Source organism: Balaenoptera acutorostrata, chromosome 3 (assembly GCF_949987535.1).
Source record: "Balaenoptera acutorostrata chromosome 3, mBalAcu1.1, whole genome shotgun sequence".
NCBI lineage: Eukaryota > Metazoa > Chordata > Mammalia > Artiodactyla > Balaenopteridae > Balaenoptera > Balaenoptera acutorostrata.
The window spans coordinates 17,687,452-17,831,630 of NC_080066.1; the positions used below are offsets into that span (position 1 = coordinate 17,687,452).

At 41.1% G+C, this 144,179-nt stretch overlaps 1 long non-coding RNA gene across 2 annotated transcripts; it reads right to left on the bottom strand.

The window, feature by feature from the left end:
* Window positions 1-50,816: 50,816 nt before the first annotated feature.
* Window positions 50,817-108,566, bottom strand: LOC130707697 (uncharacterized). Of its 2 annotated transcripts, none has more exons than XR_009007715.1 (4): window positions 108,446-108,566; window positions 104,542-104,621; window positions 51,379-51,450; window positions 50,817-50,938 (listed from the first exon to the last, which is right to left on the bottom strand). It is a non-coding gene; the product is annotated as an uncharacterized LOC130707697 (long non-coding RNA). The 2 variants fall into 2 exon arrangements; XR_009007714.1 differs by lacking the exon at window positions 108,446-108,566 and adding an exon at window positions 106,154-106,953.
* Between the last annotated feature and the right edge of the window lie 35,613 nt (window positions 108,567-144,179).

Consider the following 144,179-nt stretch of genomic DNA (forward strand, 5'->3'; position numbering starts at 1 on the left):
GAACAGTGTAATAATTGAAAACAGGGAGGCTACGTTTCTTTGTGATGCAGAGGAAAACAGATGTTTGCACAAAGTGACCGATGACCCTGGGTCACTGCCCTCCTTTAAACTTTAAACTAGCCTAAAGTAAGATAACCATGTTTTTAACTTTGAAAATCCAAAGAAAACCAACTCCTCTTTGTTATAAGGATAAATCACAGGCACCAACTTTATAAATGAGCATATTACGTAAATCAGTACTTAGGTACCGACTCAATTAAATTCACAGGTGGTAAAACCTGAATGTGCTGTAGACAAAGCAATTTATCCATAGATGCTCACATTTTGCCAAAAATAGAATACAGCATCTTCCGCAGATGCTCTTCCCACATTAGTTCTTATTTTTCTAAAGATAAATTGCTTCATCTAGTAGGCATTCGTTATCCTTCTCCCTCATATGGATAGGAAGGGCGTTTGAGGGGTAAGCAGTTCACTTGGCTCTCCAGGGGCAGCTGGTGAACTGAAGGAGAGATGCAGCATCTGCACAAAGTTTATATCTCCAGCCAGCATCTCAATGGCCAACATTGTTTCCTCTGCCCATGATGGGCATTGTAGATGGACAGGCCTTCCTCCAGGGTCCAAAATGAACTCTGGGCAGGTGGAGGTAAAATCAGGCCTGGATGGAACCCACTGCTGCCGAGCTGACAGAGGCTTGAGTCTGCCAAATGGGACGATACCCATCATAAATTGGAATTGCCCATTATGATGGTCCAACCCTTGCCAAAGGAAACTGGCCTCAAATCAGCAACTCCTGGCATGGATGACTTTGAAAAACTGACCTGGGATCCAAACTTGGATTGCAAAAATGCTCATAATGTTTGACCTAGTAATTCTTCTCTAGACATTATTCTAAGAAAATGATCTATTTATCCAGCTATCTACACACAAGCACATACACAATTGTTCATTGAGGTAAACCTTTATAATAACTAAAAATTGGAAACTAAATGGCGTACAGTGAAGTAATATTAATTTTAGGATATCTATAAGATAGTAATCTGTTCAGTCTTCAAAAACCGCATTTCTGATATACAGCTAATGTTATGGTAAATGCTCAAGATAAAAAATGTTACATGGAAAGAAGTGGGCATGTAATTGTATATTTAATATGATGCTAGTGTAGTTTCTTTGTGTATGTGAATGTGTATTTCTCTGCCAGACTCCCAAAATAATTAAAGGTGGTAGGATTACGAATAGTTCTATTAAAAGGTTCTTCTTTATATTCCTCTTATTTTCCACTTCTACAATCCACATATATTACAGTTAGAAAATAGATATGTATTTTAAAAATTTTAGTTTTACAGATGAAGATTTGTTTTTATCATTCCACATCTCCTGAAGACATTTACTTGACTCCTAATTGTATTATTTTAAAAAGTGCAAACCCCAAGTATCTCAAACTAGCCGAAGCCTTTCTAAAGGCTTAGAAGTATCTAAAGATACTTCCAGACCTGTGGAATTTAAAATTCCAGTTTATTAATCCCTTAATACTACCTTTGAAATTTTTAGCAGTTTCAAATATCCCTCTACCTGAAGGAGGGAGAAGGGTAAAAGAAAAAGAAAAAAAATGAAGAGTAGATATTTAACATCTCATATTTTCCCAGTTATAGATTTTAAAATAAGCTTTCTGGCTGTTAGAGCGTAAAAAGATGCCAGAGGTACTGACGACCCTGAATTTTGTTTATGTACCAGGTGCGACCTAGACCCTCCAGTCATTTCTTTCCATTCCCTTCTCACTCAGACCTTCTAGAAGCAAAGGAGTTAGGAGTCAGGCAAATGCACTGAGAAGGCCCATCTGTGGCTCGGCTTTTCTACGAGCTGGGAACCCCTCTACTCAAACCCTGCTTCCCTGAGCCCACGACTGATGATCTCATGTCCGACAAGCGCTTTACTCTGGGGTTAATACAGCATTTATAGCAACTCAGGACATTTACCACGGGCTGGAGGCCTACGTGTAAAGCGCCTTGTCATTTTTATTGCCTCTCTTTGAAGAAATATTTGCACAACAATTTTTATTTTATTAATAGATATATTTTTCTTGTAGCAAGAAAGGATTATTTGCAGACACTGAAGTATTTATTTTTCCCATAACCTTTCAAAGTATTGGCCTCGGGCTTGGAATTCACTTTCCCTATCAGGAGACTTGGGATAGAAAGAATTCCTCAAACGTGACCCGTGAAGATAAACAGGCCAGTACAGGAGCCTGCTTTTAGCAGCGCCAGTCATGCGAACATCTTTGTCTTGCCAGAGCAGAAAGGGCACATTCTGACCTTCTCACTACCATGTTCCCTTCTAAATGAGCCCAGGGACTCAGCCATAATAAAGAAGGAAATAATGCCATTTACAGCAACATGGATGGACCTAGAGATTATCATACTAAGTGAAGTAAGTCAGGGAGAGAAAGACAAATATCATATGATATCACTTATGTGTGGAATCTGAAAAAAAAAATGTCACGAATGAACTTATTTACAAAAGAGAAATAGGCTCACAGACATAGAAAACACACTTAAGGTTACCAAAGGGGAAAGGGGTGGGGGGGTGGGATAAACTAGGAGTCTGGGATTAACAGGTACACACTACTATATATAAAATATATAAGCAATGTAATATTGTAAATCAACTTTACTTCAATTAAAAAAAAATCTTCAAAAAAGATAAATAAATAAAGGTGCCCAGGGCGCCTACATACACTGAGAGTCAGGAAGAATCTGAAAAGACTGTAGCTGAAAAATCTCCTAAGTTGATGAAAAAAGATAAGGCAAATCAAAAGGAATCAAAAAGCCAAGTATGTTCCTATTAAATTAGACTTTTAAATATGCCACTGATATCAGAGGGGTTTGAGTGCAATTGTCTCCTTAAATTTGGCAGGGAAATCATTAATCATTTGATGTTAAATTTATACAGATTGTTGAATAAATGAGCACCAGGCCCACAGGGTGGTGAACCAACAAGAAAAAGAGATGAGAGAAAAGGGAGGGAAGAGAAAGGGAGATTTCCTCTTTGCAGGACACGGAAAAGCAAATCCAAATCCGTGGTCATTTCAAGCCTCCGTCTTTGGACTCTCGCCTTCCTAAATGGCAAGTCATTTTAAGATCTCAAAAAAAGCTTGCCAGGTCCAAAGATAGAACTTACTCTAGTATCAAGCAGCTTTTCATAGATGTGAACTCAGGGCAGATATGAGTGTTGCATAACTTCAGGGCTTATGGCGTCCACTTGGTTGTCATCTGATGAGCAGCCAGGGTTCCTGTCATCACTGGGCACCAGCCAGCACAGTCCAGCTGCAGAACGGCGTTCAGGGGACTTCATGAGTGTGACTTTAGAACGTTCAATCCATGGGGCTCCCAGGCGACATAGGTTCCCTCCTGTCTCCTAACACAACCATACCAACCCAGGTTTAGAGACCCTGAGTTCTACTTTCTCTCACTGTTTGCCTAACAGCAGAGTGAGGGGAAGCCTGCAACCCAGCCACATACAGACAGCAGATCAAGGAAGCCGGAGAAATAGAAGCCTACCAGATTTCTGGAACAGGCTGTTTAAGCACGTCTTCTATTAACTGGCCATCTTATACAGTGAAAATTGTCAGTTGTGTAAACCTTCAATGGCCAAAACCCTGAACCAGCCATCCTGGACCTGCTTTGCCTTGTGATGATATAATTCAAATGTTCACAGGTTATTCAGTCAATTATCCATCAGAGTTTTTATTGAGCATCTATGCACTCAGGTCATAACACTATATAAAATACAGGGAACACAGGAATGGAGATGTGGTCCCTGCCACCAAAGACCATGCTGTTACCAAGCTTACTATTTATTTCCTAGCAGGAATTCCTAAATCACCTCCCCTTCCAGTCAAAAGCCTGTATTATTTTCTTGGGCAACTTGGGACTATTAGAGTCATCTCAGTTAGCATGAATATTAAGCCATCACTAACCTTCTTTATCCACCCACTACCTGCCAGATGCATTTCCCTTCCAGATCCCCAGGCCATGGTTTCCAGCCCACATGGTTTCACTGGTGATGGCCTCCTCTTGTGTCTCCAGACCTCAGGATCTGCCAATCACCCTGCAGAGGTGAACAAATTCATTTCGCAAAAATTCCAGTTCCATTATATCACCCTCCTGATGAACCCACCAAAGTTCCCCGCCACCTACAAGATCCAATCCGAATCCCTCATGGGCACTCAGAACAGGACCCCATCATGGCACTGATATAAAATTAAGAGATGTGGTAACTAAAATAATCTAGCCAGTGGAGTTCCCGGTCAGGCCTGAATATGTTAAGTGAGAATCACATTTGAACTGGCCTTACCTGCAGTACTTCGGGCTGCATTAATTTTTGTGAGTGGCACCCCCCTTTATGCATATAAATTGGGTAATTACACTAGTAAATTGGAATTTTAGCATTTAGAATCAGCACCCGTAAATAACAGGAGGCAAGGGAAAGAAGGCCAATTGAAACTTTGGCCCTTAATATTTTGTAGACAGCTTGAAGACCAAGAGGTTTTGAAGAGATCTCACAGAAAAAGAATGAGAATAAAAAAAGAGTACCTAACCATTTTGTTAGTACGTTATTTTCTATTTAAAGATAATAAGGTGGTGCAGAAAAGTTGAAACACGAAAATTATATATTCGGTCATCTCATCTCAACTTCCTGCAGAGTAAAAATTGTCACAAAATTACCATACTTGTGTTGGACATAATTTGTTACAACTTGACGGCCTGAAAGCTCACATCTACCCTAATACCACGAATCCTGGCCTCTGCTTTTCCAGAAAAAGCAGGGATGATAAACGGACTTTGCTGAGGATTAACTTTGTCAATCAGCCATCATTGGTAAAATTCTGTCAATTTCTATTGTACTGGTACATAGAAATATCTGCGCTGATCCGGAATAAATCTTGAGTAAGTCAGAGCCCCATTTCTACCATGAGGAAACTATGTGGGAAATGAAACTAACATTGTAGGTAATCCTGCAACGCACCTAGCCATGTACCTGTGTTGTCAACTCATCTCAATGACACTGCGAATTAGGTAGTATTGTCACTGTTTTTCAGATTTAGGAAACTAAGAGAGCTGGTGAGAGGCAGAACTAGGACTCAACACCACTTGGTCGAGGTGAGTCGGTTCTTAACCAGAGATGGAGGAGTTGGCAGGAGGCCAAGTACCTTTTCAAGCTACTCGGCTTGGGCTCGGCCAGATGCCCCGGGGGTAAGAGGTGCAAGACAGCTCAGCCACTGGGGCCGCTAGGATGTTCTTCAGTAGTGTTAATGCACAAAGCAAGATGGAAAGTTTTCAAAACTCTGCCACTATGTATCTCCCCTACATCTTGAAGTCCTCTTCCAACAATAAGCATTTTGATTTTTTAAATCACTAGTCATGAAGCTCAGGTCAATCAGGACCTTTGGATTTGGCCTACGCATCATTTTCTCTCTAATATTATTTTCAAAGCCAACATAATATTCAGGCCACTCATATCGATGTTGCAGGACCTGAGAGACAGAGGAAACAAATTCCTTGGGCAACATTCCCTACTTGTCCTGACTCTGTGCCCAGGACTCTCTTTCTGGGATTAGGTCATCACCGAAGTTTGCTAAAATTTAAATCGAATCTGGGAGTTTAACAAGCTCAACCACTAACATCTTTTGCAACACCTACACTTATGCTTCTATGCATACACACACACATACATGTACACACACCCCCACATGCACATAGACACACACACACACACGTGCGTGCACAGTTCATGGCAACTAGACTGAGTTTATCAGGTTATTCGTAGCCAAGCGCAAAGTCATAAGAAGACAGGCAAGAAAGCATGTCTGTTTAGATGGAAAATGAGATGAGAGCAGATGCAGAGCCTGGGCACTTCCCGAGGGACCATTGGACGAGGACACTGAGCAACACAGAAGGATGTGCTAGAAGGAGAAGCAGAGCAGAAGTTGAAGGAGAGAAGAAGTTGTTTCAGGGCATCTGGAGAGGCCACAGCAAACCCCCTGCTTCCCAGCCTCTCCTGGAGCTGCCTCTGAGGACGCTCTAGTGCCCAGCGCTCTGACTGGACAGTGTTGGCTTTCAAGACTTGGCCTCAGACACCTGGAGGACTCATGCCAAGGAGTACTTCCCAGAAGCTCTGCTGCCAGTGTCCTTGTCCCTGCGGTAAGCCACAGCCACCCCCCACCTCTGCAGGAGACCCTCCAACAGTAGCAGCCGTGTGGCTGACAGGGTCTTGATGCTCTGGCCGAATGTCAGGCCTGTGCCTCTGAGATCGGATAGCCAAGATCAGGACATTGGTCCACCAGAGACCTCCTGGCTCCACAAAATATCAAACAGCAAAAGATCTCCCAGAGATCTCCAACTCAATGCTAAGACCCAGCTCCACTCAACGACCAGCAAGCTACAGTGCTGGACACCCCTTGCCAAACAACTAGTAAGACAGGAACACAACCCCACCCATTAGCACAGAGGCTGCCTAAAACCATAATAAGGTCACAGACATCCCAAAACACACCACCAGATGTGGTCCAGCCCACCAGAAAGACAAGGTCCAGCCTCATCCACCAGAACACAGGCAACAGTCCCATCCACCAGGAAGCTTACACAACCCACTGAACCAAACTTAGCCACTGGGGGCAGACACCAAAAACAACGGGAACTACGAACGTGCAGGCTGCAAAAAGGAGACCCCAAACACAGTAAGTTAAGCAAAATGAGAAGACAGAAAAACACACAGCAGATGAAGGAACAAGGTAAAAACCCACCAGACCAAACAAATGAAGAGGAAATAGGCAGTCTACCTGAAAACAAATTCAGAGTAATGATAGTAAACATGATCCAAAATCTTGGAAATAGAATAGAGAAAATACAAGAAACATTTAACAAGGACCTAGAAGAACTAAAGAGTGAACAAACAATGATGAACAACACACTAAATGAAATTTAAAATTCTCTAGAAGGAATCAATAGCAGAATAACTGAAGCAGAAAAACGGATAAGTGACCTGAAAGATAAAATAGTGGAAATAATTACCACAGAGCAGAAAAATGAAAAAAGAATGAAAAGAATTGAGGACAGTCTCAGAGACCTCTGGGACAACATTAAATGCACCAATATTCAAATTATAGGGGTCCCAGAAGAAGAAGAGAAAAAGAAAGGGACTGAGAAAATATTTGAAGAGATTATAGTTGAAAAATTCCCTAATATGGGAAAGGAAATAGTCAATCAAGTCCAGGAAGCACAGAGTCCCATACAGGATAAATCCAAGGAGAAACATTCCAAGACACATACTAATCAAACTATCAAAAATTAAAAACAAAGAAAAAATATTAAAAGCAGCAAGGGAAAAACAACAAATAACATACAAGGGAATCCCCATAAGGTTAACAGCTGATCTTTCAGCAGAAACTCTGCAAGCCAGAAGAGAGTGGCAGGACATATTTAAAGTGATGAAAGGGAAAAACCTACAATGAGGATTACTCTACCCAGCAAGGATCTCATTCAGATTTGATGGAGAAATTAAAACTTTACAGACAAGCAAAAGCTAAGAGAATTCATCACCACCAAACCAGCTTTACAATAAGTGCTAAAGGAACTTCTCTAGGCAGGAAACACAAGAGAAGGAAAAGACCTACAATAACAAACCCAAAACACTTAAGAAAATGGTAATAGGAACATACATATCAATAACTACCTTAAATGTAAATGGATTAAATGCTCCACCCAAAAGGTAGACTGGCTAAACGGATACAAAAACAAGACCTGTATATATGCTATCTACAAGAAACCCACTTCAGACCTAGGGACACATGCAGACTGCAAGTGAGGGAATGGAAAAAAGTATTCCATGCAAATGGAAATCAAAAGAAAGCTGGAGTAGCAATTCTCATATCAGACAAAATAGACTTTAAAATAAAGACTATTACAAGAGACAAAGAAGTACATTACATAATGAACAAGGGATCAATCCAAGAAGAAGATATAACAATTATAAATATTTATGCACCCAACATAGGAGCACCTCAATACATAAGGCAAATGCTAAGAGCCACAAAAGGGGAAATTGACAGTAACACAATCATAGTAGGGGACTTTTAACACCCCACTTTCACCAATGGACAGATCAGCCAAAATGAAAACAAATAAGGAAACACAAGCTTTAAATGATACATTACACACGATGGACTTAATGGATATTTATAGGACATTCCATCCAAAAACAACAGAATACACTTTCTTCTCAAGTGCTCATGGAACATTCTCCAGGATAGATCATACCTTGGGTCACATATCAAGCCTTGGTATATTTAAGAAAATTGAAATCTTATCAAGTATCTTTTCTGACCACAAGCTATGAGACTAAATATCAATTACAGGAAAACAATCTGTAAAAAATACAAAAACATGGAGGCTAAACAATACACTACTAAATAACCAAGAGATCACTGAAGAAATCAAAGAGGAAATCAAAAAATACCTAGAAACAAATGACAATGAAAACACGATGACCCAAACCCATGGTATGCAGCAAAAGCAGTTCTAAGAGGGAAGTTTATAGCAATACAATCCTACCTCAAGAAACCAGAAACATCTCAAATAAACAACGTAACCTTACATCTAAAGCAATTAGAGAAAGAAGAACAAAAAAACCCCAAAGTTAGCAGAAGGAAAGAAATCATAAGAGCAGATCAGAAATAAATGAAAAGGAATGAAGGAAATAATAGCAAAGATCAATAAAACTAAAAGCTGGTTCTTTAAGAATTAAACAAAATTGATAAACCACTAGCCAGACTCATCCAGAAAAAAAGGGAAAAGACTCAAATCAACAGAATTAGAAATGAAAAAAGAGAAATAACGACTGACACTGCAGTAATAAAAAGGATCATGAGAGATTACTACAAGCAACGATATGCCAATAAAATGGACAACCTGGAAGAAATGGACAAATTCCTAGAAAAACACAACCTTCCAAGTCTGAACCAGGAAGAAATAGAAAATATGAACAGACCAATCACAAGCACTGAAATTGAAACTGTGATTAAAAATCTTCCAACAAACTAAAGCCCAGGACCAGATGGATTCACAGGAGAATTCTATCAAACATTTAGAGAAGAGCTAACACCTATCCTTCTCAAACTCTTCCAAAATATTGCAGAGGGAGGAACACTCCCAAACTCATTCTACGAGGCCACCATCACCCTGATACCAAAACCAGACAAAAATGTCACAAAGAAAGAAAACTACAGGCCAATATCACTGATGAACATAGATGCAAAAATCCTCAACAAAATACTAGCAAACAGAATCCAACAGCACATTAAAAGGCTCATACACCCTGATCAATTGGGGTTTATCCCAGGAATGCAAGGATTCTTCAATATATGCAAATCAATCAATGTGATACACCATATTAACAAATTGAAGGAGAAAAAACATATGATCATCTCAATAGATGCAGAGAAAGCTTTTGACAAAATTCAACACCCATTTATGATAAAAACCCTCCAGAAAGTAGGCATAGAGGGAACTTACCTCAACATAATAAAGACCATATATGACAAACCCACAGCTAACATCGTTCTCAATGGTGAAAAACTGAAACCACTTCCTCTAAGATCAGGAACAAGACAAGGTTGTCCACTCTCACCACTATTATTCAACATAGTTTTGGTAGTTTTAGCCACAGCAATCAGAGAAGAAAAAGAAATAAAAGGAATCCAAATAGGAAAAGAAGAAGTAAAGCTGTCACTGTTCACAGATGACATGATACTATACATAGAAATCCTAAAGACGCTACCAGAAACCTATGAGAGCTAATCAGTGAATTTGGTAAAGTAGCAGGATACAAAACTAATGCACAGAAATCTCTTGCATTCCTATATACTATTGATGAAAAATCTGAAATAGAAATTAAGGAAACACTCCCATTTACCACTGAAACAAAAAGAATAAAATACCTAGGAATAAACCTACCTAGGGAGACAAAAGACCTGTATGCAGAAAACTATAAGACACTGATGAAAGAAATTAAAGATGATACAAACAGATGGAGAGATATGCCTTGTTCTTGGATTGGAAGAATCAACATTGTGAAAATGACTATACTACCCAAAGTAATCTACAGATCCAGTGCAATCCCTATCAAACTACCACTGGCATTTTTCACAGAACTAGAACAAAAAATTTCACAATTTGTATGGAAACACAAAAGACCCCGAATAGCCAAAGCAATTTTGAGAAAGAAAAATGGAGCTGGAGAAATCAGGCTCCCTGACTTCAGACTATACTACAAAGCTACAGTAATCAAGACAATATGGTACTGGCACAAAAACAGAAATATAGATCAATGGAACAGGATAGAAAGCCCAGAGATAAATCCACACACATATGGTCACCATATTTTTGACAAAGGAGGCAAGAATATACAATGGAGAAAAGACAGCTTCTTCAATAAGTGGTGCTGGGACAACTGGACAGCTACATGTAAAAGAATGAAATTAGAACACTCCCTAACACCATACATAAAAATAAACTCAAAATGGATTAAAGACCTAAATGTAAGGCCAGATGCTATAAACTCTTAGAGGAAAACCTAGGCAGAACACTCTATGACATAAATCACAGCAAGATCCTTTTTTGACCCACCTCCTAGAAAAATGGAAATAAAAACAAAAATAAACAAATGGGACTTAATGAAACTTAAAAGCTTTAGCACAACAAAGGAAACCATAAACAAGACGAAAAGACAACCCTCAGAATGGGAGAAAATATTTGCAAACGAAACAACTGACAGAGGATTAATCTCTAAAATTTACAAGCAGCTCATGCTGCTCAATATCAAAAATCAAACAACCCAATCCAAAAATGGGCAGAAGACCTAAACAGACATTTCTCCAAAGAAGATATACAGATTGCCAACAAACACATCAAAGGATGCCCAACGTCACTAATCATTAGAGAAATGCAAATCAAAACTACAATGAGGTATCACCTCACACCAGTCAGAATGGCCATCACCAAAAAATCTACAAACAATAAATGTGGAGAGGGTGTGGAGAAAAGGGAACCCTCTTGCACTGTTGGTGGGAATGTAAATTGATACAGCCACTATGGAGAACAGTATGGAGGTTCCTTAAAAAAGTAAAAGTAGAACTACCATACAACCCTGCAATCCCACTACTGGGCATATACCCTGAGAAAACCATAATTCAAAAAGAGTCATGTACCACAATGTTTATTGCAGCTCTATTTACAATAGCCAGGACATGGATCAACCTAAGTGTCCAGTGACAGATGAATGGATAAAGAAGATGTGGCACCTATATACAATGAAATATTACTCAGTCATAAAAAGACACGAAATTGAGTTATTTGTAGGGAGCTGAATGGACCTAGAGTCTGTCATACAGAGTGAAGTAAGTCAGAAAGTGAAAAACAAATACTGTATGCTAACACATATATATGGAATCTAAAAAAAAATGGTTCTGAAGAACCTAGGGGCAGGACAGGAATAAAGAGGCAGATGTAGAGAATGGACTTGAGGACATGGGGAGGGGGAAGGGTAAGCTGGGACGAAGTGAGAGAATGGCATGGATATAGATACACTACCAAATGTAAAATAGATAGTTAGTGGGAAGCAGCTGCATAGCACAGGGAGATCAGCTTGGTGCTTTGTGACCACCTAGAGGGGTGGGATAGGGAGGGTGGGAGGGAACGCAAGAGGGAGGGGTTATGGGGATATATGTATACGTATAGGTGATTCACTTTGTTATACAGCAGAAACTAACACCACATTGTAAAGCAATTATACTCCAATAAAGATATTAAAAAAAAAAAAAGACTTGGGCCTTTATAATCCACTCTCTTTATAGCTGTTTCTTCGCCAAGAAAGAAAGAACTGTGGTCCCCGCAGCGCCTGTGTGCGGACTGAGACAGGAGGATGCCGAGGCACTCGAGGTGGCTGTGGTCCACTTGCTCTAGAAAGTTTATGCAGATGCTCTTCCGGCACTTAGAAGCCATCTTCACATATGAGTTGGGCCAAGTGTGTTTATGCAAATACCCACGTTCTGACTGAGCCTCGGCTTATCAGAGAAACCCTCATTCATTATACTGAAGAGCAAAGTTTGACCCAGGCAGGGGAAATTTGACTATTTGTCAATAGTTGATGCTACATATTAAACAAACAAGCGGCTCTTTTTAGGCTTTGAAGTTCTATTTTATTTCCACAGCAGCACTCACGTTCTGCACAACACAGACTCCCAAGGAAAATAAAGGGAGCCGTAGGCCAAAATGGTACTCCAGAGCTCCAGAAAATTACCAAAAGAGATGCCTAAATATAAATCGGTAGTTAAGTGAGACAATAATTGTAGGTAAAGTGATGACGGTGATAGCAGCAAACTAGGTCCCACACATCTGTGCAGTTGTTTAAAAGCCTGTTGAACTCTCCCAACAACAGTCACAGGAGGCAGGTACTAATATTATCCCCGTTTTATGGACGGAGACACCCAGGTACAGGAAGACTGAGTTGTCTTAAACCCAGGCAGGTGTGTCCTTACCCTCTTGAGTCACCCTCTGAGTGACTCATGACACATCTGGACCAAGTCATCTCTCGGGGGTCTTACAGCCCTGCCTTTCCACAGGAGAGCATCTATTCCAGTGGGGGGCAGGGACAGAGGTATAAAATCAGAAGATAATGCAAACGGCCCACATCTGTGCTATTATATGCCAAGTAAAGGTGTGGACAACTCCTAAAAGATCTAAGTTTTCACTTTTCTTCCACCCGTTTGGCATTTTATAGCAAAGAGCTCTTACATGGTGAGCTTATAGGTGATGGAATCCCTGTTGGTCATAAATAGCCTAAAAAAACAACAAAAAGGACCAAAAACACACAAAAACTTATGAACAGCTTTAAGGTTTCTCTCTGGGAACTAAATACAGGCAGGACTTCTGTTATCTCTGGCATATTTTTGCAATAATCAACAAGAGGTCTTCTCCCCAGAGAGCTGTATTAGGAGATGGGTTCTTTTAAACTATGGATCTATTTTCCTAGAAAAATGAGGCTACTGACACCTCAAAGAAGTAGTTTTGCCCCAAATGTCTATGACAGGCCTTCTGAGATGAGCCAGGCATGGAGTCACTTAATACAGGTCTCAGCACCCGTTGTTCACATAGAATTGTAGATAGGGCAGGAGCTGGGAAAGCTGAAAGGAAGCTATTCAAAGAGAGAGGCCTGAACAGTATCTGAAAACTAATTTAAAATAATAAAAATACCATCTCCCTTTGTAATCAGGTAGTACTATTTTCTAAAGAGGTTTGGGGATAATGATGTTGTCTTTTGCTAAACTGAACCCAGTTTTGACCACAGCCATTACTGGCAAGGTGACCTTTCCCTAAACCATCAGCTTTGCCCCAGGCTTCCGTGGCCTAAAAGGCATCATTTGTTCTTTTAAGTACTGGCACTTGGCCATTTTTTCTCTCTCAAATTCCACATTCACGTGTCTGTCTGGCGATGAGCTTTCCCTTTTTCTCTCCTTGCTCCAAGGATGCGCCCTGTCGTATGGCAGGGTTTTTTTTTTTTTTTTTTAATTTATTTATTTATCTATTTATTTTTGGCTGTGTTGGGTCTTCGTTTCTGTGCGAGGGCTTTCTCTAGCTGCGGCAAGCGGGGGCCACTCTTCGTCGCGGTGCGCGGGCCTCTCACTGTCGCGGCCTCTCTTGTTGCGGAGCACAGGCTCCAGACGCGCAGGCTCAGTAGTTGTGGCTCACGGGCCCAGTTGCTCCGCGGCATGTGGGATCCTCCCAGACCAGGGCTCGAACCCGTGTCCCCTGCATCGGCAGGCAGATTCTCAGCCACTGCGCCACCAGGGAAGCCCGGCAGGGTTTTTTATTAATTGACTCTCAAATGATCTTGAAGGTAGCTCATGAAATCAGATCCCAGGGCTCTCCACATGACCGTCAGCTCTTATAGCTCTGTATGAACTTTTTAACATTTTTGGAGAAAGACGTGTGTGTGTGTGTGTGTGTGTGTGTGTGTGTGTGTGTGTGTGTACACATGTGTGTGAACTAATTCAAGCATCCCCCAGAGACCTTGTATTCCTCAGACCCCCAGCAGCCGCAGGCTATGTTTCCCATTAAGGATTTATTTTCCGCTAAGCAGTCATCTTTCTGCCCCTGAAAGGGGTTCTATTCCCATTTAGTGCCTGTTAGAAGCTCCCTGAGATTGGATTGAGCAGTGGTCTCAGAATACAGATTTCAGGGCACATTATTCATACAGAAAATAAGATCAGGGCTGAGAAAATCCAGTTTTTGTGATAGGTGAGATGGAGGGAAGATGTCATTCTTGTCTGATTCCCGGCGATTCACTGACCCTGTGTCTTCACCCCTCCAGAGAACAGAGGGAACTAGTTCCTGCCCGCTCCTACCTCGTTAGAGCCTTGTGTGGGCAATGACTTGACGCTTTTGGAGTTCTTCTGTGTACTTGCCTTGGGGGCGGAAGAATGATTGGTATTATCATGATTCAGCACTTGCCAATGGCCCTATGTGAGATGGGCATTCTTGGGCTGACACGCCAATAAGAACGGATCTGAATTGTTTGAGATGCACCGAGTCACAGCCTGTTGATAAATAGGAACCCAGGAGTCCCACACGGGCTGGCCTCGGTTAAACCACGGCTGGCTCGCGCTCTATTTTTAGTTAATGGAGCTCTGCTGAACTATGGTACCAAGTACAAACCCTCCCACCCATGGTTCACCTGAGTCACATGTAATAGCTGTACCGAGTACGGAGGTCACACTGAGCTATGTAAAGGTATAAAACAAAACTCGAGCCCGGTGCGGGCTCCAACGGCCATACACACCCCAAAGTCACTGGCTCCCTCTGGGCAGTAATCATCCAACTGCCCCCCAGCGTTCTCACCGGGAGGCCCCGCAAGCTGCTCAGAGCTCACCCCGCTTTCTGCTGAGCACCCCTTGTCCCCCACACGGGCGCACCCTCGGTTTGAGACAATTACGTCCACCTCACTTTCTGCAGCAACTTGTCTCCATTTGGTTGTTTCATCCCTCCTGCCACAGCCAAGCCCTGCCTATTGACTCTGATACATCTTTCACAGAATCTCATTTTCATCCCTGTCACTGGAGTCCAAATGCCAACATACTGATTATTCTCGCTGTGACAAATACAGTATCTCTTCAGCAATCTCTTCAGATCTCCGTCTCCTGGGAAAACAGTTCCCTCCCCTCCGAGCCTTTTCGTAATGTCGCATGCTCAGATCACCACCATCCCCCCACCCATCCTTCACAAGCTCACACTGCACATTTTTCATATCTGTTCTGAAATGGCATCTTTGCCCAAGTTCAGCCTCACTGGTTTCCTGCCTGTGTGTGTGTGTGTCTCTGGGAAGCCCCTTGGTCCATGGGACAAATCCTTCTGCCCCTGTAGGCTGTTGCCAGGCTTAATTTTAGCACTCTACCAATTACAGTAAGTTCTGTAATCAGATCAAAGCATTGGTCCCTGCTTGCTGGCCAGAATGGGGATGATTCCTCCTGACATAGCAAACAACCTCAAGAATTTCTTCTGAGTCAGCTGTGGGGCGCTCAGGCATGCGAAATCACAGGGCAAGTTCATACGTTCAAACATAATGATAGGATCATTTGACATGAAACTCATGCTCATGTACTGGCTGCCTTGTCAGCTGGGCTGAAGGACACACTTCTGCAGAGATGCCTCTTTGGAGAGTGTCACCCTTAGGCCATCTCAAAACACCCCAACTTGGGCCAATGTGGCCTTTGTCCTAGGAGTCAGTTTGGTGTCCTTTTGATGAAGAAGCCCAGAATGCCTGGTCAGTCCCTGCCATCTGTGACCACAGGGATGTCTTCCTTAAGCTTTTGGATTGAAAAACAGTCAAATGAATATTTCTATCAATATTTGATCAATTTTTGATAAATTATCAAAATTATCAATAAGAAATTATCAAATAAATTATCAACCTTACTTCTTTCTGTTTTATATATGCCCACTAAACTCTTTAGCAAGGAAATGATTCCTGGTTTGTAGAATCTTTCTATTGGCCTATTTTGCTATTAAAAAATGGTTGAGAAGACGTCTCCTCGACTCTTCCCAATGGCGTTTGGGAGAGTAATGTGTGCACACAGCCAACTCCTGACTGTTTTCTCTGAGTATCTCTGGTATCCCAGGAATTTAAACGTTAGGGATGTTGACAGGCGGGCTGACATTCCCCATCTGAAGTCTGGAAGGAGATCAGTCCTGTGAAACAGATAGGCTGATCCTGAAATAAAGTTCCTTGGAGTATGAGTAAGGGAAAATCTCAGAAGCCAAGTATTATCAGGTAACAGAGGTGACTGCAGGGCCCACTGTGAGCAGTTAAAAAAATCAGAGAAGTTCCTATATATGTGAAATCTATTTCATTTCAAAAATTGAGTAAAATTTTAAAAATAAAACAAATAAACCAGGGCTTCCCTGGTGGCACAGTGGTTAAGAATCCGCCTGCCAATGCAGGGGGCACGGGTTCGAGCCCTGGTCGGGGAAGATCCTACATGCCACAGAGCAAGTAAGCCCTTGTGCCACAACTACTGAAGCCCACGTGCCTAGAGCTCGTGCTCCGCAACAAGAGAAGCCACCACAATGAGAAGCCGTTCACCGCAACGAAGAGTAGCCCCCGCTCACCGCAACTAGAGAAAGCCCGCGTGCAGCAACGAAGACCCAACACAGCCAAAACATAAATAAATAAAAATCAATCAATCAATCAATCAATCAGAGAAGTTGGCTTTTGTTCTTTTTTTCACATTCCCTTCCTTTATCATGTAGAAATGTAGGGAAAACAGATCATTTGCTCTTCTTCCTTCCACCCTACTTGCTTCATATTTTATTAATAATCTTCCTATATATTATTACAAAAATATTCTAATCACCAAGTTAATTAAAATTTGATTCAAGTCATAAGAATTATGAAATACACAAAATTAAAAGGTCTGAGAAGACAAGGAACACTGAGTTCCAGCACTTTGCACAATGCCAGCATGTAGTAGGTACTCACTAAACACTTTCATAAAGGGATGAATGAAGGAATTGAAGAAACCTACTTCACAAGTTTGGGTTAAGAATTAAATGAGATGACTATTCCTGGCACAGAGTAGGTATTCAATACTTTCTCTTTTCCTTCCCCCACAAAATAGCTAGAAGAATTTCCCTCTATTCCAGACCACCACTCAGTTTTCACAAATATCAGGTCAAGGATGTTCAGTTCATTACTTGACTGGTCCACCAAGAATATCCAGGTCAGCAGGCAAAGCCCAATATGCTCATGAGGAGAGGTGGAACTCAGATTATAAAATCAGATACTGCCCCACATTGCCTCAGCTCTAGAACCCCCTGGATGGTCTCAGCAAATACCTCCCCATAGAAAGGTTGTGTTCAAGAGAATCTCTCCCCTGAACAGTGAGTAGTCAAGGCTGAGTCCTGCTGTGTCCCTGCCTGTTGCTGCCTTTGGCCAGAGAGAAGTCTGAAGAAGGAATCCAGTTCTTGTTTACTTGGTCAGCCACAAGAGCTGAGCAACAGAGGGACGGTGAGTAATTCTAGATTGCACTACACTTTTTATTTTAACGGTAAGCGGAGATCTTCCTGAGATGATTTGAGTATAATCCTTACCTAAGTTATGGCAACAAACTTTGGACCTCTTGAGTTCTTTCCTTCCCTAGAAATCTTTGAACAATTTGTAAATACTCATATATTTACCTAAAAGAAGAAAATCCTGTGTGGAAGGGCTCACTTCATTCCTCCACAGAGAAGCTTTCTCAGATGCTAGGACTCACATTATTACCTAGCATGCATGAGTACAGTCTGGCTGAAGAAAACCATGGTTGAATAAACTTACACATCAAACTCCTTAGAACAATTCCTACCAAACACTTAACATTTTTCTCAAATAAAATAGCAATACCAACTGTACATTTTATTTAAGTAAATGTTTGGAAGTTCATTAAAAAGTAAACATGGAAGATCAGAATTTTTTATTGTAACCTTGGACCAGTATTTGTACTAAAGAATTAAAGAGAAATGGAACCATTATGTAATAATTTTATTTCTTTCATGTAAAGTTTCAACTTTGGTTTTTTATTTAAACTTTCATTGGTGGATTAAAATTGTCATCCATATTTACTTGTATGTGCATAATTCATTTTATATACACATATGTGTACATTCCTAACTGAAACTTTGTTGTCAAATTCAAGTATCATTATAAACTTATGTAATGTCCCTCTATAAGAGCCTCTTCTCACACCAACTGCTATATTGTGATTCATTTCTGGCAACAACCACCAGGAGTTAGCACAGACCCACAAATAAAGGCACAGTGCACAGATGACTGCCCTCACTTCAGGTGCCAGCCTGCAGCAGTATCCCCAAGCCACCTGCACTTTTGTCCAACTGGCTCCAGATCCAGGGCGTTTCCATGACCTGTTAGGTTTGATAGTTCACTAGAATAACACTCAGAAGTCAGAAAAGCTCTATCATTTTCTTATAAAGCACACGTATCAGGACTAGCTAAATGAAGACGCTCACGGGGAAAGATCTGACAGGATCTTGAACACAGAGTTTCCGTGCCCTTTCCTTGTGGAACTGGGTGTATCACCCTCCTGGTACACTGATGTATCACCAACCAGGAAGCTCAGTAGGGTCCAGAGTTTTTAATTAAGGTTTCATTACATAGGCATGTAACTCAATCTCTAGCCCTACTTCCCTCCCTGGAGGTCAGGCTACCCCAAAACCCCAACTCTCTCTCATCACATGGTTGGTCTTTTTGTGACCAGTCCTCACCCTGAACCATCTCATTAGCATGAACTCAGGGAACCAAGGGAGTCATGAATAACAAAGACACTCCTATCTCTTGAGAAATTCCAAGGGTGTCAGGAACCCAGGCTAAAGACAAGACTAATTCTTTATTATAGTATAGAGCCCAGTGACACAAAACCAAACGGGGTCAGGTGAAGTAATTCTATACACACCCAGCCTATTTTGGCCCAGGTACGTGGCTTTCTTAGGGATGTCTTAGGGTGTCAACTTTAGAGCATCTACAAGGATAATGTGACTCACTTATCTTTCCAGCTATCCTTCATAATTGTTGATTCTCTCAGCTACAACTTTATATTTTACATTATGTGATTAAGACCTCTAAGAAGCTACAGGAGAAACCTGGCAGCCATCACCATGACCAAGTAACCCAAGTTAACATCACCAGGCATGGGACCATGGACACCACATGTCTCTTCATATGATGCACTAAGAAGGAGATAACTTCACTTTTGTAGTATTACCACCAAAAATTCATAACTTGAACCTATTCATAAGGAAACATGACATAAACATACACTGAGAGGTGGTTTACAAAATAACTGGCCTGTACTCTTCGAAAATGGCAAGTCATGAAAACAAAGACAGAGTGAGGGATGGTTCCAGAAAAAGGAGACTAAAGAGACATGACAGCTAAGTGGAATTCACTACTCTGAGTTGGATCCAGGACAGAGAAAAAGGTAGACATTATCAGGTCAATTGATATAATTTGTATATGGATGGTGGATCCAATAGTATGATTACACCAATGCTATATTTCCTAGTTTTGATAACTGTGTTGTGCACAAGGAGGGGCACATGTAAGAGACTTTACTTGTTCTTAGAAAACATACACTGACATATTTAGGACTCGCTGTGACGTGTCTGTCCTTCACTCTCAGAAGATCCCTCCTGAGAGATGGAACAGGGCGAGGGTCATAAATGACAAAGCAAATGGGGTAAAATGTGAGCAATAAGTGATACTCTTGGTAAAGGGTGTATAGAAGGTCTTTGGACCATATTTGCAACTTTTCATTAAGTTACAAATTATATCAAAATAAAAAGCTTTTTTAAACAATCCATGTGTGAAGAGGGAGGAAATGCGTAATGTTGCAAAGAAAATACTCATAACTAACCGGCTTTAAAGAAACACGGAAAGAGGTGCTGTGATTTTGGTGCCTGCTTCTTGTACTAAATTTAGAGATCTTGGTAAAAAGATGTTCTCATTGATTATTATTATTCTTAAGATTATTTGAAAACATTTTTTCAACTTAAATCTCTGTTTCCCCCATTCTTACTGAATGGGGAATTTTTTTCCTTTTTCTCCTTTTTTTTTTTTTTTTTTTTTTTGCATTTAGCATGTGCTGAGTTCTGTGCTTTTTACTGCAGGAAACCCAGCTTTGAACAAAGCATGCTCCCTACCCAGTGAGCTTACAGTTTTATAGGGCAGACAGGCCCTCTCATACTCAACTGTTTACATGTGATAAGAATTAAAACCTTAAAGTGATACAAAGTGCTATAACAGCACACAAGTCTGAGGTCCTGCTGAGTTTTGAGATGAGAGGAATTGGTCAGGGGAGGAGAAGGTAGAAAGCCATCCCCAGGCATCTGGTCTCCCCACCCCTGGGCAGCCCTGATGAAACCTATCACTACCCCTTACTACAAAGGAACGTTCACATCATTTCCTCAATATTTCTTCCAGAACCAGGTGTCAATGACTTAAAGTTGAAAGGAAGTTTCATAATCATTTCCTCTTCTACTTTTCCTCCTATGCTCTCTTCTTCTCTTAGTCCCCGGCATCTTGGCAGGGGTGAATTTGTGCCTAATTATTCAATCAACAACCAGTGGGCAAGAATTGGAATTTAACTTTGACCTCTGATGAGCCTGGGTAGCACAATCCAGGTTTCAGTTTGGCCAGAATCATAAGCAAAGATAAGCAAATCCTGGCTCAGGTAAGAATGAAATTTGGTTAATGACCTTTTGATGGAATGGACAGAAGGTGATTCTTGACTGGTTAGGTTGCAGAAATTTTCACACACTACATGTGAACACCATCTGCTATCTTTCCTTGTACCTAAACAGAGAAACTGGAAATGAACTGAGAAATCAGAGATGGTCAGAATAATTCTTGATGTATAATGTTTAACGTTATAAAAATCTGACCCATAGAAAAATGTTGCATTAGTTCTATCATTTCGATAGGAGACTCCAAATGGATTCCTGTAATATATAGTTTACAAATCTTCTCTAATCTTCACACTTCCTCTCTTTTAGAAACCACAGACAAGCAAAAAATGTCAGTGACATATCCAAAGAGCCCCTGTTCATTCGGTTCTAAGAGCTTGGGGGGAGTCCACACATTTTTCAATAGCAGGTGAGACCATTAGAAATCATGGCACCTCTATATGATTTTTTTCACACCCCTATAGATAGCTCTGACCAACTGAAAAAAATAGAAAAGAAGTAGAAATAGCACCTTTATTTTGTCAAGATGGATGAAATCAGACTCCTCCTTGCATTTGGTACTATCATGACAAAAGGAACAATTTCAGCTTCACTGTACAGTAGAAAGATTTATGGCTGGAAAGCATTCTTCCCTCCCTTGAGCAATAACATTTGGAATTATTAACAAAAATGCTGTGACTGACTATTTCTTGGCTGGAATTTTTTATAATACTATTGGCGTGGTCCAATCAACTGGAAAAAAAAAGTTGGGTTTAATTATATATATGTAGATAAAGATATTGATATAGTGAGACAGAGAGGGAAAAAATCTTTTTATAGTTTAACTCATGACTTTTGGGCTTTACATGCACATGATTAGTTTTTGCCATCATATGCTTGGAGCAATTAAAAATGACAATTTCTCATCTTAAGTATTTGCAAAGCTCCAGTTTAGTTTAGGGCACTTGGAAGTCGTATACTTACCGTCCTCCAAGAAAGATCTCTAAAGTTAATATCAGCAGTGTGACTCTGTTTATTTGTAGTTAGGATAACCAGGAAATTGAGGTGAGATATTAATCACATCCTTTCAACACATGGCAAATTCAGTTATAGTGTAGTCAAACATTCGAGAGATTAAGCAGGCTAGTTGTCCTAAATATGTTCTTTTTCATGGGAGGCTTCAAAGGATATTCATGATCTGGACTTGGAACCCCCTTTTTACTGTCCTGCCTTTCTCTTTATTTAAAGCCAAATGGGAAAGCAAGATGGAGGAAGGTAAGAACATTAATCCACTTTAGAGGTCCTGCAAGCAATGGATGAAATCATTGAGCAAAAAATAAAGTCTTTGGGGGCATATCAGAGGTGCTAATATGACTAAGATCTTGGGCCTCTGGGTTTACATTCCCATCTAAACCCACATGTAGATCCCCAGCTTCCTGTTGCCTCTAGGCTTGGACCACCTGGTTCCCGTGTCTCAGCTTGGATGCCTTGCCATCCCACCCCAGCACCGGGTCCCCTCCCTCCTGGCATTCAGAGTTTAATGAGTCCTTCTCATTATTCCGGACATTAGCCATTGATTTACTTTGCCCAAACTTCATCTTGGATTTAAATGTTTTCTTTATCCCCCTTTTTGTTTTTCTCATCGCTTAATGCTTGACCTTTTCAAGACCCCGTATAAAAAGACATATCACCTCCAATACTTGAACCTTCTTGGTTTACTCCCTTGCAAACAACTTCACAGTTCCTGTCTTTTTGGCTCGGCTTCAGCTATAATTATTTACTTGTCAGTGTTTTCCTTCTCTGTTACCTTTTTTTTTTTAATTTATTAAAAAAAAATTTTTTTGAGTATAATCAAAAAATTTTTTTTGATTTACAATATTGTGTTAGTTTCAGGTGTACAGCAAAGTGAATCAGTTATACATATACATATATCCACTCTTTTTTATATTCTTTTCCTGTATAGGTCATTACAGAGTATTGAATAGGGTTCCCTGTGCTATACAGTAGGCCTTTCTTAGTTATCTATTTTATATACAGTAGTGTGTATTTTCCATTTATTTTTTTTTTCTCATCTGCTGTGACCTTTAACTCTAGAACTACATTGAAAAGGATGACACACTTGGATACAGGTTGTGTGAAGAGAGATGCTTCACAGAAAATTGCCCTGCGTGATGAGACCTTCGGCCTCCATGTTTGCTCTTCCCAATGGGGTGTTTTGAAAGAGGCATCTTGTTTCTACCATTTTACCTGACTTGATTTGTTTATTTTCCATCCAAAACCAGAAAGTTGGTTAGACACACACTAAAGAGAAATTGTATAAGTTATTAGAATGAAAAAAACCAAAGTTTTGCGTTTTTTTACAAAGTAGTGAAAAATATAAGTAACAACATAATAAACCATAAACTGAAGACCATTGAAAAGTGATTTCTCTTATTAGGCAAATCATTACTGCTTATTCCTGTTAAAATAACTCTTTGGGTCCCTACTTGAGCCATACTCTATGGGACAGCCAAATGGAGAACTTTTTCTCCCCCCCTCTCAAGCTGAGAGCAACAAGAATGCATTTTGTTAGTAGAACTTTTGTAAATCACTGCCAAAGGGAGAAACTTTTTGGAAGTTTGTCACGGTAAATCAATGTATTTGTCATGGGTTAAAGAATGGCAGAAGATATGTGGAAACCTGATGCTGATCGCTTGGTTACAAATGACTTGCAGATGTTAAAATGTGTTTCCCAATTAAAAAGAATAAGACAAAATGCCAGGCTGCCTGGCAAGAAGGGGCCAGACACCTGCCTAAAAACAATGAGAATCAAAATAAGCGGCAACCACCGAGATAGTCCTGAAACTTCCTTCCTAAAGGCTAATAATAGCCCCTTCCATATTCTTTTTTCATGTGAACTACAGATTCCTAGACTAAATACATATCCAGTGTATCCTGGTAATTTCTCAGCACAGATGAGATGTACTTAGTTTTGCAACTTTGGTGACATTGTGCTTTATCAGGAGCCTGGTTCTAATTCCTTCATTTCTCTACCAATTGATTGTAGATCACTCCTTTGGAGTATCCTGGCAGGGCCTGGCATCAGGTTCCAAATGACTACCAGCTGCCTGCTTGCTCTTCATGTTCATCATAAAGATTCAAGAGAATTTTCATAATGTGAAATCAATTTTTATCAATTTTCGTAAGTGATAAACCCTTTGGTTCTCTTACCAGTTTGAGATAGAGATCAGCTCTTAAGTCAGATCATTTCTCAAAAACAGATCAAGCAAATTCCTAGCAGGCATTCTAGCCTGAGATGAAGGAGCTACAGGTCACCCACTGCAAAAAACAAGTTTGTTTTTCAGGCCAAGAGGCAAATACTCAGTTACCTTCTAGAATAGTCAGACCTCACTGAGACCCAACTTTCACCATTTATAAGCAAGTCTGATGAATGGATTAAAGGATTTGCAGACTCTGGGAGCACATACAGGCGAGAAAATGGATTATGAAAGCCCACAAGGATTAATCAAACATTCTGAACTTCTTATTTTATTATAAATGGCATAAAGACATCATTGTATCATGGTTAAGATACACTGTAGTTAGACTCTGTGGATATGTAATTTTCATTCAAAGAGTAAAACAAAGAATCCTTTTCAAAGTCCTTTTAAAATAAGTTTAGGAAAATATCAAATCAGGAAGCTCTCCAGATAAGGAGACAATAAGCATTACTTTTAAAAGCTATCAGGGTTTCCCTGGTGGCACAGTGGTTGAGAATCTGCTTGCCAATGCAGGGGACACGGGTTCGAGCCCTGGTCTGGGAGGATCCCACATGCTGTGGAGCAGCTAAGCCCGTGAGCCACAGCTACTGAGCCTGCGCGTCTGGAGCCTGTGCTCCGCAACAAGAAAGGCCGCGATAGTGAGAGGCCCGCGCACCGCGATGAAGAGTGGCCCCCACTTGCCACAACTAGAGAAAGCCCTCGCACAGAAACGGAGACCCAACACAGCCAAAAAATAAGTAAATTAATTAAATAAATTTATTAAAAGAAATCATTTTTCCCTCCATAAATAGTGGGAAATGTTGTTTCTTTGTTCACATACATATATCTTATTTGTGCTTTGAGAGGATTTTAATTTCCAGTAGCAATTGGTGTGGGGACTTTTGGAGTTTGGCTTAATGTTTATTCTCGAAAGATTTGTTTTGGTTAACTGCATTTAAACCTATTTAAAAGGTATAATTAAAATAGGATGTTGAGGCCAAACATTTTTAGAGTCTATTGCTTTGGCAGTTTAATTTTATGCAAAAAAAACCTCCCAAAAAACAATGAAGCCCACTTAAACGAACACCTGCTCAAAGAATAGCCCTGTAGAAAAGATCATATCTGAAATCAAACAAATATAAATTTTAAAAAGCCACATGATGAAATGATGCATCATTACTCTTGGTATGCCTATAATGAAATAATGAATATTTATACAATACAATGATGAAACAGAATATAGATAACCACGTGGTCATTTTTACTTCCAGTCTCAATTAATCACAATCATTCTTAGTAATTTTCAGATGAAAATATAAACAGATATAAAAGCCATTAAAATGAAGATACTCATAAATTTATTCATGTTCTTGCATGGCACACAATGCATAATAAAAGTGCACGTGCAAATATCAAACTAGCAGCTGAAAATTTTTCAGAGATTTGTCTTATTAAAATAATCTTCATTTCCAACAAAGTTCAATTAAAGGGTAAGCTGTCTATTTTCTTTGTATATCATTCTTATGGAATTTTGTGTCATTTACTTTTGTAAATTCGAAAATTCAGAAAAGATAAGGTTTTTCTGGATATTACTTAGCTACAGTCCCTCCACTTCCATTCTCTAATAGCTATTCAAAACATTTTCACTTTAAGATTGCCCTATTTTAAATAAATGCTGGAGAGGGTGTGGAGAAAAGGGAATCCTCTTACACTGTTGGTGGGAATGTAGATTGATACAGCCACTATGGAGAACAGTATGGAGGTTCCTTAAAAAACTACAAATAGAACAACCATACGACCCAGCAATCCCACTACTGGGCATATACCCTGAGAAAACCGTAATTCAAAAAGAGTCATGTACCACAATGTTCACTGCAGCTCTATTTACAACAGCCAGGACATGGAAGCAACCTAAATGTCCATCAACAGATGAATGGATAAAGAAGATGTGACACATATATACAATGGAATATTACTCAGCCATAAAAAGAAATGAAATTGAGTTATTGGTAGTGAGGTGGATGGACCTAGAGTCTGTCATACAGGGTGAAGTAATTCAGAAAGAGAAAAACAAATACTGTATGCTAACACATATATATGGAATCTAAAAAAAAAAAAAATGGTTTTGAAGAACCTAGGGGCAGGACAGGAATAAAGACGCAGACATAGGGAATGGACTTGAGGACACAGGGAGGGGGAAGGGTAAGCTGGGACGAAGTGAGAGAGTGGCATGGACATATATACACTACCAAACGTAAAATAGATAGCTAGTGGGAAGCAGCCACATAGCACAGGGAGATCAGCTCGGTGCTTTGTGACCACCTAGAGGGGTGGGAAAGGGAGGGTGGGAGGGAGACGCAAAAGGGAGGAGATATGGGGATGTATGTATATGTATAGCTGATTCACTTCATTATAAAGCAGAAACTAATACACTATTGTAAAGCAATTATACTCCAATAAAGATGCTAAAAAAAAAAACTACCCTATTTTACATTATATTTACATAAGATAAGGCTATAAATTATATTTAGGACACTGAGATAAGATTTTGGTTTCTCCTTAAGTATAATGATCAGATCATACTTCAAACATTTCTCCAAACAGAATCAAAATTCTTTGGACAGAGTCCAAGCATGAAAATTAATATTTATTTCATTACAGAATTTTTTTCTGATGTAGAACATGTAAGCAAAATCACTCTTTGTAGCACTTGACTCCTTTTTTTTTTAATTGCTCTTTATTTGTAAACTAAAATTAATGTTATTAAAAAACCACATGAAAACTTCCAGTTTACTTTATCAAAAGAACACTGCCCATCATTTGGGTGTGCCTAAAATCCCACTTGACTCATTCTGTATTTAATTATTCATAGAAGAATCCTGAGTTGGCATCTGGGATGGCATTTGAGTTGGCATCTACCATCATATGAAAACTCTGGAAGCTTTCTGACCAGCATTTTCAGGAGTCCTATCAACTAGGATTTCTACAGACTAACACAGTTGGGAAACATGCTCTCAGAACATGTTTACAGCCTTAAAGAGCTGGCAGGATTCCTGAGGTGGTTTACAGAGACAACATCCCAATCTTACAGAAGAGGAAGTCTTGATAAGATATTGATATTAGAGGAATAAGGAGCAAAACAGGCTTTTCCTGTGATTAGTACAATGGAAACATATGGCAACTCTATTTTTATTTATTCCATTTTATTAACAAAGGCTTTAAAAGCTTTTGTGTACTCTAATTCCCCTAGAAAAACTAGGAGACTTGTAAGAATTTCTATTAGGCTTTATAAACGCCAAACTGGAAGTTCACTCAGGTCTCGGGGGTCCACTCATGTTTAAAAGGTTCCCATGAACTAGAACTGCAGCCCCTGAGATGTGCACGAACCCTGGTGGCCACATTTTCACAGGAAAACACCAAGCAGAAGGAAGGGCAGCTTGAGAGCCGTAGGCAATTGCTTCTCATGTAAGCTGTGCAATTCCTTGCCTCCTAGAAGGAAGCAAATTTGCCTGGCGAAGAAGGGGCTCGCTCCCGCACAAAGTAGAAGAAAATGACAGAGGAAACCCATAAACCGCAAAAAGCAATGACTTTTTTTTTGGCTCCTTGTCCCTACTCCTGGTTCCATATGCATCCTCTTCCCGGTTACTAACAACTAATCCTGGCCAAGGTGCTAACAAATGTTCAAGCCCTGACCTCTCTCCAACCTTCTTTTTTTGTTTGTTTCCTTGTTTATTACTTATTTATTAAACTGAGGTATAATTGACATATAACATTATATTTGTTTCATGTGTATAACATAATGATTCGATATTTATATACATTGCAAAATGATCACCACAAAAAGTCTAGTTCATATCCATCATCATACGTAGTTACGATTCTTGGGGAACTTTTTTTTTTTTAATGTGACTTTTTTTTAAATTTTATTTATCTATTTATTTATTTATTTATGGCTGTGTTGGGTCTTCGTTTCTGTGCGAGAGCTTTTCTCTCTAGTTGCGGCAAGTGGGGGCCACTCTTCATCGCAGTGCGCGGGCCTGTCACTATCGCGGCCTCTCTTGTTGCGGAGCACAGGCTCCAGACGCGCAAGCTCAGTAGGTGTGGCTCACCGGCCTAGTTGCTCCGTGGCATGTGGGATCTTCCCAGACCAGGGCTTGAACCCGTGTCCCCTGCATTGGCAGGCAGATTCTCAACCACTGCGCCACCAGGGAAGCCCTGGGGAACTTTTAAGATCTACTCTTTTAGCAACTTTCAAATACGCAATACAGTATTGTTAACTGTGGTCACCATGCTGTATGTTACATCCCCATAACTTATTTATTTTATAACTGGAAGTTTGTACCTTTCGACCCTCTTCACCCATTTCGCCCCCTCCTTACCCTCCATTTCCTCTGGCAACCACCAGTCTGCTCTCTATATCTGTGAGGCTGGTTTTTGTTTTTGTTTTAAATTCCACATGTAAGTGAGATCACATAGTATTTGTCTTTCTTGGTCTGGCTTATCTCACTCAGCATAATGCCCTCGTGGTCCATCCGTGTCATTGCAAGTGGAAAGATTTCATTCTTTTTTCATGGCTGAATAATATCTCATTGTATTTATACACCACATTTTCTTTATCCATTCATCCATTGATGGACACTTAGGTTGTTTCCGTGTCTAGGCTGTTACAAACAATGCTGCAACAAACACGGTGAATATATCTTTTCAAATTAGTGTTTTCATTTTCTTCCGATAAATACCCAGAAGTGGGATTGCTGGATCATATGGTAGCTCTATTTTTAACTTTTTGAGGAACCTCCATGCTTTTTTCCATTGTGGCTACACTGGTTTATTGTAGCCTTTGTGTACAAAATTGTCATCACAGCTCAAGGCAATGAATTAATAACAAAAATAACAATACGTGTAGAGTAGCTACTGTGGGTCAGGGGCTCCACACACTCCCTTGCTTAAACTTCATGATAACCCTACTGAATAGGAATTATTCTCGAATGTTCCAAATGAAGGTTTCGAGAGGTAAGGGATTTGTCCGAGGTTACACCTCTCAGAAGTGGCACACCTATAGGTCAGATGCCAAATCCAATGCTCATGCCTCTTCATCATGCTGCTTAGTGAGGAACTTTCAGAATATGTGAAAGGAGATGGGGGAGACATTGTTTTATACAGGGGTTCTCCTAGTCAACCGCTATTCCCGTCACACAGATGAGAGCCTACGCATGTGTTTGACTCCAAGGCCAGATTTCTTCCAAGTGTTGCTCAAGCTGTTTTATATTGCTTTACCTAATCCAAGTATAGTCTCTTAAACCATACATGACCTAGATTACATCCTTGATAAAAACAACTTTATAAATCATCACTAGATTAGGGTGAGAGTTTAGGTTACTCAAGTGGCCCCAAACAGGGGATTTATTTCATGTTTGGGATCAATTTGGTAATGCAGGGAATTGCTGCATGACGACAGTCTCTGATTCCTCTGGCCTGGATTGGCTACGACCAGGGAAGCCTGTTAAGGCTTTTCCCCACACAGTATAGTGCAGGAGAGACTGCCCATGGGAGATGAGTTTTGTCTCATTTTCTAGTTTCTTGCTTTCAGGGCACTGGATGAGCCTCTGCTCCCCTGTCTATTCTATCTCACTTCCCCACCACAGCCTTCACTTTGTGTATGGTACTTGCTGGGTCTGTAATATTCCTGTGCGGTCATTGATTCATCAGTAAATATTTATTTTCTACTAAGTATTCAGCATCGTGAACACAATCAATGAGGAAGACCTAGTCCTCCCAGGGGTTCTTATCTCTCACTCCTGATCTTCTTGGTTGGTCCAGATCTGACATAGAGCACGGTTACCCGGAACTAGCACAATGGGTCTCCACTAGTCACAATGTAACAGAGAAGAACAAACCTGACTCCATATTGGATCTATTCCTTTAGCTCTAACCCTGTGCTCTGTTGCTTGTGCTTAGTCATGCTGGCTCTGAACCTTTTGTAAAAGAATGTTGCCTATAGCCTGAAATAGGCAGGGGAGCCCATACCCAAGGCTCTGACCTTTAAAGGTATAATACTTTTCCATTCATATGGAGATAAAAAGTTGCAGAGTAGAGAATATCCTTCATCTTGTTAGAGGTTTACAGGAACATGTGACCAGACCTATGTTGACAGCTGCAAGAATGAAGGATTCCAGCATCAAGAAGTTCACGACAACCAGCCACACCCTCTCCCCTTTCAGTATAAAAGAAGCCTGCATTCTAACTCAGGCAAGATGGTTCTTTGGGACACTAGTTCACCATCTTCTCTGTCTGCCAGCTTTCCGAATAAAGTTGCAATGCCTTGCCCTAACACCTCGTCTCTCAGTTTATTGGCCTGTCGTGTGGTGAGAGGTATGAGCTTGGACTAGATAACAATAAGCATGGATGAAGTTGATAAAGGGTTAGTGTTATTTCCAGAGCTGCAAAAAGTGCTACAGGAAGTACTAATTTCCCTGTTGCCAGAAGGGCCTGCATCTCTTGAATGGTGTGGATTTTTCTAAGCATCTGGATTTAAATGATTAAAGAACTTTCCTAATCTTGATAAATTGCCCCTTGGTCTTGGATATTCTATACATGGATTTGATAACATCTCTTTATCTGACAGCAGAGGGGCTTCTGATCCAGAATGGCTTCGATTCACATGGTGGATGATTTTCTCTGGAAAATGAAGAAAGGTGATCTGGTTCATTTCCTTTGATGCTTTTGAACAAGACAGATGATTATCCTGGGTGCAATGATTCGAACGTGTGGGAGGCCATCCTTTGTAGTAGGGAGTTTCTTTCTTCCCAGGCCTTCCCTAAATGAAGTTTTATCTTACAGATCCATCTCTAATTTGAAATTCCTTGTGAATGATGTGAGTAAACCTTCGGCTCTTGAACTGTATGGTCCTCTTGGCTTCTTCAATATTGAAATGAATTCTTGAGTAAGATCTGTAGGAGGACAATTTGCATTAATTATGATCACATCTGAAATTCTTGTCTTGACCATTCACTAATCTAATTATTCCCATTTTTGTATTCAACCTAAAACAGAAGGAAATGGTATAGTAGATATAAGGGTTTTCTTGGGAGGTATTTAGACCAGAAAAATGATTTTGAAATGGCATCCTCTTTCTTTTTTTCTTTTTTTGAAGTAGCGTCCTTTCTTCCAATAATATTAGAAACTAATATGTAAAAAGATCATAGGATTGTTCTTATTAAAATGGAGTACAGAGCCTTCTTCTATCTTGTCCCTGCTTTCGTTTCATCTGTCTGCTCCTCTCCCATTCACGTGGGACTTTGAGAAGGGCCTGTATGGACATCTAGAAGTAGAGTTTGAAAATGACAAAACTAGATTATCTACCTCTACACACTCGAAGGTGTCCCATTCAAGATACATTATACATTTTTCAGTTTAGAGGTACTTAGTCCCCTACAGATGAAATGCTTTTTTTTTGTTTAATATCCTTTGCTTTATAGAATCCTCTTAACAGCCCCAAGAATTACAAACATTACACAGGGGCTTCCCTGGTGGCGCGGTGGTTGAGAGTCTGCCTGCCAATGCAGGGAACATGGGTTCGAGCCCTGGTCTGGGAAGATCCCACATGCCGCGGAGCGACTAGGCCCTTGAGCCACAACTGCTGAGCCTGCGCGTCTGGAGCCTGTGCTCCGCAACGGGAGAGGCCGCGATAGTGAGAGGCCCGCGCACCGCAATGAAGAGTGGCCCCCGCTTGCCGCAACTAGAGAAAGCCCTCGCACAGAAACGAAGACCCAACACAGCCAAAAATAAATATAAAAATTAATTAATTAATTAATTAATTAAAACAAACAAACAAGGTCTATGAGGCCAGGAACCATGTCTGTCTTCCTTACCTTTGTAGTCCCAATGGCACAGAGTAGGTGCTCAATAAATGTTCGTTGAATGAATAACATTAATTAGTTTCCATTAATTTATTAAAAGTGTTCATTTTATCTAGTTTTTCTAATTTGCATCACTTTATGCTTCTGTATTTTCATCTGCAAAACAGTATTTTGTCCACAGGGGTTACTGGAGAGATTAAATGCATTTAGCACAAAGTAGGCACTTAGTTAATATTTGTCAATAAGTGAAGAATGGTGCCTTTTTAACATAAGCTAAGTATTTGAACTTACTGAATTAGTAATTTGCTTTCTTATCTTCATAAGGTAGGGTTGTTTTGGTTTTTTACCTGGAAATCAGTCTAATCAGCAAATAGTAATAAATTTGCCTTTTACATAACTCAAAGTGTTATGAGGATTTCTGTTGGGATAACTTTCTTTGTTGTGTGTTGCAGAGATTATAAAACAAAGTATTTTACAATGGAAATAGCCATTTTGATTTAATTCACCAATAACTCAGAAGCAGCTGCAGGCAATCTTTTTCTATGTTCCAAAAAGAAAAAAAAAAAAATTGGCCTCAAAAGAAGCAAGGAAAAATTTAACCCCAAAGGGTAATGTTTTGGAAAGTTTCAATGGAGTGAAACTTGGGGTTACAATAGAAATATCTTAACAACTACAGCTTCTACTGGCGTGAAGAGCATAATGCATATTGTGGTACCCAACTTAATTTACTCTGTAATTGTACCAGACAGCAAACAGGATACAAACAAAGAGAACAGCGACGCCTTTTAAAATGAATAGCTGGTCAGAAAATATTGACAAAGGGTATTTGTCAGCCAAAAAAATAGAAATGGGGCCTACATGGATGTAGTTCTTCCCTCTATTCCTTTACAAGGTATTCATTTAAAAGGAATTTGCTATTCTCTCATGTAGTTTACTTGTCAGATGGTACAATTACAGTTATTTTGCAGAGTCAATTTTCTGTTATATAATCACACAGACTTGTGTCTAATGCAACAGAAAATTGCCTGGGTGGAATAACTTTCAGGTGTTGGTTTGACTCTAGGGGTTTTGTGTTTGCTTTTCGGTCACAAAGTTTTTTTTTTGTTCAAATTCTATCCCAGAGAAATCTGAGTACCAACCCCACTCAGGAGAAGCACTATATGTAGCTGTTAGAGAGTGGGTGTTCGAGTCAGATAACACTGGTGTGGAATTCTGGTTCTACCACCTACCTACCATTTACTTGTGGGTATACCCCTGTTGCCAACACATCTTCTTGATGAGACAAAGCTGAGTTTACCACTTACTGCCATGAGGGAGAGCACCACCTCCAAACAGTTCTGGAAGCATCTTGGGAGGAAAAGGGCAAGGTTGAATCTTACTGAGGATTTGAAGTTTGGTTTAAAGGTGAGCTTTTCAAAGCTGAGCCATGATTCGAATCAAGTTAGGATCACAGTACAACAGTCCAGGTATAACGAAAAGAATGAGGTGAGGGTTTTCAAACCAAGGATTCAAAGAATTTTAGAGTATCGACTGTCTATTGATACTTTCCATTGAAGGGGTGATGGATCTTGCTGGTAAATTTCTGAAATGAACATTCCAACCATTTGTCCAGCAAGACACTCCCTGGAACAGTAAAGTAATGCTAATTCTACCTGGTGTCAAATTTCTTGAAAATAGGCATCATGCCTCTATCGTGGTCTGTGCCACAGAACCAAATACATAGCCTGAGCCCAAGAAATAGCTGTTGATCAGAACGGGCTCCCCACGGCCCCCTCGCCCCACCCCCTTTAATCCCAGACAGAGGGTAGAGCCTCCGCTCAGAAGATACTGTGTTTCCAAGGACACCGTGGAGCTCTATCTGCTTGACATTTAAACAGTTTAGTCAAATTCAATCTAAAATTGAATCAGTTCGCAGTCTTTAATGGGGTAGACAATGCCTAAGGCTTTGGGAAACACACCGTCAAGACTCTTTCTTCCCTTCAGTCTACTGGAATAGTTGTGTGGGAGCCTTAAAGGTAACCTTGCACACAGGAGCTGGGGTTTCCCTGCTCAGAAGCAGACCTTCCTGTGGATCCTGGGAATTTCAGCAGGAGTCGAAGGGCTGCCCGTGAGATTTCTCTGCAAAGGATTTCATGCCATTGCACGTTCTCCCTGGAAGTCACATTCCTGACTGAGCCGCGCTGTGAGCTGGATGGATTTGTTCCCCTCATTAGAATCTCAAATGTCCCGGGAGAAGAAAAGGACCATTGTGTCTGGCACACCTTGGCGCTATCTCTTCTCAGTTCAGTTCTGCCTATTTATTTCTCATGCCTTCTCTTTCTTTCTTTGAAGCCCCTTGGTATTATTCCAGCTCTTAATAGCCTACCTTCTGATGTTTTCCCAAACAAAGCATCCTTGTGTCAACTGTCAAATACTTACGCTCGACTTTGCTTTTTGGACAAGTAGGAAGAGGCTGTTAGAAAAGTTTTAGTTCTCTTCATTATTTTAAAACAGCAATTAAGACAGCAGCTAGAACTCTCTTGTGCTCTACTGGAAACAAACCCATCCTCCTCAGCCTTCCCTAGAATTGAATTATTGAAGCTTGATGTCATTTTGGTTTCCATGCAGTACAACCCCTTAAGAGCAATTTCATCCTTTCTTAGGTCTGATAACCAGTCCGAGTGCCAATTCCCTGAGGTACCTGAGATCAAATCTTACAAGACCATAATTTCATTTTCCTTATCTGTATTATATCATTTCTTGCCACATAACAGCTCTTAACATTGTTTGTATTGCCTTTATTATATCTGTGAATGAAGTTAATAGAACTTATGCCATTTAAAATACATGGACGATTTTTAAATCATTTTGGTAAAATGATTTTAGCATACCTAGTGGAGTTGGCTTGCCTCTTCCAAATGATACTGTAATCATGCCATTCCAAAGCATAATAGTCATTCCTTATATTTTTCTTATGAATTAAAGTCTTCTGACCAATTTTGTTACCTACTCTATACGTTTCTGCTCAGTTTAAGACAGTCAACAACCAAGTTCTTTACATGTTTTGTACCAACGCCCTGTAATAGGCTTCAGAGTTGAAAAATCAGTCTCTGTTTTCTTCTGGGTAAGCGATTTTCATTTTAATGGAAAAATAATAATTATTTGAATTGTACTATTCCTTTAATGGAAACAGCAATCAATGGCTCTGGAACTAGCCTAACCATCTTGGCTGCACTTTGAAATAACAGTCTTACTATTACAGGGAAGGACCGAATCTGGGCTATCATTTTAACTCAATCTAAAAAGCAGAAAATGTTCTACGAGTTATTGTCACAGAATTGAAGAAGATTATACTGCCTTGTGACTAGTTTCCAGGAAACCAAGATGCACATCTATTCCTAAGGCTTGCTCTTTACCTTTTCCTAAAAACCCCCTGAGCCCCTTGGAAGAGGACGGGGCATGGCCCCCTCACTATACATGGGCTCTGTTATCTGCCACTGTATTAGCATCTCAGGAGCCAATGAAGTGACCAGGTGAGCTATGGCAAATTATTTAATGAACTCTGCTATAGCCATGAGTGTTTTATGATTTCAGTATGTTGGGCTCCAAGTTTGTGAGGGATGAGCTATACTAAGTCTTCAAACTAATTGTTTAATGGCAGAATTAACATCTTTTAGGACATTTAGAGTCTTGCAAATCAAAGCACAGCACTTCATCTCTATGTGGGATCTAATGAAAAATTCTATCCCTTTCTGCCCATACACAAATTTTCATTTCTGGGACAAATCTGTTTCAAATATTTTTAAGACTTGCTTCCTTGAAAAAAAGGAATACTTTTTCTGTGATTTCCAGTGGAATAGTAATATTACGGCTAGGTGGAAGCCTGTCTGTTATATAAGAAGTTTCTCACCACTTTTTGAATTGCAGAGTCAAGGGCTGACTCTCCAAATATCACCAACTCCATGTAGCCAAGGCGAAGCTGAGTTTATTGCTGTGCGGGGGAGCTCCACAGGGCTTTTATAGCATCTTGAAATGGGAAGGACAAGATTGAATATTGTTGACGTTTTTGAATTTGGTTTGTTGGAGAGGAAACACTTTTCTTCTATACTCTTAGTTTCAGTATTGAAGCTCTGCAAATTAAACTGACAAATGATATATTAGCAAGAGAAAAGGCAGCTTTTTATTCACCTAAATTTGTGGGAGTTCACAGAAAATTGTGACTCAAAAGATGGTTAGAATTGGGGGCCTTATATACCATCTTAATAAAGGAAGATGAGTGGGAAAAAGGGTACCTATCTGTTCAGGTGATTTCTTATACCAGTGCCAATTTCTTTCTTTTTTTTTTTTAAAGATTTTTTTGATGTGGACTATTTTTTTTTTAAGTCTTTATTGAATTTGTTACAAAATTGTTTCTCTTTTATGTTTTGTTTTTTTGGCCGTGAGCCATGTGGGATCTTAGCTCCCTGACCAGGGATTGAACCCGCACCCCCTGTATTGGAAAGCGACGTCTTAATCACTGGACCACCAGGGAAGTCCTAGCCAGTGCCAATTTCTGATTTCTCATGTTCAGTGACAGGAGTGACTCTCTGGTTGCAAAACTCCTAGGGAGGGGATTTATGATGGTTGAATTATTTGGGGAGGCTCTGCTTTTTGGACAGATAAGGAGAGTTCAAGAAAAAAAATATCTCTTTGTAAAGAGTGGTATATTCCAGATCGCTTCAGGTTTAAGGTAGGTCTTTCTATGAGGGGGCAGAGGAGGGGGATGCTTGATTAGGATTGACTGAAGATCATGCTGTAATACAATACTTTAGGTTGGTTGGGAAAGACGAGGGCAGAAACTTTAGGCAAAGAATCCAAACTTGGTATGAAAACGATGCTTTCTATAGAAGAGCTGGTGGGTCCCATAAATTGTTCCTATAGTGAACAATTAAGTTATTTTCCTGGGAAAGAGTGTCTTGGAGTAGTAAAGTTATGCTAATGAATATCATGGAACATTCGGCTCAAGTTCATGTGGACCGCAGGTTGCATGGGGGCGGGTGGTTTCTGTTCTCACCAGTCGGCACGCTGGACTCCTGCTGTTTCTTTGGCTTACATACCAGCTACTGTGTCCTTTATATCTGTCTGTCTTTGGCAAGACTCTTTCAATCACTTTTAATTGCTTTTGATAATAATTTCATTTATACTTTGAAAAGCTTGATCTTTCATCCCTTTAACATTGAAGTGTTCTGACATCCAGATCACGTGCACTACCTCTTACATTTATGGAGATCCAACACATGAAATATATAAACATCTTAGTGTGTGCCGGCCGCCTCTCACTGACGTCAGGTCTCTGCCAGTTTTAGTTGTATCTCCCAGGCCTGCCACATGGTAGGTACCCCAGAAGGATTTTAATAATTTCCACTTCATAGACTTCTGAAGCCCAAGAGTTTTTGCGTTTTCAGCTTATGAAACTTCTAGTCATATCAACATTCCATCAAAAGAACCCTAATGAGGTCCAGTGCTTTGGAAAGAGTACAGAGGAGCAAGCTGGACGTGGCTGATTGGAGGGACCCAGGCCACCTTGTAAAAGGAGATCCCAGCGATGGAAAACGTGTCCTTTTCCCTCCTTTAAGGTGTCCCAGCTCCTTGATCTGGGCCACCCCCGTCCCTTCAAGATCTTTCAACATATAGCCAGATTTCAGTCTGCACTTCTTAGCTTGAGTTGACCTCCTTCAAAAGCAAAATTGACTTGTTCCCAACTTCTGTTACTTGGGAACTTTCTCTAGGATAACAGTTAAGAGTAGACAACTAGGTTATTCCTCCAAAAGAGCACATTCATACTGTACTGAGAGACCCCTGTCTTCACCCCTGTGTCTTTCCTTGATTCTCACGCCTCCACACTCACAACACTCCTGACATCATGTGTGGCGGAGTTTGCCCTGCATCAGGCAACTCTGAGACACCAGCTGGGTGTCCTAGAATTTCACTCAATTGTGACACTATCTACCTGGAGGTAGCACCAAATCCCACAGGTTAAGGGCTCGGTCCCACCTGGGATGCCTGTTGCAAGAAACAGGTCCCCAGGTCACCTGCAACTTCTGTCTGATTGGCTACAAGTCAGAGATTCCCACAAGCCCCTCCTCGGGTTCTATTAATTTGCCAGGGTAGCTCACAGAACTCAGGGAACACAACTTACATTTACAGTTTATTAAAGGATAGAGTAATACAGAAGAACAGCCAGAAGAGGAGATACACAGGGCAGGGCTGGGAGGGTCCCGAGCACAGGCACTCCTGTCCCTATGGAGCTGGGGTGTGTCACCCTCCTGGTATGTGGATGTGTTCATCAACCTGGAAGCTCCTGGACCCCCATACCACTGGGATTTTATGGAGCCCTCGTCACATGGGAAATCAGTATGCTCTCCCTCTCCAGCTTCTCTCCACTCTGGGGAATGGGGGTGGGGCGAAAATTCCAAGCCTCTAATCATGGTTTGGTCTTTCTGGTGACCAGCCGCCTTTCAGGAGTCCACCCAGAATCGCCTCCTTGGAACAAAGGACTCTCCTATCACCCAGGAAATCCCAAGGGATTTAGGAGCTCAGTGTCAGGAACTGGGGCCAAAGACCAAATGTTAGAACAAAAGATGCTCTTGGTGTTCTTATCACTTAGGAAATTACAAGCGTTTTTAAAGCTCTGTCCCAGGAATCAGGGGCAGAAACCAAAATATATATTTTCTATTATCTCACACAATATCTTCAACATGAAGAACAGAAGCTCAGACCCTCTCAGAGAACTGAGCTGAAGTTAATATTGGTGCAAGCAGGACTGTGGTGTACAGTTGTATATGTTGCACACTGCACAACGTAAATTGAGTGGTGCCCCCTAGAGTTGTGTGGTGACTCTGTCCCAAGCAACTTTTCAGTTGTCCCTCGAGTGACATGGTATAGATGCCTCCATGTAGCCTTGGACTTGCCATAAAAAGAATACGTGTTTTGCTTTCCTAGCAGGGATGCTAGATGCCAACTCACTGATCTCCACTCCCTTTGTCACTGTGAAATTGAGCTGGCTGGCTTTTAGAGTTCACAATCAACATCTTCTCTATGCAATACTCATGGGAGGGAGAAGAGACTTTTATATTACCTTTTATCTCACAGTGTCAATGATATACTTCACACATCAGTTTTAAACCAACGTGTCTCAAGTAGTACGAACTGTGAGTAGTAGGCAGGGGAGGAGGTCTCTGAGTTCAGGAGCGGTCTATCAGAATTCTACGTGGGATGGGGAATTATGTGTAATTGCAAAAAGCTATAAAATAGCTGTTTATATTACAGAGAAATGATTTTTGGTAACGTTATCTGAAGAAAACAAAGGTTGACAAAATCTTCCCTGGGCTGACAGGCAGGTGACCCTCAGGCAGGTGGATGTACTCCTTCAGGGAACATATTGGATCCCTTATGGAAGGGAAAGGGACGTTCCTTTTTTTTTTTTTTTTTAAAGCGAAATGGATTATGGGTTACAACAGAAACACTCCGTAAACTACCACATATAGGTTAACCTCTAGTCTGACTAGAGGTCATATATACAAACATGTTGAGGTTCTATCAGAACACAATAATAAAAGCAGGCTTGCAGTCTGACAGATGCTTGGCTCTACCATCCTTTAGCTGTGTGATCTTGGACAAATTATTTAACCTCTCTGAGCCTCAGTTTTATCATCGTAAACTGGGGCTACTTACCAGTCATTATCTCACAGGAAAAACCCTATGAAAAAATAATGCACATAAAAAAGCAAGCCCCAGAAAGCCCTCACTAGATGGTAGCTATTATCACTATAACCATCCTGAACATTTTAAAACATCTTTTGATTTCATAACTGTTACCCAAACTGTTCCCTTTCTTAGAGAAATCAGAGATCCTGAATATATCTGTGCATGTTTAAATATTTTAGTGTGAAATGCAAGTGACATTTGCCTATATCCACTGTGAGAAAAGAGTCACCAGTGGTTTAGCCTACCACCAAACTAGCCACAAGAGACAAGTAAGAATGTCTGTGCTTCTAGGAAGCCCTCATGATTTTTGGAGGCATGCCTCCCAGAGAGAGGAATTCCTGGGAGCCCTGGAGCAGGGAAAAATCACGGGGTAGAAGAACTAACAGGGTGCAGTTACCTCCATACTCAGGGCTGATGCTTGCTTGCAGGACACAGCTCTGGATTATTTTCCAAATCCAGATAAAAGAGAGAGAGACCAAGCCAGCTCAGGCTCTGTCTCTTTGACTCTCCACGCCCACCCGTATTCAAAGACAGCCAAAAATCTGGGTGTTTTGGCACTGTATAGATAAAATACTCATTTTTTAAAATTGAATATTTCACATTTTTATTTGGATGTTTGACAGCATGTATTTATGTACTTACGTATGCCCTACCTACCTCCCCCGAGGGTTCAAGATGGCAACATCACAAAGACAGCCTTAGGTTATAATTTGCTCTAAAAACCTTCCTACACAAGCCTGACAAAAACAGTGTCTGAAGAGGAGTTCCGGGCCTATGTAAGCATAACACCATTAATTTCGGTAGTAAATGAAAATAATAAACAACATATTAGGCATAAAATCGAATCCGCAAATGTATCTTAAAATGCCAGCATGAACACAATCATTTTAACCAGATGAGAACGCTCTTCATTACTCTAAAATTAATCCACAAACCCATCTGCATTATTCTTTATGTCTGACACCAACACAGTTTCAAAGGCAAGCTTCCTGAAACTAAGGTTATTCCCATACAACTCTGGTCAAATGTGATGAGAACAAAAATTCAGTAGGTCCTTAAGTGAGAAAAGAAAGAACACACTAGGGAATTCCCTGGCGGTCCAGTTGTTGGGACTCAGTGCTTTCATTGCCAGGGCCCAGGGTTCAATCCCTGGTTGGGGAACTAAGATCCTGCAAGCCATGCGGCACGGACAAAAGAAAAACAAAGAAAGAACATACTTTATGCCACGTCGGGATGAAGGCTTCATTTCTTCACAGCAATCGTATGATACAGCCATGCAAGGAAATCACCAAATAATAAATAGCAACCGCAAGAGTGACAGCTACCATCCCCTGTGCCGTTCCTAGCCGCCAGTTATATTTCACTTTCAATACACAAAAGAAAATGTTGCTGAACGAGGGCCTGCCCCTAGTTTGCGTTCAGTACTTTACATCGTTAGATCTTCATTCTCATCATCATATTTTATTAATAGTAAATTAAAAATAAGGAAGGGGGTTAGTTTATAAATTATACAAGCATTCAATTCAAGCCTATAGTCTAAGCAGCGCTTTGCAAAGAATGCATTTTCTCAGGCCAATGGATAGAAACATTCCCTGGAGTGGAGTGTGGATTTGCACACATGGCTGCTTCACCAAGAGTCCCTTAGGCTCCGTCCAGGCTCATGTATGTGTAGCTGCCTTCAGAGAACACGTCTCACTACATGCCAGACACAAGATGGCCTCCTTGGGCTTCACTATAAGCCCGTGAGGAAGGCGTTAGTTAGTGTGCTTGACTTCCAGTGGGAGGAACCGGGGCCCAGAGACCTCAGACCACAAGTAGGAGAACACAGTCCTGTCTGCTGGGCCCCCAAGGCCCTGCCCAGAATCTGCGCCGTCCACCCTGTCTCCACACTCTTATCCAATCTTTAATTCTTATTCTCATGTCACATGACTTCCTACCCCCAGGACGAAGAGTATTAGTGAAATAAAGCTCATTGTCAAATGTTATCATTTTCCTTATTCGTCTTGTGAATAAAACAAAAACACTAAAATTATGGGCTTGCTGTTCAACTCCCTGGCACACAGACCTGGGGGTATGGCCACACTTGAAGGAGGTCAATCCAGTCACTACCCAAAAGAATCAGGAGGAGAATCTGACAAGCGGCATGCTGACTCTCGGTGACCAGAACGCAAACTTCCCTTTCATGCACGGCACAGGCCGCGTTTTGTTTCCCAGAGAGATTGTCAGTTAATTGAGAACAAGGACAGTACCCTACACTGTACTTCTCCCCGCAGAGGCTAAAACATGCAGCATAGCCCTATGCTTTGGTATGGTGAGTGTATAACATCATGTGATGTGCTCAATAAATAAAACTTGCTTGCGTCAAGACGGTGTCGCCCATCCCACGCCAGCCCAGCCCTCGGGAAACACTGAGCAGATGACAACAGATATAAGCCTCACAGGTACTTGAATTTAACCTCCACAAGTCTTCAGAAGCTCACAGTCATCACCAAACCCAGGCTTTTTAATAATCACTTAGAAGTTCTTCAGTGCTAAACCACCTCCTAATCTTGCAGTTGTCTCTCTAGATTCCTCCGTATCAAACTAGTCAATCATTCAGGAAAACTTTAAGGATCTACTAATGCTGGGCAGGAGGATAGAGAGATGGAAGATTACTGTGCCCACCTTCGGGGATCATACCATCCAGTAGAGAAAAGCTGAGAAAAACATCCACTGCAATCCAATGAGGTATGAGCAGGTGCCTTAGGGCCGCGGTGAGGGACCGCCTTCCTGAAAAAGTCCGTGTGGGTCCTCCCCAGCCCCCTACCTGGTCAAGCTGAGTTGGTCCAAACATCCCTCTCTTCCCCTCTCCATCCTGTGTGCTCTTAGCAAAACCTGGGGGACCAGGGCCCCTCCACTCAGAGCGTCTACATCCCCATCTGCCCTCTCACCCTTAGCTCTCGGCTCAGCCCTGTCAATGACAGAGGAGAGAGGCCACCAGACACAAATCCCTAGGCGTCTTATATCCTGCAGATGTATTTCTCACAATGCACACTCTCCTCCTGGGTCCCTGCACCGAGCTTTGGGCTAGCACCCTCTCTTGCCTCCTCGGGGTGCTGGCCGCCTTAACAGCAATGCATCCAGTTACCCCAGCCAGAAACCAGTCCTTCAAGATCCTTGCTTTCCCAGCCTCCCATTGAATCAATTACAATGTTTGGCTAAATTAGACTCTTTCAAGAGATTTCCCTCGAATACCTCTCGAAACTGCCCCTTCATCTCCGAAGGAGCAATAACGTGAGCAATGGAAATCAGGTCATGTGACCCCCCCGCTGCTTTTAGATGGCCATCCAAGGTCTTATATCATTTGACTCCTGCCTACTTCCAAGGCTTCAAGTATTTCAAGGCTGACTACTTTCATTCAAGGCTTTTTCATCATTTGACTCAAGTCTTCTTTCTCACCAAAAGGTAAGTTCCAGAAACCCCGAAACTACTTACCATTCGCAAGACACGCCATGCTTTTTCACATCCTTGAGGCTATTTGTTAAAGTTTTCCATCTGAATTATCCTAGATTCCTCCTTTTCTTTCACTGTCTTGTCCCCATGGTCACTATGTCCTGCTACTTCTATCTCTTCAATGGCTGTTTCATATGGTACTTCTATATCAGGCTAAGTCTTGTTTACAGGCAAAATTTTCCTTCAAGGAAAATTGATCCTGCTCCTCTGAGAACTCTTCCCTGGAACCTTTCTTCCAAAGGCTGCCTCAGGTGCTTCTTCCTGGTCCTTATTTCACAAGAGATAACCCAGCCTGGTTTTCTTGCTTATATGTCAGGTGATGGGCCCCTTGGGGAAACGGTGACCTTGTTTATCTTTAATCTCAGTGCCAACTATGGTGGGTGGGACACAGCAAGTATTTAGATTGTTGCAAAATGGATGAGTCAGGTGGAATTAGGAGACAAAAATAAAATGAAGTGGCGGAGATTTGGTCCTTCTTACTTTCTGTCCACTGCTGTCTAAGTTTTGGGTTCTTAGTGTCTGTTTTCACGTAAGAAGTATAAATGGCCAATATTTGCCCTGTTTTCACCCAACCCCTCCCTGACCATTGAAATATTACTCAACTCAAAGATATGAATTGAGGGAGGGAGACAAACTGTATATGGGTGAGAGAAATTGACACGGTTTCATGTGTTCAGTAAGAGAACTTCAGGTTTAAAATAACTAAGACAGTTGCCTCCTGATGCCATTTGCCTTTATTTCCCCTATGTCCTGGAGACTTTCCAACTGCTGACAAAAATCTCTCCTTTCAGGCAGCATTCTGGAACCCCTGTCTTCCCCATCCTGTGAACCTGGTTACTCTAAATTCTCTCCTTCAATCCTGCTCTCCTTTTGGAACTTTTCACCTCATATCCTTACGGTGCTTTCATTTTGTAATCTTTTTAATCCCAATGCCTTTCTAACATTTTCCCTCACAGGCCCTGTAGACTAAACCACATCCCTTTGCCCTTTTAGATCCTCAAAATAATGTCTCCTTTTTAAACATAACTCATAGTGATATTGGCTATTTCTTTTGAAATGTTCATGTGTACATTTTAATTAAGATAATTATGTCCAAGGGTGTAGGGGACCACTTCTAAATTCAACCTACCTTTAAGAAATTGCTTTGATCGTCTCCTCCTCACTCCATTGGTGAGGGAAGGATTCCCACCCTAGGGATGTGGGGATGACAAAACCCATGACACCTGATGTTGGGCAGGTGAGATTGACAGCAGGTGATTAGTTCCACATGCTCACAGCACAGGGGAGAACTCCACATGTCAGACAGGAACACCAGGGGTGCACTTGTTCACACAGTGAACAGCCAGGGGGTGTAGGCTCTGTAGTATCAAGGGGGTGAGGTGACCACTGGTTCCTGCATGAGGATGTGACTGACTTGTTTGAATAGTTCTCAGGCTGACAGGGAACTGACACCGGCTATTTGAGGACAAGCAGGAACTTGCACAATCCTGTGATAAGGAGATTTGTGTGGCTGGGAGACCTTGTCCGCAGGAGCAGGTGAGGACTGGACCTTGCAGCCAGGCTACTGGAGGCCCCCTGGTTGTCCCAGCTGATGGGGTACACACAGTATTGGCCTCGATTGTAGGCCTTACATGCAGGAGGGGACATCTTACATAGAGAGAGGAGGAAGTTCCCTTTTCCCTTATGTCAAACAGGACATAATTACATATTGTGTAAAAAGGGAATTGAGAGCATTGTTCATAATACATAAGGGGCAGAGGGTACCTTTCCAGCCTGGAGAATCACATCCAAGTGTGCAAGGACGGGGGGAACTCACCTCCCAGAGCTCATAAGCCTGGTACCATCAGGGCCAGCTCTTCCCGGCATATGCAGGGCTGACGATATGATGGGTACACTGACTGTATGATGGGTACGCTGACTGTATGACGGGTACGCTGACTGTATGACGGGTACGCTGACTGTATGAAGGGTACGCTGACTGTATGACGGGTACGCTGACTGTATGACGGGTATGCTGACGATACGATGGGTATGTGGACTGTCCCCCTCCGCATTAGGAGAGTGACAGGACAGTGGGCAACTGTGGCCAACCACCCTCACATCTTATCTCCAAAGTCCTCCAAGAGCACGATGTGGGCTGCTCCTCTGTTGGTGAAGCTAGCAAGTCTAACTGTAGGCAGGGACTGATTACCATGTTCTGTACAGAGAGATTCCAAATGCATTCAGGTATGCATTTTTAGCAAAATAACCAAAAAGCAATGGCAAATCTGCCATCTTTCACTCTGTGTGGTCCAGAGTTTTTCTCAAACGATTCTAGAATTTAGCTTTCAGACTTTTTTCCTGTCTGGAAAACACAAGGTCTTTAACATTGAGCGTGAGCATCCTGGCAGCTTTGACTCCTCTTTCTCTCATCTTTGATGAGCCAGCCTTGCCTTTGAAGCAGAGGGTAAGATGTGTGAGCCAGGGGCTGCTGTACGAATGAGGAAGGGGCTCTTGGTTCCTGTCACATGGGTTGACGTGTGCTATTAGGTGTGGTAATATGCACTTGTTTCCCATCCAAGGAATACAGACTTTGTTCAAGCATTTGACTTTTTCTATGGATTTTTCTTTGAGAATCTTGAAAAGACAAAGCCAAGCTGCTGTTAAACTGTGGGAACATGCAGATCACCAAGTACAAACATGTGCCATTTCCTTCCTGCTATTTTCTCACCCGTCTAAAGAATAGCAGGTTTTTTCATTGCTGTTTTTAACAGGATCAAAAGGGTTACCCTGCAGTACCATTGACGGAGGCCTCCCAGCCGAAAGCTTATAGTAACCACCATTCTTACAGGCCATATCCTGCCATTGATTTTTACATAGAACTCCCCATTGATTGCAATAGGGAGTTTTTCCCTTAGATCGATGGCAGGATATAGCTAGTGACATTAAGCATAGATAAAAGACCCTTGAGTTAACTGTCAACAGAACGAAAATTTAGATGTAAACTCATTTAACAAAAATTGGCTTTCAAATGTTCGTCAGAAAAGAAAGCATTTCAAAACGCCTTCCCCCCGCCCGCCCCTTAAGTTCAATGTAAATAAGATTTCTTATTACCAAATCATGATTTCCTTAGATGTGTCTTTTTTTTTTTTTTTTTTTTAAGGATTTTCTTTTTTATTTATTTATTTATTTATTTATTATTTTTGTCTGTATTGGGTCTTCGGTTCGTGCGAGGGCTTTCTCCAGTTGCGGCAAGCGGGGGCCACTCTTCATCGCGGTGCGGGGACCGCTCTTCATCGCGGTGCGCGGGCCTTTCTCTATCGCGGCCCCTCCCGTCGCGGGGCACAGGCTCCAGACGCGCAGGCTCAGCAATTGTGGCTCACGGGCCCAGCTGCTCCGTGGCATGTGGGATCTTCCCAGACCAGGGCTCGAACCCGTGTCCCCTGCATTAGCAGGCAGATTCTCAACCACTGCGCCACCAGGGAAGCCCAGATGTGTCTTTTTGCTTTTCATGTTTATCAAAATCCCATTCTCATTAGTACTTCTAATAGATTTAAAGAATTTTTTTAAAGAAATGTGGGGTTTGCCCTCAAACAGTATAATATCTAGTGGGGAAGAAAGATGGGTACACATATAACTCTAGAACAAAGTGGGAGGAAAAAAGAAAGAGAGTAGAGAAGGGAGAGAGTGTTTCAAATTCTGGGGTGTTAAGAAAGATGTGTGTGTAGTATGTATATAAATTCTCAAGTACTGGAAGTAAAAATTTAAAGATTTAACCATCCAAGTTTTCTGATAGTATGTGATACACACATTTATCAGTCCTAGTGGAATACCCATAGGTATACCTATATTTCAAGCTGGAAAAGGGAAATTAACTGTAGGCAGAATGGGCTGTTAGCAGGGTCACCCCACCTCCCAGGATTCTTGGGAAGTGGCACCAGATGTTCCGTAGTAATTACTAAGAACACCCCTTACGCTCTCAAAGGTGACCCTGCTTAGGTGATGAACTCCGTGGCATTGTTAGCAATGCCGATGTCAAAATCTATCTTAGTTGCGCGAAGTCGATGAATGAGGATAGAACAGGGGATGTGGAGGATGCCGATGTGCCGGTTGGGGGGTTAGAGCCTGGGGACCCGGGTGCTAAGTCCACGGTGAGGCCGGGCAGGCTGCGGAGATGGGAACCCTGCTGTGAGCCATGATATTAGGTTCTTTCCAATCTTGCATCTCCTTTTCTTTGTTTTTTCGTTTTGTCCTTTGTTCTCTCTCTTTTGCCCACTCTCTGTTTTTCCTTCCCTCCTAGAGTCACAAGTTGCTGGATGGTTATTCCTGACATCTGCTCTGATGCCTAGAATCTCTTCTGATTGTTGGGAAGTCATCCTTTCAGATCTGCCAGCTGGTCTGTCAACAAATGTTGACTCGACAACCATTTTGCACTGGGGAGAGTGCTAAGTACTAGGGGTCTGCCTCATAGAGGAAAAGTCAGCAAGAGCTGTGATCATTTATAGATGTGGATTTTAACACTGGTTCACCATGTAGGACAGGCATGGAAACGTGATTTCAAATTTGTTGACAAACTTATGGTTTCCAGTCCAACATGTAAAGAGCTTGGAAGATGCCACCCCATCCTAACAACAAGTAAAAGGTCAACAAACTGAAAATCAACAACTCTTCTTAGAGCCAGCAGAGAAGTGAGGTCACAGGACAAACTGCTGCCTTCCAAGTTAGAGATACTGAGAGGCAAATACAGAAAATCACGACTTACTGGAGAGAAACCCACAAGCCACAACCCTCCTGGGAACCAGTGCCAGGCAGGAAAACCTCAACGGTAATGGACTGGACTTGAACTGAATTGCTGGAGCCTCAGTGTGGACAAGTCTGAGAGTTAAAAACTCCAGGGAGGGGACTTCCCTGGTGGCACAATGGTTAAGAATCCGCCTGCCAATGCAGGGGACACGGGTTCGAGCCCTGGTCCGGGAAGATCCCACACGCCGTGGAGCAACTAAGCCCGTGCACCACAACTACTGAGCCCGCGTGCCACAACTCATGAAGCCTGCGCGCCTAGAGCCCGTGCTCCGCAACAAGAGAAGCCACCGCAATGAGAAGCCCGCGCACCGCAACGAACAGTAGCCCCCGCTCTCCGCAACTGGAGAAAGCCTGCGTGCAGCAACGAAGACCCAACGCAGCCATAAATAAATAAATAAAAAATTAAAAAAAAAACCTCCAGGGAGACCCAGTCATGGGGCGGGCGGGGGGACATGGGGGGGCATGGGGGGCGCAGAGGGTGGGAGGGGAGGGCACTCCCACACTTTGATGAGTTTTGCCTCCTAGAGCTCTACCTGGTTCTCATAGTGAAGATCATAGAAAAGTCCCTGAGTGCTTCAGCCAGGGAGGGAAGAGGAAACATCGTGAAATACTCCTGACACTCTGTTCTATTAAGCAGGGCTGCCCTCAGGAGAGAGTAGTTAACCTGAACCTCATCTGCTGGGGTTTCATCAGACCTCACTGACCAGGGGGAGTGGAAATACCCAACTCCAGCCCACCATCCTATCCCATCTAAGGGACAGAGGGTGGAGCCAAGAAGCATGTGTGAAGTTCACCGTCCAGAGTCGTAGGCTCACCAAGACTGAGACCTCATCCTAGGACCACAGCACATTCCTCACCAAGCACACCCAACCTCACCATCACAGCACTAAAGGCCTCCTTACAGCAGTGCCTTCTACCCAGCTCAGCATGTCCACTATCAAGGAAAAAATTACAAATTTGCTGACAAATTTGTGAACGTAACCATATAAAATTGTCTTGAAGTTTTCATCAGTCTGAACAACTTAGGTGAGCGCCAGGAACTCTGAAACAGTTTTCTAATTAGTGGGGGAATCAGGTGGAGTTGATTCATGTATGTTTGAAATTGACATTAATCTCATTCAAACATGTTTAATGAATAATCATTAAAATTTGATATAAGTAGACTTCACAAATCTATTCCATTTTTAACAGAGGAATTGTGTGGGTAAAATGAAGCACAATAGAGCTTTGCTCTCTGGACATAACACCATCTGACTGACAGATTAAAAAGAGTCTGTCAGCCTCATGTTTCAAAATACTTTTTTAGTTTTAGGTGGTTTCTTTATTTTTCCCCATGTTCATACACCCACGTCATGAATCTCAGATTTTACACAAAATAAGTTGCTTACGTTGACATCCTGGAAGTGAAATCTTAAATTTGAGGAAATGGCTATGAACACCGGCAAACTTACAGTTAGTACGTCTCAGACATTTGGCTTCCAGAAACTTCAGTTTGCAAAGGGAAGTGTATATAGCTCTGGAAGTTATTTTACAGGAAATTGAATTGTATGGCTCTTCCATCTCAGGAGACCTACCATCTGTGTCCACTGATTACCCCTCTCATTGCACCCAGCAATTAAGAATGGACTTGGATCTGGACATTCAGATGTAAGGGTGGCATTTGGATTTAGCCTGATTTGTAAACAGCATGATTCACAAAAACCCATGTGAGTAACACAAGAAAGCAGACAGGGCAGTGCGAAGCTGTAATTAACATGAACCTGAGGATGAGCAAACTGTCCACGTCTTCCCGGCTGCACAAGAGGCAGCAGCTGATGTGTTGACCCGGATTCCAGAACAGCTTGCAATCTCCATAAAGCACTAATCATGCAAAAGATGGGTTAGAGCTGAGAAGATGTATCAAAAACAATCACTCTCTTCTTAAGGATTACCCTCTGGGTGAAGAGGAAAGAAAAGATGCTGATTTCCCCCAATTCCTTCTGTGCCAGATAAAATCATTACACAAGATTAGAAACCCAGAGGGTGGGAATTGCTTCCCTACCTGAAAAGTGACCTGAGTGGACGTCTGGCTTCCCACCTCCTCCTTGAGACAATTCGATTCCTCCCTCCTTCTCTCTGGGGCAGAGATGCTCTCCAGTCATACTCAGAAGCTGTCCCAGCTTCCTTCTAGCCCAGCAGACAGGGTTCTTAGAACATAAATTAAGCACTTCTACTGTAGTGAAGCACCTGGATACGTAAGAGATTTAGTAGGGGGGCTGGGGGTAGGGAGAGTATCGTGTGTCTTTCCGTAGGGTTGCTTATATCCACTCTCAGCTCTTCACTTTTGTATGCACACACAAGCGCACACACACTCACTGTTAGGAAGGGTTCTCTGGAGTTGTGCAGGCTGTCCGGAGTTGGCCCGCGTGCATTGTTTATAGCCATCAACATCCTCAGGGCTGTCCAACATATCTTCCTGGATTTTCTTCTGAGCACAGAGTAGGATTGCAATTCCTCGCCCTCCTAGCCAGGCGTGGGCCTGTGATCAGCTCTGGCAGGAAAGGGAATGGGGTGATACGCCTCCCTTCAAGGGGGAGCTTGAAAAGCCAGTGCGTGACTCGCATCCTTTTTCCTCAAGTTGCCACCTGGACTGGCTACTCTTTTAGCTGGCATTGTTCTATCAGACTGGGTCCTAGAGACGGCACAAGGCAGGAAACAGACGAGTGCATGGACAGAAAATATACCCTATTTTTTCACACTACTGAGATTTAAAGGACGTTTTTCACCCTAGCTTAACCTCGCCTCTATGGCTGAGATACTAACCTTGAAAATCCCCCAGACTTCTGAGAAACTCTTGTGTTTACACGGCCTGTCTTCGAGCAGAGTCCTAGAGATCAGCACTTTCTCTGTGTGCTTTCCCTGAGCACCGATGGAAGCCCGTCCTGCTAAGGCCAGCACAGACGCCTGCTGGTTTCCATATCTGCCAAGTGCTTCACAAAAGCTCCCAAAGCTCTTGACATCAGATCTGGGCTGCGCGTTTCTGCAAAGACAAAAGGTCACTTTAAGAGTCCAAGCCTTTTGCTTTTGAAACGAACTCTTGGTCTTTACCCCTTTCTTACCTGAACTCACTGTCTCATAAATTCAAACAAGATAACTAGCCCATCAGACATTAATAAAGACATAAGGCCGCCGACCCATTTTGGGAAATACACACTTAGTCATCCATTTCTCCACCTAACTATTCATCGGCCCCCACTTCCAGGAATTATTTCTGTCGAGAACAGCAGTTATTCGTCCTCCAGCTCCCAATCTTCCTTGGCTCAGCCATCTCTCAACCCATAATAAGGCAATCTGAAACACAAACTAACTCGGGGAAGTGGCCATCTCTGAGCACGTGTGTCGCTGCCTTGGTCTCTTCCACGAGCCCCTCTGCTGGGACTGCCCGGTCAGCACCCTCAGCTGCCGCCCTGGGATTCTCACCTTCCATCCGCACACAAATAATAAGGACCGAATCTCCAAATGCAGCTTTCTGCAAACTTTAGATTCATTAGCCTGAAGTTAAAAAAAAAAAAAATCAGTTGATAATATCAGAACCTACTCTCTCCCACAGGCCTAAAAGAAAAGAAACTTAAGTGGAAAAAAATACAGTGACGCTGAAATATTCAAATATGGGATTTACATGATAATGGGGGAATAAATTCCATTTTTCACCATTCTACCTGCAAATGATTACAGAGCAGTAGAATCATTGGTACAGCAAAAGCAAATCAGATTGAGATTAAACCTAGAAGTTCAAAAGATTGATGGAAATCTTTGGCTCATTTCCAAAACAAAGGCAGCAAGAGACACCTGAGTACACCCTGGGTAACTAGGCTTTCTTTCCAGCCTCCATCACCGAGCTTTTCTTCTCATGTCAAAGTCCTCTCTGCTGAGACAATCCGTAATGAGGGTTCGATTATGCCCCGTTGTCCTGAAGACACTTCTGTTTAGAAAAAGTGAGGCCTCTCTGGGTTAGGTGGCCCTTCTTTATGCTTCCCCAGTAGTCCCTGCATCTGGCTCGTGTGTGCTGTTCACGCTGCAGGGGGCCCATCTGACACCCTTATCTGACGGTGCATTCCTTCAGGGAGGGACCACGTCTGATTTCATTGCTGCATCCTTGGCAGTGAGCATCACGCCCGGCACAGAGCAGACACTCGCTGAATATTGAACGTCGAGGGCTTTTGAATGATGCCACTTTTGAGTATCCCAGACTCTCCGCTTCCAGGATAGGAGTCAGGGCAGAGCCAGGGTCCAGGACAGCAGTAAGGGGACAGCCGAGGTACCTTCACGAGCTCTTCTCCCAGGAAGGAGCAGGTCAGGCCTGAGAAGGAGAATTCTCCTGGCTCAGGCTTCTCACTACTTAGGGGACCATCAGGCCAAGTTATTGGGGGGAGGGTGGGGCCTTCTGCCTTCTCCAGGCACGTTGCCCTCCCACCACCTCAATGTGTTCATCAGCTTGTAGGGGTTGCATGGGGGCTTTACTATGCAGGCACAATCCATTAAATGGTTGCCCACTGGTGATTAACTCCTCACCAGCCCTCTCCCCTCCCCAGTTGGGGGTTGGGGCTGAAGGTGTCAGCCCTCTAATCATGCCTTGGTCCCTCTCACAAACAACCTTCATCCTGAAGTCATCTAGGGGTCCCCAGCCACAAGCCATCTCGATAGCGCACAAAATATACTCTTCCTCTTAAAAGCGAGCAGGACCCCGCAGGGCTCCCCTGGGTACTAAAGCCCCTCCATGTCCCCTGTTTCTTGTTTGTAGAAAAAGGCTGTAGTCTCCTAGGCCTTCCCTGAGCTCCAAAGAGCAGACTCGAGCAGTTACTAATTAGGGAAGTTGGGGAGCAGAAACAAAGGAAAAGCAGTCAAGCAAGAAAAGTAATGATAACTTAAACAATAGCTCAGTGATAAAACAGAGTCTTAGTTTCTCCTCAAGGGATATACATAAGAATCTGACATGTATCTTTCAGTTGTTCTGCAAGAACTAATATCTCCTCCCACCCCCAGGTGAAGAATGGTGACTACCTGCTGACCACAAGCACAGAGGAGACCCCAGACTGGTTGGAACCAGAAGGTTGATGATTAAGATGCCTGAAACATCACCCTGTCACCTCACCGCCAACCAATCAGAAGAAAGTCCACGAACTGCAACCCCAAATGTTGCCTTTAAAAACCCTTCCCTGAGAGCCATGGGGCAGTTCGGGTCTTTTGCACACAAGCTGCTTGTTCTCTTTGCTAGGTCCTGCAATAAACGCTACACTTTTCTTCGCCAAAACTGGGTGTCAGTAGATTGGCTTTGTGGGCAAGTGGACCCAAGTTCGGTTCAGTAGCACTCTGGAGATGCCAAAGATTTCAGGAATTATGACAGGAACGAGGGACACTCTTTTCTCCCTGATCCTGAACACTAATGCACTGACATCATTATTTGCTTTTGAACCCATTTTTCCATCTATTGTCTGTCTTTCCTACTAGAATGAAAGCTCATTAAGGTCCAGGACTCAATCCCAGGACTCAGATGTACTCAACAGACACCTGCTAGGTGAGGAAGTGAGTGAGTGAAAAAGCCTGAGGGTCACAGGTACACAACTGCTCAGAGCCACAGGCCTGGGTGTTTGGACTCTTCCTTCCAGGCTCTGCCTCTAACACCAGGAGGTCTGCAAACAGGAGTTCCAAGTCTCTTTCTCTGTAATCCAAGGAAACCGAAAGCCCTTTTTGAGAGCTGTGCTAGGACTGCCGTAAAACAAAGTACCAAAACTCAGTGATTTAAAACAACAGAAACTTATTCTCTCACACTCTGGAGCCTAGACGGCCGAAATCAAGTTGTCAACAGGACTGTGCTCCCTCTGAAGGCTCTAGAAAAGAATCTTTCCTAGACTCTTCCTGCTGATGCCAGCATCCTCAGTGCTCCCTGACTTCTACCTGCATCACTCCAATCTCTTCTCCGTCTTCACGTGGCCTTCTCCCCTGTGGATGTCTGTGTGTCTCTTCTTTTCTTCGTATGAGGACACCAGTCATTGGATTAGAGCCCATCCCATCATCCAATATGACCAGGATAACCTCATCTTAATGTGATTACATCTATAAATGTATCTAGTTCCAAATAAGGTTCCATTCACAGGTACTAGGGTTAGAACTTCAACATCTCTTTTGGGGGAAGAAATTCAAACCCCAAAGCATTGATTAGATTAGTCACGTGGTGCACATGGGAACTACTTTAAGAATCAACCAGTCCTTCCATCTTGGTCTTGAATTCAGGCTACACAGTGACTCCCGAGACACAGACAAAGGAGTCTCCACGTGGCATCTTTTTATCAAGAAGCTCATCAATCTCAAACATATGGAATTTTGGAAGAAACTGCAGTAGAGAGTTTCTGAAATCTTTATTAAGTGTCAGGGAAGAGGATAAACAGAATACAAAGCAAATATTTAGGTGATAGACATTAGTAAGGAACGGGAACCATCCTAGTGTTTCTAAGAAGACTAGGATTTGGGAATGGAGATAGGTCCAAACTTTTAATAGAAAAGTGAACAAGTTTAGTCTTAGCAGTGAAAATATGAACAAGTTTAGTCTTAGCAGTGAAAATATATTTACCAAGTGCACAAATTTCTGAAGAAGAAACGTGAGAAATGACCCCAGAAGCCCAGATTCAAATGGCTTTTCTCTACACAAAAAAACTAAAACTACTTCCCAGTAATGCCCAAACTACCAGATGGTAGTGGACAAATTCCATGAACAGATATTTTTTCTATATGATCCCAAATGTCCAACTGTCATGTGGTTGTCGTGGTCAGAAGTACAGTCCTGTTTCCCTTCCCCGCCCTGACTGCCGTAGGAGGGTCACGTGAACGTCACTAAGAGGACTGCTCAATTACCAGGAGAATTGTGAGTCTGCGGAAAAATCAGATTCAGCAGAGGGCGTGAAGTCCGTGATTACCAAATGGGAGTGTATTCCACTCCTAAGCCGACTGACAGCTTGATTTGGGCTCAGGAGAAGCAGTTACGAAGGAGGACATACCATCTCTCTCTGCGATTCATAGCACGAGAAGACCTTAAGAGAAGGGCATTTCATTTGGTTCAATACTGCACTCTCCCAAAATAAAGCACACTTCCACATGAAGTAACGCAGGCCTAATTTTTGCAAATAGACAAGCAGTGACTGACTAGAATACTACAAAATGAACCTCTGCAAAATTATGGGAGACAATCTCTCGTGCTCCTTCCAACTCTAAAAATTGTGTAAATTTGGAGATTTATTTCAGTCCCAGAAGATTTCAGATACACAGATATTTCACGTTCAGTGAAAAGAGAGATCAGAAAAGAGTAACATTATAAATGATACAGAAGGAAGTTAATCATGGACACAACACACAAAATGAGCATCTGGGACTCCACTTTGAAGCAAGTGTCTGAGGAAATCAGGAGTGGTTGTTTCATCTTCAGAGGCTGATCTGTCTGAACAGGAAGGACCAGGGCCATGGAGACATTTCAGAGAGTGGCCCTAGGACAGGCTATCAGAAAAATCAAGTCATCCTCCGTCTAAAAGAGCCTTAAGAAGCTGTACTTTCGTCAGTAATTTGTATTTTGTAGCGCTGGTTCTAAAACTGAGGACAAGGGTGCTAGGTGGGGTGGAGAGAGCATTTTGGAATTAACCTGAGAGTCTTTCTAAATTACATGTCCTTTCATATAACTGACCAAAAAATGTTTTCTTTTGTTCTCTAATCAAAGAAATAAAAAAATAAGACAACAGTGAAATATTCTCTTCCTTCTCAAATTTTTCAAGGATTATTGACAAAGATATAGGCAGTATAAATCAATGCACACTATTTTGGACTCCAGTTTGGCAATATATCAAGAACTTTGAAAGGTTCTTTTTCTTTGACCATATAATTCCATTTTATGGAGTTTGTCCCAACAAAATAGTTTGAAATATGCACCCTGGTTTAGCTATTCATCTTATCATTACTTGTAATGATGATAATTATATACTCCATATGCCAAATAAATGGAGCAACATATAAAAAAATTAAATTAAAAGTAAGAAATAAATTACATGTACTTTGGGAGAAGCTGAGGGGAGGCTGGTGGGAGAGGGGTGATCAGGCAGGGGGGTGTTTGAAAAGGTTCCTCAGGTGACTCTAATCGTCTTACCGGTTTCAGAATCATTTTTACAGAAAATAGAATAAAAAGAATTTTCCTTCATTTCAATCTATTTTGTTAATGATTTTTCCTCCAAAGTTGGCTTCACTTCTCACATGGCCATACTTTCCTTCTGCGGAGTAGGCTGTTAAGGAAATCGCTGTAACAATTTACTCAGTAAAACTGTCTTAGCCAAGTCTAAAAGGTTCTTTTTATTTCTCAATTTCAAAAACTCTATTAATTTGCGGTGATAAAAATCTTTCTCATCTTGAGAGTTCAGTGAAAAAAAAAATTCAAGAAATATATGATTGCCAAAAACTGTGGTAAATTCCCTTTTGTGTTGCTGCACAAGTAGGAATTTACCCCAACCAGACCTCCCATGCTTAGGGACTTTCCTCAAACCCCTTGACTTTTTAAGATTATGAAACATGCTTTGGGTACAACCCTCTCAGGGTCCACACCCTCCCTCTCCAGGAAGAGACAGAACATCTGTTCTTCAGCTCTCTGGGAAAGTATATTTAATTACTGGATGCTTTCCTTTTCAAAATGGTGCTGGCTTTTTTCTTCCCTCTTTTTTTTTTTAAGCCTCTGGGACACAAACAAAACAAAATAATCCCTTCAATGTTTAAATCAGATAATAGCATGCGCATCAACAAAAATAACAGCTAATAGCATAAAATCGGGTCTTCTAGACCTGCAGAGAATCAAGAGTCAGGATCAGGCATGGCTCCTCTCAGCATCCATGAAATACATTTACCTCAGGAGACTTCTAGAAGCAAGGGTGTGCTGAAAACGGAACAGTGAGGAAGCAAAGGAAGATGATGGGATTTTGCAAATTTGAGGAACCCACAACGTTCAGCTTGGGTGTCTCAATCCTGGCACTATCTACCAGAAAAATGCACACGTGCATGTGCACACGTGTGTGTGTGTGTGTGAGAGAGAGAGAGAGTGAGAGAGAGAAGAGATACATTGGAAGAGATGGAAGCAAACCAAACATGTGAGTCTTCTTCCTGAGAAAACGACATCTTCCACATCATGGTACGAAAGACTGAAAAATGAGAAGCAAGGATTTCACTGGATTCAATCTTTAAAAAAAAAAAAAAGTTTAAGTGTGATCCTGGCATCATTCACATTTAAACACCAACCAGGGACCAATATTGCCAGCCTTTGTAAGAATTTTGTTATTCCAGATTTGTAATTTTCCTACTGTCGTCTTTTTTTAAGGCCTGTTTTTCTAAAAACCAGCAAAAGCTAGCCAAAAAGAAGTTTGCTTTTGTTTTAGCAAGAGCAGAAGAGGAATAATGGAAACACTCTCCAGTTTCAATTCAGTTCAATGGTTATTTTTTGAACCACTTCTAAGCCAGAGTCCCTGCCCTCATGAAGTGGACATTTATCGGAGAGTACGCAATCAAAGACACAGTAGTTCAGTTGGGAGGGGCAGATCAGGGAAGATTCCCAGAGAAGTGATGTTCAAACATGGTTCCCAAGCTCTCAGAATTTCCAGGGGCGCCTCTGACACTATGCATGCCTGGATCTCTCTCTCTCTCTCTCTGGATCTTTGGAATCAGCATCTTTAAGAGAGGATTGTCTGTTCAAGTTTTCCCCAGGAAAAATGGAAGCAGTAGTCTGACCCTGGGTTCCGAGAGGAGAAGAACAGTGAAGAACATCTAGGAGGCTGGAGATGAGATGAGCACGTTGAAGGGAGAGCTGAGAACCGGATGGGCGTGCTTGGCACTCAGGGAGCAACTCGGGCTTAGCTGGCTGATCAAACTGGAGAATGGAAACGGCCAGATCAGGAAGGGTTTTGTGTATACTGTCTAGGGGGGTGGACTTCACCCCGGGACAATACATTTGGATGAATGGGAGCACAGGAGAGGGGGTCAGGGGTCTGGGGACTGCGGGAATAAAGCTGAGAGGTGTCAGGAGCCATACCAGATCCACGCCCCTATCAGGGGCTCTAAGCAACCAGGAACCAGTTCCGCTGCCTTTGTTGCACTGTTTATCCCCCAGCTCTTCCCTTCCGTCTACACCCCACAAAATTCACCATTGGGGAAAAGAGATGAGGTGGAAACATCCATGCGGTTTAGGATCGACTGGTCCACCTCCCCTTTCTCATGTGCACAAACAGAAATGTACACAGCTTCACCCAAGGAGAAAGGATGCAGCCCTCCATCATTTCCACCAAACCTCTCTAGGCTGCCCAGTGTGACTTCTTTCTCTACTTAAGGCTACTTAAGATGCTCCTTTTAGCTGATCTCACTTGTAAATACATATCATGGTTGGTTTGAGTCTCTCCCTCTGACGCTGGTGATTGGCTCTAAAACCCGCCATAGGATGATACACATCCTGTCCTCCTGGTCACATGACCAGGTTCTCAGGGTGCGAATCTCCTCCCTGGCTTCATTAGAGAGTAGTGATGTCTGTCGTAAGCCTCTGAGTGGAAACAGCAAGGAGGAACGGATCTATCACAGAGGTCGGGTCGAGTCTTTGTCTTCAAGTGAGAGCCGGCCTTACCTGTCCCCACAGGTACATCAATGCAGCTTAACTGGCAAAACTGGAAATCAGGAGCAGACGTCAGTGGGAAGATTTAATGAAAATATTTAGTGGTAACAGGTCAAGAGGTGGATCTTTTAAATCCACACATTCTTCCCCTAGCCTCTGTTTAAGTAAATATACTTGTGCTAATAAGAAGGGAGGTTTCCCTAAGCAGAGGAAATGAGAGATGAGAGGAAAATAACCCCTCGACAGTAGAGATTTTTATCTTTATCAGTAACCACATAGAAAATAAACTGTCCTGGGGAGGATTAGGGCATCCCTCCTTCATCCAGTGGGTCTGTAAACAGCACTATTGCTGAAAGCATCACCCAGTGTGGAGAATCTCAGCTTAACATAACTGCAGACATTTTCCAGCAGGCCACTGCCTTGTCCACACGGCTGCCCATAGCTGTTTCGATGTTCTCGACTTTAATAAGCCTTCATACATTGCTGTGGGGAAAGCTGGGGGGCGAAGATGAAGAGGAGTTACCAGAGAATAACTGACCCCAAACTTTGTTTTCTACTCTGAGTCTGACCCAGACAAATGATTTGAACCCCAAATCAAAAGAAAATCCAGAAATCTCCATCTCCCCTACTCAGAAATTGTTTCTCTTAAAGCTCTGTCAATATGTTGGAAAGAATATTCAGAGGTTGAAACTATCTAATAAAAGTCATTATCAAGATCCAGAAATTAATTTTGGTGAAAGGAAGATTTAACACAACAAATGATTTTGCAGAGTATGTAGAAGTGTCTTTGCATTAGATTCTTGCTTGGGAAAGAAAAATAAAATCCTTAAAAATGAATTGAGTTACCATTCTAATGTTGTGGTTTAATATGTTGAATGAAGCCAAGATCCAGATTAAAAGGAAAGCAATTTAAAACACAAATCTAAAAGATGAGCTCATAACTGAACTTTCTAAAAAAAGAGAAAACCTTTCACAAATAGAGCCATCCCAGTTTTGAGCTATTCTTCCCAGGAGAGGGAAAGAAAAATAGAGCAATAAACAGAAACAGAGAGATACCGGGGGGAGAGGGAAGCCAGAATATTCTGTTTTCCGTGGACAGATAGCTCTTCTGTGTCTCACACGCCACCTGAACCCAAATGCTGAATGTATAAGTGAGACAGAATAATAACCCTTTCCTTGGGTGTTTGACATAGTCTAAAGCTTGTGACTGTGGATTCAGAAACATCTATCTTCTGCATCCATCACCTGTCTGGTCTGCCTTAGACTACAGTCTTGGGTGGAACTAATAGCTCTAGTCATGCGAGATGATGTCTCCAGGGGAAGGAGGTGAGAACACAGAAATATTAAGACACCATCAGAGAAACGACTCAAAAGCCAGCAGCTGACACTCTTTAGTCTCATCGACAGACAGAGACTGCATAATTTTAAAAGTGAACTATGAAAGAAGTTAAGGGCTTGCTTGAGGCAAATGTTGGCAGGTATCACAACCAGACCGCTTAGGGTACTACTAAGATTCCAGTGGACGTTGAGTTTGTGGTCGAGAAGGCAAGAGGATTCCTCAGGACCCAGAGTTCAGCTTTTCCTAGTCTGGTGTCATACCCAAGCAGGGCATGAAAACTGATTTTTATAGAGTCCAAGGCACTGACAGTATATAAAGTTTTATAATCTGATTTTGACAACACAGTCCTTGCTGTGTAAATTCTCATCCTGCTGAGAATGCAGAATGGAAGACACTGAACGTGAGGGGAAAGTCTAGACCTGCTCAGGGACAAGGGGTTAAAAAGTTGATACGGTAATTACTTAGGCAGTAAGCTTAAAAAATTCAATATCAAAATCAGGTCTGGTTCGAAAGAGATAACCCAGGGTGCTAGGGAGGCCAGAGGGGCAGGCGAGTGGCAATTGCCTCGCCTCCAACATTTCAGTGCTGTGGGATCTTGCTAAGTTTTCTTATGAAATCAAAGAAAGGACAGATTTCCGTGAGCTGCCCCTTCATGCTGTCCTTACAGCAAACATTCTGCAACATCAAGGTAATCATCTTCCTTTTTTGGCTCAAAAAGCAGATTAAGTACATGCGACTGAAATAAAAAAATTCAACTTCACTAATGACCACGCCCCAAAAGATCTGCTGATGTAAATAAGTAAGCAAAGTATTAATTCTGACTCGGCACAATGATCAACCCCCCCCCCAAATAATGTATCTGCTGATATAAATAAATAAATGAGGTATTAATTCTGACTCTGCACTTGACACATTCTGCGTTAACACTGCTTTAGGCTTTTTTTATTCATAATTATTCAAAATCATCCAGAGAGGCATAGAATGATTTCTATGGCAATTTCATGGTCCTGACTTCAAAGAAGTCATTATTTTCTGAGATTCACCCAACAGTAAGAATGACAAAATCACAGAACTGCTTATTTCTAGTGCTCTGCTTGGCAGGTGACCCAGATGGGTGACTCTGTGACACGGACGAGAACTTCATTTTGGATATTGAGACCTGGCTCAGGGCCCCAGCTCCATCCCCTATTTTCAGTGAGGCATACTTTTGACTTGTTTTATTTCTATCCCCTTTAAAACCATATCCCGTCGTTTCTCTTCTGAAATTCTTCAACTTTTGCCATTAAGCATTTTTACTGGGCTCACTAGAATCATGCTTTTATGAAACATTGATATGCTAAAGAATACAATTTCAAGCTACCTAACCATTGCGTAAATACGGCCTGGAAGGAGATAATGTAGTGATTCACGTACAGTTATGAAAGAGAATGCCTAATGCAAAGCAGAGTGCTAGATGGCCTGTTTTTATGAAATCAATATTTGTGCATAATTTAAACAAAAAATGTACTACAAAGTTTATCATGAATAATTAGTTATTCCCTTCCCCACACCTCTTTCCACTGGGTCCTACTGCCCAGTGGCAAGAGCTTCAGTTTTTAGCTGATTTTGATACTTGCTTCCATTTTTCTAAATACTATGATTAAATTCACACCTGGTGTATCAGTTCCCTATTAAAACAGGGGAGGATTTAACTCTTTATACCAATAAATACACACACACACACACACACACACAGAGTCTCCGTTCCCCACCATCCTCCCATAACATTATATAATAACTCTGTTACTCTGTGCAATTATGGTTTCCAGCTGAATCACACAGTGAACTGTGACATTTCCTTTTTTCGTATAATTTCTTTTTCAGTTCATAGTTGCCTCAGTTTGGTTTGTTTGATTGGTTTTCTATGCCCCATCACTCAATCATTCTTTGATAGAGATGGGGTCTCCTAACACGGCCACACGCGTCATAAATTCTAACCCTTTTTTGATTCACGTCCCTGGAGTCTTCTCTCTCCTGCTCTAATCTGTTCTGGTTTCACTCTGCACGGCTGCAGTTTCGTGCCTTCTCTTCATCGTCAACCCGGGAACTTCTTTTTCCTCTCTTTTGCACCTGATGCACAGTTTCCTGATCGTCTATCTTTCTCTTTACTCTTTTGTCTTCCTAGAACAATCTTCTAGTGGCTTCTATAGAAAAGACACAGGGACGGTCACTATTTGAGACTTTAATATGTCTTTAAAAATCCTCACTTTCATTTGCTAATCTGACTTGCTCAAGAATTTCAGGTTGGAAAACATTTCCTTTACAATTTTAAAGGCATTGTTAATACTGTTTTTCCAGCTTCCACTACTGTTACTAAGAAGTCTGGTGCAATTCTAAAATTCAATCTTTTTGTGTGTGTGTGTGTGTGTGTGTGTTTGGTTTTGTGTTTTTTTTAATCTATAGAAGCTTCTGAGGTTTTCTCTTTATTCCTATTGTTCTAGAATTTCATAATGAATCTTGGGTGCTTTGTTTTGTCTGATCTTTTTTTTTTTGGTTTTAGCTTATTATTTTGGAATCTTAGTGTAGAAACTCATGTCCTTCAGTTTTAAAATTTTTTCTTGAATCATATCTTTGATAATTTTCTCCCATCTTTCTTCTCTGTTTCTCTTTCTGGAATTCTTATCAATTAGATATTTTACTTACTGGATCAAACTTCTACTTTTCTTATCTTTTTCTCCTTTTATAAGGATAAAAGTCATCTTCATTCTTCCACTTTTTGAACAATTTTCAACTTTTTGCCTTTCTATTAAATATTTTATTTTATTTTTACTATTGTTTAATTTCTAAAAGTTCTTCCTAGTTTTCCCATTGTATACTGTTCTTATTTCATAAATGCAGTATCTTCCTTCTCGATCTGAAGATAATAATTATTGGGGCATTGTTTTGTTTTGTTTTAGTTTTCTTTTCTTCCTCACATTGCTGTTTTTTTCATATTTTTTTCTTTCTTTTGGTTTGTTTTACCCTTTATGTGGGAGTCTCTCCTAAGGAACTGGTGGTTCTTAGCCATCACTCATTTAAGAAAGAGGAACTACAGAGCTAATTATAAGCTCAGGGTGCCTCCATTGGGCTTCTGAGCTTTGCATTCGAGGGCAGAACAAGGACCAGCAATTTTAAAGGATGATCCCAAATATCAACATCAACAAGTCTGTTTTTCCTGGAACCTTCAATTTCTCTAGAGAGAAATCCTCCAGTCTCTAGTTACTGCGAGGGTGCTGGGGACCTCGGCAGAGGAGGGAGCTGGGGGTAGGGAGGTGCGTCTCTCAGTAAGACATAGTCATGGAATCTCCCAGCTCTCACTTCTGCAACGTACCCGCCACCAGCTGCCTTGTGAGCATGGAACTAGAGTCTCTGCTCCAGTTTCTACAGAGACTCTGCCTGCCTCCTGCTCAGGTCAGGAAGAATGAGAGAGAGAGGAGATGGGGTTCCAACTACTCCATAAACAGAATTTCCAGCTTACTGAAGTACCTTTTCTGCCAATTCTTGAGCCAGTCCCAGATCCTATGAGATAATAAAAGGACTCTTTATTGCCATTTCTCTCTGGAGGCACAGAGATTTCAGATAAGTCTCTTTTCCTTTCCCCCCTGCTTTCCATCCTTCTGAAATGTCACTGATACTTCTCGTCTCCTCTGTGCCATCTCTCAGTCTCTTTGTCCTTTGATCTTTTTTTTTTTTAAATAATTGAGTTTTGGTTTTTTTAAGTTTTTTTTGATGTGGACCATTTTTAAAGTCTTTATTGAATTTGTTACAATACTGCTTCTGTTTTATGTTTTAGTTTTTTGGCTGCGAGGTATGTGGGATCTTAGCTCCCTGACCAGGGATCAAACCCGCACCCCCTGCATTGGAAGGCGAAGTCTTAACCACTGGACCGCCAGGGAAGTCCCTGTCCTTTGATCTTAAACCTCTTACAATTATTTACTGTCAGCTTTGAAGCACTTTGGAGGGAATACAGCCAACCACGCGTGTTCAGTACACCTCGATGTTGAATAATGGTAAGTATTTTACTATTGTTATCATTATTAATACATAATAAAGTTATTAGTCCATATTACTATTATAATAACCATTGCTCATGTCCTCTGGCCACCGTGAATATAAACTAATTTAAAAAGAGAAGGGCTATGGGTGAAAAGTCAGAACCTGGAATATTTTGTGTATCTCAGCCTGGCTCTGAACAGCTCAGGGGTAGAAAATTCTTTCTCCTCCCTCTCAACTAAATTGCACCTTTTCAGCAGCTTTCCCCAAACTTTCTGGGTTCCTTTCCTCCAGTAACTTTTTAATAGACCCCTGACTACATTGTGACCTCCCTGTGAACACTTTGGCTCCTGGCAAGTCCTTCTCTCACAAACCCATCTTAGTGTTTCTACATTTCCTTCACCTCTTCCTGGTTCCAATTGCCCCGGTTGGCTTTCTCCTTGTCAGGTCATCAGCGGGATCTCGATAATTCGGCTCACAGAGCACTGACCCAGCAAGGCATAATTGAACTTCAAATTAAGTCCTTTAATTGTGGCATGTGGTCCTGAGCTCCTCAGAGAAAAGGCTCCGTGTGGAGGGGAACATAATAAAGGAAATAAGATCAAACAATGGCTTCTCAGAATGTTTCCAACAATTCCACACACAAACAGTGAAGGAAAACTGGGCACATCCAAATCAGAGGGGTGAGAACCCAGGGTGCTCTCTGACCTGGGCTTATAGAGGAAGCACAGCAGGAAGGATGCAGCAAGGTCCACAGAGACCTCACCTCTGTCCAGGATAACACAGATGGAGAAAAATCGGGACGGCTGCTCCCCTTCTTAGCCTGGAGCTGTTCGTTGGGACAAGCCAAAATCCTTTCTTTGCCTGGAATATGAATTATTGGCAATCTCCCCATCTACCTTTGAATACAGGGACTCAAATTTCTGAAGAAAGCATCGATTTCCATTCCTGTGTCTTTCCATCTTTCTCCCTAAGTACTGCATAATCTTCCTGCAGAGAGAATTGGAATTCTGGTTGCAAATGAGATCTCTGCTCTTTTGAAGGCTTCCCCTTGCCTTTGGGATTCTTCAGCTTATTTATTTATGTATATACTGCAAAGATGTCAGTGCCCTAAAAAAGTCTGTCATGCACTGAAACTTCTGGTTTTATGTAGGAGCTTTCAGCTCTGGAGTGAAAGGACAGAGAAAAAAACATGAAGAAATATCAAAGGCACGACAGCAAAAGTACAGCACCTTCAGGTGACATGAGCAAAAGGGTAATTGTTTGGCAACTTTCTTTCTACCAAGAGACCAGACTGCAAGACCAACCTAGGATAAGATACACAGTGAATTATGCAAGTATGTGAGTAAGGTTCAATAATGGAATAATTTAACTGAAGATACTGTGGGCCTAAAACTCCTGAATTGTAGCAGTTTAATACAAAGAAACACTGGCAAAATCTCAAGTTAGAAATCCCTGGTTGATTTAACTTTCCATTCCCACTGTCCCTCAGCAAACCTCCCAGTGAGTTGAGGAGGCTTGCCAGTGCCACAAAATATTTTGGTTTAATAGAAGATTGTTTATCTTGGCTGCTAAAATTTCATATGTCATCTCTGACCTTTACTTGGGTTGAAAAATACTGAATTCACAGAAGAGATAAGAAAACTCGCCCTTCAGAATAAAAGAAAGAAAATACATTTTGATACATCAGATGCTTCATAGAAAGACTGAAGATGTGCATGGTCTTTAAATGTCCCCCGCACTGTTGCCTCCCCAAAACTTACTCCCTGAAAAGACTGAACAAGGGGAATTTATACCAGCCTCAGACCATTCAGGATTTAGCCCCTTCTTTTTTTAAAATAAAGCAGCCTCGTTTGCCCAATCCCAACACTGAGTTAGAGTTTTCATCATTAATATCCAATTGTGAATAAAGTAGTAAAAATAACAGCATAGGGGCTTCCCTGGTGGTACAGTGGTTAGGAATCCACCTGCCAATGCAGGGCTCGAGCCCTAGTACAGGAAGATCCCACATGCCTCGGAGCAACTAAGCCTGTGCGCCACAACTACTGAGCCTGCGCTCTAGAGCCTGCGAGCCACAACTACTGAAGCCCACATGCCACAACTACTGAAGCCCGTGTGCCTAGAGCCCATGCTCTGCAACAAGAGAAGCCCACACTTGCCGCAACGAAGACCCAACATAGCCAAAAATAAATAAATAAATAAGTAAGTAAATAAATAAATAAATAACGGCATAGTTTATCCCAGAAGTGACTTTCAAATAATTCTTTCATCGACATTTTTTTTCTGGTAAATATGGGATCTTTGTGATTTTTGTAGGAAAATTGAAGTAAGTTATGTAAAGGAAAGTTTGGACAGTTTAATCAGTTGGGAGAACCATAGCCAATGGAACAAAATGGAAGAAAAAAGTGATAATATGGGGGGAGGTATTTCACTAACTAGCCCTCAAAAATACCAGTATGGCTGAAGGTTCTTTACCTTCCCCAAAGCAATGACTTTAAGATAATGTCTTAAAGCTTGCACCGCACATGCAAGGATGCAGCTGCTGGGCTGTTTTTCTTGGCAAGCACTGGGATCCTTTGTGGGTATTGAATAAACTTGACCTTCGGAGCTGAGCAACTCTAGAACGAGGCTGTTGGATGGTTCTCCTGAGAGTTCAAACACTTGAGTGAAAAGGTATGTATAAAACTCTTCTTGTTTGGATGCAAGGAAATATGGACACTTAACCAGGTGTGAAAACATGGCTGAGCTTCTGTAAACGTGGTGTCGGATGTCACCGGTCTCAGTAGGTGATGGGAAATGAGCCTTCCCAAGCTGCAGACTCTTGGCAGAAAAACTCAACTCCCCAGTCTGCACCAAGAAGTGGCCATCTATACTTTGTGGACCATCTCTACTTTGTGGTTTCCTTGGGGCTTTCAATTAGGAGAACATTCCTTTTCTCTTTTTAATGTTTTCAAGTTTGGTCCAGGTCAGTAAGCACCTGAAGCTTTTTGGACAGCAAATAATAAGCTTCATCAGCCTCCTGATGAGTGAAAATGCTCTCAGAGTCTCAGCACTCGAGTCTTTGGCATTTTCCTATTCAAGATAAGCCTAGATAATATCTGGGATCAAATGCAGTTGATGAGGTTTGAAGTGCCCCAAAGCTTAGTCCTTTGTGTTTTTTTTTAAAGAGAACTCAGTCCAGTTACACTCATAAAAGTGGACCACTTAGTTTCCTCACCAAAAAGCTTCCATTTTTTAATAAAGTTTCCTTTAGAGCCAACATCTAAAGGTATCAAGAAATGTCTGCAGCAAAATGCGTTGCTCATGGGATGCCAAGAGGCCAAAGAAGAGAATGTTGCCACTTGGCAAACAGCTGAAAAACACAATCTTAACATATGTAGGAGTTACTAAAGTATTTCATTTAAGGAGGCCTGAGAGAAATGGAAAGAATAGTTTCATAGAAATAAACAATCCGTAAGGAAATCCTGGTGACCTTTTCACAAGCACAGCGTCAGTGACTTTCTTTGGTCAGTTTACTTAGTTCAAGTTACTATTCACAAACAAAAGAAGACATTAACCATTTTATTTTTACCTATTGTTGCTAAGATTAAATCCACAATTCTAGGGGTTTTTTCTTGATCTTTATAAATGACTAGGTGGCCAAGTCACTCTGTATGGTTCCTCATGCAGATCACTTACAGGAGATGATCACTTGTGCTGATTACCAGGGCATCTTTCAGGGCAGTGGAGTCAGAGTCACTTCAAGATGTATTTTATCTCATTACTCATCGTTAACTGATAGATGGCAACATGCGCACTGCAATTATATTCCTTGTTAAAGGGCTGAGAGTCTCCTTTTTCTAGACGTGGTCTCTAAGCCCCTGCATGGAACAATAAGGGAAGATCTGAGTCATCCCGTTAAGAGGGTGACTTGTTTCTGTCAACGTAGCCACAAAGCTCATATGCCCAGAAGACATCTTCCCTGTGGCATCTGACTTGCGTGGTCCTTGTCTGGCTCTCCCTTTTAACTTCTGCATAAAGTCTTGCAGGCACAACTTCCTCCTGATTCTGCCTCCTCTGGCTAGCTCTGTTCCCCCATCCTGCCCAGCCCCAAGGTCTGCTCTGCACATGAGGCTCCCGGCAGCGAGCCAGGCAACGGTGGCCTCATCGCTACTTCATGATGGCGGCGAAGCGCGTTGCCATAATGTAGTGGGTAATCACAGCAAAGCGAATGTCATCTCTGTGGCCCAGTGGGGCAAACCAAGGAATAACACCTGTCCTGCTCAAAATCTGCCTGCCAGGGGATGTTGGAGGTAAATGTAAAGTGAGTTTGTGTTTTAGACAGAGCTACGGCACGCTGGTTCGAGAACAATACAGTGTCGTTAGGTCTCTAGCAAATAATAATGTTTCAATTCAAATAGATTCAACTTTTTCCATATTATGGGTTACAGGAAAGTTGGAAAGAGCTGTATGAAGAAGGCAACCCTTGAGCAAGATTTTGAAGAAAAGGCAGAATAAGGATGCATCACACAGGAGTGTGAGAAGAAGAAATAGTAACAGCAAAGGCGAGGGGGCCGCAGGGGGAGAGGGAGGAGAGAAGCTGGGAAGGCAGCTGGAGGGTCTCACGTTGGTTGGTCTGACTTCCATGCTGAAGTGGGTAGGCTATTCTGCAGACAAAGGGGCGCCCCTGACGGTTTCTGAGCAGGAGATTGTCATAATCAGAGCAGGATCCTTAGGAAGATGAATCCGACCACACAGGTGGGATGGAGGTAGGAAGGGCAAAGCAGACGGCAGCTGGGAGGCTGGTGCAGTAGAGCTCAAGGGAAGTGAAGGTCTGAGTCAGCGGGGACAGTGGGTCTGGAAGTCAGGGACAGAAAATGTGTCAAAGGCTTGGATATGAGTTGAACCTGGGGGCTGAGAAAAGAACTGCACAGTTACTCTGAGGTTCCCAGCCCAAGTGACCAGGATGGCTATGTCACCAAGGATGGACCCAGGGAACCTGTCCTAGATGTTTCATTTGAGGGGACAACCAGACATCCAAGTCCAGCCTTGAAGACACAGGCCTGCAGGAGAGAAAATAGCCAAGAACCAGAAATGGTGATGGTGGGAGGGGAGCTGGGGGAGAGTCTGCATAATGTTGGACCCCAGGGTCAACGGGAGGGTGCTGCTCACTTCCTACGGACCAGTTACTTAAATGAATGAGAGGGAGAAAGGGAGAAAAATACAAATATATATTTATTAGCCCCACTTACAGCAAAGATGCAATCAGTGAAATTCAGATACAAATAAAGCCTGGAGAGCATAAAAGACCTGAGGAAGCAGGGGCTCTGAAAATGCTTAGTTAAACTGAAGCCATTCCTGCCATCCAGAAATTACTTAATAAAATAGGCATAACATGATGTAATTATATAATAGAGCATAACTTGCACTAACGAACTATAACAACCACTCACAAAATCCAAGAATATTTTTTAAAGTACCAAGAGTACTGCTCTGTTCAATAAATTATGTAATCAAAATGGACCTATAGCATTCTTCCAAAAACAGTGGTATTTCTGAATCTGAGAATCCAGGCACCCTGCTGCCAGAAGTGGCTCATTACATGGGATGTCCAATCTTTTGAATCTCTCATTGAGAACAATGCTTCAGGTCATCAACTGCTGTAAATAGTTTTGTTTGGGTATTTTTTTCCCTCCTGAAACTAGCAGGATGTTATAGCAGTGAAGTTATAGACAATGGTTATTTCTTCAAACAGTTGATTTTTTTCTCATTTCTTGAGAGGTTGGGTGTTAGTGAAAGATAAGTGTGTGTACGTGTCCAAAAAATTGTCCGGAGCAGAGAAGAAATGCAGAACTATTTTGTAATAATATTAACAATTTGTATTTCTACAGCATCCTCACTTGAAAGAGCTGAGGATGGTTTTAGAACTATGTCATAACACCAGTGTAGATGGAAAATATGATGGTCTTCATGTTAGAGATTTTTGAGCTTGGTCAATAAAACTTTCTCTACTCTACCAATAAACTGTATTATTAAGATGTCAACTCTTAAATCTGAGTCCTCTTTTCATCAATGGTCAGTTCTTTCTAAACCTCCACGGTGAATAGCTCATCTGAAATGACTTGCACTAAAGTTCCCTTGGCTGCAGGACTAAGCAGATTAATGATTTGAAGAATCATGGTCTTTCATTTTGAAAGAAAATAATTTTGCCACAGGAGTGATGGTGGGGGGATAGAGATAGAAAGGAGGGCGAGAGCTGGGAGATGGGAGTTGTATAGGTAAGCCACCATATGCAAAGTTTAACTGTTATCAATCAATCATTCAATCAATCAATCAATAGACAGACAGACAAAGAGATGAACATCCAACTTGTCAGTGGAGTCCAGAAATGTCTGAGTCTTCACCTTTTCTCAAGCCAGCTGTGAAAGATAAGGTAAAATGAGTTCCAGCTAATGGAATTCATAAATCATTTGTAAAAGCCCAGGCACCTTTCAACTTTCACATCCTTTTGTGTGGTTCTCAGACCAGTTGGCAGCTAAGACATTTAAAAATCCCCCTCAGCCACTGTCCTTCTCCCACTGCCACAAACCCTCAGAAGAGGAGGAGACCGAGGCCCTAACAATTCTGCCTTTCTGGCCTATCAGGTAGTTTCCCTGAGGGTAGAGGGGAGTAGAGGCAGGATCTATTCCAGTTATGAGAGGGGAGTTAGCAAAGGGGGAAAAGCCCAGCTCAGACACCCTTCCTCTGAGTCTTCAGACATTCATGGAGAGCTAGTCTAGTGAGGGATTCAAAAATAAATTAAAGACAACTCCTTCCCTCAAAAAATATATCAAGGGGGAAACTACAAAGCTCCCCACTTGTTGACACTGTTGGAAATGGCCGGGCCAAGTGACCTTTGCTCTGGGCCCCCTTGGCTATTTGCAACCCTCCCACTATCTCCTCTTCTCTCAGCCCAGGGAAGGGACAGGGCAAAAGTGTGAATTATTTCGTTTCTCTTGGCCCGGCTCTTTTCTCTCCTTCATGATGCCGCTTCCTGTCTCCCTCACTGGCTGTCTCAGAAACACCATCCTCTGGCTCACACCTCCCTCCCGTCTCTCAGAAAAGGGTCTGAGGTCGGTGGTTGGACAAGAAATGCCACATGTTTCTCTTGGGGTCAGAACACAGTGATGCATCCCTAACAAGCGACAGTCACTCTAAAGCCAGGAGGCTGATTTCCTTGCATGATGTATGGAAAGCCAGGTCCTCCCCTACTTTATAGCCACCACCTCCCCAACCTTAGCAGGAATTTAAGTTCCACTGATACTTGCTTTTAGGACTTTTGTCTTAGCTCAGGCTGTTGTAACAAACTGCCAAAGACTGAGCTGCTTAAACAACGAACACTGATTTCTCACAGTTCTGGAGGCTGGGAAGTCCACCATCTGGGTGCCAGCATGGTTGGGTTCTGGTGAGGGCCCTCTTCCTGCTTGCAGATGGCTGTCTTCTTGTGTGTCCTCACATGGCAGAGAGAGAGAGGAGGCATCTCTTTTGTCTTTTCTTATAAGGGTACTAATCCCATTCACGAGGGCTTCACCCTCATGACCTAATTACCTTCCGAAGGCTCCACCTCCTAATACCATCACCTTAGGGGTTAGAATTTCAACATATGAATTTGGGGAGGACACAAATGTTCAGTCCATAACAGCTTTGTTGTTGTGTAAGCTATTTCAAGCATTATGAGCTGATGGGTGGGACAGTGATTTTGGAGAAAGAGCCCTTCTCGATACCTCAGAAATCACTCCATCTAGATGGCCACATGTCATTGTGCAACTCTGAGGCTGCACTATCCATTATTGTAACCTGTAGTCACAAGTGGATGTTTAAATTAGTTAAAATTAGATGAAATTAAAAATTCAGAGTCTCCATCACTTTAGCCGTAGTTCAAGGGCTTAGTAGCCATATGTGGTTAGTGGCCACCATATTGGACAACAAAGAACATTTCCACTTTCACAGAAATTTCTATTGGACAGCTTTGCTCTGAACCAATATTCAAACCATGGCTGAGGGTCACTTTCAGATGTGAAGTTCATACAACAGCAATTTAACTGTCTATATAAAAAAATTGGCCACAATAAAAAATTTACACTGTAATTGTGCAACACAATTTATTCCTCCACACATAAAAGGACCAGAGACAACATTTTTCATTATATACCAAAGAAAGAACATAACAAAGATGTCCCAGGTACAGTAAGGACTGAACTGAAATGAGTTAGAAAAAACCAACTTCGTCTTTTCAACAGGTTTAGTCTTTGGAGGTCTGTGTAAAGAGGTAGTTTATAATTATAATAATCCTCACGGTACTCTAAAATTCCCATAAATAATGTAATCTGTATATTGGTCCTTTAGTGTCTAATAAAAACTCACATGGAAAGCCTGCAGTGTGGAAATTCAGTATATCATACACAAAGCTCAAGGCAATCTCCACCCAGTCACATACAGAAGCCAGGAGCAAAGAGAGGAGCATCCATTCAATACAAAGAAGGTCATGTGACAGCTGCTGATAAAGACCTTCCTGTGGTCCAGGGGCTGGGGAAACTTGCCTTGCTTCTTAAAGCCCTGGTTGTTGCTCTTTCCTGTCCATAGCAGAGCAGTGGATTTTCCAGACCCAGGACTCTCTTGGTCCTTGCTCTCCAAGGCCTTCCTGCAGCTGGTAAAGCTGTGAAGGAGACACAGCAGAATAGAGCTGTGAATTGCAGGCCAATGAGATTTTTGAATGGCCCAGTTTGTGGCTCATCTTTGTCAAAGAAATATATCACCAGCCCTGAGACCCCTCACCTCCACCCCAGTCTGGATCCCTATTTCCAACCCATCACTTAATAGAATGACAAAATATGGAAGGGCATAAAGGAGGAAGCCAAGCATGAATTTTAGGAGACTCCCCTGACCCTTGTCCTTGCACATGCTCTGAGCTTCACCTGATTCTCAAAGCTGACTCCCCTTCCCCAGGATGGCTCACCCTGAGGGCAGCTTACCACTCATAGACACACAGAATCAGCTTCTCCATTCCAAGTAAGAGCTAAAATACATCCCAAGGATCCTTGTTCTGCCCATCTGCAGCCCAACATTACACCAGCTCTCCTGGTGGCCTGAAGATAAGCCACTCACAGCTGTAGTCATCAGTCATCACATACTTACTGGCACCCATTATAGATCCAAGCTCCGTGCCTTCATGAAGCTTGCAGATGGGAGTACCCACCCCTGTTAAAATGCAAACATTTGAGACAGGAGAGTGACAGGTAGTCACAGGGATCCTACCCCTTGATGACTAACTGAGTATCTAAAGCATGTGGACAGCAGGGCAGGAGAAGGAGGCTTAGGGTACAGGGAGGCCATGCTTGAGTGGGGTGTGGATGGTGTCAGAGACACCGAAAAGGCAGGAAGAAGGACCAGGAAGGTCAGCCTTGGCATGACCATGGTCAGGTGCATGGCTTGGGCCTCCTTCACTTCACCATCAAGAAGCTTTAGGAGTTAGTTACAAGCATCTTTTCTTTCCTTTGTCTTCTCCTTCGTTTTGTTCATTGTTTCCCCAAATACTTAGACATGTTTTTACCAAAAGAGTACCAATTAGAACACCCATTAATTCTCTAAAATTCACATAGTAATACTTGACTGCTATGGGCAGAATATTTGTGTCCCTCCAAAATGCATGTGTTAAAGCCTAGCCCCCAGTGTGATGGTGTTAGGAGGTGGGGCCTCTGGGAGGTGATGATGTCATGACAGTGGGCCCTCATGAGTGGGATTAGTGCCCTTATAAAAGTGGCCTCAGTGAGCCCCTTCACCCCTTTCACAATACGAGGACACCAGGAAAAGGCAGCCATCTATGAACTAGGAAGTGGGCTCTCACCAGACACTGAATCTGCCAGCACCTTGATCTTGGACTTCCCAGTCTCCAGAACTGTGAGAAATAAATGTCTGCTGTTTATAAACTACCCAGTCTATGGTATTTTGTTATAACCGCCCAAACAGATTAAGACAACAACCCTAAAACAATAAGCCTTTCTCTTTATCATACTCTGGTCACGAATATAAGTAGCACATCATCAGTGGTACTGGTTTTAAGATCTCAGGCTTTCAGAGAGAGGTGTCAGGACAAAGCCTATTGGTTGGGAGTTATACCCAAGTTACTTTCTTGTCTTCAGGCTGGATGGGAAGATTGTACTGAAAGAGACAAATAGGGCTGAGCATGTTTAAAAGCTCGCAAGGAAAGGGAAGTAAGATCGGCTACTAAGCTGCTCTGTGACGCCACCAAGATCACAGTTTTAATTGTACTTGGTGGATGAACTAATTATGGTCAGAGAAAGTTAGCGCTGGGGCTGCAATGAACAACACGTTTTTTTCTAGGACACACAGCACACAGGTGACATCCTTATGCAATGCAAGTGTTTCTTCAAGGGTTTGTTAAGATATTTAAACCAAAAGAGTTCAAGACAAAGGGGAAAGGGGGAAAAAAAAAGAGTATCTGTGTGCGATTGTGAAGGTAGAGAGGTGAGCAGGAAGTGAAGTTCAAAAGAGGTAGAATGATGCCTCCAAAAGACAGCAATACGTGGGAAGGAGCAATTAACTGAATCAGTCTGTTAAGACTCAAAACAGTCTGATAGAAAGACGACGTAATATCCTGATTGCCGAGTTAGGATCCCAAGTCTTCCATATGATGAATAATTAAAGCCAGCTCAGGGGAAATGGATTCTTTAATTTGTATATTCAAAAGGGGCAATGCAGTTAACCCTCTGACCTTTGTCCAAACTTTCTTTTGGGGAAGGTAAATTCTTTAAGATCCTCAAAAAAAAAAAATGTTTGGGGGCTTCCCTGGTGGCGCAGTGGTTGAGAGTCTGCCTGCCAATGCAGGGGACACGGGTTCGAGCCCTGGTCTGGGAGGATCCCACATGCCACGGAGCAACTGGGCCCGTGAGCCACAATTACTGAGCCTGCGCGTCTGGAGCCTGTGCTCCGCAACAAGAGAGGCCGCGATAATGAGAGGCCCGCGCACCGCGATGAAGAGTGGCCCCCGCTTGCCGCAACTAGAGAAAGCCCTTGCACAGAAACGAAGACCCAACACAGCCATAAATAAAAATAAATAAATAAATAAATAATTTTTTAAAAAAATGTTTGGAAGCATTCTATGTAACCACGACGAACTTGAGGTTCTAATGAAAGGACCAGGAAACAGCCTTCACTTCCCAATGTGCAGCCAACCACGTTCTACCCAAACCCCAAAGTCTGTCTTTGAAGACTCAACCACTAGCCTCGCCATGAACTTCAGGGAGTCTTACCGACAATGATATTTCTGGTTTTTCTATTTCTTCCTCCATTTTGTTACCCTACGGTGTATTTTCGGGCACCCATATCCATACACTCACGCCACCAGGAGCAGGAGGCCAGTCCCACTATAAACAGATGCATATCAGCCCTGGCCTGGGGAGAGCTCTGGGTACCAGGGGAAGGATGCCCCTGGCCTCTGTCCAGTGAGTCACTAGCACAGTCACATTGAATGTGGAAGATTATTTGATTGTTTTATGCAGTTTTCAAACTGGATAAGGCCCCACCTCCAGCTCTGGGAAGATGAGTTATTCAAGCTTTATGACTAAGAACACAATAAGTGGGAAAAAGCCACTGGAGTGCATGGAGAGAAAGAAATGAAAAGAAAAAAGTTTCCTTTTTTGGAAGGGGGATTTTATTCTCCACTTCCAGGAATAGTCAAGGGTTCTTCTCTCCCCACAATAGGGAGAAGGTACGCATAAAGTGGCCGCAGGGTTAGGAAGAAACAATGGAGGATGCATTGCATTGTTGGTGGGGCTTGGCTGGGGTGAGGGAAATACACCAGCTGGGAGGAAACAGCTGAAGGGCATCTCCAGGGACAGTCTGTGAATGAGGGTACCATGCTGAGGACGGCTGAGAACAAGGCACTGGCAGAGGCCAACACCAGAGGCATAAAGAGCCCAGGGAGCGAAAGGCTCAACATGCACAGAATCACCTGTCATCAGGCCTTGGGTGGTGGGGGCAGAGCAGGGCCTCAAGCCCCAGAGATTCTGATTTGGCAGGTCTGGAATGAGGCCAGTACATCTGAATGTCTAACAACCTCCCCGGTGGTGGTGTCAGTGCTCCTGGCACTGTTGACAGACAATTTCTGCAAGAGAGCTTGGTTACTATGCAGGACTATGATGGAAAACCTGGTGTACACGTGCCTTAAACGGGCAGTGCAACAGCATATTCTGTTAGGCCTCTTAGCAGAGGATGACGTTAACTTGCTCACCACTGAGATGCACCACAGTGTCCAGTGGGACCCAAGCTCTCAGGAACCAAGGAGAGGGCTCATTGGTTGTTTCCGTCCCACAGAGTCATCTCTGCCACAGGGGAAAGTTTGGTTCAAATATATACACAGCTTTTCGAGCCCTTCTCTAAACTAATGGAAAACCTCGTTATTCTGTGATTCTACTTCTTCGTGTTCTCAGTTTCAAGACAACTCAAGAAATCCCTACATATTAGATGAGGATTTTTTTCCCTCCCCTTCTTCACCAGCAATGGTTTGTATCCAGGCCTATTTAAAGTCCTTGGAGACACCTGAACACCTGCCCAGAGAACCGAGAATCATATGAGCTCTGGAAAGGGCTGATATTGCTCAACACATTGGGTGTTTGGTGTTGGACTTGACTTGGTGGGGACGGGCTCAGGTGCTCTCCACAGGAAATTACGGTAATACACACACTACATTTAACTGAAAAAGTGACTCCCAGACAGTTATATTCCGTTTGGCCATCTAGAAATTGTGTCCCCAGGTGATCTGAGTGAGACAGCCACTTTAGCTATTAGTTCAAAAGCCTCACTTCCACTGTAAAACCATTTCAGCACTTGTTCATTAAATTTAAAACATGAAAGAGGATTTGCAAATCTGGAAAACATTTTTGAAAAATTTAAATGGAGTGTCACTTTGGCAGTGTAAATGGCATGAACTGTTTGATTTTCAACTATTTACAGATGTATCTGACTCTGAGATTAATGCCTATATTTTCCAGGAGAAATTGTGTTGGCAAAATTTTGACCAAATTGGCCTGAAAGAAGAATATTAGTTTAAATATATATAAAGTGGAAATATTCCCCTATCTATAGTATATGTCTCTTTGTGTATATGAGAAAAGAGAAGCATTTTTTCAATTTGTCTTGTTTTATAGCTCTTGATACCAGAAATTCTGCATTAGAAATAGAAGAATTTAATGTTCTATCCTCATTTTTGCTTGGAATTCCTGAGTCCCAAAGTTGCCAAATCCTTTCTTTCCTAATTCATATTTATGGTTGAGAACTTTCTTTAAATAACTATTTGGAAACTGGTCACATAAGACAATGCCAAAAGACAATATGAATTGGGAACATGTCTGGCCCTCCACAAGTCTAGAATTTTCATCCAATATTGTTTTTCTACTGTAGATTCCAGTAAATGAATGATACTATGACTCAGAGCCTCAACCCTTGGGGAAAAAAATGGAGAAAGTTCAAGTCTTAGCCTAGAATATATTTGAAAGATTAAGTGTTTTCTGTAACTCACATTTTAGTTATTATTTATGTCACTTCTTACTCCTAAAATGATTTACTGTGACTTACATAAGTACATACAATACTTTTAAAAGCAAGCCAAAAAAATGAGGAAAGAAGAAACAATAATTGCTATAAGTACACTTCACTAGAAGTCTGCTGAATATTGGGATCTTCATTTTCTAGCAGCCAACCCAAAGAAGGAAACACTCTTTTGAAACTATTAGAAGAGAAAGCAATTGCTCAAGAGAAGTATAATTGGGCCTGGCACTAAGACCTGCATGAAAAGTTTTACCTGGGTCAGTTTAGAGAGAATTCTCTGTATTCTCAACAGCTGTCCTATATGATATAATCATGGCTTATAAAAGACTTCAGTTCTATACATCCCTGAATACATGCCAATGGCTCAACCCCAGAAGAGAGCTCAATCAGAGAATGCCAAGAGGAGGTCCAGAGAATTCCAGAGCATTCCAGAGAATCCGCTGTCCCCTCATCTGGTTTAATCCAAGACAATGTGGTCTATTTAGAAAAATGGATGGATTGCATATACTTAAGGCAATCATCCCTAGATATTATTATCTTGAAGACAAGCCTTTATAAAATGTTGAACAATGTCACATAATCTTCCTCCTGCATTTCACTTGGGGAGCTTTAAAAATGCAGTCGTCCTCACGGTCTTCCTGAAACCTCAACCCCTGATCTCAACATTCTCCGTCTTCTCTCCACTCCTGCTCTAGGTCAAGTCATCACTGCATCTTCCCTGGAATTACTGAACTCTAAGCTCCTTCAGTCTTGACACTTTGAGAAGAGTTGGAATAGTTTGGATCGAATTAAGTCACAGATTTCTAAGGCACACTTCTGACTTTAGAAGTATGGTCTTCTTTTACTTACCAGAATAAGCTGTATCATGTTTGGATCTCAACCTGCCTTTCCAAACATCCTTATCCCATACAAATTCTGCCCTTTCCATCTCTTTGTCAATGCTCACACTGTTTCCTCCAGTGGAAATACCTCTCTGATCCCAACCGAAATGAAACCCTAATCCCACCCAGCGTTCAAGGCCTGTCAGCTATGTATCCCACAGAGCAGTTAGAGCAATGTCTTGCCCAAGGTTGGAGTTCAGTTAATATTGAGTGAATAAATGAATGCATGAATGTTCATCTCAGAATTTTCTCTTGGCTGCATTAGGCAGAAAAGTCAGAACTTTTTCATTATTTTTAATTAATTTAACACAATCCTTTCGGGGGAAAATAGTCATTTGGGCCTGCTTTGGCACTTCTTAAAGACCAAAGAGAAGAGCTTTCATATGTGGCCCTTCCCAGGGAGCAGAAACCTTTCAAGCAAGCCACATGTCGTAGCCTCTTAAGGAGACCTTGTTTCCCACCACGAATCAGAGCGTCTGTGAGGGGCAAGCCGAGGCATGACACAGGGAAATCCACAGGACAGGAATTTGCTCAAGATCTTGAAAGCAGGCAGCTCTGCCAAAGAGCAAGAGCTCAGATGGGCAAGAAACATGGAGGTTCACTCTTCATCTGCCTGCTATTACGGGTGCAGTGATACCACAGGACACTGTGATTTATCAGAGGAAAATCGCCTGGTAATAGGAATAGAACTAGACCTCATTAAGATGAAGCAGGCTCTGATATCCTCGAGTTAGATAAAAGAGAATATGAAATTGATATGGTCAGCATTACTGCCATGCTGCATTTGAAAAGAATCAAACCAAGTGGTAATTGACAGCACTTGAGGAGGAAAATACCCACAAATGAAACAGAAGCGTGTTGCATGTAAACCTTGAGTCTTAAATGCATTAAAATATGACTTTGCATTTGATTTCCTTCCCCAGTGAGATCCCTTGGAGCAAATCTATGAAAGGAACAAGGAGTGTACACTTAATATGCTCTCGTCAAGGCCCTCCGGCAAAGGGTGGTGGGAAGATTAATTTAATTACCCAACTCTCATCATCTTGAAATAAGTGTGGGCTTGTTTGTAGTGCTGAAAACACCAAAAGTGCTCAGGAAAGGGTGGCGGAGAAGAGATGGGGATGCTTGATTTGGAGAGGACCGTGTCACTGGCCACCATCCTCAAAGACCCTTCACTATTAGATAAAGGGAATGTCAGTTATCCAACCTTGCTTTCAGCCACCTCCCAAAATTTGTAGGTGGGATGGAGGCGTTTGTTTACAGCGCCTTTAGCTCAGGAGCCATGCAGTCTGTACGTATGAATGGCCTTTATACACATGAATGGAAGGTGGTCATCACGTTTCTGTCTGAGAAGCAAATGGCAACTAGTAGCAACCTCCGTGCCAGGCTTGTTGGTATTGCTGTTGTTTAGTGTTATTTATTGATTAATAGAAGAAAACTTGGTGATCCATTTTTATTCCAACAAAAATATCTTTGTGTATGATTTCCATACAAATTCTCCCAAGATACTACCCCTTGATCCCACTAGGGGACCATCTCCAACCTTTTATCTCCAGCCTTCGATGTCCCTCGCCACCCTGAACATATCTAAAACAGCCAAAGAGCTGCACCGGGCAAAAGAAGGAGCGGTCAAATGTATTCTGAAGACCCAACCTTGAGGGGCCGCTCAAGGAAGGGACGGATTCCACTGCTCCCTCCTGGCTTAGGTGCCTCTTCTTCCTTCTGATTGTTCATTATTTTCCAAGTGAAAAATGTATTATTTTTGAAATAACTTGAGGCCATATTGTAAAAAGCATGGACACGTTACTTAGTCTATTTCTTAATTTTAAACACTTCAACGTAGATACATCTATATGTGGTGGATATTACAGTTTTTCAAAATAAATATCTTGTTGTTTCACTATTTCTGTAGAACAGAATGTTTGTAGAGAATAAATCTTTGGAGAGCGTCATCTTATCAGACACACGGCTCTTCCTCAGCCAACTGTGACAGCAATAATAAAGGGTGGGAAGAGGCAAAGTAAACCAAAAAAGTACAATATGTGCCTTACAGGGATTTACTTGGAACCGTGACCCATAATAATTGCAAAAGAGGGAAATGTTTCCCTGTAATTTTTTAGGAACCTACCTCATCTGAACAAGTTGATTGAAAATGAAGGAACAACGGACTTTCCTAATTTAAATCTTACTTCCTAAAATAAACAAATTCTTCCAAGAGGGCAAAGGGGCAACATGGTGACAGACAAAACAATGGCCTGGCAATGCAGAGTTTCAGTTCTGCCTCTGGGTAACAAGGACCCCAGGAGTCAATTAGTGAAACTTTCTGATCCAGCTTCCCTACTTGCAAGGTGAGATTCAACAACTGACTTCTCCTAGATGGAGAAAAAGTCACAGTAATAATAATAACAATAAAATGGAGGAGGAGAAGGAAGAGGAGGAGGAGAAAGCTTCTTTTGAAAAATTCTGAACTTGGTGAATCCTAATTCAAATCACAGTATTTACACTATTTCAAAAAACTTTCTTAAGAGACTTATCCTTCTAGCTTTGACTTCCCTGGAAATTTTTTTCTAAGGAGCATTGCAATGAGCAACAGAGGTTAAAATTTTTTTTTCTACAGTTAGAGACAAAATAAATATGGTGTATGTGCTACATGCAAAGATGAGAGGAAAAGTGAGGAACCTCATGCTGACCTGCTCCAGAACCCTCTGCCAACAAGCCTATGAGGTTATTTTACCAGTTAAGGGGAAATGGCAGAGTCTACTCCAAAAGTGATACTGGGGTCAGAAAACAAGCAAGCACTACAAAAAAAATCATAACCCTTTAATTTTTACTGTAAAATATGAACATTTTATTTTCTCTGTGTTTTGCATACAGCAAACTTATTTGTTAATGAGTTCTGTGTTTGGGAAGGAGTTTTTGTATGATTTAGAAAAAAATGATGTGAAAACCCCACAAATAGAAGAACCATCGTTTCAACATTAATATAATTCCCTTCCCCACCCATTTCTCACAATCATGTATCTTGATATATTTAATCTTTTGCAATGGTTCCCATAGCAACTCCTCCTGGTAGTAGCAGAGCTGAAGGCTACTGGAGTCTTGAAACTCAGCCCTGCCCTAAGCAGCCTTCTCTCTCTCTCTCTCTCTCTCTCTCTCTCTCTCTCTCTCTCTCTCTTCACTTACTTGTTTATATTAAATCTTGGGTATTTTAGAACTCTCCTTGCATTGGCCATCAAAATCCTGCCAGAGATGAGAACATGAGAACATGAGATCCTTCTGAGGACAAAAGATGAGGACAAAAGATGCGTTATTTTTGTTTTGTTTCATTTGGGGGTTTCCAAGCAGAGGCCCTGACTCGCTTAAATCTGTACTCTCCATGACCACGTACAAATTCCTTAACAGCACTTAACCAACACAAGGAGGTTCTCCTTAAGGGGTATTCATTAAAATTTGTCCCTAAAGAGTAAAAACACCACCTCTGCTCTGCCCTGAGTTCTGGGGTGACCAGGAAAACAAGGTGCTGAAAATCTCATGTAAAAATTCATGGGTGACACAGGCAGGGTTTGCAATGGCAGCTTTGGGACCATGTAATGCTTACAAATTCAAATGGTAGGACATTCTTCCCATTTCCCTCCTGCAATTTGTTTCTCTGCCTCCAGATAATACCAGCTCTGAGGAGTGGGCTTGGGGACTAGAAAATCAAATATTATTATTAATCACTGTAATTACTTTTCTTGGCCCAACTGTAGAGCTGGGAAGCAAATCAAATCCTCTTGAGTGCAATCATAACTAAAACACGGTGCTGAGCCACGATGACGTCATCCTTAGTCATCTTAAACTAGAGAGACTATTACTGCAAAAAAGTATCTTCTAAAATATAACTGATCTTGTTTATTTACATATATTCAACGCATAAATGACAGGGTTTAAAGCACTTCTTCCTAAACAGGGAGAAAATTCTTGTCTCTAATTCCCAAAAGTCCCCAAAACTTCAATGTGAATAAAATTAATTTAAAAATTACTTATATACACAGGTATGAGAATACACTTCTGCTTACCAGTTAAGGAAGATTAAAATTTCAGAGTTAATAATATTTAAATGCTTTGGTTGAAATTATAGCAGTTAGACTTCTAATAACCTAGTGGTACATTCCCTTTACTGATAAATGTACACCTAGGGCCTCCGTTGTTGCCAAACTCTATAGGGTGCCACTCACATTGAAAAAATCATAGATTTGTGTATTTATTATGACCATTCTCCAGCAAATGGAATTAAACTCTTTTGATCTTAAACAAACCAAAAACAGCATATTGTGGCAATTTTCTGCGGGTAGAAAGCAAAGTTATCCCGAGGAAAGTATGGCTTTTTCTAATTTGCACAGGAGCAAATACTAAATATATTAAATGCATTCCATTTAAAGCCATCGATATGGTCTACAGAATATAGCAAAATATTTTGAGATTTATGGTCAGATGAAACTCTTGCTTATTCTGTGCTATACTCAACAACGATTCAAAAGATCGCTTAAATTTTTCAACCAGTAGATTTCACCATCAGGAAGTCAGGTTTGAGATCACATGAACATGACATTTTGACCATTTGTTAAAATGTCACTGTGCCTTTGCTTTATAGGAGGCGGGAAACCGAAACTCATTTCTGTCAGCTGGTTAAGACACATTGCATTGTTGTATGATTCAGGGCACGTCAATTCACCCCATCCAAGCTAGTTTCTTCACCTAAAAAATATTAGTGCTGCAATCCTAAGTTCTCTTTGGTGTATATTTTATAAGATTATGAATTTGATCCACTGATACCTTCAAGAATGCATAATTGTATTGTAGTCAAAGAGACACAGCCTTTAAAAAATGTTAGTATTCCGTAGGTCAAATGGCAGCATATGAGACATTCAAATAGGTCAGCTTCTATTTCCTTTTTGGAAAAACATATATTGAGCTATAAATAACAAATAATAAACTGCACATAATTAAACATAAGTTTTGATTGATGTATATACCCATCATCACCGCAATCAGGATAATGACCATATCCATCACCCGCACTCCTCATGCTTCTCTGTAATCCCTTCTTCCTGTCACTCCTCTCCTCAAACCCCATTCCAATCCACAGGGAACCACTGATCTGTTTTATTCATTACAGATTAGTTTGTATTTTTTAGAATTTTATATAAAAATTTTATATATAAAAATATATAGTATGAATTGATTTTTGGTCTGACTTCTTTCACTCAGTATAATTATTTTGAGATTCATCCATATTCTTGTGAATATTGGTAAGCTATCCTTTCTTATTGTTGAGCAGTATTCGATTGTATGGAAATATCAGAGTTTGTTTATCCATTAACCTGTTGATGGACATCGCAGTTGTTTACAGTTTGGGATTATTACAAATAAAGCTGCTAGGAACATTTGTGTATAAATCTTTGGACATATATTTTCATTTCTAGGAACAGAGTGGCTGGATCATAGAGTAAGTGTATCTTTAACTTCTTAAGAAACTGACACATTGTTTCCACAGGGGTTGTGTGCATGTATATTCCCATCAGCAGAATACGAGAGTTCCAGTTGCTCCACATCCCTGCCAACACTGGCATCATCAGTCTTTCTAATTTTACACATTCTAATCGGTATGTATCGACATGTAATTGTGGTTTTAATTTGCATTTTCCTATGTTCAGTATACTTCCATGAGTTTATCTGCCATCCATATATCTTCTTTGATGAAATGTCTACTCAAATACTTTGCTCATTTTGGTTTTGGCTGTTCATCTTATTACTGAGTCTTGAAACTTCTTAATATATTCTGAATTCAAGTTCCTTAGCTGATATGTGATTTGCAAATATTTTCTCACCATCAGTGGCTGTCTTTTCATTTTCCTTACAGTGTTTTCAGAGAACACAGTCCTTAAACTGATGAAATCTAATTTACCAAACTTCTTTCTTTTAGGGATTGTGCTTCTGACTTTATATGTAAGAAGTCTTTGCCTAATCAAACATCACAAAAATATTCTCTTATGAAGATAGAAGTATACTTCTACAGTTTTATAATAAAGTTTTATGTTTTATATTTAGATCTATGATCCAATTAGAGTGAATTTTTGTATATGGTGCAAGGTATGAACTGATGTTGTTTTGTAAGTATGGTTATCCAATTGTTCTAGTAAAATTAGTTGGACAAGTTATCTTTCTTTTTTTCCCACTGAATTGCCTTTGCAATGAAACTTCATTGACCATGTATGTGCGGGTTTGTTTATGGACATTCTTCAAGATTTGTCTACTTATCCTTGCCCATCTATTCGTTTTGCTTCCTATATTTTGAAGTTCTGTTATTAGATGCATTAACACTTACAATGGTTGTGTTCTAGAATGGATTGACCTGGTTATCATTATGAAATGACTTTCTTTATCACTGCTAGTATCCTTTACTCAGAAAACTGTCTTGCCTGATATTAATATAGCCACTGAAGTTTTCTTACGATTAGTATTAACATGATATATCTTTCCCCATACTTTTACTTGTAACCTAATTATGCCTTTATAGCTAAACTGCATTTCTTGCAGGCAGCATATAGTGATTCTTGCTTTTTTTTTTCCCATCTGACAATTTCTGCCTTTTAATTGGAGAGTTAGGCCCTTGTGATTTAATGTAATTATAGAAATGGTTGGGTTATATCCAACATCTCCCTGTTTATTTTTATTTGTCCCATCTATTTCTTGTTAAGTGGTTGAATTATATCTATATTTTCATTATTTATTTGTATTTGTCCTGTCTATTTCTCTCTCTCTTTTTTCCTTTTCTCTGCTTTCTTTTGGATTCAGTATTTTTAAATTTTGCTTATTTATTTAAGAGCTATTCATTGACATCTACTCTATGGCAGGCATTATTCTAGGCACTGGAAATACAACCGTGAGTAAAACAGAAAAAAATCCTTGCCCTCTGAGACATAACCTCTCGTTGGAGAGATAACAAGGGGCCAGGATGACTGGAGCAGGGTATACAAGGAGAAGACGGGAGGAAACTGAAGTAAGAGGTTCAGTCAAGGGTCAGATCACATAAGGCCTTGTAGATCATGGTAAGGCATTAGGATTTTATTCTCAGTGTGATGAGAAGCTACTGACAGGTTTTGAGCATGAAAGAAACATGATCTGGTTTACGTTTTAAAAGAATAACTCTGGTTGCCGTGTGGCAAAGCTAGAGTAGAAGCAGAAAGTGCAGTTAGGAGGCCCTTGCAGTTTTCCATGGGAGAGAGAGTGGTGGTGTAGAGCAGAATGAAGCAGTTCAGATGTTAAGTGGTTGGATTCTGGCTATATTTTTAAGGTAGAACTGACAGAAACTATTAATTGATTGGATTTGGGAAAGGAAAAAAGAAATCAGGGATGATTTCCAGGTTTTTATCTGAGCAACTACACAAAAGCTGGTGTCGTTTGCTGCAGTAGATTGGGTTTTGTTTTGGACGTATTAAGTTTGAAATGTTTATTAGATATTCAAATGGAGAGGTCAGTTAAGATGATGGATAGGAGCCTAGAAGACGAGGGGAACAGTCATGCTGTAGAGGAATATTTCGGAGTCACCAGGGGGCTGTGTAAACTTTTAAGAAAATATCTCAATTGTTATATCCCAGGGGAAGAAGAACGTATTTCCTTGTGAAACGTATGTGCTATGTTTCTTTGCACTCCCAGTCCAACACACAGCCTATATACTGTATCGGTGAAGGTTCTTCTTTTGGTCACATACAACAGAAACTGACTCTGGATAGCTAAAGCAAAAATAAAATAAATAAGATAAAATAAAATAAGGAAGAAATTAATTAAAGGACTTTTTCAATACAGTCACAGAATTGATGGAATATTGGAAACCATGACACAGGAAGGGCAGCATGCAGGGCCAGCTCAGAGATCTCCATGATAAGACTTTGAGAAACTGCTATTAATAAAACTCAGGTCCAATTGTGCTAGGTCCTCCAAAGTCACTGCAATGCTCTAAAAAGCCAGGAGAAGGGCTCTCCATCCTTCATCTGCTAGAGAAAGGGACTGAAAGAAATCCTTGCTATTCAAGTGTGGTCCTTGGATCAGCAGCTTGTTTGGAACGCAGTGTTTTGGGTCCCAACCCCAAACCTAATCAATCAGAATTTGCACTATAATAAGATAACCAAGTGATTAAAATACATGTTAGGGCTTCCCTGGTGGCGCAGTGGTTGAGAGTCTGCCTGCCAGTGCAGGGGACACGGGTTCGGGCCCTGGTCTGGGAGGATCCCACGTGCCGCGGAGCGACTGGGCCCGTTAGCCAAAATTGCTGAGCCTGCGCGTCTGGAGCCTGTGCTCCGCAACGGGAGAGGCCGCGATGGTGAGAGGCCCGTGCACCGTGATGAAGAGTGGCCCCGGTTGCCGCAACTAGAGAAAGCCCTCACACAGAAACGACGAAGACCCAACACAGCCATGGATAAATAAATAAATAAAATTTTAAAAAAATACATGTTAATGATTGAGAAACAGTTAAGTAAATGATCTTCCAGCTGTAAAATTCTCTGATCATCTGAATTGGGCAGATGATTTTATACAGCAGCTATATCATGGAAGGTTCTTTTGGATTCTTACCCAAATTAACTTTAGGATTCCATCTTGATTTGTTTATAGCGTTTTTAAGAGATTTATATATAGTTTTCCTATTAGTTGTGCTGAGCATATATACATATGTACAATAATAACTATATATATGTACAATGGAATATTACTCAGCCATAAAAAGAAACAAAATTGAGTTATTTGTAGTGAGGTGGATGGACCTAGAGTCTGTCATACAGAGTGAAGTAAGTCAGAAAGAGAAAAACAAATACATGCTAACACATATATATGGAATCTAAAAAAAAAAATGATCATGAAGAACCTAGGGGCAAGATGGGAATAAAGATGCAGACCTACCAGAGAATGGACTTGAGGACCCGGGGAGACGGAAGGGTAAGCTGGGACAAAGTGAGAGAGTGGCATGGACATATATACACTACCAAATGTAAAATAGCTAGCTAGTGGGAAGCAGTCACATAGCACAGGGAGATCAGTTCGGTGCTTTGTGACCAGCTAGAAGGGTGGGATAGGGAGGGTGGGAGGGAGGGAGACACAAGAGGGAAGAGATATGGGGATATATGTATATGTATAACTGATTCACTTTGTTATAAAGCAGAAACTAACACACCATTGTAAAGCAATTATACTCCAATAAAAATGTTAAAAAAAAAGAAAAAAAAACTATATATGTATCATACATATAAGACATACCTATCTTATGCTCATCTATTTATGTTAACGTATTACCACTTCAAGTTTAGAAATCTCACTTCCATTTAAGTCCCTTGAACTTCCCCACTTTTAAATATAATTTAGTATCAGATGGTGTTACAATTTTTTAGTCATCAGATTTGATTTATAAAAGTCATGAAGGGCTTCCCTAGTGGCGCAGTGGTTGAGAATCTGCCTGCCAATGCAGGGGACACAAGTTCGAGCCCTGGTCTGGGAAGATCCCACATGCCTCGGAGCAACTGGGCCCGTGAGCCACAACTGCTGAGCCTGAGCGTCTGGAGCCTGTGCTCCGCAACAAGAGAGGCCGCGATAGTGAGAGGCCCGCGCGCCGCGATGAAGAGGGGCCCCCGCTCTCCGCAACTGGAGAAAGACCTCACACAGAAACGAAGACCCAACACAGCCAAAAATAAAAATAATAAATAAATTAAAAAATTAAAAGTCATGAAGAGATGGGTGGTCTATTGTATATACATCTATTTCTGCTCCTCCCATTGTTCTTACTTCCTGATGCTCCAAAATTCCTTCTTTTGTCATTTCCTTTCTGTTTGAAGAATTTCCTTTAGTCATTCTTTAAGGATAGGTCTACTAGTGACAAATTCATTCCATTTTTCTTCATCTTAGTGCCTTTATTTCCCATTCATTCTTGAAGGATAGCTTCAACAGACATAGTATTTGTGGTTGACAGTTTTCTTCTTTCAACACTTGAAAAATGCTGTGCCACTTCTCTCTGGGGTCCCTGGTTTCAGAATAGAAATCCACTGTTATTCAAATTGGTAGGTAGGTAACATGTTTCTCTCTGGCTGTTTTCAATATTTTTTCTTTGCCTTAATTTTCAGGAATTTAGTTATGATATGTCTCTATGTGGACTTCTGTGAGTTCATCCTACTTGGAGTTTGCTCAGTGTCTTGAATCTGTAGGTTTAGGTCTTTTGCCCAGTGTTTCAGCCAGTATTTACTTGAATACTCTCTCAGTCCCACTCTCTTTTTCTTCTCCTTCTGGGACTCCACTGATACAAATGTTAGATCCCCTGTTATTGTCCCTCAGGTCTCTGTGGTTCTTTTTTTTTTTTTTTCTGGCTATTTTCCCTCTGTTGTTCAGAGAAGATAAATTCTATTGCTCTGTCCTCAACTTCGCTGATTGTTTTTTCTATCATACCCACTCTACTATTGAGCTCATCCACCTAGTTTTTTGTTTCTCTTATTGCATTATTTAGTTCTATAATTTCCATTTGGTTCTTTTTAAATCACTTTAATTTCTTTGCTGAGATTTTTCTATTTTTTTCACTTGTTTCAAGAGAGCTTGTAATACCTTGGTGAAGCATTTTTATGATCACTGCTTTAAAATTCTGGTTCTTGGTGCACAGATAATCTTTTTTTATTATATCCTGGACATTTTGGCTTTTATGTTATCAGACTCTGGGTTCTATTTGGATCTTTTATGATAGTAGGCAGGCACCACATTTGGGTTTAGCATACAGGTCCTGGCCTAATTTTGTGGGTTATGGTTCCAATGACAACTTATTTTTCAGAGCCATATGTTTTTATTTTGTCTGCTTGTTTTCTTTGGTACCACTGGGTGTCCCACTAGTCTCTGATGGTACTGCTTGGGGTTATTGGATATAGTTTCCCCAAGCCAAGGTATCTAGTGCCTTTAGGTGGGGAAAGGGATTCTCTATCCAGGAGGACAAAGAGACATCCTGGACCAGTTTCTGATTGTGATGGGTCCCTTTTTTTAGCATCACCCAGCCACTCTGTGGCTTTGGGTGGAGGATGGGAATCTCAGGCCTTGAGTGGAATTAGAGCACTTCCCTGGCCAGTTGCTTTTTGCAGTGAGATCCCTCTTGCCAGTGCCATCCAGTGAGGAAGGAGAGCACTTCCCCTGGTCACTTATCATTACAGGGCTCTTATTCTGTCCCCCTACTGGTGCTACTGAGCTTCCTGTTGTTGCAGTCCAAGGCACAAGTAAGCCTTTCTGAAGCTACCTTCTGTTGGTGCTGGGGGTCAGTGAGTCACCTTCCTCTGTCAGGCAAGGGGATCAAAAGACACCCTGATGCGGTTTTTCCTCTAGCCCTGAGGCCCCTAATCAGTTACCTTCCTCTTTCCACCATTTAGAGCTCTCCATCGGTTGCTTCTTGCATTATTGCCAGAGTTTATAGTTGTACTTAACAGGGAGAAATGAGTCTACACCATTTTGCCTAGATCATAAGTCCCTGGATTAAGTATTTTTTTTTAACAATTTCATTTACCTCTTGTGTTTACTTATTAGCTATAACTTTCCATGGCATTATTTTAGTAATTGTTTTAGGGTTTACAGTATAGTATACATCTTTACCTTAACAGAATCTACCCTCATATGATATTATATCACTTCACATATAGGACCAGGACCTTGCAGCAGTATACATTCATTTTTCCCTCCCAGCCTTCATTCTATTGCTATCATCCATTTTTTTCTACATATCATACATACTCCACAATACATTGCTATTGCTTTAAGCAGTTGATCCTCTTTTCAAGAGGTTTAAATAATAAGAAAAAACTCTTTATATTAACTACAAAGTTACCATTTCCTGGGCTCCTCATTCCTCTGAGTAGACACAAATCTCCATCTGGAATCATTTTTCTCTTCTTAAAGGATTTCCTTTAACATTTCTTGTAGTGTAGGTATGTTACTAACAAATTACTTTTAGCTTTGTCTGTCTGAATAAGTCTTTATGTACCTTTATCTTTCAAAGATGATGTTTTCACTGGTGAACACTCTAAGTTGACATATTTTGCCTTTGAGAACTTTAAAGTTCTCATTATCTTCTCACTTACATCAGTTTCTGGGAAGAAAATGACTTTTCTTCATTCTGCGTTTAATGTGTCCCTTTTCTCTAGCTGTTTTTAATATATTCTCTTTGTCACTGGTTTTAAACGATTTGATATGATGTACTTAGCGTAGTTTTCTTCATGTTTCTTGTTTTTAAAGCTTCTTGGATCTGTCTGATTATACTTGTCAAATTTGGAAATATTTTGGCCATTATTTCTTCAAATAATGTTTCTGTCCTACCCCAATTACGCAGTATCAGACCTCTTAAAGTTGTACTAGAGCACACTAATGCTCTCCATTTTTTCACTCTGTTTTCTCTTTGTTTCATTTTGGATAGTTTCTACTGCTATGTTTTTAAGCTCACTAATCTTTTATTATGCAGTGTCTAATCTGTTGTTAACCACATCCTGGGTATTTTTCATCTCAGACACCTCTAGAAGTTTGATTTGGTTCTTTTTTTAATATTTTCTCTGTCTCTACTTAATACATTCAAACTTTTTTTTAGATTTTGACCATATTAAATAGAGTTATAATAACTATTTTAATATCCTTGTCTACTAATTCTTCATCTGTATCAAATCTGAGTCAGCTTTGATTTTTAGCCTCAATATGTGTTGTACTTCCATGCTTTTTTTTTTTTTTAGTATACATGGTAATTTTTGATTGAATGCCAGACATTGTTATTCTTATCTTATTGGCTGTTGAATATTTCCGTATTCCTGTAAACTTTCTTGCGTTTTTCCCCCCCATGGTCAAATTACTTGGAAACATTTTGATCCTCCTGGGTCTTGTTTTTAAGCATGGTAAGGCAGGACCAGTGGAGCATTATGTCTATGGAAAATTTTTCTCACTAGTTAGACTACTGACTACTTTGACTACTGACTACTTTACTCAACGAACCATAAATTATGAGGTTTTCCACTCTGCTGGGAATGGGCATTATTGTTGGCCCTAATTGAGCCCTGGGAACTTTTCATTCTAATCCTTCTGACTAGTTCTTCCTCAGCCCTGGATAGTTTCCTCACAGACGTGCACTGGTCACTTTTCAGTAGAATACCTGAGGAGGCAACCCAGCAGATTTGCAGAGTTCTCTCTCTTTGCAGCTCTCTCCTCTCTGGCACTCTGCCCTATGAACTCTAACCACAACATCAATCTCCCTGCCCTTCCAGCTCCACTCTCCTTAACTCAGAGAGATGACTAGGCTCCATGTGGCTTCCCTTTCTCCACATCGTATGCTGGGTCAGTCATGGGACTCACCTGGCTTGTTTCCTTGTCTCAGTGTCTCTGTCTTTTATTACCTGGTGGCCTGAAGTCCAACGTCTTGAGAAATTTTGTTTCATACATTCTTCCTAGTCCTTTAGCTTTTCAGGTGAAAGGGTAAATCCAGTCCATGTTAATTTGCCTTGGCTTACAATAGAAATGTTACTCTTGCGTTCTTTATGGAGAAAAGTGACCTGGAATTAACAAGGGTCAATGTGGGGATGTCATTTAGGAAGCTATGTCCAGGTAAGACTAAAGATGGAGAAAAGTAGATAGATTTGAGAGGTATTTAGTAGGTAGAATCAACACTATTTGGTGACTGATGGGCTGTGCAGGAAGGGCAGAGGGAGGAGGAGAAAGTGTTAATATGTGGCATGGATGAATGGTAACACTAACTCACTGACATAGGGAAATCTGGAGGAGCAGCTGGTTTGGGGTGAGATAAGTTTAATTTGGAATATGTCCAACTTGATTTGGATGAGCACAGTGTTTATGGAGTGAGGAGTGACTCATTAAAAGGTAAGCCTAGGAGAAGAAATAGCAAGAAAGAAAGTAGATTATAAAGAATAGAAATAGAAGACAAGAATTGTGATCATGCCTTTCTGTAGTATTTTATGGATTGTTACTACTCTCCTTTGTGAGAGACATTTACTTAACACTTAGAAATACAGAAGTTTCACTGACCACTACTGATTACTTTTAACGCATCAATAAAAAATAAAAATGGCTTCAACTTCTGTTTTAGAATCAGCAATGTTAAAGATTTGCATTAATGGAATAGATATTTCATAATGAATTCCTTGTAAGTCATTATATTTTTACATGAGTGAAAATTCATGATTTTCACCATCAGGCTGTTATAGGTTGTTACATCCTATCAAGAAAACACTGACCCCAAATGTAGATGGCAGACTGATGTCCAGAGAGGTCAGAGCATTGAACCAAATTGACAAAGCAAGGTATGAGGATTCACCTCAGGTTTCAGACAAGGTGGTGGGTTTGGCTGTAACACATCACAGAGAAAAAAGGAGCCTCATGGTGTCAACTGAGAATTTCCAAATATGACAAAATAATTACTTATAAGAAATTCATTATAAAATATTTATTCCAGAGAAGCAAGAAGAACTACAATCTTGCAGCCTGTGGAATGAAAACCACATTCACAGAAAGACAAAATGAAAAAGCAGAGGGCTATGTACCAGATGAAGGAACAAGATAAAACCCCAGAAAAACAACTAAATGAAGCAGAGATAGGCAACCTTCCAGGAAAAGTATTCAGAATAACGATAGTGAAAATGACCCAGGACCTCGGAAAAAGAATGGAGGCAAAGATCGAGAAGATGCAAGAAATGTTTAACAAAGACCTAGAAGAATTAAAGAACAAACTAACAGAGATGAACAATACAATTACTGAAATGAAAAATACACTAGAAGGAATCAATAGCAGAATAACTGAGGCAGAAGAATGGATAAGTGACCTGGAAAACAGAATGGTGGAATTCACTGCTGTGGAACAGAATAAAGAAAAAAGAATGAAAAGAAATGAAGACAGCCTAAGAGACCTCTGGGACAACATAAAATGCACCAACATTCACATTATAGGGGTCCCAGAAGGAGAAGAGAGAGAGAAAGGACCCAAGAAAATATCTGAAGAGATTATAGTTGAAAACTTCCCTAACATGGGAAAGGAAATAGCCACCCAAGTCCAGGAAGTGCAGAGAGTCCCAAGCAGGATAAACCCAAGGAGAAACATGCCAAGACACATGGTAATCAAATTGACAAAAATTAAAGACAAAGAAAAGCTATTAAAAGCAACAAGGGAAAAATGACAAATAACATACAAGGGAACTCACATAAGGTTAACAGTTGATTTCTCAGCAGAAACTCTCCAAGCCAAAAGGGAGTGGCATGATATATTTAAAGTGATGAAAGGGAAGAACCTACAACCAAGATTACTCTACCCGGCAAGGATCTCATTCAGATTTGATGGAGAAATCAAAAGCTTTCCAGACAAGCAAAAGCTAAGAGAGTTCAGCACCACCAAACCAGCTCTACAACAAATGCTAAAGGAAATTCTCTAAGTAGGAAAAACAAGAAAAGAAAATGACCTACAAAAACAAACCCAAAACAATTAAGAAAATTGTAATAGGAACATACTTATCGATAATTACCTTAAATGTGAATGGATTAAATGCTCCAACCAAAAGACATAGACTGGCTGAATGGATACAAAAGCAAGACCCACATATATGCTGTCTACAAGAGACTCACTTGAGACCTAGGGACACATACAGACTGAAAGTGAGGGGATGGAAAATGATATTCCATGCCAATGGAAATCAAAAGAAAGCTGGCGTAGCAATACTCGTATCAGATAAAATAGACTTTAAAATAAAGAATGTTACAAGAGACAAGGAAGGACACTACATAATGATCAAGGGATCAATCCAAGAAGAAGATATAACAATTATAAATATATATGCACCCAACATAGGATCACCTCAATACACAAGACAAATGCTAACAGCTGTAAAAGAGGAAATCAACAGTAACACAATGATAGTGGGGAACTTTAACACCTCATTTACACCAATGGACAGATCATCCAGGCAGAAAATTAGTAAGGAAGCACAAGCTTGAAGTGACACTATAGACCAGAGAGATTTAAATGATATTTATAGGACATTCCATCTGAAAACAGTAGATTACACTTTCTTCTCAAGTGCACAGGGAACATTCTCCAGGATAGATCACACCTTAGGTCATAAATCAAACTTCAGTAAATTTAAGAAAACTGAAATCATATCAAGCATCTTTTCCGACCACAATGCTGTGAGATTAGAAATCAATTACAGGGGAAAAAATGGAAAAAACACAAACACATGGAGGCTGAACAATACATTACTAAATAACCAAAAGATCACTGAAGAAATCAAAGAGGAAATCAAAAAATACCTAGAGACAAGGGACAATGAACACACGACAATCCAAAACCAATGGGATGCAGCAAAAGCAGTTCTAAGAGGGTATTTTATAGCAATAGCAGTACAATCCTACCTCAAGAAAGAAGAAAACTCTCAAATAAACAATCTAAGCTTACACCTAAAGCAACTAGAGAAAGAAGAACAAACAAAACCCAAAGTTAGTAGAAGGAAAGAAATCATAAAGATGAGAGCAGAAATAAATGAAATAGAAACAAAGAAAACAATAGCAAAGATCAATAAAACTAAAAGCTGGTTCTTTGAGAAGATAAACAAAATTGATAAGCCATTAGCCACACTCATCAAGAAAAAGAGGGAAAGGACTCAAATCAATAAAATTAGAAATAAAAAAGGAGAAGTTACAACAGACACCACAGAAATACAAAGCATCCTAAGAGACTACTACAAACAATTCTATGCCAATAAAATGGACAACCTGGAAGAAATGGACAAATTCTTAGAAAGGTATAACCTTCCAAGACTGAACCAGGAAGAAACAGAAAATATGAACAGACCAATCACAAGTAATGAAACTGAAACTGTGATTTAAAATATTCGGACAAACAAAAGTACAGGACCAGATGGCTTCACAGGTGAATTCTATCAAACATTTAGAGAAGAGCTAACACCCATCCTTCTCAAACTCTTCCAAAAAATTGCAGAGGAAGGAACACTCCAAACTCATTCTACGAGGCTATCATCACCCTGACATCAAAACCAGACAGAGATACTACAGAAAAAGAAAATTACAGACCAATATCACTGATGAATATAGATGCAAAACTCCTCAACAAAATACTAGCAAACAGAATCCAACAACACATTAAAAGGATCATACACCATGATCAAGTGGGATTTATCCCAGGGACACAAGGATTCTTCAATATACACAAATCGATCAATGTGATACACCATATTAACAAACTGAAGAATAAAAACCATATGATCCTCTCAATAGATGCAGAAAAAGCTTTTGACGAAATTCAACACCAATTTATGATAAAAACTCTCCAGAAAGTGGGCATAGAGGGAACCTACCTCAACATATTAAAGGCCATATATGACAAACTCACAGCCAACATCATTCTCAATGGTGAAAAACTGAAAGCATTTCCTCTAAGATCAGGAAAAAGAAAAGGATGTCCACTCTCACCACTATTATTCAACATAGTTTTGGAAGTCCTAGCCATGGCAATCAGAGAAGAAAAAGAGATAAAAGGAATCCAGATCAGAAAAGAAGAAGTAAAGTTGTTACTGTTTGCAGATGACAGGATACTATACACAGAGAATCTTAAAGATGCCACCAGAAAACTACTAGAGGTAAATATTGAATTTGGTAAAGTTGTAGGATACAAAATTAATGCACAGAAATCTCTTGCATTCCTATACACTAACAATGAAAGATCAGAAAGAGAAATTAAGGAAACAATCCTATTCACCATTGCAACAAAAAGATAAAGTACCTAGGAGTAAACCTACCTAAGGAGGTAAAAGACCTGTACTCAGAAAACTATGACACTGATGACAGAAATCAAAGATGACACAAACAGATGGAGAGATATACCATGTTCTTGGATTGGAAGAATCAATATTGTGAAAATGACTATACTACCGAAAGCAATCTACAGATTCAATGCAATCCTTATCAAACTACCAATGGCATTTTTTACAGAAGTAGAACAAAAAAATCTTAAAATCTGTATGGAGACACAAAAGACCCTGAATAGCCTAAGCAATCTTGAGGGAAAAAAACGGAGCTGGAGGAATCAGGCTCCCTGACTTCAGACTATACTACAAAGCTACAGCAATCAAGACAATATGGTAATGACACAAAAACAGAAATATAGATCAATGGAACAGGATAGAAAGCCCAGGGATAAACCAACACACCTATGGTCAACTAATCTATGACAAAGGTGGCAAGGATATACAATGGAGAAAATAGAGTCTGTTCAATAAGTGGTGCTGAGAAAACTGGATGGCTGCATGTAAAAGAATGAAATTAGAACACTCCCTAACACCACACACAAAAATAAACTCAAAATGGATTAAACACCTAAATGTAAGACCAGACACTATAAAACTCGTAGAGGAAAATATCGGAAGAACGCTCTTTGACATAAATCACAGCAAGATCTTTTTTGACCCACCTCCTAGAGTAATGGAAATAAAAACAAAAATAAACAAATAGGACTTACTGAAACTTAAAAGCTTTTGCAAAGCAAAGGAAACTATAAACAAGACGAAAAGACAACCCTCAGAATGGGAGAAAATATTTGCAAATGAATCAACGGACAAAGGATTAATCTCCAAAATATATAAAGAGCTCATGCAGCTCAATATTAAAAAAACAAACAACCCAATCCAAAAATGGGCAGAAGACCTAAATAGACATTTCTCCAAAGAAGATATACAGATGGCCAAGGGGCACATGAAAAGCTGCTCAACATCACTAATTATTAGAGAAATGCAAATCAAAACTACAATGAGGTATCATCTCACACCAGTCAGAATGGCCATCATCAAAAAATCTAGAAACAATAAATGCTGGAGAGGGTGTGGAGGAAAGGGAACACTCTTGCACTGTTGGTGGGAATGTAAATTGATACAGCCACTATGGAGAACAGTATGGACGTTCCTTAAAAAACTACAAATAGAACTACCATACGACCCAGCAATCCCACTACTGGGCATATACCCTGAGAAAACCATAGGTCAAAAAGAGTCATGTACCAAAATGTTCATTGCAGCTCTATTTACAATAGCCAGGACATGGAAGCAACCTAAATGTCCATCGACAGATGAATGGATAAAGAAGATGTGACACATATATACAATGGAATATTACTCAGCCATAAAAAGAAATGAAATGGAGGTATTTGTAATGAGGTGGATGGAGTTAGAGTCTGTCATACAGAGTGAAGTAAGTCAGAAAGAGAAAAACAAATACAGTTTGCTAACACATATATACGGAATCTAAGGGGAAAAAAAAAAAAAAAAAAAGGCCATGAAGAACCTAGTGGCAAGACGGGAATAAAGACACAGACCTACCAGAGAATGGACTTGAGGATATGGGGAGAGGGTGGGGTGAGATGTGACAGGGTAAGAGAGTGTCATGGACATATATACACTTCCAAATGTAAAATAGATAGCTAGTGGGAAGCAGCCGCATAGCACAGGGAGATCAGCTCGGTGCTTTGTGTCCACCTAGAGGGGTGGGATGGGGAGGGTGGGAGGGAGGGAGATGCAAGAGGGAAGAGAAATGGGAACATATTGTATATGTATAACTGATTCACTTTGTTATAAAGCAGAAGCTAACACACCATTGTAAGGCAATTATACTTCAATAAAGATGTTTAAAAAAATAAAATAAAATAAAATAAAATAAAATTCAAGTTGTTTTATAACCTTAAATTAAAAAAAAAAAAAAAAACTAAAAATAGAATTACCATATGATCCAGCAATCCCACTACTGGGCATATACCCAGAGAAAACCATAATTCAAAAAGACACATGCACCCCAATGTTCACTGCAGCACTATTTACAACAGCCAGGTCACGGAAGCAACCTAAATGTCCATCAACAGACAAATGGATAAAGAAGATGTGGTACATATACACAATGGAATATTACTCAGCCATAAAAAGGAATGAAACTGGGTCATTTGTAGAGACTTGGATGGACCTAGAGACTGTCATACAGAGTGAAGTAAGTCAGAAAGAGAAAAACAAATATCGTATATTAACGCATATATGTGGAATCTAGAAAAATTGTACAGATGAACCAGTTTGCAAGGCAGAAATAGAGACACAGATGTAGAGAACAAACGTATGGACACAAAGGGGGGAAAGCAGGGGCGGGGTGGTGGTGGGATGAATTGGGAGATTGGGATTGACATATATACACTAATATGTCTAAAATAGATAACTAGTAAGAAACTGTTGTATAATAAATAAATAAATTAAATAAAATTCAAAATAAAATAAAATAAAATATTTATTCCACCAATAATAATAATAAAACTAACATTCCTAATTCTAAAATCAGAGGTTGAAACCATTTTTATTTTTATTGATGTGAAAAGCAGACAGAATCATTTCAGGTTGACTGTGAACGATCTTATTACGAGCCATCGTCAAACGTGCAGACATTTTTCAGCGGGGAGAGCAAACACTTGCTGAACTTCCCATCATGGTTAATATTCTGCTGAATTTTGAGATATAAGATCACAGTTTAAATACTTGTCTAACTAAAGAGCATCTGGCTGAAGACATTGACCTTTATTTTTCTAAAACACACAGAACATTCTCTCTCCCGTCAATGAGCACTGCTGTCAAATGCTCTGGGTGCAGCCACTAAACACTTGCAGGATTGCAAGTTGAGGCACGGATGTTAACCATGCATTTAATCAGCTGCAGAAGGTGATACAGAGCATCACACTGACTAATTTCAGTAGTAACTGTAATGGGCTCTTAATTACATGTAGTGTCTAGTAGGTTCATTTAGTTGCTGATTGCAAGATGGAATGGCAAATACTGAACAGGTTACCTCTCTTTATAGATGGTGCACAGTTTAAAGAGAAACCCATATTCTCAAGCCACGTTATTGTGAGTATAAATTGGGGAAACATCTTTGAAGGGCAATTTGGCAACACCTATCGAAATTGAAATGTGCTTCTATTCCCTTCGACCATGCAATTTGAATCTAATAGTCTATCCTACAAGTAGTTTCACATGTGTGCACAAAGATACATGTACAAGGATAGTCACTGCAGAGTGGAGGGTAATAGCAAAATATTGGAAACAGCTTAGATGTTCATCAATAGGAAATTTGTTGGATAACTTATGGTATTTCCATACACTGGAATAAAGTACAGCTATAAATACAATGAGACAGTACTTCTGTAAACACCAATCTGGAACATTTTCTGAGATATGCAGATATGTGAGGAACACAAAATGCAGAACAGTGTGTAATATACTCCTATTCTTCCAAAGGGGGAAGGGCAAGTATAAATACTCTGCATATATAAATGTATGTTTGAAAGGATACATAAGAAATGAGTAATCTTGGTTGTTTCTGGAAAAGAGAACTGGAAATAGGAAACTTAAGGCAGGGAATGGGGAAAGGTTTACTTTTCATATATATCCTTTTCATGCTTTGAATATTTTACTATGGAATATATAAGCTATTCAAATATTAAAAATTAAAAATCCATCAAATATTTAAAATTTTATCAAACTCTATTATAAATTTTGACATGGCTGCAGGAAAAAATACTTGCTAGGAGATGGAGTAGAGATACTTAAGAATGTACCAAATCCTGTTAAAATTGCATATTTCAAAGAAATGAGAAGTTTCTGATAAAATGGATGATTATTAACACAAAGTTGGAAATATAGAAACAAAGGAGTTACAGTGCTTTCCTTGCTGGGCACATTAGCTTCCCATGCTGAGAAAAAAATCATGACAGCTTTCCTGAACAGTTCCTTGCCATCCCTCCTCTTCCTCTAGGAAGCTCAGAGCCAGGGGTTGCCTGGCATTTATTAATCTTTTATTAATAAATAGGTTGGTCTGACCAATAAAGGAAGGAGAATCAGGAAAATGAGAAAAGAAACCATTTAAAATTGTACATGAATGAAAAAGCATGTTTACTGGGATAAAACACTTTACCAGAATAAAAATACTAGCCTAAAAATATTTTATTTGTCAAATTTCTAGGTAATGAAAAGTAAACATCTATCTATCAAAAGGACCTCATTTGCATTACCTGTAAGTTTGTGGAAGAATATAGGCTATAAACAAGTGCACACGATAAAATAGAGTAAGGGTATAGTCACCCCCTGAGCAGTCCTACAAAGCTCTGTAACCCAGAGAAAGAACGTCTAGGCTATGGTGAGTACTTCTTTGTAAATTTTGCTTGAAGATATAAAAGCTAAACCTAAAGTCACTGTTTTACATTTATGAATATCAGAAAGGTATTTTCTTTTAACGGTCCTTGTTCAAGACCTTAACGCATTAAGGGAGTTTTTTGTTTTAATTAGACATAAAAAAAACTGGTATCTTATTTTCCTTTTTTGGCCAGTTTTAACAATTATAAGCTGATGGGCTAAAAGGCCTGATGAGGACATTAGCCACCAGTTAGAGAAGCAAGTCACCAGGTGGAGGACATACTTCAAACACCCAATTGGCCTGGTCATGAACTGTCAGTGAGAAAACTCAATTCTTAGCTTAAGAATTGCCCTCATCACTCATGAAAGATGCTCAACATCGCTAATCCTCGGGGAAATGCAAAACAAAACAGGTATGAGTTATCACCTCACACCTGTCAGAATGGATATCATCAAAAAGAACACAAATAAAAAACATTGGCAAGGATGTAGAGAAAAGGGAATCCTCATACGCTGTTGGGAATGTAAACTGGTGCAGCCACTGTAGAAAACCATATGGAGCTTTCTCAAAAAACTAAAAATAGAACTACCAAATGACCCAGCAATTCCACTCCTGGGTATATATCTGAAAAAAAAAAACCACTTATTCAAAAAGATACATGCACCCCAGTGTTCATAGCAGCGTTATTTACAGTGGCCAAGACATGAAAGCAACCTAAGTGTCCATCAACAGATGAATGGATAAAGAAGATGTGGTACATATATACAATGGAATATTACTCAGCCATAAAGAAGAACAAAATTTTGCCATTTGCAGCAACATGGATGGACTTGGAGGGCATTATGCTAAGTGAAATAATTCAGACAAAGAAAGACAAATACTGTATGATATCACTTATATGTAGAATCTAAAGAATACAAGAAACTAGTGAATATAACAAAAAAGAAACAGACTCACAGACATAGAGAACAAACTAGTGGTTACCTCTGGGGTGAGGGAAGAGGGGAGGGGCAATATAGGGTTAGGGGATTAACAGGTACAAACTATTAGGTTTAAAATAAGCTACAAGGATATATTGTACGACACAGGGAATACAGCCAGTATTTTATAATAACCATAAATGGAGTATAACCTTTAAAAATTGTGAATCACTGTATTGTACACCTGTAATTTATATCATATTATACATCAACTATACTTCAATTAAAAAATAAAAGAATTGCCTTTATCAAATCACATTCCACAAGTTGTTGGACATTTTCTTGGGCAGATTCCACTATGGTAGAACTTAACCAACTCTAAGTGCAACTTACAAGAAGATGAAAAGCATATGCTCCTCAACACACACAGGTGGCTGCATTTTAAAGAACTGAACTGTGGCCAAAGAGAAACAGCAATTTCTATGGGAGAAACACAAGGAGAAAAGAAAAGGAAAAGCAAGAGATAATGAAAAGAGAGGATACATCAGAGGATTAAAAAAAATTAATTTCCTCTAGAGGAGCAAACTCCTCCCTTTCCTTCCTGCCTCACAGCTCTGACCAGAATAGCTCCTCCGGAAACCAGACTCAAGTCTCACCTCCATTCACCTAATAAAAACCATTTCCATCCCTCCCCTCTCCACTTAAATCCATCCCAGGCATTCTACCCTAACCTTGAATGATTCTTCTCCCCCCACCTTGGAGTCGTTCATTGAACAAGGCTGCAAGATGGCAGATGAGGTAACTCATGATTCATCATTGAGCTCGCAGTTGAGTAAGTGTCTTATGGTCCTTGACTCTGAAGCTTGAGCTCAACAAAGTAGAACAGACTTCAACATAACCTATCATTACACAAACTCCTACCTGTTTACTGACCAGCACTTAGACTAACTGCTGAACAGAAGTATGTCCTCCGACTTCAGTTATTATTATTTCTGTTCACAGATTTTCTGCAGCTCCAAACACTGGGTATTTGGTATTTGTATTGCTTCCTGTGATTCAACTAAGAAATGCCTCATCTGTGATGTGGAGGGTTATAAATGGTCTTACAAAATTCTCTCATGCCTACAGTTATATCAATCTATGCCTCTGTACATTGGGTAACCCCAAATCAGAGTAGCCTCAGTCAGTTAATCATTTAGTGATTCTACAACATATTTATTGAATGTTTAGTATATATCATATGATATCACTTACATGTCAGATGCTGTACAAGGCCCTAAGGAATAAATGTGCATAAGACATAGATCCTGCTTTAAAATTGCAAAGAAACTTGAACATGAGTGGAGTGTTGAACGGAAGGAAGGGGTAGAGAAAGCAGGTCACAGGGGTAAACAATTGGCTAAAATAAGAGTGACCGTTGCTATGGCAGAGGTATGCCTTCCATGGTGGAGTAGCGCAAAGGAAGGAAACCTAAGATTCACGGTCAGAGAAATCTCTGGGAGCAGGTGCATCATAAGAGAAATCACTAGGACGTGTGTGAGTCTGTCAGAGAAGGGTGAGCAGGTAACATAGTATCCAGAAGGGATGTGTCTGCTCTAGAGAGAACGGACCAATGGGTCCCATTTGTCCACTGCTTTGCCCCAGTTGTAGCACAGACCTGCCTTATTGTATGCCATCAGTGGATACTCGTTGAATGAATAAATGTTGATTGTTCTATACATCTGTAACATAGAATGGGGGGAGGGCAATGTCAAAGAACAAGGCTTTAGGAGTAGGAAAGTCATAAAGAGACGTATATGACTCTCGGAAAGGAGTTTATAGTTTATTCTACAGGTAACAAGAAGCAATGAAGAACTATCTCCAGAAACGGACATGGAAATATTCATCGTCATCTTTCCCGAGAGTTAAATGCCACGTGTCAGTGTCTGTTCCTGCCTCAGCCCCCAAGAGCGCATGCGACATCACCTGGATGCATTCTTTGCGCACAACTGTGCTGGTACATCCTTCTCTGATGGAACCTTTCCAGAAGGAAATTCAGAAGGATGAGGAGCAGATCGTATGGGGTGGTGCCGAGTACACATATTTTGGATATGATCCTAATACCTTGGGGAAGAGGAGGTTTTGGGTCTGTCCTCTCAGTCTGAGAATGAAAATCGTTGGAGGCTTTATCACACTAAGTGAAGCAAGTCAGACAGACAAAGACAAACATCATATGATATCACTTACATGCGGAATCTAAGAAAAGAATGATACAAATGAACCTATTTACAAAACAGACTCCCAGCCTTCAAAAACAAACTTACGGTTATCAAAGGGGAAGGGTGGGGGGAGGGATAAATTAGGAGCTTGGAATTAACATATACACACTACTATACATAAAATAGATAATAAACAAGGACCTACTGTATAGCACAGGGAAATTTATGTAATAAACTATATGGGAAAAAAATCTGGAAAAGAATGGATATATGTATATGTATAACTGAATCACTTTGCTGTACACCTGAAACCAACACAACATTGCAAATCAACTATACTCTAATATAAAATAAAAATTAAATTTTAAAAAAAACCTAAAAAGATAAATAAGCAAAACTGGAAAAAACGAAAAAGAAAAAAGAAAATCACTGGAGGCTAATTTCAAGGACTCCATTGAGTCTATCTTTCCAATAGGTGTGCCTGGCCCAGCGGCATGAGACGGCTGGTAGGCCCCCATGGGTGGAGCCTTGCCTGAGTCTCTGGGCTTCTCATCAGGGCAGTTCCCAGGTGAGGGTGTTTCCCCCACTGTGAGGGAGGAAGCGCTCCTCAAACCACCGTCCACAGAGTCACCTAGGCTGGGAATCAGATTAGCTCTCAGTAAATGGGATTGGTCAAGGCACGAAAGTAGTGTCTTGGTGCTTCAGGTGAAGAGGGGTGAAGTGGGAGTGTTATCAGAGTTGCTCAGGGACGACAAGAGTGAGACGGTGTAAGATGTACCTTGTGAGGCCTGGGAATCTGGGTGTCTTTTCAAGCGGAGCCTCGCAAGGGCTGAGCTGCTGTCTTCCCAGCGCGGGTACCTGCAAACCAGAAACACCATGCTTGGTAAAAATAGAAAGACCCAAAATAGGAAGGAAAACACCCAAAGAACAGAGAGCCTGGGTGAGACGGACTTTTAAAAGACTGAGACCGGGGGCTTCCCTGGTGGCGCAGTGGTTGAGAATCTGCCTGCCAATGCAGGGGACACGGGTTTGAGCCCTGGTCTGGGAAGATCCCACATGCCGCGGAGCAACTAGGCCCGTGAGCCACAACTACTGAGCCTGCGCGTCTGGAGCCCGTGCTCTGCAGCAGGAGGGGCCGCGATGGTGAGAGGCCTGCGCACCGCGATGAAGAGTGGCCCCCACTTGCCGCAGCTGGAGGAAGCCCTCGCACAGAAACGAAGACCCAACACAGCCAAATAAATAAATAAATAAATAGATCATAATTTAAAAGACTGAGACCACTTGCCAAGGTTCTTAGTTTCTATACCCAGTTCACAGATTTATCATGCTATACATCTTTGTTTAATAAAACCCTGTACCACTACATTGAGGAGGATGTACAAGGTGTGTGCCCTGGAGGGGGATGATGGGCACTGTCCACACACCTACAAGTACTTACAGAGGCTACGCTCAGTGACAAGGATATGAGTCCAACCAAAGATGGCTTCCAAAGGAAGGGTGTAAATATCTAGTGTACACAAGGACACATATAGCTGTTCAGGCCTTGAGACACACGAAAGGCAAAAGTGACGCATATACCTGCTGACATCTAATCCTGCGAAGCCTCTAGAAAGAACTTCCTCATCTCGGGTGAAATCCCCAAGTTAGCCCAACATTTCTTCACCACCACTGCCCTCACAACTAGAACATCTCTTGTCTGGATGCTTGATTCGATCTGCTTTACAGTTCTTTGATGTCTTAGGCAGAAGACATTGACAACTTTCAGTCACTTTAGAAACAGTATTTTTATATTACAGGGAACAAAGCTAGAGTATTAAGCCACAAAGATCTTTGGAGAAATTTTCAGTTGATTTTTTCTTTCTTTCTTATATTTTATAACATGAGAAATAGATTAGGTTCTTAGTTTCAAGTATTCAGAAGCAAAATAGAAGATAAGTATCTTTTCTCACCTTTATTTTGAGACGCTGCCATTAATGGGTAACATTTTAGGGTTAGGAATCAGGAAATTATATAATTAACACCCTAGAAAAGCTCGTTTATGGTTGAGAGGCGTCTCCACATAGGGAACAGCACATTTTCAACAGCCCATTCTCACATGCACATGCCAGTGGAAAAAAAAACGATGACTGGGTAACAGACCACAGGACAGCTCAAGGGCAAATTATCAACAGTATCAGAGGCAAAGGAATTTACAACCAGGGGATGTCACCTTATTATTAGTCATACATGTTGCTGCCTACCATAGGATCTACTTAAAAGACTTTATTCCAGATTCCAAATTATAATTATCCAATTATGTACCACCTGGTTCAAGAATTGTAGGTAAAGAAAGTTTGGATGATTAAATAATGCCTAGACCACTCTTTATTGCTTAAAAAGAGAGAAAATACCTTATTTTTTGAAGGGGAGAAAACCCAGAAGACGTGAATGACGGTAGCTTCAAGTCAAATCACTTAATTTGGTGTCACGTGCTATGTTCATTTCAGTTTTCCTACAGAAGAATAATTGAAGGTTTATCTGACATTTCTTCTCTCAGTGCTGTGAGTTCTTTTCCTTGCCATTTCTCTCTGGCAAATGGACGCACACCGTTACTTTCTGAGCACCCTCGGAGGCAGCTGCTTCAGCAGAAGTTAACTTTTCTGAATTCCACAGGTTGAACCAGTGATCCATTAGAGAAGACAGCTTTGGCCTGGGATTCAGGATCTGGTCTGCTGGTCCCGGCTCCTCCACCAGCTTGCTGTGTGACCTTGAAGAAGTCATTGCCTCTGTGAGGCTTACATCTTCATATCTAACTGAAGGGGGCTGCACGGGAGGATCTCCAGGATCTCCTCCACCCCTAATATCATCAACTGTGGTTACAGGAAGGAAGTACAGTCATAGGGAGAACAGAGAACAAAGATAAGAGACAGTGGCCTGGAAGGAAACTAGTTCAATTGCTGAACATCCCGGCCAGCAATTTGATCCAAAAAAATGTCAGGTGGTGGAATTGTAAGAGCCTGTTGTTCAGTTTCACAGTTTCCATCTCAGATCTTGGAAAACCAGCATCTCCAGTCTTTTCTCCACTTTGGCATCTCTGACTCCAAATCAGCCCTGAGCCAACAATTGGCTCAACGGGTCCTTAGCAAGGGGTGCCCCTGGTCCCCACACATCTCTCTTCCCACGCTCCCGTTCTCTCGCACCAACCCATCAACAGCACACAGAGTGAAGGGGCTGAAACAAAATGAAGGGAATGTACAGTCATGCAGCAACCTCACAGTGAAGGGGAGGAGAGCTGGTGTAGCAAAGGAATCCAAAGCAGACAGGGTTTAGCAAAAAGATGACTACGAAGCAGAGGTCTAAGAAACCCCACATCCCCTAGACGGGTAAATTTCAGAAAACAACCAGAAGAGGAAGAGAAAGGGAGCCCTAAGCAGAGAGCCAGCTTCTCAGGAATGATTGAAAAAAATCACGAAATGAAAAAATATGCCCAAATCAAGAAGAGAATATATTATCATCTCCCAAGGGAAGATGCTGATGACCCTTTGCTGGCATTATTCAAATCCAGGCAAGTCCGGACATCAGAAAGACACACCACTGGGATCCGATGACCGGGCTGCATGACTTAACAAGTCTTTCCTTGCCTGGAGGAGAGCCACAGCAAGGGCCCGAGGGCTCCACGAACAAGAACAATCATTTGGTTGATAGTGATTGGACCTTGCTTGATGGAGACAGCATATTAAATTGCTAGTTTGGGCAAACAGTATAGCACAATACAAGCGTGTTTTCCCTGCTGGCATCCAAGTTCTCCATCACCATAAAAGCAAGCTGCTTCTCAACCATAAACACAAATTTCTAAAGAACATTTGGGTCCTTGTGGGATTTTCAGGTGGCTGATGGGGTATGTTTGGGGAAGGGAGGCATTTTACATTCTATCCATCTAGCTAAACGTAAGAATGCAAGCACATATTTTTCTGACGTAGATGACGTAAGGAGAATATTCTGACAAAGACCACAGTGCTTCAGCCCAGCTGGAGGTGGTGACAGTCTGTAGTCAGAGCAGCCCACGTCCCCTTCATCACAAACAGCTACTGCGAGTACCCTGCTAAGAAAAGGACACTGGTAGCCTCATTTGTGGTATCAAAGAACAGCCAGGGAGGCTGGAGCCCATCCAAATGTATTCGTGTTTCTCCCAGAGGACGGTACCCCATGACAAGACAGTCTCTGTTTTTAGAGACAGGGAACTCCCAGGGCGAGATAAAATAGGTTTGCAAGTGAATCCTGCTCTAATATGGAAGGACCAAAGGAAATAACTACCAAAGCAAAACAACTCAGGCAGCAGCAACTCAGAGCCCCAGGTCACCTGCTCCCCACTTCCTGGCATGGATTTTTCTGCTGCTGTTGTGAAACAAGTAGGTTCCTAGTTAACAAGAATTCCAGATTCATTTTCCTTGCAGGTTCTAACCAAGCTCCACCTGATCAACAAGTCCTTAAGTTCTAAGAACCTTTCACAACAATGGGGTGTCTTCCAGGATAAAACCTGACCTCCTTCTGAAACAGCTTGGATCCTAATGAAAGGTTAGAAGAGACAATCAAAGAAGTTTCCTCCCTAAAAATCCAAAATTTTGGCCCAACAATTAAATCAAAAGAAATCAGACAGACTCCTTAAAGTTATCCCTGGGTTCATTAGAGCTTCAGTATCATACCTGCTGCTGAGCCGATGGCAGGTGGGGATTTTATAGAAATCAGTGGATCCAATTAGCGCCAGGGGTCCACAAGTCAAGCACTTCCGGGCTACAAACCATTGGTGACATTTCTAGACACAGATTGACAGCTGGAGCCAGGACAGCCTTCTCCTCACCCTTGAAACCTGATTAGGGAGCAAATGCCCTACCCAACTTTTCTAATCTACAATATTTAAAAAAGGCATCCTAAGAATTTTGTTACCACACTGACTCATGCCCAGGGGACTGGCATATGCTTACTCTAAAGAACCTCAAACAGGCTTGTCAGTGATGTTCATGGTTTGAACTTGTAAGAACATACATATCCAGGCACCCAGACTGTATAAGAATCATTATCGTGATACAATTATATAGTCGTTTGTTGATAATGGCATCACTTCGAGGTTCTCTGTCTGGAAAATTTCAGACGCCAGTCTTGCAATAAAGGAGTTAAGAGTCCACTTCTGTTTTAAACTAGCCATTCTCAAACTGTTTCCTTAAAATAATAGCACTCCAGAAGCTGGGCCAAAATATTCCACAAGTAGCATTCAATAAAGTTAGACAGAAAAAATTACTAGGAAAAAGTTGAAGTTAATGATTGTCAAGTAGGTTTCCTCACATGTATCTTTTTAAAAGCCTTGATGGTAGCTCCCCACATGGCTGTTAGAGTATGTTGGCCGATGGCAACGTGGATGAACAAATAGCAAATAGTCAGGGAGACTCAGTAACAGTGGACCCTGCTGATTCAACAGCTTGTTTCTTTTCCCATGTACATGTGTGCTCATGATTGTGGTTGTGTCTTACGAACACGTCACACGCCTCCATTCAGCTTTTCAAGTTTCAGAGAAGGGGGGATGTCTCTCCTCCCAGTTCAACTGACTGTTTAAAAGTACCTGTCTTACCTTAATAGGAGGAAAAGAGCACACACACCCTCTACTTACTCACCAGGGACTATAGCTTTTCACTCCTTGTCTCTCTGCAGTGAGCAAAACTGAGCAAGAAAAACAAGACTGAAGGAGAGGCAGTCCAACCCCTTCTGCATAATCTAAAGCAGGAGCAAGCTTTCCCAGTGAAGGCCCAGCTAGTAAATATTTCAGACTTTGTGAGCAACATGTTCTGCCCCAACTGTGTAACTGCTGTTGTAGCACAAAAGCAGGCATAAAAAATACATGAATAAATGAATATTATGTGTTCCAATAAAGTTTTAATTACTGATACTGAAATTGGAATTTTATAAAATTTTCATGTCATAAAATCTTTTTTTTCAACTACTTATAAATACAAAAAGAAAAAAATTCACATTTGACTCACAGGCCATAATTTGGCAACTTACCCTAAGTTCTAGCTGCTTTCAAATGTATCCTTGATCATTGGAGAACAGAGTGCCTGACTCCCTCATTTTGGCCCGTGGCTAGATTACGTCTACTGAATTGGCTTTGCTGCAATTCCATCAAACTACACAAAGGGAAGTGTAGAAATGGGAGATGAACTTCACAATTGGGTTTACCGAGAAGATGCCACCCAGAACCTCACACGCTGCTATTTGACGGTGGGCAGTGATTTCTCTGGGGTCTTGATCGTAGGAATGGTTGTTCTCCTGGGAAAGTGGCTTATTACAAAGAATAACACTGATAACTTTCCTTCTTTGCTTTAGCTGCTGCAAAGTTCACTGGCCAATTTGTTCAGATCTAGCAAGCATATTGGATTGCACAGCATATATTATATGGAAATGCATCCCACTTTTATCTTGTTTTTCTAACCAATTTTTCTCTTTAGAATGAATTCCTCACTTTTAACACATTATTGTATTATATGGATTTTAATAATTAGCCCAATATGGCAGGATGCAAATAGGATAATACCAATAAAATATATACATTATACTTAATTTCTGTACTTAAAGTTGGTAATTTACTAATCAAAAATAATTTGTCATAATGTCCTCAAAAGAGCACTGTGACCTCCAGGTATATAACCAGTGAGACAAGTGGTTTTTCTGGCTTGTCACAGCTGGAGTCCTCTCCTTGAAGGAAATCTTAGGCAGAAGCCCAAGAATGCACCAGGCACAACAAGGAGTTGACCTGAGTGAAGTGGGACCACGGGCCCAAGGAAAGAAGTTACAGAGGTCACCTGAAGGACAGTCACTGAGAGTGCTTATTAGAATGACAGTTTTCTGGGATCCACTTAGAACCTCTGGATCTTCTTCTTTCAGGCATGGAGAATGATAATCTGCATTTTAAATCAGATCCTTGGAGAACTCTTTGAAACAGTAAAAACTGAACATCACTCTGCTAAGGACAATCAGAAAAACACTGTTCCAGATAATAACAACTACTGGAGAATTCCGAGAGAATGGGGCTAGGGAAAAGGAGCCATTTGGGAAACTGGGCAGGTTCTTGGTGTACATGATGATGACATGTCCCTCAGGACTCGTTTGTCTGGGTTCAAATCCTGGCTCTGCAGGTTACTAGCTGGGTAACCTTGGGCAAGTCACTTAACCTCCCTGTACGTATAATACCTTCTTCCTAATCTATATCCCCCATTGTAAAAGGAGGATGTTGGTAAGCAAAGCCTTGCTGGGAAGATTCTGTGAGTGTATGTAAGTTTTTAGAACAATTCCCAGACACTTTTCCATAATCCATCCCCCTCCTATCAGACACTTTCTAATGCCTTTCCCAATGTCTCCTCCTATTTCTCTTCTCTCCTTTCCTCTGTCATTCCTATTCTTCTGTTTTACCCTCTTTGAAATCAAAACTCAACATGGTAGAACCGAAGTGGAGAAAGGGAAGCTGATCCTGGTTGAAAAGATTAGGAGGAGGTTGGGAGGGAGATAATCTTTGCTACTTTGAAGCCACGCTACTGTGAAAACCCCACAAAAGAATGTATAGTGTCCTCACTAGGCTTGGCTGAAGGCACTTTCGCTTCCTTAGTGGATTGGGCTGAATTCTGATGACACCCCTGTAGACCAAGACCAATTTTTAGATGTCCAGTTTGAGTCCAGCCATGTCCCCACTGTCCCTAATGGCCTAGCAGCCGCAGTGCCAGCATTACCAGGAAGAGGTGTATACTCAACGCCCATCATCTTGTAGTGCAAATATACATTAAGTATAATCACTACATTTCAATCAGTAGCCAACCATTTCAACAGGTTTTCTTCACTTATAGTGCCTTAAGGAAACAAAGTGTAAGATTGACTTGGTAGTATTGTGTGTATATTTCAGTACATGTATGGGGGGGCGGGCAGGGATATTGCCCAAGGTGATGAAATTGATTCTTGGGAGGCAAAAGAATCTCAGCTTTTACAATGGTTTATAGTCATATGGCGGTCCACAGTACATAAACAGATATACAGCATATTTGAGGCATTAAAATTTCATGGGGAAAAGGAGTGATTGGGGGGGAAAATGTCTAAAAAACTTGGCAGGGTAGTGTAGGAGGATACTAATGAGAAAGGTTGAGAGATACTGTTTCAGTGAACTAGGCTGATGCAGATTTAGTGGCAGAAAAAACTCAGGATGCTCAGATAAAAGAGATTTTAAGGCAGATCCATTAAAATAATCCTGATGCCTCCTGAAGATTCCGAGGGGGCCTCAGAGCTTCTGGAAACATCATCATTGGCAAAAGTTTTAAGACGGGCTCTAGGTTGGGGTGAAATTAAAGCAATGCATAGTAAAGTACACTCCATTGTGTTGTCAGTTAGCTCATGGCCTGATTCTAAAGAGTCTTATTGCTGGAAACTGAGAAATCATTTTTTTTCCAAGAAAGAAATCCACTCCGTCTTCTTGAATTAAAAATTATGCCCCATGAATTCTGAACGATAACAATAGCTACAATAAAATGATTGAGATGCCCAAATTCATCTAATCACATGTTCTGTCTGGCCTATTCAAGCACAAAAGAATGAGTCCCAGCCTTTCTTCTCGCTGCTATCTGTAAATAGGAAAGAATGTATGAAAGATTGTGATCAAGTTCTGTCGGAAACACTCATATTTTCACAAAATGTAGATTGCCTTTTAGAGGAGAGATTGGCTGAAACTTTAGTATATTAAACCAGAATAGGAAAACAGGAGTTTAAAAGAGCAGTATTAATATTCTGTTCAAATCATCTCTTGATTTCTATTTTGAAGGGCACCCTCCGACGGCTTGATTTTTATTACAGTGAAGGAAGAGAAAACGGCTCCTTTCCATTAATCAAAAAGAACCATAAAAATAGGTCTCGCTAAAAGCTGACTCTGACAAATCCAAATGGAAAGTTTGCTTTTGGGCAGAGATAAAGAATATCTTTCGAAATATTGCAATCAATTCTGAAAAACTTAATTTTTTTTTTTCTTTCATAGCTTCTCAGCTATTGGGATCGTCAATCCCAAAGCCTTCTTTGAGTGATTTCCTTCTGTCTCGCAGCAGGAAATGAACTATTTAGCTCCACACATAATGGCAAACTCCATTTCAGCGTAAGCATCAGGCCCAGACTCCAGCAGGCCCCGATCGATACCTTTGGTTATCAACCAGGGGCCCTTCCTGCAGTGGAGATCCTCATTGGAGATAAAGACCAGAGAGCAGCCCTGATTTATGCCCTCTCAGCAGTGCACTGACAGGCCAGGCCCCAGGAGGCAGAGTGGAAAACCAGATGAAGACAACCAGAGATCCTTGGGGAAGTGTTGACCATCACGGACCCAGGATCACACCTCAAAGCCAACAGAACGCAGCCCTGGAGCAGCCCATCCTACCTTGTGGAAAACCTGGACTTGACATCTGGCCAAAGCAGGTCTGTGAACCACAGGGCTCTTTTGGACCAGCTGAGGAGCCTGCCCCTGAGGTGGGCTCACAGGACATCAGCTACACGCAGCCCTTGCCCTTCTGTGCTCACTCCCTACAGCTTGCTTTGACTGGCAGCTGGGATCGAAGCATCACTGCAGCCACAGCCCCCCCAAGTATTGGAGCTCAGCCTAAGACACCCCGCAGATCAAACACCTTGCAGGACAAGTGGCAACAGACAATTATGGATGGCAGGGTCCTGATCACAGCCAGCCCCCCAATGTTACAGTTCTGCTGGTTACGACTCAGATTTATTTCACGGGACAGGTATGTAAAAAGGCAGAAACAGTTCCTTCTTCTGAATGGCACACAGAGCAGACTTTGCAAATATTGTGCAGTTTTGCGGGAGAACTCTGAAACTCGTTAAACATTTTGCAAGTAGCAGTAATAGATCAACCAGCTTTAATAAAGATAAAAGAGTGAGAGAAAAGTAGCAATCAGGAACATTCTAGCAAGTAGACATGGATGATCCACCTAGGCCCACAGAAAGAAGGTATCTACGTTCCTGGATTTATGCTTTTACATCTTCTGAAGACAAACCACAAATAGCTTTTTTTTTTAAAATTTGCATGTATGTGTAATACTTCATAGAGATGATTGGAACAACAGAGTCAAATATCCAAAACCTTTAAATTCACGCTTGGCTGTTAAACTGAAAAGAATAGGGATGTGGACCTTCAAGATGGCAGAGGAGGAAGACATGGAGATCACCTTCCTCCCCACAAATACATCAAAAATACATCTACAAGTGGAATGACTCCTACAGAACACCTACTGAACGCTAGCAGAAGACCTCAGACTTCCCCAAAGGCAAGAAACTCCCCACGTACCTGGGTAGGGCAAAACAAAAAAGAAAAACAAAGACAAAAGAATAGGGACAGGACCTGCACCCCTGGGAGGAAGCTGTGAAGGAGGAAAAGTTTCCACACACTAGGAAGCCCCTTCACTTGTGGAAATGGGGGATGGTGGGGGGGGGGGGAAGCTTCAGAGCCACAGAGGAGAGCGCAGCAACAGGGGTGCAGAGGGCAAAGCGGAGAGATGCCCGCACAGAGGATCGGTGCCGACCAGCACTCATCAGCCCGAGAGGCTTGTCTGCTCACCCGCCAGGGTGGTTCCTCAACATAATAAAGGCCATATATGACAAACCCACAGCCAACATCATTCTCAATGGTGAAAAACTGAAAACATTTCCTCTAAGATCACGAAAAAGACAAGGTTGTCCACTCTCACCACTATTATTCAACTTAGTTTTGGAAGTTTTAGCCACAGCAACCAGAGAAGAAAAAGAAATAAAAGGAATCCAAATCAGGACAGAAGTAAAATTTTCACTGTTTGCAGATGACATGACACTATACATAGAGAATCCTAAAGGTGCTACCAGAAAACTCCTAGAGCTAATCAATGAATTTGGTAAAGTAGTAGGGTACAAAATTAATGCACAAAAATCTCTTACATTCCTATACACTAATGATGAAAAATCTGAAAAAGGAATTAAGGAAACACTGCCATTTACCATTGCAACAAAAAGAATAAAATACCTAGGAATAAACCTACCTAAGGAGATAAAAGACCTGTATGCAGAAAACTATAAGACACTGATGAAAGAAATTAAAGATGATACAAACAGATGGAGAGATATGCCATGTTCTTGGATTGGAAGAATCAACATTGTGAAAATGACTATACTACCCAAAGTAACCTACAGATCCAGTGCAATCCCTATCAAACTACCACTGGCATTTTTCACAGAACTAGAACAAAAAATTTCACAATTTGTATGGAAACACAAAAGACCCCGAATAGCCAAAGCAATTTTGAGAAAGAAAAATGGAGCTGGAGGAATCAGACTCCCTGACTTCAGACTATACTACAAAGCTACAGTAATCAAGACAGTATGGTACTGGCACTAAAACAGAAATAGAGATCAATGGAACAGGATAGAAAGCCCAGAGATAAACCCATGCACATATGGTCAACTAATCTATGACAAAGGAGGCAATGTTGAAAAGACAGTGTCTTCAATAAGTGGTGCTGGGAAAACTGGACAGCTACATGTAAAAGAATGAAATTAGAACACTCCCTAACACCATACACAAAAATAAACTCAAAATGGATTGAAGACCTAAATGTAAGGCCAGACACTATCAAACTCTTAGAGGAAAACATAGGCAGAACACTCTATGACATAAATCACAGCAAGATCCTTTTTGACCCACCTCCTAGAGAAATGGAAATAAAAACAAAAATAAACAAATGGGACCTACTGAAACTTCAAAGCTTTTGCACAGCAAAGGAAACTATAAACAAGACGAAAAGACAATCCTCAGAATGGGAGAAAATATTTACAAATGAAGCAACTGACAAAGGATTAATCTCCCAAATATACAAGCAGCCCATGAAGCTCAATATCAAAAAAACAAGCAACCCAATCCAAAAATGGATAGAAGATCTAAATAGACATTTCTCCAAAGAAGATACACAGATTGCCAACAAACACATGAAAGGATGCTCAGCATCACTAATCATTAGAGAAATGCAAATCAAAACTACAATGAGGTATCACCTCACACCAGTCAGAATGGCCATCATCAAAAAATCTACAAACAATAAATGCTGGAGAGGGTGTGAAGAAAAGGGAACTTTCTTGTACTGTTGGTGGGAAAGTAAATTGATAGAGCCACTATGGAGAACAGTATGGAGGTTCGTTAAAAAACTAAAAAATAGAACTACCATATGACCCAGCAATCCCACTACTGGGCCTATACCCTGAGAAAACCATAATTCAAAAAGAGTCATGTACCACAATGCTCACTGCAGCTCTATCTACAATAGCCAGGACATGGAAGCAACCTAAGTGTCCATCGACAAATGAATGGATAAAGAAGATGGGGCACATATATACAATGGAATATTACTCAGCCATAAAAAGAAACAAAATTGGGTTATTTGTAGTGAGTTGGATGGACCTAGAATCTGTCATACCGAGTGAAGTAAGTTAGAAAGAGAAAAACAAATACCGTATGCTAACACATATATATGGAATCTAAAAAAAAAAAAAAAAGAAAAAAAGTGGTTCTGATGAACCTAGGGACAGGACAGGAATAAAGACGCAGACGTAGAGAATGGACTTGAAGACATGGAGAGTGGGAAGGGTAAGCTGGGACGAAGTGAGAGTAGCATTGACATATATACACTACCAAATGTAAAATAGCTAGTGGGAAGCTGCTGCATCTCATGGGGAGGTCAACTCGGTGCTTCTTGACCACCTAGAGGGGTGGGAGGGAGACGCAAGAGGGAAGAGATATGGGCATATATGTATATGTATAGCTGATTCACTTTGTTATAAAGCAGAAACTAACACACCATGGTAAAGCAATTATACTCCAATAAAGATGTTAAAAAGAAAGAAAATAATTAAGGAGCAAAGCAGGTTTCTAGAAAAAGCTGACATCAAAAACTAACATTTGAGTTCAACATGATCCATTTGGAGAAACACACACATGGAGCACAGGAGATGTAATGGTTACTCGCTCTCTCTCATGCATCTGCCTATCAGTTGCTAATGTAAGCACAGAGGATCCGTATTTTCTGTCAGCAATTTCATACAGTATGAATGCTCTGAAGAAAAGTATTGTTTAAACCAGAGAACCCATGTGAGGGGGTCCCACACACAGTAGGCAACTGATCGAAGTTAGACTCCTTCCTATTACTTGATAGGTCAACTTGCTCTTTTCAGAAGGTGTCCACCTACACAGACACAGGCCCTGTTCTGTAGGAAAAAGACCAATAACTAAATCCCCCTTAGCTCTCCCAGAAGACCCGTATGTATTCCAACACAGTGGCCCAAACATTCCCCCTCCAATTTTGAGGGGAATTCTGATGAGAAACATCATTCGTGGGTGTCTCAGGTAATCCATTTGAGATGATATTTTGCAGTCTCTCTTTTCGTGTTTTGGTTTTGGTTTTAATAACGACAGCTGGGCTCTGAATCAGCTTCTTTTTGTTCCTTCTCAAGTGGCTGGAATCGGAGCGGGCTTTGAAAGATGCTTCTTCATACCATTGATCAAAGATTCTTTTTCCTGAGAAAGGGTTCACTCCCTATCTGTGCATTAATCAAATCCTCCCCTTTTTCTCAAGCGCCAAGAGTGTTTTCCTTCCCTCCCTCTAGCTTGAAGTCTGAGTCCATATTAGGAAAGCTGATGGAGTGGCTCTGTTCTGAGGGAGACTCGGAGGGGCTTTCATCTCTGAGACCACAGATTCCATCTCCCGGTTAGCAAACCGTCAGGCTGTGCCTTATCCGTCCCCTCGGAGCCCCTTCACTGCGGGGTCAGAGTCCACACCTGAGAATCGGCAGCGACCAATCTTGTGTGTTTGTGAAGCGATGACCTACAAGGGACAGCCCCCTGGGGGACTTGACCCTGGAACACACATCTGGATCCTTCTCCAAACAACAACTCTTCACTTTCTTTGCTGTCAGCCACTCGGCCATTTGTCTTCTGTCAGTCATTTTATCTTTTGCAATAAATTTTTATTGGGCAACTATAATTCCCTTAGACTTGAAGCTCTAATTAGGAATCATCTTGGTCATATAAAACTTTTTTTTGGTCAGAGTAGCCATTATTTCACCCCGCATAGCAAATGCCTTATTCTGTACCCAATGTTGCCTTCCTAATCATATTCTAATTGCCTGCATTTGGTCTCTTTCTGGCTTTGCCAGTCTTGTTCTGAGAATAACCCTTCTAATTCACAATGAAGAAGTAAATAAATAGTTAGTATTTTCAGAACTAAAACATTGCACCAGTCCTTCAAGAAAGGAAGAGAACTCAGCTTGGGAATCTGTTGCCTAGTAACACATTACTAACTTTTCTCTCCGTTTCCCAAACCAGTTGATAGCCTCCTGTTGGTTTTGTCAGCATTCCAATGCAAAACTTTCCCCCCCTTTTTAAAATTAGGAATGAACATTTGGTTTTTTAGTTTCAGAGAACTGACTTTAACCATCACCATTTTTTTCTGTATTTCACAGTAATCTCGGTTCCCTCTTTCTCAGTAGGTCCCAGTTTGTTTTCCCTCCCTGATAAAAACTACTCTTATCCTCCAATTAAGTACTATATCTAAGAACAATTTGCATATTCCTCAGAAAAGGACACAAGCTTCAAATAGAAATTGAATTGATTTTAATTAATAATAATAACACCAGGCAATTAAATGGCACTTTATACTTTGCAAAGTCTTTTCATGTCCACTCACTCATTTAATTCAACTTTTAGATGCTCATCCAAACTTCCTTGGCTTATGACGCCATGCTCAAAAAAATTTGAACCATGGGAAAGAGGTTCGTGGTGCTGTCTTTGGTCATGTTGCTTTAAGTTAGGAGACAGTGTCCAGTGACTAAGCTTTCACATGGTAAGGTTGGCATTTCCATCCTTAGCCTGGTCAGAAATCTAGAGGAAAATTACACAGAGCTCCATTTTACAGGTGATGAGCCTTGGTCAGGGGTGGTAGGCCAGGGAAAAAAACCATTTTCCTTGCTTCTTCCATTCCAGGCCCTCTGGGTCTTTGACAGGAAGTAATGTCACAGAGCTGCCAGGACAGCGGCCGAGCTGAAGAGGCTCCCGGGCTCACCCTTATCTTGATGCCTTTTTCTGCCTATCCAAGGCCTTTGAAATTTTCTCCAGACAGAAAGTAAAGAGAGGCTCTGACAAAGCATCTCCTTATATCTTATAGGACGTTTGCTGTCAACACCACTGTGAGCCCCATCAGCTGTGTTCAGTGCTTAATGAGTCTTAGTTTTGACTCGGGTCCTTCTTGACAGTTCACTCCACACCACCTTCCATCTGACTCCCAGATCCTGGGCTAGTGCTAGGGGCTGCAGGCTGCAAAAGCACAGTGGTTCCTAGTATTTGTTCATTCAGTCAGGGAGCAGTTTTCTGGTAGGCTGGGCCCCGGTTCAGCACAATAAATGGCCAAGTTTATGAAAACCACCCATGTCTCGTCTCCTCAGTGGAAATACTCTACAGGGTTTTTGGCTTTGCTTTCGGAGGTTGAAAACAAAGCTTCAGCACAACCCATCTCAAAACCACTCAGGGAGTCAATGTAAAGATGTGAATAAATTAAATTAGATGAGGGAATTTTCACTTTGAAGGCCTGTGTTTAGACATCAACAAAATGTAAGAGAAACAAATGTGTCCTAAAATATCAAAATCCTTTGGCAGCTGTATTATTTGGTTTGTGTTTTAGGATATGTGAATATGTATATTTTAAGGCTCCAAATATGTAATGTAAAAAAAAGAGAGAGAAGAAATATCCTTAAATATTCATCCTGACATACCACAGTGCTTTCACTGACCAAGTAAACCTTAGTAGAAATTATGCCTCATTTGTTCCTTTTTTTAAAAATTCTTTCACGCCAGAAAGAGGATTTCCTGAGTCTTTCTCATCCTCCTCCTCCATTTCCCCACAGCAGGCAGCTGGTCTAGTCATGGTTCATCTCCTTAGAAAGTGGAGAAAATAGTGCACATGCATGCATGGGGGACCGGACAATGCACCAAGACATAATGTGTGGGATCCGAACCCAAATGAAACACCAGCCCCTATTTCAAAAATGATTAAGAATTTCCAGGTGGCAACAGTGGACCATGAAACCAAGCCCAGGCCCTGTCTCAGCTCAGGTCCCATGCACCTGAAGCCCACCTCACCTCTGGTCCAGAGGAAGAGAAGAGCATCAATCAGCATCTCGCATGACACGGGACGGTTGTATTTAATACCTGCTATTGCACTGAACTCCTGTAACAACATTCCAAAGAAGGTACGTCAATTTAACAGATGAAAGAAACTCAAACAGAGCACCGTTCCCAAATTTTACAACTTAAAAGTGATGGAGATTGGATTTGAATCCCGATCTGGCTTCTCCCAAAGCTTGCCCTCACCATTGTGTTCTGTAGGTTCAGAAAAGCTTATTCTTAGCAACCTTTCTTAACACTAGAGACAAACCTATTCAGTTGAGTGAAAGAGGAAAATTAAAGGGTGGATGAGTGTTTGTCAGCACTATTTACAATAGCCAGGACAAGGAAGCAACCTAAGTGTCCATCAACAGATGAATGGATAAAGAAGATGTGACACATATATACAATGGAATATTACTCAGCTATAAAAAGAAACGAAATTGAGTTATTTGTAGTGAGGTGGATGGACCTAGAGTCTGTCATACAGAGTGAAGTAAGTCAGAAAGAGAAAAACAAACACCATATGCTAACGCATATATATGGAATCTAAAAAAAAAAAAACGGTTCTGACGAACCTAGGGGCAGAACAGGAATAAAGACGCAGACGTACAGAATGGACTTGAGGACACGGGAAGGGGGAAGGGTAAGCTGGGACGAAGTGAGAGAGTGGCATGGACATATATACACTAGCAAATGTAAAATAGATAGCTAGTGGGAAGCAGCCACATAGCACAGGGAGATCAGCTTGGTGCTTTGTGACCACATAGAGGGGTGGGATAGGGAGGGTGGGAGGGAGGCGCAAGAGGGAGGGGATATGGGGATATATGTATACATACAGCTGATTCACCTTGTTAAGCAGAAACTAACAAAACATTGTAAAGCAATTATACTCCAATAAAGATGTTAAAAGAAAAAAAAAGAGTGGATGAGTATGTTGATTGAAATAGCACACTTTGTGCTTCCCTAACCTCACCGGCACCCTCCTCTCTTTAGGGTTCACTGTCTCTCCAGGAGCCCCGTGTCCTCACTGCCCTCTGGTCCTCACACCTTCACCTTGGTGTTCACAGCATGCCTTCCACACGACATCCCAAACCCTAGGTCTTTCCCAAACTTTCTTTCCATCAAAATGTCCCCATCCTACATCCCGCCGTGGTGGGGAACATTTCTTGCCAAAAATAACTAATCAGATCAACTTATTCATGAGCCAATACCTTAACTCAACCCCACAAAAATGTAAATAATGTGTGAATTTCAAGGCTTTATAGCAAGGTCATTTAGGTGAACTTTTTTCCTTTTCTGAACCCCTCCAATTATACCTCCTAGTCAGATTAGGCCTGTGGTTCGACAGCATCTTTATCCACATAAAACAAAATAAATGATTTAGCCACGATTATCAGGTTTATAGGTTAGGTTACAGGTTGTAGAAAATAGCTTTAGGTACCAGAGAACTTTCCCAGGGAACAGCAATAAAACATTTTATGTCTGACCTGTAATATCCTGTACCCTCGTAGTGCTAGACCTGCAGTGAAAAACATTGCCATTTCTGCCAAATTTCATGGTCAGTGATTCTATGATATGGAGAAACGTCCAGTATGGATTAAAATGAAATCATTTACGGTCCCACACTGACAACCTATGACAGACTTGAACCATCTCTCCCAAAAGTACATTCATAACTCAGACCACTTCACCTTGGAGTCCACTAAAATAGCATAAAATAATGTGGGGAAGCATCCGAATAAAAACATAACACAGGATACTCAAACCCTCTGTATTGTTCTTATTGGATACAATGTATTATCTCAGGGTTCCCTGAGGTCAATATTCAAATGTTCATATTTGAGAAGAAAGAAGCTATACTATTGGTTCCAATACAATACACTAGACAAATACACAATCCAGTACAATTGCTATACAATACACGATTGAACCTGGTCCAGGCACAAATTTCAAACGAAATTTGAAATTGAAAAGAATAAGCCATTTATATTTGGATTTGTAATATGATGTTCTCCTGAAATTTAAACATGATTATGTCTGATATTCTAGGAAATGACTTCTAACAAGATAACCAAGTCACATTCTGAATACCTGATCCAGAAGAATCTGGGGAAAGTTTCCTGATCCTGTCCTTTCTGCTTGTTCTCTGCAGTATTTGCCATTATTTGCCCTCTTTTGAAATTCTCTTTCCTTAACTTCCATGATACTGTATTATATATAATTAATTTTTCCTCCCTAGGTCTCTTTCTGCCTTACGATTCCTCTTCTGTTGCCCTGTCCTCCAAAGGCCAATCATGGTTCTCTCCTCATCACTTTCTCTTACCATCAACTGTTTCTCCTCGCTACTAGTCACAAAATCACCTCATCTCCTTGGCTCCAGATCTTTACCTCCAACTCCGGTCTCTCTACTGATTTAAAATCCTTCATTTCCAATAATTTGAACAGCTTCTCTTGACCACAAACTCAAGAAATCTAAAATGAAACTCCAAAGTTAGTAGATGCTTTTTGAGGAGATAGACCTTGCCTATTATTGGAGATGCCTATCCTAGGTTGAACTTTCCCTTTGCACATTGATATAGAGAAGATCTGAACACTGGATGTGAGGTTGGACTTAATGAACTTAGTCAAGGTCCCATCAACAATGAGATTCTATAATTTATTACTTTTCCCCCACACCAGTTTCTCCTTTTGAAATTTTCCTTGTCTCCCAGACTCAAAATCATGGGGTCACCATTGTCTCTGGTTCTCCTTTTCCTTCCACATCTAATTGGTCACCAAGTTCTAGTGATTCTTCTACACAGCTTTGTTGGGTCTCCCCTCCTCTCCATTCTCGTTACCCCCAGTCCCAAACAGCAGCAAAATTAAGCTGCTGAAGCTGATGCCTTTGAGCCGAATCTGGGATCACTCTAGAGCCAGAATCTCTGTAGCAATTTTTTCATCATCGGTTAAAAACTCAGAGGAGAGAGTTTGACAAAATGAGCAAAGGGGAGGAGGAGAAAGAAAAAGAAACGAAAGCAAGAGGGAAGGTGGGCCTGCAGCCTCTCCTTGGTCCCCACTCAGCTGCTTGGTCTTCAGAGAGAATGCTGGGCTCCCCACTCCCTCTGGGTTTATAGTATCTTCCTCCCGGTTCTATTTTCACAAGTTCACTCCCACTCCCCCACAAAAGCCCTCAATCTACGTCTTTCCCTCACTACCCCAAACTTCTTGCATATTTAACCAGACCCAATTTCCCTTCTCATTAGAAAAAAGAGAACATCTTCCATTGTACTTGGGAGCTTCACATTCTCCATCAGGTTCATTTTCATCCACCATCTCACCAGACTGTTTATCTCATTCTTAGGATCTGTCGCTGCCTTCCAGTCTCCTGATATCCTTACCCATTGTATACAATGGTACCAGGTGAATCGTCATAGAATATTTATTTGTTTGTGTTAATTTCCTACTCAGACATGCTCAGATAATGACTTCCCATTGAACAGAGTCCAACCTTAAGCCTCATGGTTAAAGCCCTCCCAGATTTCTTCAGCTGCTCTGCTCCATCAAATGTTCCACCTACTCACATTTCTCTCATGGTCCCTGACTACCAGGATATATCACTCACTCTAACTTTCCACCATCCATCTCTCTGGGTTGAAGACCTCCTGCTACGTCCAGTTATAAAGATTCTATACATTCTTGGGCTTCCCTGGTGGCGCAGTGGTTAAGAACCCGCCTGCCAATGCAGGGGACACGGGTTTGAGCCCTGGTCCAAGAAGACCCCACGTGCCATGGAGCAGCTGAGCCCGTGAGCCACAACTACTGAGCCCACGTGCCACAACTACTGAAGCCCGTGCGCCTAGAGCCCGTGCTCTGCAACAAGAGAAGCCACCACAATGAGAAGCCCGTGCACCATGAAGAGTAGACCCCGCTCACTGCAACTAGAGAAAGTCTGCATGCAGCAACAAAGACCCAATGCAGCCAAAAATTAAATTAAAAAAAAAAGATTCTATGCATTCTTAAAGATCCAACCAAATGTGTCTTTATTGTCTAAGCTTCTCCCCCAATCAGTCAGAAATACATAGTCTCTTCCTTTTTATATATGTATTTTCTAAGATTATATATCAAGTAAGTGATGGTATCTCATGCTCAAAGTATTATAATTACCATATTTGTGTTGTAATTTTTGCACATAGCTCAGCTTTTCCACTAGTTCCCTCCCTGGAGTTCTGACATACTTCTCTGTAAACATCACCATGTTAAATATGTCTCACATGCAGTAGGCATTTGAAAAGTTTTCATCAGCTAACTAGATGAATGAATGAATGAATGAATGAATCTTCCTTAGCATCACCCTTGCTAATAATAGACTATTCTTTCTTAAACAGTTATAAATTTTGCTCTCAACATTCCTTGAGGGAGGCAAGCAACTTGGCTTCAAAAGATGTCTATACAAAAATAAAATAGAGTTGAGATGTGAACCAAGCTATAATTAATATTAGTTACTATCAATGGTGTGTGCACAAGTTTTTGTTTTCTTAAGTATAGTACATAGGTAGTATGTGTGAAAGCAAGGTTTTCCTCAGATAAATTAATCCACAATTATCAAGCACCACTAGGGTAGCTACATGTGGGTACTCCTATCCCATCATTGCTAGGTGCAATTGGCAAACTTCCCTGGAACAAAATTATTAAATGACCACTAAGTTTAAAATGCCGACTGAAGTCCAGGTAAAACAATACATACAAAAATGCATACAATATAAATGATACAAGACCTCTACAATCAATTCTAATAAATGCTCATGTAAGATTTACACCACTCTTTAAAGATTTCCTCTTTTTGCTCTAGCATACTGATAAAGGGAGGTCGTTACTAGCTGAGAAATTACTAGTTTCCTGTCTCAAAAGCATGGAAGTTTATCCATTGTGATAGCAACCATTTGAAAGGAGATTTTTTGAGATGCTGCTTGTGCTCTGTGAGTACAGAACCATCTGTTTGGCATCAGAGCTGGTATGTTCAAATTACCAATATGTTTCTATACATTTAAAACCCAAAGGACTTGGAGACCAATGACATGACCTGAGTTTTTAGAACAACCATGTGGGTAACGCCACTCCCGCAGCTGCTCAGCAAAGTCTGCACACTTCTAGTGTCTACAGCATGACACTAGTTATTTGTTCAATCAGTTGACAATTGCCAGGCACTGTGTTAAGTTTTAGATATAAAATGATAGACAAGACATGGCCCTCGAGGAACTCTCAGCCTAGGCTGAGAAACTGACATGTAAACTAGCATTTAGCGTGAGAAAGGAGCTTAACAGAGGCATGTTCCATGTGATGGAAAGACACAAAGAAGTAGCCCCAGACTCTGCCAGGAAAGGCGAGAGAGAGAGAGATTCTTATAATACCTAATATAATATAAATGCTATGTAAATAGTTGCTGGCATGTGGCAAATTCAAGTTTTGCTTTTTGGAACTTTTTGGATTTTTTTTTCGGAATATTTTCAGTTCATCATTGGTTGAATCCATGGATGCGGAACTTGCAGATACAGAGGGCTCACTGTATACCAAAATAACAAGACTGCATTTCTCTGGGCAGTAACATTAAAAATAATTTTCTATTGTGTTTGCACACATAATTTTCTATTGTATTTTCTATTGTTTTTCCCATTTCCTACAATTGGCCTATAAAAAAATTTTTAAACAACATGGAAACAACCTAAATGTCCATCAACAGATGAATGGATAAAGAAAATGTGGTACATCTATACAATGGAATAGTACTCAGCCATAAAAAAGAACAAAATAATGCTTTTTGTAGCAACATGGATGCAACTAGAGATTATCATACTAAGTGAAATAAGTCAGAAAGAGAAAGACAAATACCATATGATAACACTTATATGTGGAATCTAAAATCTGGCACAAATGAACCTATCAACAAAACAGAAACAGACTCATAGACATAAAGAACAGACTTGTGGTTGCCAAGGCGGGGGGGGGGGGGTGGGGGGGTGGGGAGGGAGAGGGATAGACTGGGAGTTTGGGGTTGGTAGATGCAAACTCTTACATTTAGAATGGATAAATAACAAAGTCCTAATGTGTAACACAGGGAACTATATTCAATATCCTGTGATAAACCATAATGAAAAAAATATAAAAAAAGAATGTCTGTGTAAAACTGAGTCATTGCTGTACAGCAGAGATTGGCACAGCATTGTATAATAAATCAACTATACTTCAATAAAAAATATTGAAGAAAAAAAATTTTTAAACAATAATCATTTTAAAGCTAGTTGACTACATTCACAGTTTTCAACATCTTTCTCTGTCAGCCCACAAGCATATATATATATTTTTTCCATGACCAATTGGAGTTTATTCCAGGTATGCAAGGGTAGATCAACATTCAAAAATCAATTAAAGTAATCCATCACATCAACAGGCTAAAAGAGAAGTCATAGAATCATATCAATAGATGAAGAACAAGCATTTGACAAAATCCAACACCCATTCCTGATTTAAAAACAAAACTATCAGCCTTCTCGGAATAGAATGGAAATTCCTCAACTTCACAATGAACACGTAAGAAACCTTTCAGCGGAGGAGGAGAAGAAGATGGCGGAAGAGTAAGACACGGAGATCACCTTCCTTCCCACAGATACAATAGAAATACATCTACAGGTGGAACTGCTCCTACAGAACACCCACTGAACGCTGGCAGAAAACGTCAGACCTCCCAAAAGGCAAGAAACTCCCCCTGTACTTGGGTAGGGCAAAAGAAAAAAGAAATAACAGAGACAAAAGAATAGGGACGGGACCTGCACCAGTGGGAGGGAGCCGTGAAGGAGGAAAGGTTTCCACACACTAGGAGCCCCTTCGCAGGCGGAGACGGCAGGTGGCGGAGGGGGGAGCTTCGGAGCCACGGAGGAGAGCGCAGCCACAGGGGTGCGGAGGGCAAAGCGGAGAGACTCCCGCACGGAGGAGCAGTGCCGACCAGCACTCACCAGCCCGAGAGGCTTGTCTGCTCCCCCGCCAGGGTGGGCGGGGCTGGGAGCTGAGGCTCGGGCTTCGGGCGGATCGCAGGGAGAGGACTGGGGTTGACGGCGTGAACACAGCCTGAAGGGGTTAGTGCACCACAGCTAGCCGGGAGGGAGTCCGGGAAAAAGTCTGCAGCTGCCGAAGAGGCAAGAGACTTTTTCTTCCCTCTTTGTTTCCTGGTGCGTGAGGAGAGGGGATTAACAGTGCCGCTTAAATGAGCTCCAGAGATGGGAGTGAGTGGCGGCTATCAGCACGGACCCCACAGCAACAGGGGCGCAGAGGGAAAAGCGGAGAGATTTCCGCACAGAGGCTCGGCACCGACCAACACTCACCAGTCCGAGAGGCTTGTCTGCTCACCCGCCGGGGCGGGCGGGGCTGGGAGCTGAGGCTCGGGCTTCGGTCGGATGCAGGGAGAGGACTGGGGTTGACGGCGTGAACACAGCCTGAAGGGGTTAGCGCACCACAGCTAGCCGTGAGGGAGTCCGTGAAAAAGTCTGCAGCTGCCGAAGAGGCAAGACTTTTTCTTGCCTCTTTGTTTCCTAGTGCGCGAGGAGAGGGGATTCAGAGCGCCGCCTAAACAAACTCCAGAGACAGGGGAGACCCGTGGCAATCAGCGCAGACCCCAGAGACGGGCATGAGACGCTAAGGCTGCTGCTGCCGCCACCAAGAAGCCTGTGTGCGAGCACAGGTCACTCTCCACACCGCCCCTCCCGGGAGCCGGTGCAGCCCGCCACGGCCAGGCTCCCGTGATCCGGGCACAACTTCCCCGGGAGCACGCACGGCGTGCCTCAGGCTGCTACAACGTCACGCCGGCCTCTGACGCCGCAGGCTCGCCCCGCCTCCTCCATACCGCTCCCTCCCCGCGGCCTGGGTGAGCCAGAGCCCCCGAAGCAGCTGCTCCTTTAACCCCGTCCTGTCTGGGCGGGGAACAGATGCCCTCAGGCGACCTACACGCAGAGGCGGGTCCAAATCCAAAGCTGAACCCCAGGAGCTGTGCGAACAGGGAAGAGAAGCGGAAATCTCTCCCAGCAGCCTCAGAAGCAGTGGATTAAAACTCCACAAACAACGTGATGTGCCTGCATCTGCTGAATACCTGAACAGACAACGAATCAGCCCAAATTCAGGAGGGGGACTCTGGGAGCAGGAGATATTAATTTTTCCCCTTTTCCTTTCTTTTGTGAATGTATATGTATATGCTTCTGGGTGAGATTTTGTCTGTATAGCTTTGCTTTACAATAGCTTTATTTTACTTCACTATATTATAGCCTCTTTCTTTCTTTCTTTCTATTTTTTCTCCCTTTTACTCTGAGCCGTGTGGATGAAAGGCTCTTGGTGCTCCAGCCAGGCATCAGGGCCGTGCCTCTGAGGTGGGAGAGCCAACTTCAGAACACTGGTCCACAAGAGACCTCCCAGCTCCACGTAATACCAAACGGCAAAAATCTCCCAGAGATCTCCATCTCAACATCAAGACCCAGCTTCACTCAACGACCAGCAAGCTACAGTGCTGGACACCCTATGCCAAACAACTAGCTAGACAGGAACACAACCCCATCCATTAGCAGAGAGGCTGCCTAAAATCATAATAAGGCCACAGACACCCCAAAATACACCACCAGACGTGGACGTGCCCACCAGAAAGACAAGATCCAGCCTCATCCACCAGAACTCAGGCACTAGTTCCCTCCACCAGGAAGCCTACACAACCCACTGAACCAACCTTAGCCACTGGGGACAGATACCAAAAACAACGGGAACTACGAACCTGCAGCCTGTGAAAAGGAGACCCCAAACACAGTAAGATAAGCAAAATGAGACGACAGAAAAACACACAGCAGATGAAGGAGCAGGCTCAAAACACACCAGACTTAACAAATGAAGAGGAAATAGGTAGTCTACCTGAAAAAGAATTCAGAATAATGATAGTAAGGATGATCCAAAATCTTGGAAATAGAATAGACAAAATGCAAGAAACATTTAACAAGGACGTAGAAGAACTAAAGAGGAACTAAGCAATGATGAAAAACACAATAAATGAAATTAAAAATACTCTAGATGGGATCAATAGTAGAATAACTGAGGCAGAAGAAAAGATAAGTGACCTGGAAGATAAAATGGTGGAAATAACTACTACAGAGCAGGATAAAGAAAAAAGAATGAAAAGAACTGAGGACATTCTCAGGGACCTCTGGGACAACATTAAACTCACCAACATTCGAATTATAGGGGTCCCAGAAGAAGAAGAGAAAAAGAAAGGGACTGAGAAAATATTTGAAGAGATTATAGTTGAAAACTTCCCTAATATGGGAAAGGAAATAGTTAATCAAGTCCTGGAAGCACAGAGAGTCCCATACAGGATAAACCCAAGGAGAAACACACCAAGACACATATTAATCAAACTGTCAAAATTTAAATATAAGGAAAACATATTAAAGGCAGCAAGGGAAAAACAACAAATAACACACAAGGGAATCCCCATAAGGTTAACATCTGATCTATCAGCAGAAACTCTGCAAGCCAGAAGGCAGTGGCAGGATATACTTAAAGTGATGAAGGAGAAAAACCTACAACCAAGATTACTCTACCCAGCAAGGATCTCATTCAGATTCGATGGAGAAATTAAAACCTTTACAGACAAGCAAAAGCTGACAGAGTTCAGCACCACCAAACCAGCTTTACAACAAATGCTAAAGGAACTTCTCTAGGCAAGAAACACAAGAGAAGGAAAACACCTACAATAACAAACCCAAAACATTTAAGAAAATGGGAATAGGAACATACATATCGATAATTACCTTGAATGTAAATGGATTAAATGCTCCCACCAAAAGACACAGGCTGGCTGAATGGATACAAAAACAAGACCCGTATATATGCTGTCTACAAGAGACCCACTTCAGACCTAGAGACACATACAGACTGAAAGTGAGAGGATGGAAAAAGATATTCCATGCAAATGGAAATCAAAAGAAAGCTGGAGTAGCAATTCTCATATCAGACAAAATAGACTTTAAAATAAAGACTATTACAAGAGACAAAGAAGGACACTATATAATGATCAAGGGATCGATCCAAGAGGAAGGTATAACAATTGTAAATATTTATGCACCCAACATAGGAGCACCTCAATACATAAGGCAAATACTAACAGCCATAAAAGGGGAAATCGACAGCAACACAATCATAGTAGGGGACTTTAACACCCCACTTTCACCAATGGACAGATCATCCAAAATGAAAATAAATAAGCAAACACAAGCTTTAAAAGATACATTAAACAAGATGGACTTAATTGATATTTATAGGACATTCCACCCAAAAACAACAGAATACACATTTTTCTCAAGTGCTCATGGAACATTCTCCAGGATAGATCATATCTTGGGTCACAAATCAAGCCTTGGTAAATTTAAGAAAATTGAAATCGTATCAAGTATCTTTTCCGACCACAACACTATGAGACTAGATATCAATTACAGGAAAAGATCTGTAAAAAATACAAACACATGGAGGCTACACAATACATTACTTAATAACGAAGTGATTACTGAAGAAATCAAAGGGGAAATCAAAAAATACCTAGAAACAAATGACAATGGAGATACGACGACCCAAAACCTATGGGACGCAGCAAAAGCAGTGCTAAGAGGGAAGTTTATAGCAATACAAGCCTACCTCAAGAAACAGGAAACATCTTGAATAAACAACCTAACCTTGCACCTAAAGCAATTAGAGAAAGAAGAACAAAAAAACCCCAAAGCCAGCAGAAGGAAAGAAATTATAAAGATCAGGTCAGAAATAAATGAAAAAGAAATGAAGGAAACAACAGCAAAAATCAATGAAACTAAAAGCTGGTTCTTTGAGAAGATAAACAAAATTGATAAACCATTAGCCAGACTCATCAAGAGAAAAAGGGAGAAGACTCAGATCAATAGAATTAGAAATGAAAAAGGAGAAGTAACCACTGACACTGCAGAAATACAAAAGATCATGAGAGATTACTACAAGCAACTCTATGCCAATAAAATGGACAACCTGGAAGAAATGGACAGATTCTTAGAAATGCACAAACTGCCGAGACTGAACCAGGAAGAAATAGAAAATATGAACAGACCAATCAAAAGCACTGAAATTGAAACTGTGATTAAAAACCTTCCAACAAACAAAAGCCCAGGACCAGATGGCTTCACAGGTGAATTCTATCAAACATTTAGAGAAGAGCTAACACCTATCCTTCTCAAACTCTTCCAAAATATTGCAGAGGGAGGAACACTCCCAAACTCATTCTACGAGGCCACCATCATCCTGATACCAAAACCAGACAAAGATGTCACAAAGAAAGAAAACCGCAGGCCAATATCACTGATGAACATAGATGCAAAAATCCTCAACAAAATACTAGCAAACAGAATCCAACAGCACATTAAAATGATCATACACCATGATCAAGTGGGGTTTATCCCAGGAATGCAAGGATTCTTCAATATACGCAAATCAATCAATGTGATACACCATATTAACAAATTGAAGGAGAAAAACCATATGATCATCTCAATAGATGCAGAGAAAGCTTTCAACAAAATTCAACACCCATTTATGATAAAAGCCCTGCAGAAAGTAGGCATAGAGGGAACTTTCCTCAACATAATAAAGGCCATATATGACAAACCCACAGCCAACATCATCCTCAATGGTGAAAAACTGAAACCATTTCCACTAAGATCAGGAACAAGACAAGGTTGCCCACTCTCACCACTATTATTCAACATAGTTTTGGAAGTGTTAGCCACAGCAATCAGAGAAGACAAAGAAATAAAAGGAATCCAAATCGGAAAAGAAGAAGTAAAGCTGTCACTATTTGCAGATGACATGATACTATACATAGAGAATCCTAAAGATGCTACCAGAAAACTCCTAGAGCTAATCAATGAATTTGGTAAAGTAGCAGGATACAAAATTAATGCACAGAAATCTCTTGCATTTCTATACACTAATGATGAAAAATCTGAAACTGAAATTAAGAAAACACTCCCATTTACCATTGCAACAAAAAGAGTAAAATATCTAGGAATAAACCTACCTAAGGAGACAAAAGACCTGTATGCAGAAAATTATAAGACACTGATGAAAGAAATTAAAGATGATACAAATAGATGGAGAGATATACCATGTTCCTGGATTGGAAGAATCAACATTGTGAAAATGACTCTACTACCCAAAGCAATCTACAGATTCAATGCAATCCCTATCAAACTACCACTGGCACTTTTCACAGAACTAGAACAAAAAATTTCACAATTTGTATGGAAACACAAAAGACCCCGAATAGCCAAAGCAATCTTGAGAACGAAAAATGGAGCTGGGGGAATCAGGTTCCCTGACTTCAGACTATATTACAAAGCTTCAGTAATCAAGACAGTTTGGTACTGGCACAAAAACAGAAATATAGATCAATGGAACAGGATAGAAAGCCCAGAGATAAACCCACACACATATGGTCACCTTATCTTTGATAAAGGAGGCAAGCATATACAGTGGAGAAAAGATAGCCTCTTCAATAAGTGGTGCTGGGAAAATTGGACAGGAACATGTAAAAGTATGAAATTAGAACACTCCCTGACACCATGCACAAAAATAAACTTAAAATGGATTAAAGACCTAAGTGTAAGGGCAGACACTATCAAACTCTTAGAGGAAAACATAGGGAGAACACTCTATGACATAAAGCACAGCAAGATTCTTTTTGACCCAGCTCCCAGAGAAATGGAAATAAGAACACAAATAAACAAATGGGACCTAATGAAACTTAAAAGCTTTTGCACAGCAAAGGAAACCATAAACAAGACCAAAAGACAACCCTCAGAATGGGAGAAAATATTTGCAAATGAAGCAACTGACAAAGGATTAATCTCCAAGATTTACAAGCAGCTCATGCAGCTCAATAACAAAAAAACGAACAACCCAATCCAAAGATGGGCAGGAGACCTAAATAGACATTTCTCCAAAGAAGATATACAGATGGCCTACAGACACATGAAAGAATGCTCAACATCATTAATCATTAGAGAAATGCAAATCAAAACTACAATGAGATATCATCTTACACCGGTCAGAATGGCCATCATCAAAAAATCTAGAAACAATAAATGCTGGAGAGTGTGTGGAGGAAAGGGAACACTCTTGCACTGTTGGTGGGAATGTAAATTGATACAGCCACTATGGAGAACAGTATGGACGTTCCTTAAAAAACTACAAATAGAACTACCATACGACCCAGCAATCCCACTACTGGGCATATACCCTGAGAAAACCATAGGTCAAAAAGAGTCATGTACCAAAATGTTCATTGCAGCTCTATTTACAATAGCCAGGACATGGAAGCAACCTAAATGTCCATCAACAGATGAATGGATAAAGAAGATGTGGCACATATATACAATGGAATATTACTCAGCCATAAAAAGAAATGAAATGGAGGTATTTGTAATGAGGTGGATGGAGTTAGAGTCTGTCATACAGAGTGAAGGAAGTCAGAAAGAGAAAAACAAATACAGTATGCTAACACATATATACGGAATCTAAGGGAAAAAAAAAAAAAAGGCCATGAAGAACCTAGTGGCAAGACGGGAATAAAGACACAGACCTACTAGAGAATGGACTTGAGGATATGGGGAGGGGGTGGGGTGAGATGTGACAGGGTAAGAGAGTGGCATGGACATATATACACTACCAAATGTAAAATAGATAACTAGTAGGAAGCAGCCGCATAGCACAGGGAGATCAGCTCGGTGCTTTGTGACCACCTAGAGGGGTGGGATGGGGAGGGTGGGAGGGAGGGAGATGCAAGAGGGAAGAGAAATGGGAACATATTGTATATGTATAACTGATTCACTTTGTTACAAAGCAGAAGCTAACACACCATTGTAAGGCAATTATACTTCAATAAAGATGTTAAAAAAAAAAAAACAACTATGGAAAAACACAAGGAAAAAGAAAAACACAAAGAAGAAATTTTATATCATCATCCCAAGACCATGTCCCAAATAAATTCACTAACATTTTATTATATCCTCCCAATAAATATTTTTCTAGCCAGTTGGCATTTTATAGTACCTGTTCTGTAACATGGTTTTTTGACATAATTAATAATATAACATAAATGATCTTCCATGTCATTAATAGTTTTTTAAAACATCATTTCTGTTGGTTGCAACAGTATACAGGTACACCATAATTTATTTTACAGATTCTCTATCATTGGTCATTAATGTTATTTCTCATTTTTCTTTATTATAAATGATGTTGAAATAAACATTCCTATGAATAAATTTCCCAAATCTGAGGCTGTTTCCTTAGGTTAAATTCATCAAAGTGGAATTATTTAGTCAAATGTTGTAAGTATTATTTTTTTTATTAATCTAAAAAGGTTATAATTATCTTTATTTTTGATTATCATCATTTTATATTGGAGTATAGTTGATTTACAATGTTGTGCTAGTTTCAGGTATACAGCAAAGTGATTCAGTTGTAGATAGATAGACAGGTAGATAGATAGATATTCTTTTTCAGATTCTTTTCCCTTTTAGGTTATTACAGAATATTTCATTATTAACACTTTGAATGTATACTGCCAAATGGTTCTATAGAGAGACTGAGTAGTTTACACTCACCATAGAGTATGAGAAAAATATTGTTTTCTCTGTAATCTGATATTAGGCTGGGGAAAGTTCCTCCTCCTTTAAAAAAAAGAGTAGTATCCATTTTGCAAATTTTGACAGATGAAAAATATCTCTGTTTTTAATTTGCATTTCGTTGAATGCTGGTGATGAACTTTTTTGCATATTTTCTGGCTTTTTAGAGTTCATATATTGGAAACTTCTGTTTATGTCTTTTGCATTGGGATGGTCCTCTTCTATTGATGTCACCTTCTTTTACTTTTCATTTGTGTTTTTATATATTTGGGATATCAGCCTTTTGCTCTCACATGTTACAAATATTTTTTGTTCATTTTTTTCTTTAATTGTATTAAAAGGTGTGTTTGGTATACTGAGTTTTTTTAGTGGTGAAATCTGTTGGTTTTTAGGTAGTGAATATTTGCATGTTGGCTTCCCATCATCCATACCCTGTCCTTAACAGCACTCCAATTCCTTCCTCCACTCCCACTGGGTATCCTCTAGAGGGACCTCAATTAGAAGCCTCCCCTCCCTTAGCCAGAGGGTGGATACGTGATAAAAATTAGGCCTTTAGTGCATGCTCTCTTTGAAATTTAAAATTTTAGCTGGGGGACAAAGAAACTGAAAAAGGTTAGAGTTCCTCCAACTCCAGCTGAAGGGCCCTTTTTCCTGCTACAAAATCATTCTTATCATTTTGATTTCCTTGTCTCCAAAGCTCTTAGGATAACTACCATTTGCCAAGCCTGCCTATTTCCAAGCATCCACTCTGGGAGCTCCTGATATTAATCCGATGACTATCTTTTTCCTTAATGAATCAGTCCTTGTAAGCAATGCTGTGCCAACTTAACAAAGAACCCGACAAACCTCACCCAAGGTCAGCTCTCACTCAAGTTCTGTGCTGCCAAGAAAGTTCTGCTCCTCTCCGAACTGGCGGAATTTTCATACTAATACATACTTCCGTGGCTCTAGGGCCAAGGGAAATAGCAAGTTAAACCTCTCTGAAATTTTCTGCCCAGAATTGGCATAACATCCATCGCTTCTGCTTACTTTTCATTGATCGGAGCAAGTCCCATGACCAAGCCAGATGTTACAGAGGCAGAAGAGTATAAACCTTACCCAAGGAGAGAGTGTGAATATTTGGAAACAATATTAGCGTCGACTCTACTCACTTGATCGGAGAGGTTTCCTGTTGCTTAGAACCAAAGAACCTTTAATAATACAATTTTCCTTTCGGAGATCTACCTTCAATATGTCTAGAAAGGCCTTCCAAATACCAAAATTATAAAAATGTTTCTTGGAATTGTCCTCTAGTTTTTAAATCCAAATTTCCCAAATTGGTATTATACATTGAAAATAAAAATAGTTCTACATAATTATGCCAAACGCTGCACTCTAATGCAGCTCGTGAATTCACAATGCACATTAACTTCATTTTTAGAGTTTTTGCAATTAAAAAAAACAGCTTAATTTATTTTAATTTGGCACCTCCCAAACTTATGCATCCATCGAACTAGTTTTTCATATTAACCCTATTAACAGCTTACAAGTAAGAGTTCCTTTGAACACATTTAGGGATTGTTATTTTCTCTCTTATTTGGGATTTATGCTGTTATCCAGGACATAGAATTCTATATCTGTAATCCAAAGAGTGAGTGAATTTTTCTAGCACCATACGTTAAATAGATTTTACTTTATCTAGTAATCCTGCAGATTTTGGTATCCTCGTGGGTCCTGGAACCAATCTCCCATGGATACCTAGGGACGACTATATTCTGTTTCAATGATCTTTCTTTTAGTTCTGATAAAACCATACTTGTTTTAATCACTATGGCTTTATTGTGTTCATTTATCTGTTACCCCAGGTCCTCTGCTACTCTTCAGTATTTTTCTTCCTTATTTCCATTCAGTTTTCCACAAAACCGCTAATGCAAGGGATTGTGACAGGCAAAAGAACACACAGATGAATAATATACAAGAATGTCTGCAGACATGAGGCCTATATTCTAGCAGGATATGCAACCATTAAACAGTTAATTACACAAACTATTCATTAGAATGTTCATGCGTGCTACGAAGTATGGGGCCATACAATGCAACAAGAGGGGATGTACTGAAGTCTGCCTTGAGATACATGATGTTGAACTGGTTCTTAGAGGACAAGGAAGACATAACCAGGGGAAGAGGAAGAGAAAGAGAGAGTCAAACAGAAGGAACAGTAAAGGCTTTGGGGTGCAAACATACTAGCCATTTGTAGACTAAAGCTACCGTGCCTGGAGCATGGCATGTGTCAGGCAAGGGAGCCAAGATGCAGCGGGCAAGGTCAGTGGGAGCTGTGCGATACAGGGCCCTATGGACCACAGGAGGACGGAGCTTGTATTTGTACAACAATAAGAAGCTCTGGAAGGATTGGAAGCAGTGCAGTTACAAGATCAGATATCCCCCTTCTTATTATTGTTTAAGAAAAAATAAAGAATGGAGGCTGCCATGGGCAATGGTTGAAAAGGGAGGCTACTTAGGAGGCAACCCAAAAAATGATAGTTGCCTGGATGGTAGGAGAGATGATGTGATGTGGAGAAACAGGGGAAATATTTAGGGGGGAAATCAATTGGATCTCATCATTTATGGGATATGCCCAGATAAGTTCGGAATCCAAAACCCATTGTGATTTGATTAAAATGGAGTTCAGTCTATGAGTGGATTTGCGGACAGTTGATGTTTTGTACCATATTTATCCTCTAACCAGGAACATGGTTTGCTCTTCCGTTTATTCGCACCCTCTTTTACCCCCCTCGGCAATATTTGCTTGTCTCCTTCGTGTAAATCACATATACTTCTTGCGAAGCCAGCTTTTAGGACTTGTGTTTTCTTGTTGCTGTTATGAATTAGAATCTTTTTTCCAAATGTATTTTTTATCTGATTGCCACTTTGGTACACAAGAAAGCTTCTGGCTTTGGTAATGATTTTGTGACTCATTACTTTATAATAGTATTCACCATTATATCTAATTATTTTTCAATTGATTATCTTGGGGTTTCTGTAGATTATGATTACTTAATTTCTCCTTTCCAATGGCTACACCTCTCTCTGTCAAACTCCTTCTCCAACTTACTGCATAGCCAAAAAGTTCTAGAGATGATAGCAAATATTCTTATTACTCCTGGCTTTAAGGGAAATACAAAGTACAGTACATTTTAAAGAACATTCCTTAGGATTCTGATACGTGGTTACACAAATAAGGGATTTCAGGGTCAAATAAGCTTGGAAACACCATCTTGAGAAAAGTAAAACTGATTTCTTGATTGCATTTGATTCTCAGAAGTTTTTATATGTTAACGTTCATTTTGAATATCAAAAAAAGAAACTGGTATAGAGCATTTCCCATATTTACATGAACATATATACCTCTTTCCTTTTCTCTTCTCTTCGGCTTCTTTCAGGCTTCATGGGACACAAACTTGCAAAATGCTGCCCAACTATTTCACCATTGTTTTTCTCTAGATCACCTTGGTTGTAGGCAAGGATTACTCGAAATAACTAGTTTTCCCAGTATCAGTCCCAAATTCCTGGGATGGGGACTCTATTGACCCCCAGCTAAGGCCAGGGATTCACTTCACCTCCAGGCCTGGGACAAGTCCTACACCCATGTCCCCTGGGGCCACTCCAAGATAAGAGACGATTCTCAATTCTCCACATTCTGTGAAGTCAGGCCACCCGGCAAATCACCTGTGTCCTCCCATCATGGGAGGGTTACTCAAGAAAAACGCCCTGTGGATTTCCTGATGCATCCCGGGTTGGTGCCAAACCATTAGACTCACTTAAAAACTAAGGATTCAGTAATTTACCCTCCATTTTATCCAGTGATCTATGGCACTGGCATCATCTAACTACTTGATACATGTCTAGGGCTGCGTGAAGATTGCATAAGTGGGAATAATAAATATTAGTCTTTTTAGTGATGGCACAATTCCAGTGTGGTCCTTGCCCACACATGAGAGTTTCCCAAAATTCAACCTACTCTTTTAGAATTAAACAAACACACTCTATCGCCCTTCACTTAACATTGAGTTGGTTTTTTTTTTTAATCTCATATCAAAGCATTCCATTCACAGTACAAACTATAACACAAATCGAATGGATGTGTTAGAGGAAAAATACACCTCTGCTGCTGCCTGATGAGGAAACCTACAGGTGAGTTGTCTGGACTGGCGCCGCGGTGCCTCAAAGATGCAAGCTTTCTGCACAAACACCTTAACCATCTGCAGCAATGTTACAGCAGCGGCCGTCCTCTTGCCTAGCGATTCCCCCACAGTGCATGTTCCTGCAGTTGCACTCAGAGCTCAGATTGTTTCACGCCCAGAAAGCCCCAAAATATGAATGCATAGAAATACTATACACACAACCAAAGACATCGCTTGAATAAAGATATTTTTATTGCCACTCATTAAATTGCTATGTTTGAAATGTCTCAAACAAACGCTTTGGGACAGCATTGTGCCAAACTCCCCACACAAACAGAAAGGCAACTCAGCTTAAAAAAAACAAAGGGCGGGGGCTTCCCTGGTGGCGCAGTGGTTGAGAATCTGCCTGCCGATGCAGGGGACACGGGTTCGAGCCCTGGTCTGGGAGGATCCCACATGCGGCGGAGCAACTAGGCCCGTGAGCCACAACTACTGAGCCTGCGCGTCTGGAGCCTGTGCTCCGCAACAAGAGAGGCCGCGACAGTGAGAGGCCCGCGCACCGCAATGAAGAGTGGCCCCCGCTCGCTGCAACTGGAGAAAGCCCTCGCACAGAAATGAAGACCCAACACAGCCAAAAATATAAATAAATAAATAAATAAATAAATAAATTTTAAAACAAAACAAAAAAACCCAAAAAACAAAGAGCTAACAGCCACTGTGCTGTGATTGGAGCCACATGGGACTCTGGGCTGCCATGCGCTGCTTTTTTCCACCCGAATTCACCGGGAACATTCCCTCCTGAGGACCCCCTCTCCCTTTCCCTCCCCACCAATTTAGAACACATTACATGAAACTTGAATGCTCTTTATCCTTTACCCAAGGAGGGAGGACAACACAAATTGATTATGATCAAATAGAGAGAGCTGTTTATTTTTAATCCCTGAGCTACCAAGACTACCTTTTACCTGTTCCAAGAAAGACCCCCTCAGCTACCAGCCATAATCAGGATACAGTTCATTTTCAGGAGGATTATTTGCCCAGCCAAAGTGTAGCCCATGGTGTGAATGCTCGGGGCTGCGTTCTCAGTAGAGACACTGCCTGGTTACAGCACAGCCCTGGCCCCTGGTGGAAAAAAAAAGGTGAGATGCGGAAAACACACTTTACCGAGGAAGAAAAGGAGATGTGAGGCTTCTTTCGCTTATCCAAGATCCCAAAACTCCTAAGAGATGGAAGAAAGACAGAGATTGAGGGTAACAGATGCCAAAGCTCAAACTGGGTCTGCCCTGCTGTTTGGACTCCTAAGGCCACCTACAGCAAGGTTTCCCTTTAGCCTAAGAAAATAGCATATTTCAATCACGAAACAGTCAGACATTTATTTCACTGAATGCTTAATCTGCAATATTTAGTACTGTTTAAAAGCAGAGTTTTGCTGGAAAAAAAAAAAAACTTTGCTTTTTCCTTGACTTGAACAAAGAATCCGCGTCTCTTTCATGACGGCAGCATCTCCAAAGTGTCACTATGTGGACCATCACGGCAGCCCTGTAGGGTATTTTCCCATGTACTAGATGGAAGAACTGTCTCAGGATAACCACAACACCCATTCGAATGCCCTGTGGCTTGCCAATATCCGCTGCAAATTGGCATCCTGTAAAGATGGTGCCCTCCCCTGCAGCTCGGGGGGGGCAGATTCCAAAGCATCGCAGATGCACAGCTGTACTAAGCCAGGCCCATCCACTGAACACCCTCGCAGAAGCACGCTGGGCATTTGCACCTACCCGGTCACCATCTTGCCCCCCTGCCCCTTGGCCTCCTGTGAGTGCCTGGATCTTTCCTGCACTTCAAGGCAAGTTAGAAGCTGCTCATCTGTTGTGAAAGAGAACTCAGGGAGAGCGACTCCGAGCCAAGAAAACATACGGTCTAACTTCCTGAAAGAAAGAATGGAAGGAAAGGGTTCTAAAAGAGCTCTATTTTTAGAGGAAAAAGGTATTGAACAGAGTAGTGAGTTGGCTAAATTGTTTTCAACAATAATTTTAAAAGACAGGTGTGCGGACCAGGTTTGATGTTTCCTGAAACCAGATCACATTTTTTAAAAAAAACCTTAAAAAGGAAATGCGGGTCAGTGTGTCATTCCTCTGACACTGGAAGTGATAAGGTTACCCATTCACCCCACTACCTCCTTGTCACCAGCGGCCTTGATCCCCAGCGGCACAACCAAGCAGGATGGAGGCCGGAGGTCTACGAGATGACTAACACCTCTCCCCCTGGGTAGAAAGAACCCTTTCCACTCTGACCTAGTTGGGAATTTAATCATCCACCCAAAGGAATGAGCTTTCCAACCCCTCCCATTACCAAAGCACAACATAAAAACACCACAGCCGTGGGCAAAAACCTGGAAAATACTCAGAACGAGAAAGCTACAGGACCACACAGGTAGAGAAGAGGTCGTTCCCCAGCCATCACTGGTGGCATGGGATTGATGAGAGAGTGGGAGAAGTAAAGCCCCTGGAGAGTGAGTTTGTTGAGATTTGGTCGTTATGGTGAACCTGGGGCACAGACAGAGGATGAGTTTCTCCTGCGGCTGGTTTTGGGGACCGTGCCACTTGAAGCTCGCCTTCCAGGGCCAAAGGCAAAATTGAGAGAGGCCCATGGAGAAGCAAATCTGGTGAGAAACAAAGCAGGAGAAATACTGCCTGGATTCTAACAGAATCTTCTCATACCCAAACGAGGCTCAGCATTCTCACCAATTCAAACTAAGAAGAGATTGGATTTTTTTTTTTTTTTTTTTTTGCCAAAATCCTGATAAATCGTGGGACCAGGACTGGAGCACAGACCATCTCATTTGTTGCATAAAGATGCCTTATTAACTACATAGAAACCACACAGAATGCTCATCCCATCCGTGGGTTCACTTGCTCATTGATTATTGTTGTTCTTGTCGTATTGCTGTTGTTTTTGAGGAAGATGGCGTCTTCCTTAGGACGGTTGACTGGTTGATTCTCTCCATCAAGGGTCCTGGGCCCCTGTGGGGAGACCATGTGGGTAGTTCTGCTGATGAGCAGCCCAAGCTGACTTCAGTCTCTATGTGCTACGCCTGACGTGGAGAAAGGGGAACTGTGCATTTAATAACGAGATGACATGTTTACTGCATTCTTAAAACACAGTCTCAGATCATGCCTTTCTGCCTTGGCTGTCACCTCACAATGGCCTGAGGCCCTTCTCTATGACCATCACCTCCCAAGCAGAGTCCTCAGAGAGAGAGACCCGTCTGGGGGCAGGGAGCCTAGCTTGTGCATCTCTGTAGCTTGTACCCTGTACCCTGCCTCTCTCACAGTTCCCAGAACAGCAGTTCCCACACCACCGGCGCTCAATAAATATGTATTGGGGTCAATCTGCTGGAACATTCTTCATTCTAGCACCTTGACGATGCTAAACATCTAAGCCAGTCAACTTGAGAATAACAAAACTGTTTTTCTAAGGAGGAAGCATATTTCCAAATGACACGTGTGAGCTTTTTCTGACCACAAAAGTAATACATATTCATGGTAGAAATTTGGAAAATTCAGAAAAGCATAAATAAAAAGTAAAATAATTAATACTCCTATCATTTACAAAAGAACCACTGTGAACATACTTATTAGTCCAGGTTTCTTCCTATGTCTCTATTCACATATATTACAAAACTGGAATCATAGTTATTACTAGTTTTAATCTTTTTACCATAACTTATGGGCTCTATCATGCATGTCCTTAAGTATTTTTGAAGAACATGATTTCTAATGGTTGCAATGTGTTCTACCATATGGATGTCCCAGCATTCTGTAATTTAACCAATTTCCTTTGTTGGGTATTTTGGTTGATTTTAATTTTCCACTGTTATAAATAAAGCTTCAGTGAACATCTTAGCACATAAATCTTCGCACCCATTGTAATTATTTCCATGTGTGCAATTCCTAGAAGTGAAATGGCTCAAAGACTAAAAAGCAAGAGTATCGTGAAGATGAAAAATGATACGTAGACCGGAGTCTAACTTCATTCATTTAGGGAGATGAAGACCAGGTAACCATCTCTCAGCCTCAAAGCACAACCCTGACTTTTTTGGTTCATGGATCTGATACCTTCCACTCTATGAGAAGACTTCTTTTGAGAGTCGGTGCCACGTAATGAAAAGAGGCTTTGAAGCCAGACAAGCCTGTGTTCTAATCCTGACACCTTCACTTGTCAGCCACGTGACCTTGGCTAATGCCCTGAGCCCTGCTTTCTCCAAAGACATAGTGAAGATAAAAGAAGGAAGCATCCAAGAATGCTAGTTAACCATCCAATATTTGTTCTCCCCTCCTCCTTACCGTTGGAACCTTGTTTTTCATTTGGGGAAATACTATACCGAGTGAACTTATGACAAAGTCAGTCTCCCTTGGCAGCTAGATGTGGCTAGAGGTGGTCTTAGGTATTAGAACTTAATCGTAAGATGTAGGGGAAAACTGTGGGACTCCTGGGAAAACTTCTTTATTTCCTAGCTTTATTGAGATATAATTGTCATACAACATTATGTAAGTTAAAGGTGTACAACGTGTTGATGTGATACACATATATATTGCAAAAAGGTCACCTCAATAAGATTAGTTAACACACCCGTAACCTCATGTACTTACCTTTTTTGGTATGTGTGGTGAGAACATTTAAGATCTACCCTCTTAGAAACTTTCAAGTATAAGATTCAATATTATTAACTATAGTCAACATGCTGTATCCGTTTTTCCAGGACAAATTCATCTTCTAACTCAAGTTAGTACTTTCGACCAACATCCATTTCCCCCACCCCTGGAAACCACCAATCTGTTCTCTGTTCCTACGAATTTTTCTTGTTTAGATTCCACATATAAGTGATATCATGCCGTATTTGTCATCCTCTGTCTGACTTATTTCACTTAGCATAATGCCCTCAAGGTCCATCCGTGTTGTTGCAAATAGCAGGATTTCCTTTTTATTAATGGCTAAATAATATTTCTGCATGTGTGTGTATAGCATTTGTATAATGTGCAATATAAAAATATAATATAAATGTCATTTTCTTTATCCATTCATCCATGGATGTACACAAGCTGTTTCCATGTCTTGGATGTTATGAATACTGCTGCAATGAACATGGGAGTACTGAGATCACTTTTTTCTTTCTTTCTTCTTTTATTAAGGTATAATTGACATACAATATTATATTAGTTTCAGGTATACAACATAGTGATTCAATATTCATATACACTGTGAAATGATCATCACAGTAAGTCTAGTTAACATCTGTCACCATATATAGTTA